This window comes from Furipterus horrens, unplaced genomic scaffold (genome assembly GCF_987537825.1).
Source record: "Furipterus horrens unplaced genomic scaffold, mFurHor1.1.pri manual_scaffold_4, whole genome shotgun sequence".
NCBI classification, from domain to species: Eukaryota; Metazoa; Chordata; class Mammalia; order Chiroptera; family Furipteridae; genus Furipterus; species Furipterus horrens.
Window position 1 is genome coordinate 104,941,888 of NW_028327174.1, and position 144,179 is coordinate 105,086,066.

Sequence of the window (144,179 nt, forward strand, 5' to 3'; positions counted from 1 at the left end):
ATCATGATAATGATTATACCCAATTCACTGGGTTGTTGTAAACATGAAAAGAGACAACCCATATAAAAAAAAAAACCCACCTAGGCTTATGTCCTGCCCATTGTAGTTATTGTTGTACATTCTCCTCTCTTTCTCTGTTCTTTCTCAAGACTTACCAGGGGCTCTTCTTCCTTCTCTGCAGCCTCATCTGCCTTAGGATAATAGCCAATAGCTGATGCTCTACACATATTCCAACTAAATTTGCTTTATATCTTCCCCCAGTCCAACTTTCTAAGGGTTTTGCTAGAGGACTGCTTTTCAAGTCTGATGTGCAAGGTTGGGAGTGAGGGGAGGGGAGTCCCTGAGGATCAAGATAAAATACAGATTCTGCTTCAGTAGATTTGAGTGTATCCCTGGGAGGTTCTGCATTTCTAACAGGTTCTGGTGCTGTGGGTCCATGGACCACATTTTGAGTAGCTAAGCATTTTTTTTCCGAGCCGCTTGAGTGATTGAGTTCTTCAAGAGGATACTAATTGTCCATAACCTACAAGGAATCTGATCCTCAGTCAGTATGGAATCCAGTTGCCATGTAGATTCTTCACATGGCTACACTACTTTGTATGCAAAATTTCAAATTAATTACATTAATTCAAACTACATTTTTTTGTGAGAAATGACACCTTAATGTGTTACTCAGTCGGGGGGTGATTTTATATCTAAAGAAGCTCAGTCCAAGGATAAAATGAGGCTAAAAATTTTAGGTTGATATATCTAGGAAGAAAGATACTTTGTTGGTCACCCCTAAATTAGTAGACAGGCATTTACAATATCAAGCCCTCCAATGGGCAAATGAATGGTGAATTCAGGCAACTTTTGCCACTTTTTTTCTTTTTCAGTTACAGTTTGCATTCAATATTATTCTATATTAATTTCAGGTGTATATCAAAATGGTTATACAATCATATACTTTATGAGATGGTCCCCCCAATATTTCAAATACCCACCTGAACCCATATATAGTCATTTTAATGTTATTGACTCTATTCCTTATGCTGTAATTTATATTCCTACAACTACTCTGTAGCAATCAATTTGTAATTTTTAAGCTCTTCACAGAAGCAACCCAAGTGCCTGACAACAGACAAGTGGGTGACAAAGTTGGGGTATATATACACAATGGAATACTACTTATTCATAAAAAAAGAATGAACTGCAACAGAATGAATGAACCTAGAGGGTATTATGCTGAGTAAAATAAGTTAGTCAGTGAAAGACAGATATTGTACAATTTTATTTATATGTGGAATCTAAAGAACAAAATAAACAAACAAATAAAATAAACTCATAGATAGAGAGAACAGACTGATAATTGCCAGAGCAGGGTTGGGTGAAAAAGACATTTTTTTTTTCTATCAAGATTGAAATAGTGGGAGTGAATACTGTCTCCCAAAATCCACATTCGCCCAGAATCTTATGAGGTAATAGGGTCTTTGCAGACATAATTAGTTAAAAAAGTCTTGCTGAATTAGAGTGGAACCTAATTGAATCATTGCCATCTTCATAGAAAGTGACACACAGAGACACAGAGGCACAGACACAGAGAGAACTACATGATGATAAGACACACATGGAGAATGTCATGTGACAATGGAGGCAGAGATTGGAGGGGTGCTGCCACAAGCCAAAGAATTCCAAGAATGACTAGCAACCACCAGAAACTAGAAAAGAGGCATGGAACAGATCCTCCCCCTGAAACCCCTAGAAGGAACCAACTCTACAAATCCTGGATTTTGGACTTCTGGCCTCCTGAACAGTGAGAGAATAAATTTCTGTTGTTTAAACTACCCTGTTTGTGGTCATTTTTTTCTGTTGGCCCTAGGAAACTAGCATACCACCTCTGAATGGCCAAGGTCAGACCAGTTGCCAAATGAGTCCCTAGGACTCAAGGCTCAAAGGCCCTCTGTCCTTTTTATTTTTGACAGCTGAGCTGGTGATGGAGAAGTTAGGTGCATACATGGGGGTATAGCCAGGGAGAGCATTCTGGCCTCCTCCTCTATCTTAGATCAATAGTGATAGGGGAAAAAGGGGCATCGTATTCCATGTTGGTTCCAAGACTAATATCATCAGAATCAAGACATTTGAAAGGTCCCAGAAGAGGTTTCAACCAGTCACTCAGCTTTCACGTCTGGCCAAATTGCCCAAACACACATCTCCTCATGTGGCTAGGGCTATGGTGAGGAAGGTAGCAAAGAGGATCCAGTGATGAGGAAGTCCTGAATGAAGTCTCCTGGGGATTATGTCCTTGGACATGACCTAACAGAATGTGATGAGAGCTATTCAGGCAGCAAGGGAGAATGTGGGTACTGAATGGAATGGAAATGGTCCAATCCATCAGTGCTATTTTAATCTCCTTGTAAGCACCTTGGTTCAGTGCTTCTTGTCTCTGCATGGGCTCTGAGTCTTGCCTCCTAGGCTTTCACAACCTCAGGCAACTTGGAACCTTTTGCTGGTGAGAAGCCTGAGATCCACATTTATCTCAAGAAAACATACTCAATTAAGGAAAACATACTCCCCACCCATGATTATTCTATATTCAGTAACACTGGTTAAACACATAGGCTTTCTGCCAAAAAAGACTCTTCAGTCTGTTTCAACAGAATGAGGAAAGTGCCTAAAATTATTCTTTTCCCATTTCCAGCCCAGTGCATTCATATCTTCTTTATTTCACTGCCTGGTTTAATGTAGTAAGTAGGTACAATGCTTTCAGAAAGCACCTTTTATGTACAGAAATTAAAATATCCTATTGAGGTGCTCTAAACACAGTTCTAATCTGCTAAGTTTGGATGAATGTTATTATCACCAAGTGTTTGAGGAAATTCAAGTCCCATTCTCTATCCAGCCTCAACAATTGCACCAGTTTTGAAACTGAAAAAATGTTTTGAGTTCAAGATTTGCCAGTCACTAGAAACTTGAGAACACTTTTTTTAAAGTCTCTAGGCCTCAGTGTTTTATACATAAATTACTTCAAGTTTACAGAAGAGATTTTATAACACATTTATAAGTCATATGTCAGCCAAGCAACAATGTATTCTGATTCATTGACTGAGAATGCACGGACAATGAAGAAAGACTTCACTTAAAGCAGCTTCATCATTTTCACCATTTCTGAAACCAGTCTCCTTTCTGTAGGAAGTTCCTCTTTCTCTGACTTTTTTATGTGGCCTGAACTATATTTATAATGGCACCAGCCCACCTCACTTTTTACCAAATACGGGCTAACTCACAACTTACTCTATATCTGTAATCTGGATTTAGTCTCCTCCCTCGAGTTCTCTGCCCATCTTTGTCTAGAATCATTTAGACCATCAAAAATCTTAGGACTTTCAGGTCTAGAAGCTTCGGGTGTTCCTGAGGTTTGGATCGCAGCCTCTGCCTGCCCTGGTGATGCCTTTGCCATCATTCATAAGGTGAATCATTACTCAAGAATATGATGCAGAACAAAAAAATTTAAAAAAATGTTTTGATTATTTTATAGACAAAACAAGATATTACATTTGAACACGCATTTTAAAATTCTATAGCTCTATAGAATGCATTAAAAATTAAATGCTTTCTTCATTTAAGGAGAACTATTTCAGCAACAAACTTAGCCATGTGCTCTTATGGCATGTTTTTCAACCTCCTAGACTTATCTCTAGCATTTCATCTCTATAAGAGGTTCAAGATCTTGAGGGCACTAAAGATGTCTATATTCATTCCTTCAACAATATTTTTCTGTATCTACTATAAAACTAGTACTCTTGTAAAGCACTGGATATAGCACAAAGATCAACAAGAAAGAAACCCTACCCTCATGGAACCTATATTTTAGTAATGGAAACCAACAACAAACCAGAAAACAAACAAATATAATCATTCCAAACTGGTTTCATATTATGAAGAAAGTAAGGAACAAAAATAGATGAACAGGGGAAGAGCAATTTTTAATAGTCAGTCTGAAAAGGTCTCTCTGCAGAGGGGCATTTAAGCTGAGGCCAAAGGATGAGAAGGAGACCTGTGAGAGTAAGGCCTGAGAGAAAGAATGTTCTAGAAGGAGAGAGTTGCTTGTGGCATAACATAGCAGCTGAAAGGAGAGATGTGCAGTGATGATGTGAGAAGGAAGGTGAGGTGAGTTGGAGAAAGAGGCTCATGGTGGAGTTAGAGAAGGGTCAGATCCTACAGTATCCTTCAGGGGCCACATGTCTGCATTTTAGTCCAAAGTTGATAACACATCATTGAAAGAAGTTAAGCACAATTGTGATAGGATTTGATTTATACAGTATTCCCTCACTTATCGCGGGTATAACATTCTAGAGCCCCCCATGATAGGTGAACCTTACATTTATTTTAGTATTTATATATATTTTTTAAAGGCTTTATAAACCCTTCCCACACACTTATAAACCGTCCCCAGTCCTTTATTAACCTTATAGCATAAAATCCGCGATAAATAATTAAATATAATATTTTTTAAAATCCTGCGATACAGTGAGACCATGATAAGTGAACTGCAATATAGAGAAGGACTACTGTACATCAAGAGGATCACTCAAAGTTCTGTGAGGAAAATGAGTTGGAGATGGATGAGAACAGAAACAGCTGGAGACAAACAAGAACAAAAGCAGAGGAACAGTTTTGAAATGGCTGCAGTGTTCTAGGCTAAAGATGATGTTGCCTATATTCACATGACAGCAGGAGAAAATGAAGAAAAGCTGGTACAATTGAACTATTTTGGAATCGCACTGAACAGGACTCACTAAGGGAATAAATGGCAGTGAAAGTGGGCATGAAAAGGGAAAGAATTAAGACTTCTTTATTTCTGTGTCCTCAGCCATTAGCACAATGCCTAGCATATACTAAATGCTCAATTAATATATTTAGAATTGATATGACTTTTTCCCCATAAAAGCTAGGTATCTCAAAGGGATGATTAGGGCAAGAACAGAGGAGTATAGAAAATAAATAAATAAATAAATAAATAAATAAATAAGAATCTAGAGGATGAATAAATAAAGGAGAAAAACAGACACAGAGACTTCCTTTCAGTGAAGTTGGTAACGACTTTATTGTTAGCGAATCAAGGTTAAAGTCTTTCCTTATGTCTCTCCCTCCAGGCAGTTTGCCAATAAATGTCTAAAGATGTCCCAGGCCACCAGAGACAGAATTGAATATTGCATGGTGAATAATAAATGGGGCTGTGTATAGAAAAGACATTTTTAAAGTTGTCTTGTGATTTAGGAAATAATTTTTCATCATTTCCTTGGCTGACTTTGAAGCTAGAGCTTAAGAATAAAAAGATTATGAAGCATATAGTAAGAATGATAGAACCAAACAGTCCTGTCATGGTACATTGATTCAGATATTACAGAGGGCATTTTGTTAGCACTCTGTTTTAGCATTAATGTCACATACATGCACAGACACGTTTCTTTTCAATAAGACCACTAAACAAAAAAACCCTGAGATAGACAACATAATCCTTGAAAAGATTTTAAATAGAAAGCACAAATATTTCCACACTTCAAACTGGTGAGGTTAAATAAAAATAGATGATGAGACACATATTAAATACTAATGTACTGAAGATACCCAGACTTCCCTTGACACCCATGGTTTAATTCAGGATCTTTTAGAAATTCTGAAATTGTTATAAAGCAGTTTCAAGCATCCATATTTGTCCCCAGTCTTTCTTTCCAGATTCAATTTACAGACCATTTGAAAAAACCCTGCTGGATCCTCATGTAATTTTGAATGGTGCCTTCTAAATTTCCTCTAAGTGGATTTAAAAATAAAATGCACTTGCCTATGTGCTAATCTGGGCTCATCTGAGTCTAAAAACGGTGTTCATGACTTTAGTCTTGTTCTTTCCACCCTGACTGCAGTACTTAGTCTTTCATATGTGATTGATTTGTAGGCTTTGATTTGGGGAGGGGCCACATCATACACACTTCAGTTCTACTCAATTAGAAAAATGATGCACATGGGTTCTGTTTATTCTCTCTAACTGCAGCTCCTTCACCCCTTTTTCAGCCAAATATTATCTCATATATTGATAACTTTTGAAAAATGATATTTATTAAGGTATGACCCAACTATTGCAGGACTGAAAGGTAATAATAAGGTTTTTTTGAAGAGAAAGGATGAATATTTCAAAAGCATTGGCAAGGGGCATCAATAAACATTGACTTAGAAGCTAAGAGATCTTTGGCAGGGTCCTTCAAATCAGGTGTCTGACTTTGTGTTCTCTTTACACTATGGTCAATTATAAAACTAGGATCATCTCCAGAGGTGCATTGAGTTCATAGATAAATGCAGTGTGGGAACAATTTCCTCTGTGGAATACATAGAAGGCCACCTGACTTTACTTGTTTCAAGATTTATAAAAATACACTGGGCATTCTTACTTCACTTGCAATTGTTCACTCTCCCCCAACCTGGAGTGGCAAGGACTGAAGATTTTATATATCCCATTTATTTGGTGGGCAGTCATTGTACAGATTTCATTTCCTTTTGAAGTCTTTTCTGACCTCTTACGCCTTCCTTGGGTATAATCAATGGTGCTTTCCTTTGGGTCACTTGGCATCTACATCCTCCTACACACAATACTTTCCTTATTGCACTTAATCATATGCCATGTAGTATGTTTTCCCCAGTGGTCTGCTTAACCAAAGGGACTGAGATTTATTTGTACTTGTATTCCCAAGTGCATGATGTAGGTGCTATTTCAGTGTCCCATCTAAATGGAAGAATCAGGAAAGATTTTTCACTGTCTTAAACCCTGTTAAAATCTGCTCCCTCAGGGCCCTATAAAGTAGGGATTCATGAAACAAAAGGATGTATTCAAACACATCTGTTCTTCATTGTGCAGATAATCAGGAGAAATGTGGACATTTTATGGAACCTCTCATAACCACAACACGTTTATTCACCCTACACTGTCCCAGCAGTGAAGCAAACAGAAAAGGCGCAAGGGTTCCTGAGACACTCCATGCTGAGTTGAGGCCATCTGCTCTGGCTTGGGAAAGAACCACTGGTGAAATTCCACAAGGTCTGAGACCCTGCCCACAACTTTAGACACTGTGGAAGTGAGTACTTGTCTTTTGCTATTGTTATTGTCAGGTAACACCTTATATTAGCGTTCCTACATCTGTAGCTACAAAAGATTTATGATATTTATCTTAAATGAATTTTCTTGAGTTCAACCAATACTGTTCATGAATTGTAAGCAGCAACTCAGAAACCCAGACGTCCATGCCATCATTTCAAAAGAATAACCTTAGTCAACTTAACTCATTATCCTTGAATCTCCATTCCTTTAAAATACGACATTTATTTATACGTCTATGGGCCCTCTGCATGTCCTCTTTGGAGAAGTGTCTATTCAGGTCTTTTGCCCATTTCTTAATTGGGTTGTTTGGCTTCCTGGCATTGAGTTGTATTGGTTATTTGTATATTTTGGAGATAAAACCCATGTTGGATGTGTCACTGATGAAATGTTCTCCCATACAGTGGACTCCTTAATTCATCTTGCTGATCGTTTCTTCAGCTGAGCTTTTTAATTTGATGTAGTCCCATTTGTATACTTTCTGTTTTGTTTCCAGTGCCTTAGGAGATATATCAGCAAAAATATTTTTACATTGAATAATGAGATTTTACTACCTATATTTTCTTCTAGGACTTTTTGGTTTAATGATTTAAGCCTTTTGTCCATTTTGAGTTATTTTTGTGTATGGTGTAAGTCGGTGGTCTAGTTTCATTTTTTGTGTCTACCAGTCCAGATTTCCCAACACCATTTCCTGAAGAGACTGTCCATTGTATGCTCTTGCCACTGTTGTCAAATACCAATTGCTCATAAAGGCATGGGTTTATTCCTGGGCTCTCTGTTCCATTTCATGGATATATATTTCTGTTCTTGTGCCAGTACCAGACTGTTTTTATTACAATGGCCTTAGAGTATAGTTTAACATCAGGAGTTGTGATGACTCCAGCTTTGTTCTTATTTCACAAGATTGCCGAGGATATTCAGGTTATTTTCTGATTCTATATAAATTTTTGGAATATTTGTTCTAGTTCTGAGAAGTATACCATAAATATTTTAATAGAAATTAAATTGAATGTATAGATTGCTTTGCGCAAATGCCCATTTTAATGATGTTAATTATTCAAATCCATGAACACTCTATATGCTTCTCTTATCTGTATCTTTCTTAATTTCTTCAGTGGTCTATAGATTTCCCAAGTATGTGTCTTTTACATCCCTGGTTAAATTTATTCCTAGGTACCTCAGTAAATGGAATTGTTTTCTTAGTTTCTCTTTCTGATAGCTCATTATTGGTTTATAAAAATTTCATTGATTTTTGAGTATTGTATCCTGCTAACCTACCAAATTCATTTTTTAGATATAGTAGTTGTTTTTGGTGGAATACTTAAAGTTTCCTATGTACAATATCATGTCATTTGTGAATAATGACAACTTTACTTTCTCCTTTTAAATAAGGAGTATCACTAAACAATTGAAAATGGATCTCCCCTTTAACCCTGTGATTCTGCTTCTGGGAATATATCCTGAAGATCTCAAAACACCAATACAAAAAAATATATATCCACCCTTATATTCATAGCAGCATTATTTACAATAGCCAAGATTTGGAAACAACCTAAGTGCCCATTAGTAGATGAATGAACAAAAAAAGCTGTAGTACATTTATACAATGGAATACTAGGCAACAGTAAAAATTAAGAAACTCCACGATTTTTCAACAGCATGGATGGATCTGGAGAAAATTATGCTATGTGTATTAAACCATCCAGTAAAAGAAAAATATCACATGATCTCACTTATATGTGGAATATAATGAACATGATAACCTAATGAACAAAATAAAATAGTAACAGAAGCTTAAATGCATAAAACAGACTGACAGCTACCAGAAATAAGGGAAAGGTGGGATAAAAAATGGTGAAGGGATTAACCAAAGAATATTTATGTACAACCTATGGACACTGATAACAATGTGATGATTGGCTTGGGGAAGGGAGAGGGGAGGGCTGAGTGGAGGTGGGGAAAGGGATAAAAAGTATAAAGAACTATGTTATAGCATAAACAACAAAAAACAAAGTAAAATAAATAAAATAAAATACAGCTTTTAAACCTTTATGTCAGAATAATTTATTAGATAACCAGGTCTACTAATATAACATTCTAATCTAATCGGCCTTACATTCTCTGGTCAGGAGCAAAGTAGCCCCTTTAAAATAAAATTTTCTATAATCCAGAAGGGAATGGCAAAAAATATTTCAAGTGATAAAAAACAAAGGCCTATCACCAAGACTACTCTGCCCAGCAAGGCTCTCTTTCAAAATGGAAGGTGAAATAAGGAGTTTCCCAGACAAAGGAAGACTAAGAAAATACATCTCCACTAAACCAGCATTGCAAGATATGCTAAAGGGCCTACTTTAAGAAGAAGAAGAAAAAGAGAGAGGGAGAAGAACACAGGTACAAAGGGAAATGAATAAATACCTGTCAATAATAGCTTTAAATGTAATTGAATTAAATACTCCAATCAAAAGACATAGGATAGCGGAATGGACATGAAAACATAACCCACATATATGCTGTGTACAAGAGACCTACATCAAAACAAAAGATCTACAAAGACTGAAAGTGAAGGGATGGAAAAAAGTACTCCAAGCAAATGGACATGAAAAAAAAGCTAGGGTAGCAATGCTTATATCAGACAAAATAGATTTCATAGCAAAGGCCATAAAAACAGACAAAGAAGGATATTTCATAATACTTAAGGGAACAATCCATCAAGAAGATATAACCCTGGTAAACACATATGCACCAAACATAGTAGCACTGAAATATATAAGAAAAATATTGGAAGACTGCAAGAAGGATATCAACAGCAACACACTTATAGTAGGGGACTTTAACACCCCATTGTCAACAATGGACAGATCTTCAAAGCAAAGAAACACCAAGAATATTGAGGCTTTGAACAACACTCTAGATCAAATGGACTTGGTTGATATTTATAAAACTTTTCACCCCAAGGAAGCAAAATATACATTCTTTTCAAGCACACATGGAACATTTTCAAAGATACACCACTGGTAGGACACAAAACAAGCCTCAACAAATTCAAGAAAATTGAAACTATATCAAGCATCTTCTTGGATCACAATGCCTTGAAACTGGAAACAAACCACATGGAAAAAACTCAAAAACATTCAAGCTAATGGAGAATGAATAACATGCTATTAAATAATAAATGGGTTAACAATGACATCAGGGAAGAAATAAAAAACGTTTCTGGAAACAAATAAAAATGAACATATAAGAGCCCAAAACCTATGGGACACAGTGAAAGCAGTCTTGAGAGGAAAGTTCATAGCAATACAGGCCTACCAAAAAAGGATAGAAGAATTTCAAATAAAAAATCTAACCCTGCAGCTACAAGAACTAGAGGAACAACAACAAACAAAGCCCAGAGCGAGTAGAAGAAAGGAAACCATCAAGATGAGAGCAGAATTAAATGACATAGGGACCAAACAAACAATTCAAAAGATCAATAAAACCAGGAGCTGGTTCTTTGAAAAGATAAACAAAATCAACAAGCATTTACCCAGGCTCATCAAGAAAAAAAGAGAGAGGACCCAAATAAACAAAATCAGAAATGAAAAAGGTGAAATCACAGACCAATACCACAGAAATACAAAGGATTTTGTAAGATATTACTACAAACAATTGCATGGCAAGAAATTTGACAACCTAGATGAAATGGACAAATTTCTGGAAATATGTAATCTTTCAAAACTGAATCAAGAAGAAGCAGAAAGTCTGAATAGACTGATAACAACTAATGAAATTGAAGCAGTAATCAAAAAAACTCCAGGCACACAGAAGCCCTGGATCAGATGGCTTCATAGGTGAATTTTACAAAACATTTAGGGAAAAACTAATACCTAACTCTCTCAAATTATTCCGAAAAATTAAAAAAGAGGGAAGACTCCAAACACTTTCTATGAAGCCAGTATTACCCTAATTTCAAAACCAGGTCAAGACACTCAAAGAAAGAAAACTATAGGCCAATATCACTGATGAACATAGATGTTAAAATCCTCAACAAAATATTGGCAAACTGGATCCAGCAACACATTAAAAAGATCATATACCATGATCAAGTGGGATTCATCCCAGGGATGCAAGGATGATCTAATATGCACAAATCAATAAACATAATACACCACATAAACAAAATGAAAGACAAAAATCACATGATTGTATCAATAGATGCAGAAAAAGCATTTGATAAACTACAATGCCCATTTATGATGAAAACACTCAGAAAACTTGAAATACAGGGAGCCTACCTCAACATAATAAAGGCCATATATGAGAAACCTGAAGCCAACATCATACTCAATGGGCAAAAACAGTAAGCATTCCCCCTGAGATCAGGAACAAGACAAGGATGTCCACTCTCTCCACTCCTATTCAACATAGTGTTGGAAGTTCTAGCCACAGCAATCGGACAAAAATAAATAAATAAACAAAAGGCATCCAAATTGGAAAAGAGGAAGTAAACTGTTATTATTTGCAGATGACATGACAGTGTACATAGAAAACCCTAAAGACTACACAAAAAAACTACTCGACATAATAAGTGAATTTTGCAAAATAACAGGATACAAAGTTAATATTCAGAAATCAAAGGCATTTCTGTACACCAACAAAAAAAATCAGAGATAGAAACTAGAAAAAGAAATCCTATTTACTACAGCAACAAGAAAAATAAAGTACCTGGGAATAAACCTAACCAAGGAGGTAAAAGACCTGTACTTGAAAAACTACATAACACTAAAGAAAGAAATTAAGAAAGATACAAATAAAAGGAAGCATATACCATGTTCATGGATGGGAAGAGTCAACATCATTAAAATGTCTATACTACCCAAAGCAATTTCTAGATTCAATGCAGTCCCTATTAAAATACCAGTGACATATTTCACAGACCTGGAATAAATAATTTAAAAATGTATATGGAATCAGACTTAAATGTAAGCCATGACACCATAAAAGTCCTAGAGGAAAACATAGGCAGGAAAATTTCAGATATCCCATGTAGCAATATTTTCACTGATATACTTCCTAAGGCAAGGGAAATAAAGGAAAGAATAAACAAATGGGACTACATCAAACTAAAGAATTTCTTCTCAGCAAAAGAAAACACCAGCAAGATGAAAAGGGAACACACCATATGGGAAAATATATTTGCCAATGATGCCTCAGACAAGGGATTGATCTCCAAAATATATAAAGAACTTACATGACTCAACACCAAGAAGACATATAACCCAATAAAAAAATAGGCAAAGGAGCTGAACAAGCACTTTTCCAAAGAGGACATAAAGAGGGTCCATAGGTATATGACAGAATGGTCAACATCACTAGCCATCAGATAGATGCAAATAAAAACCACAATGAGATACCACCTCACACCAGTCAGAATGGCCATTGTCAACAAATCAGCAAACAACTTGTGCTGGCGAGGATGTGGAGAAAAGGGAACCCTAGTGCACTGCTGGTGGGAATGCAAACTGGTGTAGCCACTGTGGAAAACAGTATGGAATTTCCTTGAAAAACTAGAAATGGAACTGCCTTTTGAACCAGCAATTCCATTGCTAGGATTATACCTGAAGAATCCTGAAACACCAATTCAAAAGAACCTATGCACCCCTATGTTCATAGCAGCCCTGTTTACAATAGCCAAGTGCTGGAAACAACCTAAGTGTCCATCTGTAGATGAGGGGATCAAAAAACTGTGGTACATTTACACAATGGAGGACTATGTAACAGAAAGAAAGAAGGAACTTCTACCATTTACGACAACAGGGATGGAACTAGAGAGAATTATGCTTAGCGAAATAAGCCAGGCAATGAAAAACAAATAACATATGATGTCACTTAATACACAAAACTAATGAACAACACAAACAAATGAGCAAAATTGAATCAGAGACATGTAAACAAGGAGCAGACTAACAGTACCAGGGGGTAGGGTAGGAGGGAGTGAAAGGGGGTAAGTAAGGGAAGGGTTTAGTCAAGGCACTGGTATAAATGACCCATGGACATGGACAACAGGGTAGGGATTGACTGTGGGAGAAGGCGTGGGCAGGGTGGGGGTCAGCAATGGGAGAAAATGTGGGACAACCGTAATTGAAAAACAATAAATAAATCAAAAATTTTTTCTGGTGTTGTTGGGGATGATGCCCAATAAATCCTTGGTGAGTGAATGCATGAATGAATAAACTAATGAATTACATTGAAACTGGTTCAGTTTTCCCTTCCCCATAATCACTTTCCTTGACATCATATACTAAGTACCCAGAATCTTAATTTGATTTTACTTATAGAGGACAACAAATGCAAAGAAAAACCTTGGCTGATAGTATCACAAAATAGATCAGAAAAGTTTTAGGTGACTCCCAGGAAATGACTATTTAAAGTTACTATATTCAATCAACAGAAGAGTTGAAGTTTTTCAGCCCTTCATAAGAATTATGTATGTCCCATAAGTATATCAAAGTACATTTGAAGAAGGCTATAACACCAAATAATTTTTAAAACGTATCTTTCTCCATAGTCTCAGAAGAAGTCATTATGAGAAACCTCTGAATGATCCCTGAACGAATCGCTTCACTCATGGTGCCATCTACATCTTTTGTCACTTTTCTTCTATTTTGGCCTTTCCTCCTCTTCCTCCTCCTCCTTCTTTTCTCTCTCTCTTCCCTCCTCACTCTCTCCCTTCCTTTCTTTTTTCTTCCTTCTTATTAATCACCAGACTTACGTATATTTATAAACCGTATCTTATAAACCTCACAACAAGATAAATATTATTATAAATGTTTTCATAATTTGACAATCTGAGTTCCAGAGACATTAAATAACTTGCCCAGGATCACACAGCAGAGCCAGAATTCAAATCCCATCAATTTTATCAGTTTGTCTCTGACACTCTTTTTTTAAAGCCATTGTTGAATAACAGTAATGTCTTTTGTGTGTTGTTAAACATTAATTTTAAAGCTAATAAAAAAGAAAAACCTTGAAAAGTAAGATAAACTAGGAAGACAGAATATTTTTATAACCTTAAGCAAAAGATAGAGTAAAAGAAAATAGAATTAAATAAACATTAAATATTAATTTTTTCAGAAACTTCTTGATATGTTATAAAAGTTGATCAGGTGTCTCTAAAAGCCACAATATAAGTATCTAGACAGAATCACTGACAATGAAATGCACTTCTATGAATATAGTTTGATATTTAAGGACAGAAATGATGGCCTCTAGAGACAAAGGATAAAAATACAGATAGAGATAGGTGTGAAAGGACCTCATTTACAGAGAAGCCCAAGATATTTTACTGCTGGTTTCCCTGCTAACTCCTTATCAATTATCATATGTTCCTCTAAAAATAAGAAGTGGAATATTTAGGTTTCTGTCTAGGGGTTTCCAGTGGAACAAATGATTGGTCAACTGATTGGATGGTCTTAGGACAGATTCCAAAACCCTTAACTAATTGGCCTATAAAGCTACGAGATCTGATCTTCTGACCTCCCCAGCCTCATCTCAGCCACTCCTAGCTGGCTTTCCATACTCCTCTACCACTGACTTTCTTTATTTTATTTTTTAATTTCTTCTGGAGTACTGTGTCCATCCATGTTCCTTTTGTTTCAGGATCTTCACGTGTCATTGGATTTCTTTTGCCCATCTCCTCCCTCTATTCTCTGCCTCTTAAACTTTTTTACCCTTTCTTATTTATCCTTTATGTCTCAGATTGTCCTTCCTTAGAGAAATCCCCAGACACCTTCCTTAGAGAGGTCTCCCTGACCCCAGACTGAGTACTTGCTGGTTCCAAAAGTTGTTCTAAATGCTTTACATGTGCTATCTCCACAACTCTCTGAGGAAGGTACTGCTATAAAACCATGTCATAGCTGGGAAACTGAGGTATAGAGTAATTAAGCAATTGGGCCTCTGTTGCAAGGCTGGTGTGAAGAATAACAAGAATTGAGCGTCCTTCTTGGGTTCCAGAGCCCATCAGTCTCCCAACTACTTAGCTAAACTGCCTCTCTTAGGGAATCCTATCTGCTCACTCTTAGCATCCTTCTTTGTGTAGCACTTATTCTCATAATTATTTTTTAAATGATTTGTTATTTCTTCTTGTAACATCTATGAGAGCAAGGACTAAGTCTCAACTTTAGCTTCTGTCTAGCATTGTGCTTGAAACATGGGAGATGGCCAATAAACATTTGAAGAGTAAACAGATTAATAGATAGTCAAATGGAGGAACAGATAGACGGACAAATAAATGACATTGTTGGCTTATGTCTTTAAAAAATGGTGCCAGTAAATCTTGGATTCTAAGCTTATCTACACATAAACAAAAACCGTGTCTCTGAGGCAGCAATATCATTATTTTATACAAAGAGAAGGGTACTTGGGACTACATATTTTGGACATATTAGGCCTTGGTTCACCTCAATACTATTTTTTCAATGGGAATGTTCTGATTGATGTTGTAAGATACCATAGACCTAAAATTCTTAAGAGGTCAACAGTATAACTGGTCTTGGGTGGAGAAGGAATAGAGTAAAATAATAGAGTATTTTTGAGCTAAAAAAGACCATAAAGATTGCCAAATTCAACTTGGTTACACTAGTTGATGTAATAATGATTCTTAGGTACGTGGAGCAAATTTTTTCAATTGCATCTTCAGCTGTTTTCAGTGCAGGCAAAGGACTTCAGAAGTGGTGTGCCAGAGCCCTCCTGTCCGGCATGCTCTGGTGCTGTCAGATGAAGATAAGACATGGGGCCTTTTAGAGAAGCCACATGACTGTGCTACAACCCTTTCATCCAGTTGTGGAAGACATAGTGACTAATAATAACTTCAGAAACATCACCTACTTACTAAATGTCTAAACTCAAACACATGTCAACGGTATTATAGTATGGCACAAAGCAATTATTTTATAAGAGTGTGAGGTTTGAACACAGGCTGCTGAGGTAAAAGCACCTTGTGAAAGTATTCCATTTGAAAATAGTAGGGCAATTTTTGTTAAGATCAAAGTCTGATTTCAAAGAAGAGATCTCTTTTAATATTTTTCCTCATTCGGTGTCTGACCTGCATAAAAATACAACTCCAAACCCAATCGCATAGAAAAATACTGCACTAAGCTCAGGAATTAGAGACAGAAAACTATCTTCTTTCTAGCAGTGACTTTGGGAAAGCCACTTGACTTCTTTGAGCCTCAGTGTTCTGACCTGAAAAATGGAGCTAGTCTTTCAACAACCACATTATATTATGTTTCATGGGTGAGGTTTATGAATGATGGGGAGAGCTATGGTATATTAAATGCATACCATGTTTTGGGCACTTTACCTATCTTACCTCTCTTAGTCCACAACAAAACCCTATGATAAAGACTTGGAAACTGAAGCTTGAATTTTAATTCTAGCTCTGTTGATTAGTAGCTGTGGGATTCAAGCAAGGTACTTTAACATCCCCAATTCTCTGATTTCTTACCTGTGAGGTGGGGATAATACTAGTACCTACTTCCTATAGTCACGGTGAGAGTGGAATAAGGTAATGCAGGTCAAGTGATTGACAGTGCCTGGTACATACCAAGTGTTCAATACACATTTGCTGTAATTACTAGCTATTATTCAGTGTTGATGAAATAGTAATAATATACTCCTAATATTTTAGCCCCTAAAGTCAATAAATACCTGGAACAACATCCCTCTTCCATCACTGTTAAATTAATCCCTTTTCTAATTTGATTTATCTTCTCAGACTCTTAGTATCATATTTATAGTCCATTATGCACAACTAGACTTGTATTTATATTTATTATCTCTCATTTTTTTCTTATTATTACCAGATACCTAGCATGGCCTAGCCCATCATCTGTGCTCAGTAAATATTTGTGGAATTTAATTGAGAGGGTGGTTTGGAAAAGACTGTCCCAATTTTTTCAACCCAGTACATAAATGCATCATTTTTCATCATGTCTTTGAAACCACCTGTATTTGCTCTTTCTGACTGGGAAGTGCACACTTTCAATCACCCAGGGGACTCAGCCCTGTTACAGCCCAGATTTGGTGCCCTGAGACTTCTGGCTTTTCCTGAAATGAAAATCCCCTTTGAAAGGGAAGAGGTTTCAGAATGTTGTGAGATTCAGGAATATATGATGAGGCAGTTGATGGCTATTGGGAGAACTATGTGAGGACCCCATATGCCTACTTTGAAGCAGACTGAGCTGTCATTGTCCTATGTACAATGTTTCTTGTATCTTGTCCTTCTTCAATAAATGTCTGTTTTTTCATATAACATGGCTGAATACCTTCTGGATAGACCTCATATGTCAAGTATGTGATACGTAACTGGGGTTTCAATAAATGATGGCTATTGATCTTTTAGACATAAGTCTAGTTACCCAGGTAAGAGTTTTCAGCAGGGCTAAGATAAATTTACAAGGCCAATTGCAAGACCCCTGGGTCTTCAACAAGCTGTAGTCAGAAAGTAGGAGACAGGAGCTCATGTGAAAGGTTGACTGGGCTCAAACCAAGGGGTAGACCTATTCCATATAATAGACCTAAATTTTGGGCCCAGTACGGGAACCCTAATCAAGTTAAAGAAGGCATTTTGTCTGAACAGCAATTCTAGGGTAAATGCCACCTTGTAAACTCTGGCCTTGCTACTCAAAGTGTGGTCCAAGGACCGCAGCACCAACATCACCTGGAAGCTAGTTACAAATGAAGGTCCCCAAACCCCACTGCAAAGCTCTTAATCAGAATCTGAATCATACTGAGATCCCCTGGAGAGTCGCATATCCATGAAAGTTTGAGGAGTGCTGATCTACTAGTAGCCAAGACATACCTGATAGACGTTTTCAGCTTGATTCATATAGGCTGGGACTCTGAACTCCCACCTGGCTTGCCAGGGACTAAGGCAGGGTGGTCCTGCACTCCAAGCCCCCAACTCTCAAGACTGCTGATTAGGTAGTGTCACATCAGTCCTCACGGGGAGTAAGAGCCCTCTGTTGGGATTCTTAGACCCTCTTTCTTTGGAGACTGAGATTCCTTGGAGCCAGGTCCAAGTACTCAAGGAAGAATTTTTTATTTACCTATGAGCCAGGCTCCACTTTCTCCCCAGAGACTCAACCATTCACCTGTTTGTGCCTTTTTCTTGGCTCCCTTTTCACACTGCCCCAATTATCCAAATTTGTGAAAATCTTCATCTTTCTTTTAGCCAGTGTTTTTTAAACCTTGGCTATGTTTTAGAATTATCTAGTTCCAATATGCTGATGAGGTTAAAAGACAACAACAAACCAAACAACAAAACAATGTTTAAGCCTCACCTTTGATCAAATTCAGATCTTTAAGGGGCAGCACCCAGGCATGAGCAATTTTTAAAGTGCCTCAGGTTATTCCAATGTACAGTCAAGAGTGAGAACCATGATTTCAGCCTTTAGAATGTTCTTCACTTCTAAACTGTCTATGGTTTTGCAATACACAACAGAACTTAACTATGTGTTATTTTGTGCTGTTCTCTAATGTAGCAAGCATCTTCCCTAATTCTTCGTAAGTTCTTACCCAGTGGGGCTGGAACAGGCTCATATGGGCTTTTGAAAGGCAAATGTCATAATGGAAACAGGATCTATAACCATGTGACATTATGCATGTCTCCCCAGGTTCACCTTTAGTGAGGTCCAGTCATGAGCTTGTGATTGGCCACAGTGGGCATTTACAGCACAGAAAATCAGCACACAAATCAGAGTAGTACAAATTTATTTTTCCAGTGAGCTGGTTGTTTAATATTTATGAGCACTTTTTATCTTTATTACTCTTTACATTTAGTGTCCAGTGCTGGGACTAGGGTAGATATTAATAGGTTATTACTGGGGCAGCAGTTTTCAGGGCAAGATTTGTTGAGTCTCGAATCAAAAAGAAGGTAGAGGCAAGAGACAGTGAGGGAGGGAGAGTAGGGCTGGCTAAAAGGGGATGGCTTTAAGGAGAAAAACTGACATCAGGCTCAAGGGGCAGATACAATTCTGCTCTAACAAGCAGTGATTTTAGAGAAATGCCTGTAAGTGGGGGTTCCAGGTGGCAACAATGGTGAACTTTAATGGAAACTTCACAGAGGAAATTATATGAATGGCCAATAATGGTGCTCAACATCATTACTTATCAGGAAAAGGCAAATTAAACCCACAATGAGAGACTGTGTCACTCCCAATAAATGACTAAAATCAAGAAAGATGACAATACCAACTGCTGGAAAGGATTGCAGTAACTGCAACTCATACATTGTTGGTGGGGTTCTAAAACAAAACAAACTCTTTGGAGAACCCTTTGTCAGTTTCTTATAAAATTAATTGTAATATTAACATGCATTTCCATCCTAGGCATTTACCTAAGTGAAGTGAGAAGAGCACAAAAAGACTTATATAAGGATAACAGTCTTATTCATACAGCTAAAAACTAGAAAGAACCCAAATTTACATTAGTTTTAATAAACTAATTGTGGTGTATTCATAAAACAGGATCCTATTCAGCAATAAAATAAAGAAGGAGCAAACTTCTGATACATGCAATGACATATCAAAATATAATGTCGAAAACATTATAGTAAGTCAGACATGACACATTATACACTATATGGTGCCACTTATGTGACATTCAAAAATTGGCTAAGGTAATCTATAGTAGTCGAAACAAAATGGTGGTTTCTCCTGGTAGGAGATGAGTGGAAGTTAATTGTAAAGGGCACAAGGGAACTTTCTGGGGTGATGTGAATGTCTATCTTGTTTGAGTAGTGGTTGTGGTTATATATAATAGTCAGATCTCATTGAACTGAAGTCTTCAGATCTGAACATTTTATCTCATGTGAATTATACCTCAAAAAAAGATAAAATAATACAGGGCAGGGCAAAAGTAAGTTACAGTTGTGAATAACACACAAAACACAGTTTTTTCTTGTAGTATTATTTAATAATTATTGTATTTTTTTATACATATAACTATAAACCTCCTTTTGCCCCACCCTGTATATATATATATTTATACTACCTCAATTGTCTATTGCTGCACAACAAATTCCTCCAAAAGTTAAAGCTTAAAGTAGCAAATATTTATTAACTCACAGTTTCTGAGGGTCAGAAATCTGGGAGTAACTTAGCTGGATGGTTCTGACTCCTGAAGTTGCAGTTGAGCTATCAGCCAGGACCACAATCTTGAAAGAACTGGTAGGAAGTGAAGGGTTTGCTTACAAGGCTGTTGGCAGGAGGCTTTATCTTCTTACCACTTGGACCTTTCCATGGGCTACTCTCAACATGACTTTTCCCAGACAGAATGACCCTAGAGAGAGAACTCATCTCAGAAGTGGCATACCATCACTTCTACAGTGTTCTGTTGGTTGTACAGACCAGCCCCAGGAAGGGCAGTACACAGGATGTGAATGCCAGGAGGTGGGAATAATCAACGGCCACTTTCAAGTCTGGGTCCCACACAAGCATATCTTATGAAGCACTTAAGCAGTGCCTGGCCTGTAGCAGTAGTTTAACCAACATCATGGTTATTATTTGGTATCCCAGGAGCATTAAAATAGAGGTCACATCTCATGGATAAACTTAGAGCATTAAGAGGTCTCCAGGAAATCAGTTTTAGCTGAAAGAGGAGTGGAAAACAGTAAAGAACACACCCTTCAATAAACCTGGAGGGCCTAAGGACTCAGGTAGCAAGAATGGAACAAAGCAGTGAGGACTCTGGGCATGCACAGCAGGGGAGAAACACACAAGTGGCTGAAGGAGGTCAAGGCATGATATGTTGGGGTATGGGATATGTGGGCACATTGGTTAACTATCATGATACCATCCTCTCCATTCTTTTTTTCCTTCTCTGACTGAAAATTTTAAAACTTTTTTCTGCTTTATTTTTCTTTCATCCTGAAATGACCTTCTTCCTACCTTCCAAAACTGATGACACTTCCTCCTCTCAGCAATGGTTCTTTTCTTTGCTTTCACAGTGATTCTTTGTACCTGTGTCCTAACTCTTATTTTATTCTGTTTGACTTGATTGCTACTTGCTCACTTCCATCTCTGACACTATATCTTGAGCTTCCTGGGCACTGTCTTATCTTTATTGACACTTTTAGAAATGTCTTGCATATAGTAGGTGATCTATAAATGTTGGCTGAATGTGTGACTGAGAGTTGAATTTCATGTCCTCTCACCCAAAATAAACAAAGCCTCATATTCTATTAACTGCCATTAATTCATATCCAGTAGGGAAAAAAATGACACCCCCCCCCCCACACACACACACATTTTATTTCATCAGAGCTCATGACTGCAGGCACAAGTCAGGGAATATCCATGACTTTAGCTATGATGAGGGTAATCGATGTTAAAATTAAAAAGAATACGAAGGGACAGATTATCTCTATAGATAAACAAAAAGTCTAGTTCAAACAAGAATATCTCAGACAACTATGGGCAGTTCAGGAGCTGAATCAAATATTTAATGCATTTTTGCTTAATGATTCCAGTTCTTGCACTTCTATTTATGTATCCAAAATGATGTGCCTCTAATGCTCCCCTCACATCATTTCATCATCGCTCTTGGTCATTCTTCAATTTAAAACTCATCATAATCCCCAACTCTTTTTTTCCCTATAAAGGAGTTTTTACCTACAGTAAATGTGTTTTTATTTCACCCTTGTAATGTGATGTTTTGGTAATGTGTTGCTCTTATCTTCTCTAAGGATATTCTGAGTCTTAAGTACTTCTGTTAGTAATGGGTCTGGCCATGGTTAGTATCATGGGGCAAAGCTCCAAGGACCTCACGAGTTTTTCATGTTGGAAGATAGAACCATAACCACTTATCCCCCTTATACCCCAAATATGAATTTTTTAAAAAGAATCATAATGATCTTACTCTTGGAAGGTTAAGTGTCCCAGGTTGCTCCCTATACTGGACAGAATTCAGTACTTGTTGTCCCTAGGTGCCCTATCACGGTTCTTGTCAAGGGACTTAAACTCAGCATCATTTGTGAGTCAATCTTAACCCAGTCTGCAAGTACAATGCTGTGAGGCCCACCCATGAGTGGACTCCAGAATTAATTAGTCCTGGCTGCCAGCCCTGCCATATCCTTACATGTTCCGTCAAGGCCTTTTCCCATAACCTGCAGGGCATTTTATAAGCATCACTCAACATGATTATGGGGCTAAGGATGAGAATGGGATTTTGTGTTTCTATTTCCCCACTTAGTCTTTTAGTTGTATTTAAGGGAGTGTGTAGGATACAATGTAATATATTAAAAAAAAATAAGCCCAAGTCTGGAGTCGTTAGCTAATCTAGATTCTTCCTCCCACTTCCATCTCTTGCTAGCTTTAATCTGGTACAAATTATATAATCTCTTTTTCATTTGGGAGATGGGAGGACTAATACTTTCATAGTAGGTTCGTTTTTATAATTAAATGAGCAGAGGTGTGGGAAGGCCCTAGCATGTCATAGGTGCCCAATAATGTTATGTCTGTTCCTGAATTCCCTTAGGCTGGAGTCCTCTTCTTCCAGCCCAGTGAGTCCATTGATAGTATCACCCAGATTCTACACTCTGCTGCAACATGTGGCTACCAGCTCCCTTCCATGACTCCTTGACTTCCACTTGAGTCTACTTCCTTGACTCCTTGGAAGTGACAGCAGCCCAAACAAACACAAAGTCATTGCTTCCCTTTAGATTTGTGAATTGGTGGTTGCTTCCCTCGAGGTACAAGCCGGCAGTTAATTCAGTTTTCCCTCTCATGGACTTACCTAGTCTCTACCCAGTGCCAGTAAGACATGGACAAGCACAGCGGAATGGTGTTTCAATAGATAGACTATGGAGTTGCAGAGCCCGGGTTTAAATTCCATTGCCATTACTTCCACACTGTGCGGCCTTAGGCATATTACTTAACTCCTCTGAAGCCTCAGTGCCTCCATCTTTAAAAGAAGTTTCATAGTATCACCTAGCTCCAAGACAATGGGGAAAATCAAATGAGTTAATACATATAAAACTCTTAGCAAACTACCTGGCACATAATAAATGCTCAGTTGACATTGGCTATTATTTTATGCCTTGCTGCTGAACCCAGCTATGCAATGTGATAAGCACTAATTATGAAGCAATACTTCTATCTGAAATACTGCTCACCTGTCAGTAATTGGAATCAGGCCACTCCTTTCTTTGCCAAACTAAGCAGTTCCAATTTTGGCACAATGAATTTTGGGTGAAGGAATGAGTGGTTCATTAGCCACATGTACATTTGAGTATGCTTTTATTTATTTGCTTTATCTCATCTTCACAGGTGACTTAAAAATTCAGGTTTGAAATAAGGAAAAAGTGATCAGTCAGGATTCTTAGCTCATCTATGTCAGTTAAGTATATTCATGAGCCACAAAGAAAAATTTGAGTCTATGTGATGGTGGACTGTAAGAAGTTGACTGCAAAAATCTTGGTGCAAATCTCCAAAGGCCTGAACCAGGCAGCAGTACATGAGAGTAAAAGGTTCCAGGAATTCTGGCCTTCCGGGTGCCTTGCATGTAGAAAACACAGAAAAGGCCCCAACTCACAATTGTTCAACTTACGATTTTTTTATTTTTTGTGGTGCTACAAGAGCTATAAACATTCAGTAGACACTGTACTTAGAATTTGAATTTTGCTCTTTTTCTGGGCTAGTGATATGCAGTAGGATGCTCTCTCCTGATGCTGGGCAGCAGCAGTGAAGGACAACTCCCATTCAGTCATGTGACCACACAGATAAACAACCGATACTCAACTGTGTACTGTGTTACCAGTGTTTTTTGGATATTGTATTTTGTATCTTCTCATCCCATCACATCTACAGAATACCCATCTGTGTAACCTGCTTCAGTGAGAAGAAGGTAAATACACTTGAGATGAAACTCAAGATAATTGCCCAACTGTAGACTAATATAAGTATTTTGAGCACGTGTAAGGTAGACCAGGCTAAGCTATGATGTTCGTAGGTTAAGTGCATTAAATGTGTTTTCGACTTACAATATTTTCAACTTACAATGGTGTACCAGGACATAACCTGATAGTGAGTCGAGGAGCATCTATTCATTTACTAGAGAACACATGGGAACCTCTGTGACTTGGAATACTCCGCACAGAGACAGCACCACATGACTAAGATACCCACTCCCTTGGCAAACACTGGTGCAGCCCAGGCAGCAGACTCCAATCAGCTGACCTATGTCTACAGATGGAGGACAACTGCATCCACACAGCATGAAGGTTGCTGGGTTGTGCTGTTGCTGCTGCTGCTATGAAAGTCAGAAACTGCTCAGGAAATAAGAGAGCATTTGAACAGAAGCAGCATTTAGATAAAGAAAATAAAAACAAATTATTTAACATGTCAAATTTTTCTTGTATGAAGTGTGTGTGAAGTAAGATGTTGGTTCTTTACATTGCAACTAAATGTAGAATTGTGAATAGTTTAAATTTTATAAAAGCATTTAATAATATTTAATGATGTTAATTATGATTTTAGAATATAAATAATAAGCTTTAATTAATTATTTATTTTAATTTATATTTTTGATAATTATAATTTTAAATTTAATTTTAATTTTAATAAATAATTTGAATATTTGAGAACAAAAATAACTGAAAGTACATGAAAGATAATTTTTTATGCTTTAGGTTGCTTTATATTTTTGTTACAATATATTCAAATATTATGTACTTTGGACATAATTAAATTTTTATTTTTAATACCTTACATCATCATTGCCAATAGAACCAAACTTTGTGAAAATCTTGATAAGAATAGTGTGATAATATAATTAGTAGTTTTGGTGAAATAAAGGCAAAAAAAATTATGAAATAGCCCTGGCTGGTGTGGCTCAGTGGATTGAGCACCAGCCTGTGAACCAAAGAGTTGCCAGTCCAGTTCTCAGTCAAGGCAAATGCCTGGGTTGCAGGCCAGGTCCTTGGTTGGGGGATCACAAGAGGCAACCACACATTGATGTTTCTCCCTCTCTTTTTCTCTCTCTCTTCCCCTTTCTCTAAATATAAATAGATAAAATCTTTGTAAAAAAATTTATGAAATAAATATGTAATATTTTTTGAGTTAAGTATTTCTACTTTATTACCTACCTATACTTTGGCAGTTCATCGAGTGAATATCCAGACACACAGATATTAATTAAATTCACTCATCCTTGATATTTTACACACTTTCAGTTATATAAAAAATAGCTTTACATATTTTAAAAATGTTTGTCATTAGGAAGATATACTTGTTAAGGTAGGGGATATAATATATCTAATTAAGCAATCCACAATCTTGAATTATAACTTTTAAAAGTTTAGACATAAGGGATGTAGGCCTCTCTTTGTATTCCTGACATGGGGAGCAAGGTTGGGAGCAGGCTTGCCAGAAGTACACAGTCCTCTCATTCAAGACTGATGAGATAGAGACAGGGAAAATGAAGGCAGTGATGCCAATTTGAAAATCAACCAACCAACCAAAGACAGAATAGATAGCAACAGAAAACAGCCACTGAATCTGTTTCTGCCTGCTCACACCATGGACTTCACATCTTAAACATAGTCACTCTGAACCTCCAAATGCATTTCCCATAAATTTTATACAAAATTGTCCTTTTTACTCTTTTTTTTTTTTTTTTTTTTTTAAGGCAGGCACATCTTACAGAATCTTTTCATTCCTGATTTGATTACGTTCAATCCATTGACCGGCCACCTGTTAATGTGAAAGTGGAATTTAATCATAATACACTTAGTTTAGAAAGTCAATATACAGGTATTTTGACATTCTTAGAATCCTAGGTAGTGTTTAGAGATGACCAGGTACACAGAGCTCCAATAACAGAGATAGACCAGAAACTCCAAAGGACAAATTTCTCATTTGGGGTTCCTCACTGACGCACAGAAAAACGTTACCTGGATACTATTCAAATGTCAAATGGCATTACTTCCTATACCACGAAGAACAGCACTGTCTTTCTGGAACAATCAGATGGACATCAAGGTAGAAGGCAGCTGAAATGTCAAATAGACAAACACACACACACACGTGCACACACACGGACATATGCATGCATATAAACGATTAATAGTACATCACCAGCTCTGGGTTTTGAGTTTGGAAAGGGCTATACCAACATACTATGTGTGTGTGTGAGTGTGTGTTTTTTTTAATGTTCTAAAGATCAATAAATAGAGAGCAAATGTATTCTTCCTAAGAGTAGGTATATAAAAAATTTGCAAGAATTATTAGGAAACCCTTTCTTAAACATCTCCTTGGACTTACTTTATAAGGTTATGTAAAACAATGAAATCATTGTTCTATATCAAAGTCTAATCACCTTGGAAATAACATTTTACTATCTGGTTCCATTGCTTTGTAGTTGAGTATGTATTATAAAGTCTGATATCTCTATATAAGCCACGGGGACTAATGGGTTCCTCACTGCCACAGCCTATATTTGTAATCAGACAATCAATACGGCTGACATGTGCCAACTTCACTGGTGGAGGGTGAGTGAGTCTGTTTGAGATCCATGCAATGAAGCTGTATGAATGGAGCTCATTGTTTGCTTGTATTTTAAATGTTCTCATTTTTCGCAAGATTTTATGGAAAGCTCTTAAAAGGCATTTATTGATAGAGATACTCATTAAATGTCAGTTTTAAAAGGTGTTGTTGATGTAATGCAATATAATCTGCTTTAGCATAAGGCTTTTTATCCCAGTGTGTTGAGAAATACTTTGCCAATCCAATTCTATCACCAAAATCCAAGATGTAATTCATAGAAGCTAAGAAAACTGCCTTCTAGATTTAAGTTTAGATGCATGAGATATTTGTTAGCACCAGTCCTCCAAAAAGATTGGCCTATATCTGGCACATGACTGACTTCCTCTGTGGTAACTAGACATATTTACTCTTTCAACAACCATTTTTTGAATAGCTACTATATACCAGGTGCAGTACTAGGCAGTGAGATAAGAAAGCTATTGTCCTTAGCTTCTAATGACAGAAATACACATGCTAGTATATTGATAACCATGCAGTATATAACTGCAATGTAAATACAATTTATGTCATGTAAGTGTAAATGCAACATAAGAAACCTATGCAGCTAGAGAGCTGGAACAGAGTGTTGATTCTCAAAACATGGTCCCAGATCGCGCACACAATCTGTATCAACTGAAATGCAAATTCTCAGGCCTAGACTTACTCAATTCTAAACTTAGGGGGCTCACCCTGCAATCTGTGCTGTAACAACCCTCCCCTCCTGCCCAGCTGATTTTGATGCTTTTTAAAGTTTGAAAACCACTGGCCTAGAGAAGTGACTCTCAACCACTGGTACGTGTTATTATCACCTGAGTAGTGCTTAAAACTTCCAGTGCTCAGGCCACAGCCCAGACCAATTAAATCAGAATCACTGGGGGTAGATGAAGCGATGTCTGTGCCAGGTTTTAAAAGTAAATAAGGTATTTCCAGCAAGACATAGTATGAAGGCATTTCATTCAGAGAGAAGATGCAACAAAGAGTCAGAAGCATGAAAGAGCTCTATATATTGGAGGTCAAATCAACACTGTTGCTGAAACATAAAGTTTGAAAGGAAAAGTAAAGGAAGGAGAAACTAGAACAGTAGATAGGGGTCAGTGCACAGAGGGCTGCAACTTGAACTGGATCTTGGTGATATACTATCTCTTTTTTTAATTGGTAAATTGGTTTGGGTTCTATTTTACTACCTACGCATCTTGCTTCCAGGGCTTGTTTTTCCTGGTGAAACCATTCCTCTTGGCTGGGACTGTTTGTGATTAAGATCAGTGATTATTTAGCACTCAACAAAATTCAGCCACATGCTGCTCTGAACGGAAGGAGAGATGGAATTGGGAGCAGATAACTCAGAAGAAAAAAAAAAAAAGAATTACTTTAGACATTTTTTCCCCAGCTGAATCAGGGAGGGACTCTGGAATAAGTGCATCAATCCTCTGGGAAATCAAAGGCAGCCCCAGGAAGTGGGTGGAAAGAGCTTTCTGAAGAGCCTCAGCTGCCACATGCCGTCTGTCTGCTGTGGGCACAGCAGCTGCACAGACCCCTCTTGTTGGGAGACAAGAGAGGATTCTTTCAGTCCCATGACCTCAACCTCATCTTCAATGGTAGAGAAGAGAGAAACTGTAATTCTTCCCTGTGACTGAGCACATGAGGATGTGACAGTTATTTGGGGTAACAGGTTTCCTGTGGGCCCTGTGGCCAATGAGGGCTGTTGTGTGCAGCGTGCACAGCCGTGCTGGTGTCAAGGGAGGGGAGAAGGATGACAGGGAGGCAGGAGTGGTCCATTCTTTGGTTTATATAATATGAATATTTCTGAGAGACAGAGATGGGCAGAAACCTTAAGCACAGGGGTTGCAGTGGTTGAGCAAAGCATTGAGCACCCTCTGCCCACCTCTCCCCTCTTCCATCTCCTCTTGAAGATTTTCAGGAAGTCAGATACTGTAACAGAATCTGCTCTTTTAATTGTTTTCAAGGTCAATTTTAACTAGATGTTCACCTTCTTAGCCTGCTGATGTGATCAGAGCAACTCTGAATATGCTATGAAGATAAAGGTTCACACCCAAGCTTGTGCTAAATTTGTGAGGCTCAAATCTCTACCTTTGAAATATGAAATAGGATATATGGAAGGGAAGGAAACATATCAAATGGAAGGAAGTGGGGTTGCATACACATTGGACAAGATCTATCAGTGAATGAAGCCTGAGGTGGTGGTGGACAATTTAGGCTCACTTGGAATGAAAGTCAGCTCATCATTTGATTCCAAATTGGGCTCTATCATCCATTTCAGCATCTTCTTACATCTCCATTCATCATATCACATGATACATTGGAAGAAAAGGCCAAGTCAGTTTCCTCCTGGTAGGTGATTTGGTTTTTCTTCACAGTTAATTTTTAATGGATCTCTTTTGGTTGACTCTTTATAATATAGTAAAGCCTTACTCTGTGCCAAACTATGATAGACACTTCATATGACAATTTGATAGCATAATTCTTTTTTTTTTTTTCAGATTTAATGTGTTTTATTGATTAAAATATTACATTTGTGCCAATTTCCCTTCCCTCTGCTCCCCTCCACCCGGTGGCCCCCCTCCCTCCAGTTGTCCCCCCCTTTTAGATTATGTCCATTAGTTGTGCATACAGTTCCTCCCAACCTCTCTCCGTCTATTCCATTCCCTCCTACCTTGATCCCCAATTCCTATATCATCTCCCTCCCTTTCCCCATTCCCCCTCCCTGTTGACCTCCCCCCAATATGCTTCCCGTACCCACAGTTCCTTTTCCACTCTCGTTGCCTATTTAGTTTGCCTTTGTTTCATCTCCCTAGCTTCTGTTTTTTTAAACCAGTCCCTTTAACATCTCATATAACAGTGGTTTGGATCTAATGAACTCTTTCAGTTTTATTTTGTCCTGGAAACACTTTCTCTGTCCTTCTATTCTGAATGACAATTTCGCTGGGTAGAGTATTCGTGGTTGTAGGTTTTGGATTTTCATTACTTTGAATATTTCTTGCCAGTCCCTTCTTGCCTGTAGGGTCTCCCTTGAGAAGTCAGCTGATAGTCTAATTGGGACCCCTTTGTACATAATTCTTTTCTTCTCTCTTGCTGCTTTTAAGATTCTCTCTTTATCTTTAATTTTTGACATTTTGATGATAATGTGTCTTGGAGTGGTTCTCCCTGGGTCCAGTCTCTTGGGAACTCTCCTTGCTTCCTGGACCTGCAAGTCTATTCCCTTCCCCAAGTCTGGGAAGTTCTCCTTTATTATATTTTCACTCAATTTTTCAAGTTCTAGTGCATCTTCCTCGCTCTCTGGCAAACCAATGATTCTTATGTTGGGCCTTTTATAGCTGTCCCAGAGGTTTCCGATCCTCTCATTGTTGCTTCCCATTTCCTCTCGCTGCATTGGTTGACTGCTTGTTCCTTCTCCATATTCCAGTTTGTTGAAATGAACTCTGGATTTTTTTCTCACCTTCTATCTCGTATGCGGTTTTGTTCCTTTCGTTATGAAAGTTTTTCGCTTCTTTCATATCTTTTTCCTGCTCTTTTGTGAATTCTGTAAGCCACCTGATAACAATGGCCCAGAACTGAGCCTCCGACAGGTTTCTTATCTGTTCATCTGTCAGGTTCTCTATCTGCTGTCTGGTGAGCTGTGTCACCGGGATTTCTATAGTTGTCTGCCTCATTTTGACAGATGCGTTTTGTTTTCTTGGGCCGGCTGTCGGGGGCAGTGCCTGTGTACTCGTAATGACCCAGCGGCCGGCGGGCGCCGTTTGGCGTCACAAATCAGCGACCGGCGCCTGCCTGTCCGCGACCTATTTCGCAGCCCTGTGGCGCTTTCTTTGGGGGCGGGGGTCCAAGGTGGATTCACACAGTTATTCCGCTAGGAGACCGGATCCGTCCTCCCGCCCCCCTGGGCCTCACTGTTCAAGGCGATGCGGCGGCCGTTCTCCCCAGCGCCGGAGTCGCGCACCACCAGGGGCTTGCGCAGCCGGGATTCCTCGTCACCCGCCGCTGTCCAGGTGCGACCGCAAACAGCACTGCCCTCTTTAACTCTTACCTGCCCAAATGGCACCGCTGGTTTATAACTTCATATGTTGGGCTTCCGTGTAGTTTTATTTTCTGGAATTTCTAGTTATCCTTTGTTTTGAAGTAGTTGTATTCCTCTCTAGCTGTAGAGGGAGACCTAGCGTGTCCGTCTAAGCCTCCATCTTGGCCGGAAGTCTAATTTAACTCTTAAACAATCATAGGCACATAGACCTCAATGTCCTGAGGACGTGACAATGGAGACCCCAATTTTATGGTTCAGTCATTCCTTTCCCATGTGTGAGGAGTGTAGAGGGTCTATGTGGTCTGGCAGAGAGTCAGTCAGCTCAAGCTGCAAAAATCTTGATAGCATAATTCTTAAACCATAGGCTTTAGAATCATTCTTCCAAGTCCAAATCTCAGCTTTATCCCTTTGGGCAAGACATCTAACCTATTCTAGCCTCAGTTTCTTCATATGTTAAATGGGAATAATGATAATAGTATTTGCCTCATTGAATTAATATGAGAGTTAATAAACTTACTCATGTGATATGCTTAGTACAGTGCCTGACACATAGTAAGTACTCAGTATGTTATATGTTATCATGAACCACCATTTTCACTATTTATGTACACCTCTGCCTATTTGCAAAGTGGAAGGGGGAAGAGATTTAGAGAGTTGATGTTCCTGTTCCAAGTCATGCAACTTGTAAATGGGAGATTCAGAATTCAGTCTTAGTTCTGGGGTGGAATCTATGCTTTTCAACATCACACTAGATAGTCTCTACCAAACAGTGACTTCTCATTACTTGACCATCTAAATCCACCTCTCCTTCTGAAAATGTTTTCCAGCTTGCGCTACACATAATTTATTCTCAAATCTTATGCTTTTCTGCTCTTGTTTGACACCTCTTCTCATTTTGCCACTTTACTGTTGAATTTCAGCATTATACTCACAACAGTTTTTAATACCATCTGTTATAAACTAGTCATTTTCATTTTGCCTCCACACATTCCTAAAGATAAGACTATTTCTTGAGGAAAAAATAGAATAAAGCAGGAACAAATTCTCAGATGTAATCATCATGATGTACGATAAATATCTGAGCATTTGCAGGGTCATTACACTTTCAAATATTCATTTTCTTGTCTGCATGGCAAAAACTCAGTAACACTGTTCTAAAGACAGCCTATTGTAGTCTGGGTGAAAAGCTTCACCAATAGAGCTGTGCTTAGTTTAACAATGAGAGATAAAAAATGCTGTAAGTTTCAGATCTATGCATGCATGTATGTGTATAACTTACACATATATTTATTCATATATGTATGTGAATATCCATATCCATATACCTACACACTATATAATCATTCTGGATTATTGGAGATGACATAGTTGGCCTTTTATAGACTATATCTACAAATCACCACCATAAATTGAAAAAAACAAACAATTCAGTCACCTATCAAACTACTGAATTGAAAAAATTGAAATTGATTTGTTTTTCTGTGTCTATTTAGGTGTAAATAACTTGAGAAGTCACTTATTGGAAGTCAACTGTTTTCATATATATATGACATCTAACAGGTCCATTTTAGACCTACAATATCAAATCTTCACAATCATAGCAAAACATGGTGTGTCAAGTCCAGCAGTAATGAATGTAAAGCATTTGTATAAATGTTGTGAATTGAGATGTTCTTTTGTTTGAGTTTCCAGTTAGCCATGTAGCTGTACTTTCTTGTGCTCATACTTTTTATACTCCCTCCTGGGATATAGCACTTTGCATATGGTTTTTACTCAATAAAGAAGTATAATTAACTGAAACTCTCTTTTTTTAAACCTACTATTTAACTGGCTAAGAAGTTACAAGTTTTAAAAATGTTATTTAAAAAAAATTTTGTAAAACTAGTTAACAATTAAACACTTATTGAGCACTTACTGTAATGACTATGTGTTTTGGAGGAATATGAAGAACTGTTAGAAAACAAGTAAGCCCATAGCTACCTTCAGGTAGCTCCCAGACTACTTGCATTATAATCCTGTATCTACATAATTATCAAACTAAAGATCTTGTCTCTGGGCTGTGAAAGTCTAACCATATTCTAGACGCAGACATAGCATCATTTCCTGCAATAGGCTTCACAAAGAGAAGAAATTGTATGTATTATGCTTTTCACTTTTTTTTTAGGCTACAGAAGAGCTCAGGAAACCCACATAAGAGGAAGCCCAACTTTCTGGTGTACCTAATGTATAAACATACTTGCTAACATAAATTATTATGAAACAGCTTTCTGTTGGTGCACGCTCTGGGTCACATGCTCACCCTTTCTCTACTGAGCCTCCAGAACTCCATATACATTGGAACAATGATCGCGAAGTCAGGAGGTCCCAGGAAAGGCATATTCATTTACAACTGCACCATGGCCATTCAATAATCATGGCTACATCACAGTGAATACTTTTGGAGGATAAATGAAGAGAAAATGGAGGTCTGAGGTAGGTTGGGGCTCTAAAATGCTTCAAAATGATCATTTCCTGTGTACTACATCACTGGAATATTTCAGAACTCTGCCCCTTCTGTTATTTATTCTACACACATTTACTTCATTGTGCCAGGTTGCATTTACACATCCGGGCCCCATCCATGAAAAGGATGTAGATCCTGTCCATAAAGGAATTTATATGTCTGGCTAGACTATTTGAAGGCCACAGATGTATTGGACCCACTTCTAACCTTCTGAAGGAACAACTGTTAGGCTCTGAAACTATATACAGTATTTGCTTTAAGAAACTACAGCACAGGAAGTCCTAAAATATACCACAGAGTCTGAATAGGTTGAGAATGATATTATGCTGCAGCTTAATGCATACTGTAGCCAAGGGCAAGATATCTCATAACTAATTATATTCATTTTGCACTTAACAGAGACATTCAAAGTACAGATCTTAAAATGTATAAGTTGAACTTCTGTTAAAATTTTACCCTCCCTAAGGAAAATAATCCTCTTGTTCTACTTTAGCCTGCATCCACAGGCTGCCAAGACACTTCATTTAATTTGGGGAAAAAGTCCATTCAACTGTTGTCAGGGATCATGTAACAACCTGCTGTTTGGCTGATTTCTTTTTTTCAAAACTTGTAACTGTACGTTTGTGTTCTGGTGACCCAGTCTTAGGCTACTTGAGGGAGACAGAATTGAAAGAGGAAATGAAAAGGAGAATGTGCATCCTTACAGAGTTTTGGAGTTTATCACACTTCCACCTTTAATTATTCCAAAGTCTCTGTGTATAGTAATACTATTATTGTTCCTAATTTTTAGGTGAGACATTATTTGAGGAGATGTGACAGAGGTAGGATTCAAGCATAGCTTTTCTGCCTCCAAATCCTGACCTTTTCTCACATCATAAAATCCAGCATGTGCTGGATAAGTCTTGTCAGAACCATGTTTTCAGTGTTGCTTAGTTTTCTCTTAATGTATTATGTGCACAAGTCAGTATTCAAAGTCTGGGGTTCTCTAAAAGAAACCTTGTGTGTGTCAAATGTCAAGAAGTAACTATTTGCATCTTAGGAATCTGGGAAACAGTATGGCATTTATTGGTAGCCATGAGTTTCTTTCCTGTTAAGGCTGGAAGTTTAGTTCTGGCCTTGACCTGGAATGTATCTTACAATACGTCACTAAGAACAACACTTTGTTGTAGACAAAGAAATAGAATTGGGGCTTTAAGTAAAGATCAAAATATTTTCAACAGAAAGTAGCTTAAGTCCACATTAAATAGTTCCTAAAATGTGTAGGACACTGTGTAGGTGTTAATTGGGAGCAAGGAGGAGCATACATCTTGTTTTGCCCTAATAAGTCTTGATATATGCCAGCTGCCCTAATGTTCTGTCTGGTTGGAGACAATGACTTCTTCACGCTCAAAAATTACATGGTCAACCTAGTTAGAGAAGATACAAAATCAAGAAAAACTCAGACTAAACTCCAAGAGATTCTAATCTGACAAAGGAGAGAATCAGGGGTATAAGAAAAGTGTGCCTATGTATGCAAAATAAAGCACAGTGTTTCAACTGTTATTTTAATATTATATAAAGACAATGCCTTGGGATTTTAGAAATAATGCATTTAATTTGGGGTTAATTATGGAGGACAATATCATTTTATGTCATTTTGAACAGCAATGATGACAGTTATCAAAAATATTGGGCTATACACTGGTGTTGAAAACCAGGGTTAAAGCATAATTTTCCATTGAGGAAGATCTATTTTGTTCTCATCTTCAGCTGAGCCAGCCAGATAATTTGAAACTTTGTATCAGTAAAGGGCACAAATTGCAGAGAATTCCTAGTGTCTGGGCTGTGGATTTATATTCTGTCTAATTCTGTTTCTATTTCCTCCTGTTCAGACTGATGCAGAAGTTAGTGTGATGACTAGGAAGTATGATGCTTCTGAACCAGGCACACAGTTCATTAAAAACACTTTCCTTTCTCTGTTCTGTTGTGAGTCCCTTCTGTTCTTATAGTGAGAGTGCCTATTTGAACCTCATGGCCTTTGGTGGTAAGAATATAAATTCTGGGCTGGTTTCTGCTGTGGATAGTCTTAATCTGATTTTTAAAGCCTTCCGCTTTGTGGTCACTCCCTATATTGAACTATTAAAACTCCCCAGTAGAAATCTGTCCCCAATCTTCCACCAATTTCACAGCCGTTGCAGGAAAAATTGTTTAATGCCTTGTAAAGGTATTTATTTTTAAGAGTTTAATGTTCGTTTTCATGTGGATCACACAAAGCCCTCTGAATGACAAGAAAAAAAAGCACTATTAATGACCTTTGACCTTAATAGAATGGTCACACATCACGATTTGCTTAGTTCAGGTTTGTACCAGGTATGCTGATGTCATTATCAGTAGCATCCCTTTTCACTCTCAAAAGTGTCCCAGTTTGGATAAGAAACCATATAGTTCTCCAGACCTTACAGGCTTTACATTCAGTTAGGCACATGGGAAACACAAACAGAGAAAAGACAATTAATACAACGAAGGCATGTGTGGTAAATGCCAAACAGATGATGTGTGCCATCAGTGAATGGAACCACATTGTAAAAGGAGGAGAGACTGCTGAGGACCTCAGCCATCTGCTAAGCTGCTTGAAGGAAATGAGGGTAAAGTTGGCTCTGGAAGAACATGTAGAATTCAAACAGGCAGTGAAGAAAGGAGATCAGTCAAGAGAACCTTTACTTGAGAGACTCCTGAAATCAAAGCAAGCCATAATTTTTCAGGCTAAATAGGTACTTGTAACAATGATTGACTCCCCTCTTCCAAGTAGCCGATGTTGCAGGAAAACCAGCTTGGCAGCTTGAGTAAAAAACCCATTTTGGTCCATTTAAATACGTGGGTGTTTTCCAAATGTTCACTCTGGTTCCCCACCACGTTAACAAGCCATTTGCCTTGCTGACATAAACACTGTTTCGTGGTTATGGAGGGGACAGAGCATGTTGCAGTCAAGGAGTCCCCAGGGCAGCCTGGAATAGCAGTTCCAAGATGTGGAACGACACACATCACCCATTTACTATTTGGCTGCATATTCAACCACCCTCTTGGTCCAAATGGGTACAGGGACACCATGAGAAGAAAATGCCAAATGGGAACACATGCTCAATTTTTAAAGGCCCCTTCAGGATGTAGTGAAAATTGTCCATCAGTATTACTTAGTTTTCAAAAATGTCTGTAATGAGTAGTGTTGGGTTTAATGCTTTTGAACCTAAGGTGTGAATGTCACAACCACCCTGTCTTCTTTGAGTATCACCCCATTAAATTAAACACACATGGCTGTTTAATTCTTAGAGTTTGATTGTATCAATGGTTTTTAGACTATTTTTTAATTATTAAAACCATTTATTCAAACAAAATCTTAGAGATAAGGTTCATTTGTATGAGACAAAACTCCCTGGTTACTAATCCAATATCTACTCTCCCTCTCTTTTTATTAACAAAACCTGATTTTTTCCTTTGAGCAGCAATATTCTCAGTTTAAAAAAAAAAAACCTAAATTTTTTCAGGTTTCTTTTACCTAAAAGTGTTTGGATGACACAGATCTAGCCAAAAGACAATAAAATATTCGGTGTCCAAGAAAGATCTTCAAAGAGGCCTAAATTGTCTAACATGCACCTTTTTGCTATTTTCCTTTCCTTCCAGCTTGAATTATAGACATGATGGCTAGAGCTGTGGCAGCCTCCTTGAAAACATGAAGATGGGGTCATACTCTAAAGATGTAGAAACAAAAAGCCATAAAGAACTTGGGAACCTAACCTCTGAACTGCCTACTTCTGGACTTGTTTATGTGAGAAAAAATTTCTCTTATTTCTTTATGGTATAGTTTGAAAGTCTCTGCATTAGCAGAAAAAGGAGCATTTTAACATTAAACTGTTAAACTGATAAATGTTGATCTGTTTAATGTCAAATTGACAAATCAGACACTTCTCTGGCTAAAATAAAGGCAATTGAGACCACAATTCTACCTACCATAATATTTGAATTATAAGATATTTATTAAACAACTTTGAGTTAATATGGCATTTTGGGGGGCACTAATAAAAAAATAAAGAGCCATCTGTAAATTATTTAATTTTATTAGAGTCATGACCCTTTGCTTAACTGTGGAATGCTCTCTGAGGTAGAAATATTGGAGAAAACTATAATTTCTTCTCTGTTATTTCAGAGTAAGTGCTAGTAAATCTGGAGTGGTCTAATCCATATTTACTAATCCTTAATCACCATTGGATACCCAAAATTCGAAGATATAACCAGTTTTTAGTTATCTAGTGCTTCGTTCTTTGGAGAATTAGCCTCCTCCGTAACAGTCTTGCACCATTCATATAGATCCATGGGCCTGACTATGCCCCTGGCAACAGGTGTCAGTTTGATCATTTGATCCAGACTTGGGCTGTTTGACTCCCCATCACCTAGCTACAAAAGAGTTAAGGATGTTCTTGACCAAAGGCATACCAGTAAGAGTACCCACTGGGACATTTTTGGGGAGCTAAAGGGAAAGATCTTTTCTTAGATCCTGAGTTGTACATGTTGCACACCTTTAAGCTGCCAGATGCTATCTTACTACTACGTAGAAATCACTTGCCTGAAAATGGAGCTATATAACAGTATTTATAAGAGAGCACAGATTCAGTCATGTTGAAGATATTGGACATTTTCAGTTATATTAGTCCATGCATACATCTTTCTCTTTCTGTCCTTTGCTATCAAAGACTTTCACCTAGTGCAGGTAGGTCTCTACTAACTGTGAGAAACTGAATAACTTGGCTAAGCAGAATCAGTAATTGATGGAAATGGGACTAATATGGGCAATCTGGTATTCATCCCCATTTTCTTTCATCACACTGCTGCTTCCCCAAGCCAATGAAAACCAATCACAATTTATAGAGATCATGTTGCTTTATCATTAGGCTTTCCACAATATGATATTTCTACAAATGTAGTTTCCATGTTCCAAATTTTATGCTAATTTTCACTGGTAAATTTATGATGTGGAGTTATAACTCTTTGTTATGAAAATATTCCAATATTTACAAAGTTTTAGAGTATGTTTTCCTGAGACAAATCCTTTCTGAACACCTACTATGCACATGGCATTAGATTAGCTGTTAACCAGGAAACAAAAGAATAAAACAAATGGAAATAAACAGTCTAGAGCATAACATTTTTAAGTCACTATACAGTGATCCCTCACTTATCGTGGGTATTATGTTCTAGAACCCCCCGTGATAGATGAAAATCCTCAAAGTAGGAACCTTACCTTTATTTTAGTATTTACTGTACAGTACTGCAAAATCTTGCAATATAGTGAAAAATCCGCGATAAATAATTAAATATAATATTTTTTAAAATCCCACAATACAGTGAGGCCGCGATAAGTGAACTGCAATATAAAGAGGAACTACTGTACTACATTTTTGTTCTATGAGTATCCTAATTTGACTCAACAAATTTCACATGACATTACTATAGCAAAAGCAAAAGAAGATAAAATTATCTTCAATGTAGAATATTTTAACTATTTTTTCAACGATATTCTTAATAATATCTGACATTTCACCTTTAATACAATAAAATCTCAAGAGCTTTTTTTAATTTTATTTTATAAATTAAATTTTAAAAACTACACTATTTTGTAATTAACTTATTTTTTAAAACTCCAATGACATTGATATTAACTTGTATTCGGAAGTTAGCACACAACAAGCTATTGCTTCATTTTTTAAAATACTGCACAGATGAGCAAAATTAGTAGAAATCATTTGATCTAAGTGAAAAGTCATGTATCATGGAATGATAAGCAAATGTATTTTCTTCAGTTGCACATGTTAAATTGTCGGACTCAAGCAGTTTTGTTTAATTAGTGACTTTTGAAATAGATGCTGATGCTTATTCATCAGATTTGTGTCTTCTTTCGTGTAATTAATGATATTAGTACATCCCTCATGATGAAAAAGGTGTTAGTTTGGACTATTCAACAAATACTTTCCTTACATGCGTAACATGTTTTAGCCACGGGAATTTTTGCCAACCAAACATGAGTCAAATTCTTAAACCTTGTTTGAGGTCTTTCTTGTTCTTGTGTTCTGATAAACTTTGTAGTTGTGACCTCATAAGATATGGCTGCAGACAACATAGCAGGAGCACATCTAAATCAAACCTTCAGACTATAATCAAAGTCAGCCAACCTCCATCTAAGCAGAATCACTCAGCTGTGTCTTGCCTGGATCACCTAAACCATAATCAATGCAGACCCTTAAGCATGAGTATAAATGTTTGTTGTTGAGGCTACTAAGTTTTGAAATGGTTTGTACATAACATCATCGGGAAAATTATTAGTCTAGCTGGGAAATGTTGACAAACTTTTTTTTAATAAAAATTAAGCATATCATTTTATTTTAAATATAAATACTTACTTTTTTAAAGGACTAGGGCTAAAAGAGCTTTGTTACAAAAATTGTAAAAGCATTATCAGACAACAAATAGTTTTAGATTTATGCCATAAACTAAACAACAAAACCACTGTAGCATATATATTAAGGCGACTCTTTATATGCTCTGTGCATAAGCTCAGCCTGTTTCCCAGTCATATTTTACCAGACATTTAACCTGTGTTTCCCACATTCCCACTGCTCTATCAGCTGAGGACCTGATGGCTTCATGCACCCTGCAGAGACATAGAACAACCAGGTGACACACCAAGTGCCTGGCAGAGTAATGGTGTCGAATACCACCACTGACCTAAAGACGTTAATGTCAGAGCACTTTTTATTTGTTTTATAAGCAAGAAATGCTGTAATTTAATGGGAGAGATGACACTGCATGAGGAAAGGTGAGGAACACCTGGGTATATATCTGAAAAAAAATGAAATCAATTATTTCAAGGAGATATCTGCACCCCAATGTTCATTGCAGCATTACTCATGATAGTCAAGACATGTAAACAATTTAACTATTCACTAACAAGTAAATAGATAGAAATGTGAGAGCACTGGCTGGGTAGCTCAGTTGGTTAGAGCATCATCCCAATAGGCCAAGGTTGCGGGTTCTATCTCTGGTTAGGACACATACGAGAAACAACCAATAATGGGTAATTAAGTGAAATGACAAGTTGATGTTTCTCTCTATCTCTCTCTCTCCCTCCCAACCCCTTTCTCTAAACATCAATAAGTAAAATTTATTTTTTAAATGTGATCACACGTGTATACACACACACATAATGAAATATTATTCAGCCATAAAAAGAAGGAAATCCTGCTATTTTATGACACCCTGGACATACCTCAAGGGTTCTAGGCTAAGTGAAAAACATCAGACAGAGAAAGATAATACGGTATGATCTCACTTATATGTGGAATCTTTTTATTAATTAATTAATTAATTTTTATTTAATAAATTTTTATTGTATTTTTTAATTACCATTTAGTCCCCTTAAAAGGCTTAATTCCTAGAAACAGAAAGTAGAGTGGTGGTTGCCAGAGCTGGTGTATGGGGGAAGTGGGGAGATGTTTGTCGAAATTCTAGTTATGAGTAAATACTGGGAGCTGATACTCAGCATGTTGACTATAGTTTACAGTACTCTGTTATGTACTTGAAAGTTGCTCAGGCAGTAGATTTTAAATGTTCTCACAGCAAAAAACAATAGTTACATGAAGCGATGGATGATGTGTTCACTAACCTCATTGTGGTACCATTTCACAATATATAGGTGTATCAAATCACCATATTTTACACCTTAAACTTACGCAATGTTGTATGTCAATTATAGCTCAAGAAAGCAGGAGTTTTAAAAGAGCACAAAGAGAAAGATGGGCTATTGTTGATTGTCTTTCAGGTTTAACAATGTCTTAAAGTAAGCATCCCATTCATTACACGTTCATCTCATATACTGTCGATGCAATTGTAGTGGAAGCTGAAAATACAAAGAAGAAACCTATAAAATCATTATGGATTATTTTAATGCCTCAGTTAATAGTACTAATTTGTAAAGAACTGTCAATTTTAGACAAACAAGAAAGTAAAATGGGATGCCAGGACAAGTGTAAACTAGGCTATTCCAGACAAACTAGATTGTATGGTGACCTATTCTGTGCCCCTACCCCCAGCTCACCTCTGGAAGCTTTTAGGAACTTATCTTTAGCCTTAATGTTCTGGAGTGTCATGATGATATACTTTGATGTGTGTATGATTTTTGTTTGTTTATTTTGCTTTGTTTTCTTTGCTTTTCTATCCGGAAACTCACAACTTTAATTTTTTTATATTATTTTTTGCTAATTTTCTTCCCTCTGTTTTCTCTGATCCCTCTTTCTAGAATTCATATTAGTCATGAACCCAGGGACACATCTCTTGGACCAATCCTCAGATTTTTTTTATCATCTACTGTTTTTATATTCTGGTATTGTTTCTTTACTGTCTGGAAAACTTTCTCCAAACTATTATTTGGCTGTTTTAGTTCAGCTAGCATATTTTAAATTTTTAATATTTATTTCTGTTCTGCTTGTTTAATTTTAGTAAGCATTCTTTCTCTCTCTGAGGACATTAAATGTGACATTTTGATTTTTTTCTACTTTTTGCACTATTTCTACATCCCATGGTATTTTGTTAATTGAGTTGTTTCCTCCTGTTTTCTCTCAAACTTTGGAGGTACTTGCTGTCTCCCCGAGTCTGTGAGGCACTGAATCGCTACCTATACATACTCTGCGATGGAGACTTTTAACTTGTCAACTTCACAGCAGCTTAATCTGTCCTTTCTTTGTTTCTTCCTATATATCTCCCTCTTTTCTTCTTCCTTCACTCCTTTTTTTCTTCCCTTATTTTATTCTTTTTATTATACTAATACTTAAGATAGTCTCCATATAAGATACAAACAGCTGCCCATACTCCTTTGACCTCACAAGTTTGAACCTAAAATTTACACTTTCAATCCTATTAAGTTTTCATTAATTGATGAAACTTTAACAAAGTAAAAATTTCATATGGCTTAAAACATATATAGTTTGGCACAGACAAAAAATAAAGTTCTCTTCTTAATAAAATATTGTGCTTAATAAATAATTTCATATAACTCACAAAAGGAGTATTCATTTCCAAATATCTAGACAAAAATACAACATATTCAACAGTATTTTTATAAAGAAAATAATTTAATATTTTCTTGGTGATCCAAGAGATAATTTAAGATCATGGAGACCCTTTACATATTCATTCTAAATTTTATTATATTATAGATATGTCAATATAAGAATAATAATCTATAAGGTATTCTATTAAACTCTAATTAATACTAGGTTTTCCCATAGTAAAATTATTAGAATCTCATGAATTTTGGTGACTTCTATAACCTACATCAGGGTCAGCAAATATGCTCTATAAAAGGCTAGACAGTCAATAATTTCAACTATGTGAGCATAATAGTTTGTTGAAACCAGTGAATTCTGTCTTTATGCTGTAAAGCAGCTATAGGTAATATATAAGCAAATGAGAGTAGCTGTATTCCAATAAAACTTTACTGACAAAGCAGTAAAAGGTCATATTTGGCCTGATCCATGATCTATATGCAGATAATTCCCAACCCAAATTTCTATTTAATTTTTAAGTATTTCTCTTTAATTATATTTATAAAACTAGCACCTTTACTCAAAAGATCTAAAATAAAATTCAGGATGTCTCTAAACAAGATAGTTATCCTACCAAATCTTTTTCTCTTATAAGTTCTTTTTCATTCTTTGTTTTCCAAATATATTCCTCTTCCTTACTCTCTAATTTTTCTAATCAATTTTTAGTTTTCTTGTTTCTATTTTCATGAGGTATTTCACATCTGTCTTTTTTTTACTACATTTCCTTTGTCTTTTATTAATTTGTCTTCAGGCTTTCATTAACTTGTCTGGACTCATACTCTGATCTCACATATGGCATCTCTGTTTCTGTGATATATTCTTTCTAGTTCTATATACCCACAGCTTCAAGCTTAATTTTCCTATTGCATAGGGCTGACCATACCACTTCTTGGCTTGGGAATCAGCATCTGCTCCTTATTGTCCTCAAACAGTGCCCAGAGTGAGAAATCTTTCATAATCTGAACCCAGTCAACTTTACCAAATATCATTTCTCTCTTCACTGTCTTGTACACTCAATTCCAGTTGAAATAGACAAGTTTCATTCTCTTTCATGCACATTCTGTGCTTTTCATTTTTTCCCACCCCATACATTTTCTTGTGCTAGTTGTTTGTCTAGAACTGCAGTGGCCAATATGGTAGACATTAGCCACATAGTTATTGAATCAGCCACATTTTGAGTGCTTAAAAGCCAGATGTGGCAAGTATCTACTGGCCTGATATGTCCTGCTCACATTGTCTCACATTTAATCCTATGAATCTTTATTACTTAGCTCTATAATACCTCCCCTATTGACCCACTCCTTTTTGCAATAATATTTTTTTTGCACTGGTGTTATGGCACTTACTACTTTCCATTTTGGAATAGTATATGTGTATTTTTTTCAATAAATATACAATCAGCTCTCCTTGTCACCCCATTTTATACCTGATTCAACTAACCATGGATTGAAAAGAGTATTTTCAGTCTTCACTGGGAATCTGCAAATACAGAGGGCCAAGTGTATGCATTGTTTGTCACCATTTTATATCAGTGAATTGAGCATCTTCAGATTTTATCTTCAAGGTTTTAGAATCAATCCCCCCAGAGATACTAAGGAATTACTGGGGAATTAAAAGTTATATGTAGATTTTCTACTATGCACTGGTCAATGCTCCTAACCCTCATGTTGTTCAAGAGTCAACTGTACGCTCTCTGCTCAACAGACAGCCATGTCTTCCTGCGCAGTGCCAGCCTCAACCCTGAGACACGATGGTGAAGGTCAGACTGAACGGATTTGGCAGTATTGGGTGTCCAGTCACCAGGGCTGCTTTTTACTCTGGCAAAATGGATATTGTCACCATCAATGATTTCTTCATTGACATCAACTACATGGTCTACATGTTCCAGTGTGATTCTACTGATGGCAAGTTCAAAGGCACAGGCAAGACTGAGAATGGGAAGCTTGTCATCAATGGAAAGTCCATCACCATCTTCCAGGAGTGAGATCTCACCAACATCAAATGGGGTGATGCTGGTGTTGAATATGTTGTGGAGTCCATTGACGCCTACACTAACATGGAGAAGGCTGGGGCTCACTTGAAGGGTGGAGCCAAGAGGGTCATCATCTCTGTCCCTTCTGCCAATGCCCACATGTTTGTAATGGGTGTGAACCATGACAAGTATGACAACTTCATGAAGATTGTCAGCAATGCCTCCTGTACCACCAATTGCTTGGCCCCCCTGGCATCGGTCATTCATGAATAACTTTGGCATCATGGAGGGACTCATGACCGCAGTCTGTGCCATTACTGCCACCCAGAAGACCATGGATGGCCCCTCTGGGAAGCCGTGGTGTGATAGCCGAGAGCCTGCCCAGAACATCATCCCTGCTTCTGCTGGTACTGCCAAGGTTGTGGGCAAGGTCATCCCTGAGCTGAATGGAAAGCTCACTGGCATGGCTTTCCATGTCCCCACCCCCAATGTGTTGGTTGTGGATCTGACCTACCACCTGGAGAAAGCTGTCAAATACGATGACATCAAGAAGGTAGTGAAGCAGGCATCAGAGGGCTCCCTCAAGGTCATCCTGCACTTACTGAGGACCAGGTTGTCGCCTGCGACTCTAAAAGTGACACCCACTCCTCCACCTTTGATGCTGGGGCTGGCATTGTCCTCAATGACCACTTTGTCAAGCTCATTTCCTGGTATGACAATGAATTTGGCTATAGCAACAGGGAGGTGGACTTTATGGTCCACATGGCCACCAAGGAGTAAGAGCCCCCTGGATCACCAACCCCAGTGACAGGAAAAGAGGTCCTCAGCTGCTGGGGAATTCTTGCCCCAAAATGATCCCCCAACACACTGAGGATCTCCTGACCTCTGGTTTCCATCCTACACTCCCTAAAAAGGGTAGGGGCTTAGACAGCCCTACCTTGTCATGCACCATTAATAAAGCTCACTGTACCCACCCAAAAAAAGTCAACTGTAGATTCATACATACAAAACACACAGTTCAAGTTAACCATAACATTTAAAAAATAAAGCTGATGTTAAAAGAAAAAGAAAAAACAAACAAACAAAAAAAAAAGGAGGACAAAGGAAACTACATTATGGGAATATACACTTCCTTACTTTACTGCCCATTTTCAATTAGATTTTTAAAATAATTAAATTTTTGAAGAAATTTTAAAAATTTTCACTGAAAGCTGTGCTTTTGTTAATTTTATAGACAGGAAGGGAGGAGAGAGAGAGAGAGAGAGAGAGAGAGAGAGAGAGAAAGAAACATGAATGTGAGAGAGAAACTTTGATCAGGTGCCTCCTATACATGCCCTGGGATTAAACCCACAACCTAGGTATGTGCCCTGACCAAGGATTGAACCCATAACTTTTGGGACAATGCTCCAACCAACTGGCCAGGGCAGAACTACTTTTTGATAGCATTATTAACATTCTACCATAGTATTAAACTTTTGTTTTGAAAATTCTAAACTATAAATTTTGTTTGGAGAGAGTCAGAAAACTTTTATTAAGATATTTTTAGAAAATGGAGGCTCAAACTGGCTTTTAAAGCTTTTAGTAATTAAAATTCTTAAAAAACAAATTTTGCATATGAAAACGTAATTTATTCTTACAAAAACAAGGAAGGAATGGAACAAATTAAATGATGTTAGCTCACATGGTGTAGAGAAAGTAATTTTGAAATTCTATAATTGTGCTTTGAGATATCTCAACTTGTGAGGGAATTTTTTCATGTATTCCCCCTTTGAAATGGGTAATTTATGTTATATGCCAAAATGTAATAAAATTAAAATACTTATGATGTTGCAGCATCTAAATTTGGCAAAACAGTAAAATGATTTTAGAGAGAAAACCAATTTTGTCTTCCAAAAACTATTTGAAAAAGAAAGTACTCTGAATGAAGGATATAAACAGTACTTTAAAATAGACTAAAATATTTATGCAACTCAATGAACTCCTTTGAGGTATCCATCATTGAGCAAAATTTACTCTGCAATTATCAAATACCTCAGCAGCTAGGAGAATTTTCTCAGCAACAAAACAAATTATGAACAGAGGAAAGTCCATTAAAGTTGTCAAAGTATCAACTGTATTAATTATTTAAAATATACCTTTAAAAAAGATTGTAGGCAATCTTGTAGGAAAAATAAAACAATAAGACCATTAAAAATACATTCTTCAGCCCTGACCGCCGTGGTTCAGTTGAGCAGCATCCCGCAAGGCGAAAGGTTGCCAGTTCCATTCCTGGTCAGCGCACATGCCAAGGTTGCAGGTTTAGTCTCTACTTGGGGCATGTACAAGAAGCAATATATTGATGTTTCTCTCTCACATCAGTGTTTCACTCCCTCCCTTCCTCTCTCTCTAAAAATAAATTTTAAAAATCTTTTAAAAAAGTGTTTAGTCTTGGTTGGGCGTTAAGTTGGTTAGAGCATTGTCCCAATAGGCTAAGGCTATCGGTTTAATCTCATGTCAGGGCACATACAGGAAACAACAAATAAATGCATAACTAAGTGGGACAACAAACTGATGTCTCTCTGTGTCTCTTCCTTCCTCTGTCTCTCTAAAAATCAATAAATAAAAATTTAAAAAACATATATTCTTCAGAAAATTTCTAATGTTATGATATTAGATCTAGGTATAGCCTTGAATGATTAAATTACATAGAGAGATACCAGTAATAACTGTTCTTTTTATAGCATTTTTAATGATGAGATAACCAATATAAATACTGATAGCTTTTACTTTACTGTACATAACCATATATATTATTTTGAATTTTTAGATGGAATTTTAAATATTTTTTGAATGAAATTATTTTATAGACCAACCAATATATAACAGTAATGTAGGCCCTAGAGTACTGACTTAGGCTCGTGCCCCCCACCAACACCAAAGGAAAGATCAAGAGCCGTGATGTCACATCTCACTTTGTCTGACTTGGAGGAGTTAGTGAAATGTGATCCTGAACTCAGGCTGCATCTTGGAGAGAAACAAAGAGAAGCACCCAGGACCAGGGTCCACACAATTATCACTTGATCCTTAGGTGTATCTTTTGCACTGCTTGTTTGTTGCTTCGATCACAATTTCAAGTAAAAACAGCCAAGTAAAAAAATCATCATTTTCTTCAATTATTCAACCTAGATATGCTTGGTGGCTTATCCTATTTCCACTAATTTAACTAGAAATTTTGATATAATCACAATAAGCCTATAGGGAAAAGGATTGAGATAAGAAAGATAATTCTTATTTTCCCTAGAGGAAGTTTAATTATTCAGTAGACAATGTCTGAAAGATTTTTAGTAACCAAAAAATAGCGTTATAAAAAATACTATGTAAATATAAAAGTTGGTAACAGAAAGAAATGCAAAAATTGTTGAAAGTTGAGAATAGATGTGGGATTGATGGAAAGAGATTGGTACTAAGTTTTGTTGTTGTATTTGACTTTTAAACTTTTGAACATGCATTGTTTTGATTTTTTAAAAATAAATAAATTTTTTTAATTAAGTGCCTAATATACATAGTGAAAAATCAAATTTTTCTTTCTCCGTCATTTCCAATTTTCACAAGTCTGTACTCATACCTCTGATTTCCTCCTGTTTTCTCACAATTTCTGCTTAAGAAATTACTAATTAACTAAGATCCAAGGCCATGCAGGCTGACCTAGATTATCTGAGAATGGCTAAACCACTATGAAAGGTTTTCTGTTAGGTAAATTTCAATCCCTTTACCATTCAAAATTTTTCTAACTCAAAGCATTTTTACAACTATACAGTGATTGAAATCTGGAAAAGCAAAGAGCTTCTTTATATTCTCATATGGCTTTCCCAATATCACTCATTCTAATTAATTAATTTAAAACATTACCTCTGCCCCCAGATTTTCTTCTCACCATATTAAAGGAAAACAGACCACCCTCTCACAGTTTTCCATGCTGGAGATAAGACTTATTAAGGAAGCATTATTATAAATCAAGATGAGTGGCAGATGGAAATTCTGGTATTCCATAAGGGAAGTTACACCCAAGATTAAACTTGTTAATGAAACATTGTTTATTAATCACTGACTTCTTCCTCTAGTACTGGGTAAACAAGTTAAGAATGCTGAGTGTTGTGGACAGGCCCACAGGCTTCCCTGCAACACATTGTCTGGACTGTATTACTGAAATGTCCATAGTTCCTCTGTAACGTTATTCCCTGAAGCTTTCAGAGCTGTTGTGACTTGCTCATTCTGAGTGTTCAAATCATTCAGCTATTGTGTCAACACTTTAAGGTCAAGTCTCTGATCATGACCAGCCGGGCTCACTCTTTATTATTGGCAGCGGATTCTGTTTCACTGTGCTCAGACCTCAGATCAGTCTCTGCCCAAAACAGACTTAATCAGCAGTGAAAGGTAGAATACTTGGTGCTGGAATTGCCAAGAGAGTCAGTACAGGGTCAACTTAGGGTCTGGATAGAATTTCACAGCAGGTTGAAAATAGTATCAGGTAAAAAATGTGAGTTAATATTGAGGGCAATTTATCCATTACCAGTCTGCTCCAGCCCTCTCTTTAAGAGAAGGAAGTAACTGATCACAATCATGACTACATTCTCAGAGGCTTATAGGGCGTCCAGACAGGTGTGGTTTCAAGTGTTTTTTTTCTGTCTTATCTCATTTAGTCCTCATCACATCCGTAGGTGGTATTTCCCTTTCAAGGAATTAAATAAAAGAATGCCTTAAATGCTTAGCACTGTGCCTGACAATGCATAAAGAAATATTAGCTTACTATCATCATTAATCATCAATAAATATTCATAAATGTATTGTGGTAATAAAGCTGAGTCTTTAAGAATCCTACCACTCCAAGGTAGACTTTGCCCCATGGAAAAATACATTCTTTGATTATAGTAGCTAATAATCTCAACAAGTGAGGGCAAGATAAAAGAAATCTCTCAATATCAATGCTAGTGACTGGGGTACATCTCATGTCTAGATACAGATTATATATGACTTTCCTGGGCCAATGTCTCCCCAGTCTAATACTGACACCTTTGCTCAGTAACTGGAGATTTAACCTCACAGTCTCAGCTTCACAAGTAGAGAATGGGATGCCCAGGCAGACAGTGGGAACACTTTTTCAAACAGACATGAAGCTTGTTAGCAAAACTGCTGGAAAGGAAACTCAGGCATTAATTATTAATTCTCACTCTGAGAATTTCCAAAGCTAACAACATGTATTGATAATAATTTTTAAGAAGTTAAAGTGAAAATTCAACTTACAGTCAAGGCGGAAGCATAAGTAGACACATTTCTCCTCCTCATACAGTCATAAGAAGAATTACAACTTGATCTCAAGAACAAATAACAACCAGAAACTTGAGCTCTGTGGAAGTCCAACAACCAAGGATTTAAAGAAGCCACATTCATCCAGATGGATAAGAAGGATGGAGTCTCAGAGATAAGGCGGAGAGGCAGTGTGACTCAGACAAGCTGTGGCAACAACACAACGGAAGGTACCACATCCATGTGCAGGGGATAAATATTGGGAGGGATACCTGGGAGCAAGCAATCCCAGCCCCAGCTCGGACAGCACAGCCCAGGGTTTCAGCACTGGGACGATAAACCCCCATTATCTCTGGGATAAAAACAAGTACAGGTTGGGCTGGTAGAAGAAACTGCTGGATTTTGCCACTTAAAGGGCCCATGTGGTCTTAGAATGGATGCAATAAGAAGATGGCCAATCATATACAGTGAGTGTGTGAAGTGACTTGAACTGGGGTGAGTGCTGGGCAAATTTCCAGAAGCCAGGCAGTGGCATTGTCCCCTTCCCAAACCCTCCCCCCACACAGAATCACAAAGGGGTGAAGCAGGTGGCCATGCCCTGGCAATTATCTAAGGCTCCACCCCACACAATTTACAGGTGCCTTTGCTACATGGGCCATGCTACTATGACAGGGAGTAAAAGCAGCTCTACCTAATACACAGAAACAAACACAGAGAGGCTGCCAAATGGAGGAGACAAAGAAATATGGCCCAAATGAAAGAAAAGAACAAAATCCCAGGAAAGGAACTAAACAAAGTGGAGATAGCCAATTTATCAGATACAGAGTTCAAAACACTGGTGATAAGGATGCTCAGGGAACTCACAGAATATAGCAAAAAAAAATAAAGGTTACATAAAGTAAAATAAAGAAAAATAAACAGTGAAGGGAAGGAAGCTGCAATTAACATCAACAATATGAAACAAAGGAATAAATAAACATTCAACCAGAACAGAAGGAAGAAACAAGAGTATAAAAAAGGAGAGGCTTAGGCACCTCTGGGACAACTTTAAATATACCAACATCCAAATGATAGGGGTGCCAGAAAAAGAGAAAAAGCAAGAAATTGAAAACCTATTTGAAAAAACAATTAAAGAAAACTTCCCTAACTTGGCAAATAAAATGGACCTATAAGTCCAGGAAGCACAAAAAGTCCCAAACAAGCTAGACACAAAGTGGACTACACCAAGACACATCATAATTAAAATGCCAAAGGCTAAAGATAAAGAGAATCTTAAAAGCAGGAAGGAAAAAGCAGAGAGTTAACTTACAAAGGAGTTTCCATAAGACTCTTAGCTGATTTCTCAAAAGAAGCTTTGCAGGCAAGAGGGGACTGGCAAGAAGTATGCAAAGTGATGAAAAGCAGGGACCTACAACCAAGACTATTCTATCCAGCAAAGCTATCATTTGGAATGAAAGAGAAGATAAAGTGCTTCCTAGACAAGGTAAAGCTAAAGGAATTCATTATCACTAAGCCATCATTACATGAAATGTTAAAGGGACTTATTTAAGAAAAAGAAGATCAAAACTATGAACATTAAAATGGCAACAAATTCACAACTATTAACAACTGAATCTAAAAACAAAAACAAAAACAAACTAAGCAAACATCCAGAACAGGAACAGAATCATTGGTATGGGAGATCATTTGCAGGGTTACCAGTTGGGAGGGGGAAGGTGCAGAACAGGGGAAATGGTGCAGGGATAAGAAGCATAATTGGTAGGAATAAAATAGATGTTATGAGTAGTATAGGAAAGGGAGAAGCCAAAGAACTTACATGCACAACCCATGGACATGAACTAAGGGGGAATTGCTGGAGGGAATGGGGGTACTGGGCAGAGGGGGGCAAAAGGGGAAAAACTGGGACAACTGTAACAACATAATCAATAAAGTATACTTTAAAAAGTTAAAGTGAAAATTCAATCATGTATTGCTAAGTGTACATTTTGGAAATAAATCAATGAAAACTTGAATTTAATTAAAACCTGAAAAAATTTTTGTCTTAAAAATAGATGTTAAAAAGTTAAACATTAGAGTCCTAGGTGGTTACCCTTGGTGAGCATGAGGCATGACTGTAGGATATTAAATCAAAGACTTTGGCAACAGAAAGATAAGATTAAAACCTGACCTTGAGCCCAGCTAGCTTCATAACCTCGGGAAAGAGATAGAGCCACCTTTTTTCATGTGTATTTTTGCATCTGCAAGATAAGATTCTTTAAAGAGTTTTCATGGGAATTATATGAGGTTATACATATAAGTACTTGGAACATAGTGAGTATGCAATAAATGACAGTTACAATGATAATGAAGAGGAGGAGGAAGCAAATATCCAGAAAGTACCTTGGACTTCATAAATTTTGCACAACAGAGGGGTCATTTTCTACTCACTTAACATAAATAGTTTTCTCATCTTAACAAAAGCTCAGGTATATTCAACCCTTCCTATCCTCACAAATCAGTTCAAAGAAATGCAGTCCTGTTAGGAAAGGATAGAGAAGTGGATCCAGTGTTCCTCACACTCAGTACCTCACAAGTCATGCATGTTTTTACCCAGTGGTCTCAAACAACCCCTAACATGCAGTAGACATTCAATAAGTATAATCAAGCACCACAGGAAGCACATTTAGCAGGAAGACCATTCCTAGTCAGATGGAACTGACCATAAAAATTTCATGCAATCCAGAAATTATCTTTAAAGTGAAAATGGCCTGATACAGGGAACCAACTATTCCATCCAGTCTGGATAATTACAGAAAACACAGAGGACAAACACTGGGAGATGCAGAATCAGATGACGAACAGAGAAGGGGTTCCAGACCAATGAGGAGGAACTGGATGCAAACACACTTATTTACTTGTTAATTAACTTATAGTGAATTGTTTCTTGCTCTCAAATTGTTTCTCGTTCTCATTCTGTAATGTATTTGGTCATTCTCAATTAGTCCTTCCATTAAAAAGCTCCTTCAGTTGTTGTTAATGACACCTGAGACAGCTGAACCCCCAAATGACGATGTTAATAAATAACAATTTTAGGATGGATAGTCCAAGCTAGGTAGACATGACATTTTAGTAAAGCAGTTTTTTGTTTTTTGTTTTTCCATGAGGTTTAATCCTATCTCAGAGTCTTAAGCATTATATTTCACATCAATTTTTCTTCTGGTCTCAACACTACCTTTGTAAGTAGATAGAAAAGGTATTATCACACCCATTTTACAGATGACAGAATTGAGCTTCTTGACATTTAAGTTAATTTCCCAAGCTTACAGAGTTTATGTTAGAACTGATAGTAAAAATCCAGGCCAAGTTAAGTAAAATCATATCCCAGGACCTGTCCTCCTTAGCATATTGCCTTCTGAGAAATACTTTTGTGAATAATATGGTGTATTTATTTGCTTCTGGTTTCAAAATGTTACATTTAAAAATCCAATTTTAATTGTTGAATATGTAATCTCTGAACTATGAAAAACCTTGTCATTTTTCTAAGAATCCAAGAGGAATATATATATACACACACACACACACAGAGTCTAAGAGGAAAATCACTTATAATAGAAATGATGGATATATTGAATGAGATGGATCTTTATTCATTTTATAGAAGAAACTGTTTTCAAAGTAGGCTCCATGCTAATACAGTACAAAATATATTAATATCAATAACACTTTGGGATGGAATTTAGGTCAAAATTTAAACTCAGCTTAGCCCTAAATTTCTGTTTAACATTAATTGAAGCAGTCATACTCAGTCACATTCTGAAGACTGTGACTTGTTTCGTCTCCAGACAGGCTAAGAAATGTTAAGTGTGATATAGTTTTCACGTGTCATGTGTGAAAATGTTTTCTTTCTGGTGGGTTGGTTACAGAGATTTTGAATTTACAGCACTGACACCTTCAGATAATACACATTTGCAGATGATAGTTAGAGCCTCTTCTTTGCACCTCCTCAATGCCCGCACCCCCAGTATCTTCAGTTTATCTGGTTTATCTTTTGTTTATCTTTACTGGATTCACAGGGAGGAAGAAGAGGCTGCTGTTCTGGCACATTTCTGGGTCTAAATCTGTCCTTTCTGATGGTCTAAACCAGCTGCCATAGGGTTGCTGTATAATTGGTTCAGAAATGTTAAAGTGGGTCTTATCTCTTCCCCAAGCATGTTGTGAAGATGTCAACCCTGAATGAGTAAACTGGGTGATGTAGCATGAGTCAATCATTCAATACAAGGATCAGCAGATGCAAGTCAGCAGGCCAAGGTCTTTGACATCTTTCCTCAATACCCTCTTTTCTGAGTTACTTTTTAACATGCTAGTAGAACACTAACTTTACATGGCTTATTGAATTCTCCAGCCAGAAGACATATTAGGGAATTATTGAATGTCATCCCATCATTTCATTGAAATAGAGGCATAGAGAGGTGACATACTTTTTCCAAGGTCACATAAATAGTAGTGACAACTGGAAGTAGAAACTAAGTTTACTGACACGCTTTTGCTTCAAACTCTATCTTTCATACCCAGTCAAATAAATGGCTTAACTGAGATGGCGACTGAATCAGAAGTTGTTTTGGTTGAACTGATGTAATAAATTCACGTTCCTGCAACTCAAATTTATTTTTCAGTTGAGCTACAATGCTGATGAATAGACTTGAAGCTGATTAAGCATTTTAGACTTAATTCTTTCTGGATTCCTTGGGCCATTCTCTCGTTTGGCTCAATCTAAAAATAAAGAATCCCAGATCATTTTATTCCTTAAAAATTGCAATTAGATATACCATGTAAAATGTATACTCCTGTGTGAACATAGGAATTGTGCCATTATATCCTCTCAGCCAAAGATGATTTTTTATGTACAAATAAATTGAAGTCATGTAAGTGGAAAACAGTATTTTTAAAACACCAAGAAAGAATAACCACTACAAAGAATGTGATAACATCTAAATCACATAACTGCTGGCTTTTGACTAAAACTTAATGTCCTAAGAAACACAGAATAATGGCATCCATGAGGAAAACAAGCAGCACCACCTTAAAATTCCTCAAGCCTATCTCAGGGGAACATGCACCATTTAATAGGCATACTGACAGTCACCATGGAACATCTAACAGCTTACTTTCAGTTTCAGGACAAAGAAATTTCTATCAACCAAGATGGGAAATTGAATAAAAAGTTCATATTTGTTCTGTAGCTTTGGTTTGGTGTTTTAAAAGTCATGAACTACTTTTTTTTTTTTTTTTAAATGCAAGGTCATAACAAGGTACAGTGCACTCAATTATGAAATTGATTAAACAAAGGCAGGTGTGAAATCATGTAAAATTGATGGAAAGAGAGAAAGTCAGATCATCAGAGTGTTTACCATAAAAGTCTACTGCATCTGTGTATAAATGTTTCAGTCAAAGCCAGATTGATTCAGTTTTTGTATAATCTGTTATTTCCAGCAGCAAGTTCATTCCCTGTTTCATGCCAAGTTTCTTCTAGGATTTCCATGTGACTTACATTAGCATTTTTGGCTTCAGAACTATTTCTAATGAACCACTTACAGCTTTTTTAAGAGTGCCCGAAAAATTAGGCTGTGACAGTTATCTGAAACATAATTTGATATGCTGTTTAATTATTTAATGTGCTATTTAAAAATTGAAGTGTGGCCCCTGGTTGATTGGTTGATACAGTACCATTAAGGTAGATTTGGAGCCCCTTCAAAACTATAATAATCAGCTGAGCCCTTCATGGTCTGGCTTCGTAAATTACATTGTGTTCTAGTAAAATGTTAATTCAAAATGTCAACTTCAATGTTTTTAAGAGTATGTCTTTAAAATATTGCTCAACACTTACCTCTTAACAAAACAATTATTATGCTAAGGACGGTGAATGAAATGGGCTTTGACAGTGAATGTGTTGTAATCCATACAGTGCTTTTTAATATACTTATGTGCATCCTCACCCACACCCCATTTCCAAACTCTCAAGAAAATACATGGATCTTTTCTACAAAAATATTTGCCAACCTATCATGGTTTAAATCTTTGCAATAATGGTGAGTGTTGAGACAAACTCTATGATAGTTATCAGTCTCTTTTAATAAATGACTATTGGACATCATGGCAAAACCTCACAACCTTTTTACAGGAGGAAAATGGAAGTGATGGCCCTCTCCACCTTATGTTATCAAATTGTAATTCTTTTTGTGAAAAAAAATATAATAATAACACTACATTTTTTTCCCTAGGAGTAACACAAAAGAAAATGAAAATGGAACTAAATATAATGCAGCTTAGATAAATATTTTTTGAAGAAACTCTGAAGTCCTCTGCATTGGAATCTTCTGTGTTACTTATTTAAAATGCAAATTCTTGGCTAGCCTCAGACGTAGGGAGTCAGAGGGTTCTCTAAAATTTGAAAACCAATGATTGAGATGCTTAGCTATTTCTTATTTCAGAAAGTCTTCCCTGAGCCTCCTCAAGAGCTGGTTGTTTAGCCTTCCCATATTATGCTTTCCTCACATCACCCTTACATTGTCATTATTGTCTGGAGCACAGGGGCTGTGTCTTGTTTGCTGTATTCTCAAAGCTGCTCACAGCAACTGAAGTGTGGCAAAATTTTAAGAAATTATTTGTTGAATAAAAAAATGACAAATTAGTAAAACAGAACTTTTGCCATGATGACATATAATTGCTGACGATAATCCAATTTCCCATGTCACAGACAAAAGTGATTTTAAATCAAGAGTAACTGCTTCCCACTTCTACGACTCCTGCTACCACTGCTCCATGGAATGGTGCCCTTTAGCATAATTCTCCAGTCCACTGCCTTTACACCTGAACTATCACATCAGTAGCAATTTTGAAGTTGTCTACAGCTCTATAACTATTCAAGTCAAATATTTTGCTAATTCAAATTTAGAACTGAAAGTGTTCCATTCTCTTAGCATTGAAATCAAGAATTATCTTAAGAATAGGAGTTTAAAAATGCGAGGTAAGAGAACTTCAGTGCAGTGAAGTGGCTAAGAGTTAAGTGAAATGGAAGAAGCCACAGACACTAGAAACCTTGTATAATTCTTGAAGTTAAGTCTGAAAATTAGTTATAAAACTGAAATTAGAGGGTTTTGAAAATTTGGGCCATGCATTAAAGGCAAGGGGAATACCTTATTTACTTAAATACAGGGTGCAGTTTGTGTTAAAAAATCACCCCTAAAAGAGAGAGCCCAGAGGACTGACCTAGGAAAATGACCCCGGTACACCTGCCCTCACAATTATCTCACAAACCACATTTCTGATATAGAAAGGAGCAAAAGAAGAGGGAGCTGCCTAGAACATTTATTAATTTAAGTGACACATTTAGTAACAATGTTCTAGGTTCAGAAGGCACTAGAGCACAACTCCCTTGAAATCAGCCATTAGGGCATCTTTTCCTTTGTACTCTCTCATTATTAAAAGAGCTGTTGCTGATAACAGTAGCTACTTGGTCAATGCTTGTTAAATGTTGAATAAAAACAAAAGGAAAACTCACACAAGGCAAAGATTAAAGAGTTTTAAGTAATTGGGTTTCTTTCTAATCATTAAAATTTTTCTCTGAGTATTATACTCAAGTATAGACCAACACTAAACATGCCAATACCATAGACTCACAGGAGATATGAGAAGTAAATAAGGACAAGACCAGGGCCTGAAACCAGAGTGTGGGGTGAGAGCTTGACCACCAGGAAAACAAATAAGTTATTGAGACCAGAAACAAGCAAATTTGATTCTGAACAAATGAGCTAATGGACTGAGGCTCCTCTTCCTCTGCTTCTTAGGGACTAGTTCAGTTGAAGATTTTTGTGTAGGATTTAAGTTCTTGGCCAAAGAAGGTTGATAGGTGGTTGAGGGACCTAAGAGATTAGAGAAAGTATTCACAGTTCGGTTTGTGGAACCTTCCTTTTTTCATCATACCTATTAACATTTCCCAGGAAGGGCCAGGCATAAAACCAGTGTCATCAGAGGGGCTCCACACTTAGTATAATGCTCTCCTGTGGGCACCTTGAAATTCTCCAGGATTTTACTTTAGCACTTGTATTTTGTAAGTGAGGATCCATGGGGCAATGGAGCATGCACATGAGCAGAGAGGATATGCACAATATGCATGTCTGTCATTCCTTGTCACCCCATTCGCATGTAGCATTTGTGATGTCCCATGAGCACAGAATTACGGTGAACCCATGATGTGGGGAATTTCAGCAAGACTGAAAGTAAATACAGGGTAACATTTAAAACTGAGTATATACTCTAGGAATACTGACAGCCCCAAGAGTCTAGATTTTCAGTCTGAACCAAAATGTGCTTTGAACAGGTAAAAAAAAGGAAGACTTTGGTCAAATGCTGGTGTATGAAGACATGGTTCACCTCCTCACACAACCACATCAAAATTACAACTAAAATATGGAACAACCATCATTCAGAACCATTAGGAGTAGAGCTGAATAGAAGTCTGACAACTATGGAATTAAAGAAACCACATCCACCTGGACTAGTAGGAGGGGCAGCAACATGGAACAGACTAGTCCCACACCCATGGGTGGTGGATAAAAATTCAGAAGGGATATCTCAGGAGTGAAGAATCCCATTCCCACACCAGACTCCCCCAGTCCAGCGTCCCAGTGCCAGGAAAATAAATCCCCACAACTTCTGGCTGCAAAAACCATTGGGGATTGAGTTGGAGGAAGAAACTTCTGGACCTCCAAGCACTTCCTCTTGAAGAACCCACACGTGGACTCACCTCATGCTCCCTCTGAACTCTAGCACCAAGGTAGCAGCTTAAAAGGCACCAGTGGTCTACAGGGAGAAACTGAAGTGTCTGCCATTGAGGTAAACAGAGGCTATTGTCACTTTCTAAACCCTCCCCAAACAGAGCGGGCAAGCTGATGTCATGTCTGAGACTCCATCAACTTGACTAACACCATTTTACCCACCTTGGAAGTCCCCAAAGACTCTGCCCCACCCAACTTACTAGCCCACCCAAGCTGATTTTTCATATGAATGGTTAGTCTTGTCTCATACTTTACAACTTCCTAAATAATCTCAAACAAGCAGTAGCTGGCCTCAGTGAGCCCCAGGCCCAGCACTAGTAGCAGCCAGCCTAGATTCACAGCATAGCTTCACCGGGGAATCTCCAAGCAAGCACAATAGCAGCCATCTCAGATTGCTTTAGAGCTCAGGCAGAGTAGCTCCAGGAAAAACACAGGTAGACGATGACCATGGCTTCCATCACCCAGGAAACCCCAGTGCCAGTGTACCAATCTCCAGACCACATCAGAACACCACTACTACCCTCTCCTGCACATCTGGTCCTCCACAGAGAGTGAAGGTTTGTGTTAAGTGAGCATAGGCAATCCCAGCTGCTGACTGGCCAGGGTAAATCCCTCCCATTGATCAACCAACAACAATCAAGGCTCAACTTTAAGAGGAGGGTGTACTCAGACCACATGAAAGGCACAACTCAAGCACCCAGCTTGGGTGATAGGGGAGGCTGTGCTATTGGACCCCACAGGAGACTTACTACATTAGGTCAAACTACCAAGACACAGAGTCAAAGCAGCTCTACTTAATACATAGAAACAAACACAGAAAGACTGCCAAAACAAGGAGACAAAGAAATATGGTCCAAATGAAAGAACAGATCAAAACTCCAGAAAAAGAGCTAAACACAATGAAGATAAGCAATCTATCATATGCAGAGTTCAAAATACTGGTTATAAGGATGCTCAAGGACCTTAGTGAGGACCTCAACAGCATATAAAAGACCCAGTCAGAAATGAAGTATACACTAATTGAAATAAAGAACAATTTACAGGAAAAGAACAATAGAGTTGATGAAGTCAAGAACCAAATCAATGATTTAGAACATAAGAAAGCAAAAAAAAAAAAAAAAAAAAAAAAAACCAAGCAGAACAACAAGAGGAAAAAAGAATCCAAAAAAATGAGGATAGTATAAGCAGCCCCTGGGACAACTTCAAGAGGTCCAACTTTCACATCATAAGGGTGCTAGAAGTAGAAGAGAAAGAACAAGAAATTGGAAATCTATTTGAAAAAATGATGAAAGAAAACTTCCCTAATTTAGTGAAGGAAATAGACATATAAGTCCAGGAAGCACAGAGTCCCAAACAAGATGGATGCAAAGAGGCCCACTCCAAGACACATCATAATTAAAATGTCAGACTTCCGGCCAAGATGGAGGCATAGAGCAACACGCTCTGTCTCCCTCCACAGCTAAGAAGGATTATAACTACCGCAAAACCAAAAATAATAAGAAGTTCCAGAAAATAAAGCTACTAAGAAGTCCAACATATGAAGTCATAAACAAGTGGTGCTCGTCCGGAGGGTAGGAAGGACGAAACTGTGGCTGAGAAAGATTGAACTGTGTTGGAGGTGACAGCCACAGCAGCGAACAGCGGGACCCAGTAAGCAGACACCTGTATTTGGGGGGAGGAGAGAAGCATCTGGGAGCTGGTCCGGGCTGCAGACCAGATCCATTGGCTTGCAATTCCAACACCGGGGAAGGCAGACCCCATTGGGAGGAGGCTCCCAGTTCCTCAGCGAAGAGTAACAGCAGGAATCCATCTTGGACCCTCGTCCCCACGCAAAGCGCCACAGCGTGGTGAGAAAGGTCTGAAGGTTGTGAAAAGCACATGGGGCTCCACTCAATATAGCATAGGAGGTGTGACAGTGCCCCGCCCAAGAAGGAAAGATAAACAAAATGGTCAGAATGGCAGAATTAATTATTGAAATACCAATCACGCAGCTAATAAAAAAAGAAATAAGGCCTTGACTGATGAACAAATAGCAAATCTTTCTGAAGCTCAGTTCAGAGCTATAGTCATAAGTCAGCTTACAGACCTAACAGCAGGGCTGAATCAAGACAAGGAAGGAATGAAGGCTAGTCCTGCTTAAATGAACAAAAATATATACAAGACAAGTGGTGAAGAAGGGAAAGCCAGGGATCAAATAAGCAAAATGGAACATAGGGAGGGAACAAACAGTCAACCAGTGCAGAAAGAGGAAACAAAAAGTGAGAAATATGAGGAGAAGCTCAGAAATCTCTGGGACAGCTATAAGCAAATGAACAATAGAATTATAGGATTGCCAGAAGGTGAAGAAAAAGAACTAGAAATTGAAAAACTATGTAAAAAAATAATGAAGCAGAACTTCCCTAACTTGGGGAAGGAAATGAACTTACAGGTCCAGGAAGCACAGAGAGTTCCAGATAGGCTGGACCCAGGGAGAACCACTCCAAGACACATTATCATCAAAATGTCAAAAATTAAAGATAAAGAGAGAATCTTAAAAGCAGCAAGAGAGAAGAAAAGAATTATGTACAAAGTGGTCCCAGTTAGACTATCAGCTGATTTCTTAAAGGAGACTCTACAGGCAAGAAGGGACTGGCAAGAAATATTCAAAGTAATGAAAATCAAAACCTACAACCATGATTACTCTATCCAGCGAAGCTGTCATTCAGAATAGAAGGGCAAAGAAAGTGCTTCCAGAACAAAGTAAAACTGAAGGAGTTTGTTAGATCCAAACCACTGTTATATGAGATATTAAAAGGACTTGTTTAGAAGAAAGAGGATCAAAAGTATGAATAGTAAAATGAAAACTGTATCACAAGAACCAACAACAGAAGCTAGGGAATTGAAACAAAGGCAAACTAAATAGGCAACGAGAGTGGAAAAAGAACTATAGGTATGGGGAACATATTGGGGGAGGTCAGTAGGGAGGGGGAAGGGGGAAAAGGGAGGGAGATGATGCAGGGATTAAGAAGCATAGTAGGAGCTGCGACAACATGGATGGAACTAGAGAGAATTAAGCTTAGTGAAATAATCCAGGCAAAGAAAGAAATATATCATATGATATCACCTAATAAAGGAAACTAAAGAACAACATAAACAAACGAACTAAATAGAACAAGGAGCAGAATAACAGCCAATGGGGGGAGGGGGAGGGAGAGAAGGGGGATAAGTGAGGGAAGGGTTTAGTCAAGGAACATGTATGAAGGACTCATTGACATGGACAATGGGGAGGAATATGATTGTGAGAGAAGGGGTGGGCTGGGTGGGGGGGAGCAATGGGGGAAAAATGGGACAACTGTAATTGAAAAATCAAAAAATAAAATTAAAAAAAAGAATTAAGAAGCATAGTAGGAGGGAGTGGAGTAGACAGGAAGATGTTGAGAAAAACTATATGCACAACCAATGGGCATGGACTAAGTGGGAGGACAACTGGAGGGAGGGGGGAACAAGGGAGAAAGAGACTGGGATAACTGTAACAGCACAATCAATCAAATAATAAAATAATAAAATGTCAAAGGTTAAATATAAAGAGAGAATCTTAAAAGCAGCAAGAGAAAAGAAGTTAGTTACCTACAGGGGAGTTCCCATAAGACTTGGCTGATTTCTCAAAAGAAACTTTGCAGGCAAGAAGAGATTGGTAAGAAATATTCAAAATGATGAAAAAGCAGGGACCTACTGCCAAGATTACTCTACCCAGCAAAGCTATCATTTAGAATCAAAAGGCAGATAAAGAGCTTCCCAGACAAGAAAAAACTAAAGGAGTTCATCATCATGAAACCATTATTATATGAAATGTTAAAGGGACTTATTTTAGGAAAAGAAAATGATCAAAACTATGAACAATAAAATGGCAAAATATGCATATCTTTCAGCAATTGAATCTAAAAAACAAACTAAGCAAACAAGAAGAACTAAGAGAGAATCATGAATACAGAGTGTTTTGATGGTTGCCAGATGGAGGGGGTGTGGGGGAATGGGTGAAGAGGTGAGGGGCTTAAGAAGTACAAATTGGTAGTTACAGAGTAGCCATGGGGATGTAAAATACAGTATAGGAAGTGAAGTAGCCAAAGAACTTATACACATGATCCATGGACCTGAACAATGGTGAGGGGATTGCCTGAGGGAGGGGGGATGTTGGGTGGAGGGGGAGAAGGGGGAAAATCAGGACAACTGTAATAGCATAATCAATAATATCTAATTTTTAAAAAAAGTCAATGGGATTCTAAGAAATATCAATATTTTAAGAATCCTATCATATTTAGTCATGGTATTCCCTTTTATTAGCCACTTTCACTGAAAATGATGACAGAAAGGAAAAGCAGTGATAGGGAGACCCAGAGTTCCTTCTCCTCTCAGTTTTATCTTACTCATCAGTAAGCTGGAGGTGAGAATGCTGATAGCATGTATGTAGATTAAGGAGTAAAAGAAAAACAGGGCAGCCTGGCTGGTGTGGCTGAGTGGATTGAGTGCCAGCCTGCAAACGAAAGGGTCACCAGTTTGATTCCCAGTCAGGGCACATGCCTGGGTTGCAGGCCAGGTCTGCCCAGTTGGGGGTGTGCAAGAGGCAACCGCACCTTGATGTCTCTTTCCCTCTATCCCTCCCTTCCCTTCTCTCTAAAAATAAATAAATAAAATCCTAAAAAAGAAAAACAGGGCAGCATTTCCCTTCTTATAGTAAAAAGAAAACACCCATGCAAATATAAGCTACAAAATATGACTTGTACCATTTCGATGATTCTGCATAGGCCATTACATTTGCATTTAAAACTGACAGGCATAACAGAAAAATGAAAAGTAAAGTTTATATTAATAATTAAAAATTTTAACTTTTTTTTTACTTAAAATGACATTAAATAATTTTAAAAAAACATTGTGACATGCCAAGAGAGAAGCCACAGAAGAAAGGAAAAAGTTTATTTTTTAATAATACCATTAATGGCACTCTCCCCACCCCCACTGTTTCTTCTACAAGGACCCCACATATTATATAGCTAGCCTTGCTCTCAGGCAAGTATTCCAAGGAGCATCATTTGGAAAATCCTGGAAAGAAGGAATGCACAGCAGGGAAATGGAGCCTAGAAGATTTGCTTCCCAGTCACAGGGCAATCAAAGGGCATTGTCAGAAACTCTGATGAAGAAGGCAGATCTGGGTTCTGCTCCTTAGCTGTGTGGCCTTGTGAAAGTTGCCTAACTTTTCTGATCTCAACTTCCCTATCTGTGAAAGTGAACAATAGCATGCATGGTGTTGTGAGGGGCTGACATAATTCATGCAAAGTGTCTACCACATGTAGGCTCACAATATATGTTCACTATTAATGCCACTCTAATTAATGGCTTGTTGTTTCTAAGACCCATAGGACTGTTCTTATATATGGCAGATTAAGGTTTGCTATTGTGTTATGAAAGGATTTTAAGATATAGTGATGTTTAATATTCCACTAGCTATCCCCTCCTGATTACTCTAATTTTCCTTTTTAAAGGCCTACCTGGAAAAGGCTATAATAAAGATTCTGAGCATTTCAGTGTCAGTGTAGCAACAAATGCAGGCATATTTGTACAAGCAGTGGACATCCGGAGGGTGGGGTGAAGGACATTTCTGAAAGTGAAAAAGGCACCAGAATGAAAGCATGAGGGAAAGGGAGAAGGGAGAATAAAAAAATTTCCACCTTCTTGGAAGCTACAAGTTAGATTTGTGCCCACCAGACTGGGCAAGACTGAGCAAGCCAAATACCTTGTAACCCATTGGGTTTAATTTCATATAAAATAATGAGTTGACCACCTTTACAATCTAAAGTTTAAAATTTCAACAAGTGTTCATCAGAGACCTGCTCTATTTATGACACAGTCCTAGGTGCTCTGGAAGACACAAAAAGGAGTAAGGAAAGATCCCTGCCCTCAAGGAGGTCATAATTAGAAGGGAGGATTAGATCCATACACCCACCATACACTATATGGGGAAGGGTCAGTGCCCCTGGAAGAACAGAAACTATGGTACAGAGAAAAGAGCAGCCACCTCTGTATTCTGAGCTGCTGTGCATCTTTTTTCTTTACGGTTCCCATCCCATGCTAACCTGCATGAACTTTTTTTGTTCGGCCACATATGGATAATAAGATCTAGAGTTTTTGTTTTTTTTTTTTTCCACATACAATCTGTGTCAAACATTGTGTCAAAAACTTCCATCCACGTTACATTATTTAACTCATATAAGTACTGCTAAGATAAAAAAGTGGCCTAATAGAAGCTCCTCTTTCCATTTTGTTTTCAGAAGGGCCTACCTGAGGTTCCACAAAGAGGCCATACTGTTCTCACCTTTATATACATTGTTCTTCTACCTGAAATGACTATAACCCTTTGTCTTCTGGATAAAGTCCTGTACATAATTTCAAACCCACCTTAGCTATTAAACTCATTTTCCCCACCACTTTATTCCTCCAAAATATTAATGATGCTCTTTTCTATGCTTCCAGGGTTCTCCTATATGTGCTATTATTTTACTTATCATGTTGTAGAAGAATAATTTATTTATAGTTTTGTCACCACTTACAGAGAATAAACTGCTTGAGGGGTGGTTTATATCTTTTCTGTTTTTGTATATTTAGCACATGAAATCGGTCTCGATATCATATAAGCAAATTTGGGGGAGATCAACAAGTTTTTGCTAAAACACATTGAATTAGTATCCAGTTAGGGAAGTTAGTATTGAACAAGATGGTATTGCAGGACTCAGCAAATTTTTTCTGTAAAGAATCAGAAAATAAATATTTTAGGCTTTTGCAGGTGATAGAGTCTCTGTTGCAATTACTCACCACTGCTGTTCAGTGCAAAAACAGCTGTAGAAAATATATGCATATGGATGGGTGTGATTGTGTTCCAATAAGACTTTATGCACAAATACCGGTTGGTTGGCAGTCTAGATTTGGCCCCCAGGCTATGGTTTGACAGACTCTGATGTATTGTATGGCAATAAACTGAGACTAGGAGTGAGAGTGGAGAAGGCTTTCCAAGCAGAAGAAACAGCCCGCACAAATGCCCTGTGACAGACAGTATACGTTCAGGGAAAAACACAAGGCAGTAAGGCTGGTTTATGGTGTATGAAGGAAGGGAATAATAGTAGATATATCTGGGAAAGTGGGGCAAGAGTATGGAGAGTCTCAAATGCTAGAGTAGAAGTTTATTCTAAACGCAGTGATACTGGAATCCCATTGAGGTTTTTGAGCAAATTAATGATCTGCTGTGAATTTACATTAGAAATTAAACTGCCACACATATACTAGAGGCTCATAGAGCAAAAGGTTTGTGAAATATCTAAGCAAGGGAATAGTGGCAGTAAAACTAAAAAGATGTGGGCAAACACGAGAGTGGGAGAGGCAAAACTGGTGGGAATGGAAAAGGATTGCATGTCAACACAGACAGAATAAAAGATGACTTTTCTAGGCTAGAGTTTGGGAACAAGCCAGTGCCGGTAATAAAACAGAAAAAGACAGCAGTAGCCTAGCTTCAGAAAAAGATGACAAATGTGTTTCAGACATGTTAAGTCTGATTTTAATACTTGTTTGGCCTGGTCAAAGCCCAAGTTTAAATACTGTGTCTTACAACAGCATTTCTTTCCAAAACTGGATTAAAAGTTTTCTGCTATTTGGCAGGGAAAAGAGGTTTAAGTTCTCTTCCAAAATATACCTGTATGTGATGTTTGATCTCTGTTTAATTTTTATTTTAAGTTCTGCTTGTCCTAACAACTAAGAACATTTAGGAAGTTCCCTCTCTTTCCCTGTATCTTTTAATGTTCCAATCTATGTAATTCTGAGCCAATCACTTTAGCTTCACATTTCCTCTATAAAATTAAATTAGGGTCGTTGTTTAACAAAGTCAGTGCAGGGAATTTGGGTCCTTCCTTATGAACTGGGATTACTGAGATAAGCAGAGGCAGGGTACCGTCCAGTGACAAGGACACAAAACTGAAAAGTCAAGTTAGCGAGACAATTGCAATTGAATTCCGATCATTAGATGAGTCCTGAAGGAAAAAATTGATGTAGCACATAGAAATGAGGTTAGGAATTTTCACGTTATGAGCCAGGTTGCCAAATCTTGGTAAGAAACACATGAGAGCTGAGTCAGAAGATTAAGTCACAGAGATGAGATTCACACATACAGAAACCAGAAAGCACAGAACATCAGTAGAGGGCAGAGTGTCTGGGTCTTAACTGCCTGTGTTGACCAGAAGTGTGTACTCACGCTAAACCCAGGCAAGTGCAGAGCTGGTAAGTACACACCTTACAATTGAAAACCACACAACTCCCTGTGGAACACACACACACAAACAGATCCACCCTTACACACCTATTACATGGCCAAAACTCAGAACACTGCCAGCACCGAATGCTGGCAACAGAGCTCGCAGCCATTGCTGGTAGAAATGCAAAATACTATAGCCTCAGTAGGAGACAGTTTGGCGGTTTCTTACAAAACTAAATATGCTCTTACCATACAATGCAGGAATCGTGCTCCTTGGTGTTTACCCAGAAGTATTGAAAACTTGCATTCACACAAAACCTATATGTGACTGTTTACAGTAGTATTATTCATAATTGCTGAAACTCAGCAGCAACCAAGGTGGCCTACAGTAGGAGAATGGCTAAATAAACTGTGTACATCTAAAAAATGGACTATTATTCAGTGCTAAAAAGAAATGAGCTATCAAGCCATGAAAAGACACGAGGAACCTTAATGGTGTGTTAACTTTTCTTAAAAGTAAAAAAGGTCAATTTGAAAAAGCTACATAATGTACAATCCCAACTCTATGACGTTATGGAAAGGCAAACCCATGGACACAGTGGTTTCTAGGGTTTGGCAGGATGGTGGGAAGATGAATAGGCAGTGTACAGAGAAATGTTATGACTATAAAAACACTCTGTATGATATTATATGGTGGATACATATCATTATATATTTGTCCAAATCCATAGAATGTACAACATCAAGAGTGAACTCTAAAGTAAACTATGAACTTGGAGTGATTAAGGTGTGTCCAATAGAGGTTCATCAATCGTAACAAATGTACCAATTGTGGGAGGCTGTGCATATATGGGGCCAGGGGGTGTATGGGAAATCTCTATACCCTCCCCTAAATTTTTTTTGTGTGTGTGAATTTAAAATTGCTCTAAAACAAGCAAACAACAAAAAAGTTCATAAATAAAAAATAAAATCAAGTTTGCTAAAAATATATCAAAACAGAAAAGAAACCCAAAATACTAAAAAGGATGATTAAATCACAAGTTAAAAAAAAAAAACTTGTAAATAAAAATTGTGCCACAATCTGAATAAAATCTGTAGCTTAGTGTACCAAAGATAATTTCTTAGTTCTGACAAATGTAGCATGATTATGTAAGGTGTTAACATTAGAAGAAGCTAAATGAAGGATAGATGGAGACTCTACTATCTTTGCAACTTATCTATAAAATCTAAAATTATTCTGAAGTAAAAAAGCTAAAATTAAAAAAAAAGAAATCTCCACATAGCTTCCTGGCTCTACAATTTACCTAGATGAAAGATTAGTCATTGCTTAGGATGGCTTTTCTTCAAAAGCCTTTATTATAAAAATAAGACAAATAATTCAACTGCTTAGGGCACATATATAGAAACTGAAAGACCTTTATTCCATGCCTGGCTCTGTTTTTTACTAGCTGTGTGACTTGGAGCAAGTTTTCTTAACTCCTGTAAGCCTCTATATTTTTCACCTATAAAATGAGAACTCTATAGTTTTTACCCATTATAAAAGAATCCAAAGTCCTTTGCCCATTGCCACTGGTACATGGATAGTGTTCAACAAGTGACAGTTATTAGTAGTGTTGATTGATACCCATATATCATATACGTGTGTGTGGAAATTTAACTTCTCCACAGGCAGAGCTGAGTATGGAGTACTCAGCATCTCTCATCACTGCCCAGATCAAATGCCCGACTTGTTTTGCTGTACCTTGGGTTCACAAACAGAACACTCATTCCAGCCTTCTCTCAGAAATACGATTTTCAACTCAGCTACTCTTTTATATTAAAGTAAGCATCGTGTCCAGATGGTCCCTGTTCTGGAGTTTCAGAATGACATTAAAAATGAGTGGGCAGAAGGATTTTATTAGTCATTGGTTGGCTTCACAGCAGCCATTTCCATGAAATTATAGGACAATGACAAAATTAAAGTGGCTATGCTGATCTTTGGAAAGCTGGTCCCTGTGTCTGTAACTACTCATAGGTCAGGAATGTAGAACAGGGGCAATAAATTGGAGAATTACTGCCTGACTTCCTAGGTCCCTTTGGCTGAGAGGTCAAGACTGCTCAGGATCTAGGCCCTGAGGAAAATGAGCTAATGACAGGAAATACTGCCATGCTGAAGGAGGCCTACAACCTCAGGTTTCTGGTTAGCATTATGAATGGAGGGGTGGAGGGAGGAGGATATGTAATTGGTGAAGAAAAACTGAAACCAAACCTGAAACCTTGAGGCAACTGAACCAGGCAGAGACTCTTCTTCAAGTCTTCCCTGGCCGGCTGGTCCTCTTCTTACATTACATAGAATCCCCTTATACCTTCCCTCTCTGTCCCCTACCATTCCTTCTCACTACTTGCATCCATCTACCCCAGTTAAGGACCTCAGAAGCTAATGACAGATTTGTGGAACAAAGAAATTTGGAGCTTATAGACTCAAGACCTGAGTTGTGGTTCTAACTCCACCATTTACATGTGTGAAGAAGGGACTGAACATCTCCCACAGTCTCATTTTCTCATATTCAGTAACTTCCTTTGCATTCAAAACAAGAACACATTTTTTATTTCATCTACAAGACCCACGTGGGATTGTGAGGTTTAAATGAAACGTATATTAAAAGTGTCTAATGAACAAGAATTAAACTGATAAACAAAATAGAAACAGAAACATGGATAAATGGAACAGACTGACAGCTTTCCGGGGATGGGGGGGGACTGGGTGAAAGAAGGTGAAGGGATCAGCCAAGGAACATGTATGCATGACCCATTGACATGGACAACATTGTGGTAATGGCCACAGAGAAGGGGAATGGGAACTCGGTGGAGGTAGGCAAAGCAGGGGTGGGCGGGGTGGCATTTGTAATAGTGTCAACAATAAAGCTAAAAAATAAGTGTCTGATATGTTGTAGGCACTCATTAGACATTAATTACCTTCCTCTTGTTATCCATTAGAGAACTTTATTAAAATATCCAGGGATTGGAAGCATAATTTCCATGGCCATTGGCCTGAATTTTGGCCTTGCTCATAGGACAATGAAAAGTAAAATGTCTTTGAATTATAATAAATATTGCTTTTTGAGATTTTAAAAGCTGAGTGGATATCAAAATGGATTGTCTATTCTTCCTGAGATCACATTTCCCTGACAGCAACTGATTTCCATTGTTATACCAAGGACATGCAATAAGTAATTCGTTAATTGGATGACCTTCCTTTACAACACCCATGTAATATTTCCTTGAATAAATTTGCCTACTCATTATACTTAGGTTTTTACTACAAATGCACGAAGGAGAGGATTGTGAAAACTTCCTGGTCCAGATCTTGTGTCGCTTTAAAAGCATTTATGAAAATCTCCAAGATGTGCACCTCCTTTCTCCCCCCAAAAAGAGACATAGAAGTGATTGAAATCCACTTCTCTGAAATATTATTCTTTTTTTCAGCAGCTCCTAGAATTTCTGAAAGTGATAGACTTTTTGTTTGTTTGGTTGGTTGGTTTTTAAGAAAAACAGGGAAAGGGAGGCAATTTACAAGTGACTGAAAAGTTGTATTAACTTTTTAGATTGTCTTTCCTTTAAATTCTCAAGTTTGATACTTAAGCACCTTTGGTTTCAAAGCCAAGGAGAGTCATTTAGCTGAGCTGTTGTGGCTCACATGCACAGCATGTTAGTGGCATCAGAGTAATTGTCAGCTTTTCAGCAACAATTTGAGCATGTTGTTTCTATCTGCACACCTCAAATTTTTGAAATCAACAATAATGGATTGGATGTTAATTAGGCTTATTGTTGTAATCATTTCACAATGTATATAGTATCAAGTTATTATGTTGTACACCTGAAAGTAATATATGTCAGTTATAAGTGTCAGTTGTAAAAATTGATAATGTATTTTTTTCTTCTACCTTATATTTCTCTGGTCTCTATTCAACTTATAGAATAAACTAAATTTTATGTGCTTCCAGCCAAGATGGAGGCCTAGACTGACACGCTCCATCTCCTGCTACAACTAAGAAGGAATACAACTACTGCAAAACCAGAAATAACCAGAAGTTCCAGAAAATAAAGCTACATGGAAGTCCAACATAAGAAGTTATAAAGAAGTGGTGCTCATTTGGATGGGTAGAAGGGGCAAAAAAGGGGCAGAGAGGTCAAGTTGTGCTGGTGGCAGCAGCTGCAGCGACAGTGGGGGTACAGCAGTAAGCACAGACACCCGTATTTAAGGGGAGGTGAAAAGCACCTGGGGAGCATGCCTGGCTGCAGACCAAACCCATCAGCTCACGATTCCAATGCCAGGGAAGGTAGACCCTCATTGCCTCAGACTGTGAGGTCCAGAAGGCATGGGGATGAAGGAGGAGGCTCCCGGTCTCTCAGCAGAGAGTGAATGGCAGGAATCCATTTTGGACCCCTGTCCCCATGCAAAATGCCACAGTGTGGTGAGAAGGGTAGCCCAGTTGTGTTGAGTGCACGGGGCTCTGCCCCCTATAGCATAGGAGGTGTGACAGCCCTGCCCAGGAAGCAAAGGTAAACACAAAACTGTCAGGATGGCACAGATCATGATAGAGATCCCGGTGATGCAGTTGACCAGACAGGAAATATCTAATCTAACAGCTCAGCAGATAGGAAATCTTTCTGAGGCACAGTTCAGAGTTTTGGTTATATGAATGCTTGCAGACCTAACAGCAGATCTTAAACAAGATGGGGAAGAAATTAAGGCTAGTCCTGCTGAAATGAATAAAAACACATACAAAACTAGTGGTGAGGGAAATAAAACCAGGGATCAAATCAACAAATTGGAAAACAGGAAAGGAACAGTCAACTAGCAAGAAATATGCAAAGTAATGAAAAATAAAAACCTACAACCATGATTACTCTATTCAATGAAGCTGTCATTCAGAATAGAAGGGCAGAGAAAGTGCTTCCAGGACAAAGTAAAACTGAAGGAGTTCATCGGGTTCAAACCATTGTTATATGAGATGTTAAAGGGACTTATTTAGGAGAAAGAGGATCAAAACTATGAACATTAAAATGAAAACTGTATCACAACAACCAACAACAGAAGCTAGAGAATTGAAACAAAGGCAGACTAAGTAGGCAATGAGAGTGGGAAAAAAATTATAGGTATGGGGAACATTTTGGGGGGAGGTCAGTAGGGAGGGGAAAAGGGGGAAAGGGAGGGAGATGGTACAGGAATTAAGAAGTAGGAGGAAGTAGAATAGATAGAAAGATGTTGAGAAGAACTACATGCACAACCAATGGGCATGGACTAAGGGTGGCGGGGAACAACTGGAGGGAGGGGGGTCACTGGGTGGAGGAGAACAAAGGGAAAAGAAACTGGGACACTGTAACAGCATAATCAATAAAGCATATTTAAAAGATTAAATTTTATGTGCTTACTTTAAAAACTTTATTAGAATAAGGATTAGATTTTGTATGAAGAATAAACATATCAAAATGAAAAAAATGGTTAATAAAGAGTATAGCAGATAAGAATTAAATTTAGTGTGGTAAAAGGGAAATTGTTTCAAAATGAAGAGGAGAAATGAAGAAAGCCACAATAGCAAAGTAGAAAAATGTAATTATAGCTCCAGGGTAGTATAGAGTTTAGGAGCATAGAAGCTATAGATTTTCAACCCAGATCTACCCATGTTAGCTGTATGATTTTAAGGAAATTATTTAACTGCTTCTCTGTCTTAATTTTTTTTAAACTATACCAGAGATGATATGCTAATGTATCTGTCTAATAAGATTGCTGAAAGAATTAGATGAGTTAGTGTTTATCACATAGTAAGTAGCATGTAAATCTTTTTAAACAAAATTAATAATGGCATAAGAGATACATGGCACAATGCATTTGTCAGAATCCATGGAAACTTACAGCACAAAGAGTGAACCTTAGTTCATGCAAATTTTGAAAGATTAGGATGCTGGATGGAATACAGAATGAGAAAACAACCTAGCTGTATGTCAAATATATAAAATAAGTTCACTAAAGAAGTATAGGGAAAAAACAACAGCTGAATAAATTTGGAAATGAGTGGATTGTATAAGACTAAATGCAGAACAACAACAACAACTGTACGTCAGTACTGTACTCTAGACGATAGCTAGATATTGGTTAGAAGTACTGATGACACCATAGATGTGTGCAAGTTTGGAACAATTAAATAAGTGGATGGCAAGAGTTTGGAGACAGGAGTGGGAGACTACTGATGAGCAGGAGGAGGAAGCTAAAATAATGTAGGTAGCAATGGACTACAGTTGAAGACATTGCTATTAACTCATGTTTAACTTAATACAGATACAGATAGCTACTACAGAAATATTTATAGATATGTGTACATGTGAGCTAGTATGCACTCATATATTTTCTTACTCTGTCACCTAAGAGGCCTAGAAGCAATAACACTCAGTAGCAATGAGCACATTTAGTACCTAACTCTTGGTTTCTAACACTATTCTCCAATAAAAGGAACCAGGGTTCCTTGGAGAAATGGCTGATTCCAGGACTGAGGCAGAAAATACACAAACTGAGCTTGAAGAATTTTGTGGTACCAGAAAGTAAGGAATCGCTAAAATAGAAAAGAGAAAAAGGAAGAAAAAAAAAACCATGAACAAAAAGAAAACACCCCCCAATAAAAAATAACTCTACATCAAAGAGAGTATGCACAAAATAATATCCTACACAAGAGTTGATTGGAAAAGTTCCCAATTGCCAAAGCTGGAACAATTTGAACAATAAAATAAAGAAGTATTGGTATTAGATTATAACCCAAAATATAAAACAAATATCCATGAGTTCATATTGATATAAAAAATTGAGTAAATAAATAAAATAAATGGCTGGGGGGGCATAGGAAGAAGGGAATAGACAAATATTTTGTTCAAAGGTTTCCCAATAATTTACGTAGACTGCCCACCCTCAAGGAAGTGAAGTGCACCACTCCACTTTGTAAATGTGGGTTGTGCACAATGACTTCTTTTCAATGAATACAGCTGGAAAGGAGGGAGGAGAGTGACTTTGTAATGGGAAGCACTGACAAACACTGCCTTAGCTAGGTAGCCACGGGTAACATCAACAATGATAAGTTGTGTTAATAGCATGTACCTTTGATATGTAATGAAAAAGACACTTTGCATCTGTAGTCTTCCTCTCCAAAACACATAATTTTAGTATAAAAATAAATAAGAGAGAGAGAAATCCTAATTGAGAGACATTGTCTGAAACATCTGACCAGTACTCCTTGAAACTGTTATAGTCATCAAAATCAAAGAAAGTCTGAGAAACTGTCATAGCTAAGCCTAAGGAGACATTACTACCAAATTTAATATCGTATCTTGAATGACATCCAGGAACAGCAAAATGTTATTAAGTAAGAACTAAGAAAATGAGAGTGAAGAATGGATCTTAGACAATAATAATGTGTCCATATTGGCTCATTAATTGCTACAAATGTAAGATGCTAATAAGGGAAACATTGTGAGATCTATAGGACCTCCATACTATATTCACAATTTTTCTGTAAATCTAAAACTGTTATAAAGTAAAAAGTTTACTAAAAGTAATAAGAAATGGTTAACATTTATGAAGCACTCATATAATAGGCACTTTAAAAAAGATTTTATTTATTTATTTTTAGAGAGAGGGGAAGGGAGGGAGAAAGAGAAGGAGAGAAACTTTGATATGTGAGAGATATTCAATCAGTTGCCCCTGGCACACCCCCCAACTGGAGACCTGGCCCGCAACTCAGGTCAGTGACCTTTTGGTTCACAGGCTGGCACTGAATCTGTTACAGAAACAGGGGAGTCCAAAAATCCCCGGAGTTTGTGGCTGGGGGATGGGGAGAAGGAAGCAGCTTTCAGAATGCCTCCACATGCCTGAGGCTGGTGGCTGGTGTCTTTCTTATGCAAATGGCTTTAATGTATCCAAAGCCTCAGGTAGATGGGAGGGTCTTGAACCAGGGGACAGTATGGAGAAAGCACACAGAGCCTACGTGGGGTTCTGTGAATGGTCAGAACTATTGGCAACACCCACTGCGTCAGAGGATGCAGTCAGGGATATATAGGCAGCTGCGAACACTTTAGGGGGGGGGGGGGAGCACGCTCTGCGGCTGGCTCCCTCGCTGGTGGGTGTTTGCAGAGGTGCTCTGAAGGAGAGGAGATCCACGCGGTTTACAGAAAGAAGACAGTTTGTAAGGAGGCTGAGAATCCCAGCGGTTTTGTATTGAGAGCTGGAGGGCACCACAGCACAGAAAGGACCTCCCCAATCAGATTGAGTGATTGGCAGCTGCTGGTAAAACTGAACTGTGCCTAGGAAATGGGGAAACGGTATTTCTGACACCCCCCCCAAAACTGGTTAGGTAGAGGGGAGGCAAGGATATGTGTAACTGTTAAATAAACAATTTTTCTTTTCACTCAAATATAATATTCAGAGTTGTAATTTTGGTGGCGGGCAATTGGACCCCTAACTAAAGAGCCCATGGGTTTGTTTTCAATTGGAGCAGCTCAGGGGCTCTGTAACAAATCCACTGAGCCACAACAGCCAGAGCTATAATAGGCACTTTTACAGCATTAATTTTAAAACCCAAAAATAATAGGTTCCAGAAAAATTCCACTCTTAATGAATCAACCAAAGTAGGCTCTTAAGTTTCATGGTAAATAGTGAAAAAAATAGGTTTGGTTGGATGTTCATTTTGAAAAAGAAAACTAAAATTATGAAACTAATTTTATTAAAATATGCATTTCAAAATTATATATTATTGATGCATATTATATGGGAGTTCTTAGAATGAACAAGGAACTACTCAGGTTTTTGTTATAATTTTTTAAATACAAGTGTACAATCTTAAAGAGAATGTTTTTACAAAAAATATTTTCTGGCTTGCTTAATTTTTCAAATATTTATCTTAATTCTCTGACATTCAAATCATTCTCCTCTGAAGACACTATCCTATTATCATTCTCATCCCTCATGAAGTCTGGCCAGATCCCTCCAGTTAGAATTAATCTTTCTTGCCTTTAACTCCCAGATCATTTTCTTCTTTGACTTCTCTGATAATCTTCATTTTATTCTATTGGGTATTAGAATTAGTTGTCTAAATTCATTTCCTCTGCCAAAAAATGTTGCTAAGAATTGCACAATGTCAAAGGACGTTCTACATCCTCTTCAGCACCTATAATAGCACCATGTATTGAGTCAACCTCAGTTTCTCCATTTATAACTAGTGAAAAATAACAAAACCTACAAGTTCTAAATAATACAAATATTGGGAGAACTCGTGAGCCTGAGTCCCTCCCACCCACCATCCTGGCAGGGCCATGAGGCCATTGGCACTTTCCTAGTCTTTCTAGAGAATACTAATAATACGTTTGCTTCCTAAGCCACAGCAGGGAGAGTTTAGAACTTCATCTCTTCTCGACAGAGCAACTTTGTCAATACATCTCAAAGTGCATGATAACTCCAATTTATTGACCTATGACGTCCGAGGTATAGTGCTGAAAGCAACTCTGAGACATTGTCCAGGACCAATGAGAGAGACCGCCACAATAGGCTAGAAATGTCTGCCCTGACTTAATGATCAGAAACTGGTGGTACATGTTCTATATTCTAAAAATATGGCTTCGAGCAATAGGTCAGCCCCTGTACATGTATTTCTCTTCCCCTTGATTCTGGCCTGGCCTTGTAACTTATTTTGACAAATAGAATTTGGAAGTGATTTGGAATTTCTGAAGCTAAGCCTTGAAAGAAACTAGCAATTTTTGCTTCCTCTCTTTTAGAAACCAGATGTCATCTAAGAAGTCTGACTAACCTGAGACCACCTTGCTGTGTGGAAGCCTAAGCTAGCCACATGGAGAAAGAGGGGCATGAAGAATAGTACTGAGGCCTAGTCATGTGAATGAAGCCTTAATGGATCTTCAGACCCACTGAATGCAACTGAATGACTTCAGGTGACATTATGCAGAGCTAGAGAGCCAGCCAGCTGACCCCTGCTCTCGAATTTCTGCCCTACAGAAGCATCAGCAATAGCAAGTCATTGTTTTAAGCCATTAGGTATTGGAGTGGTTTGTTACATAGCAAGAGATAAGTAAAACATAGTAGTTGGGACAAAGAATTACAGAGTTCTGCAATTTCTAAATTAAAAAGGTCCTGGTTAGCTCTCAGACCTCAATTCCAGGTAATCTGATTCACTTGGTCAGGAATCAGTGTATTTTATTTTATTAATATTTTTTCATCTTCACCCAAGGATATTTCCATTTATTTTAGAGACAGAGGAGAGAGAGAAAGTGAAAGAGAGAGAAAAGAGATCGATTGCTTCTCATATATGCCCTGACTGGGGATCAAATCCACAACCCAGGTATGTGCCCTGACCAGGAATCGAACCCACATGTTTTGGTGTTCAGGACAATGCTCCAACCAACTGAGCCACCCATCCATGGCAGAGATCGATGTATTTTAAAAGCTCTCCATTAGACTCTCACACAGAACTAAGTTTCAGAACCACTGGTCTAGCTAGAACTGTAAGTGCTATGCACTGAATTAGAAAGTCAAACTGAGCTGAAATAGAGGAACAGGACTTTAGCACACCATTAGTATCTGGGATAAACAAAATAAAACACAACAAAAACTCCTCCTTGTCATCTACAACATACCTCATTAGGTCAGGCAAGCTGCAGAAAAGCAAATAAAGAAAGACACAACAATCAGAGATATATGAGTAAACCAGCAAATAAAAGGATACTCTTGTTTTTTTTTCTGAGCAAAATAATACCTTTTCTATGTCAGTCTTTTCTGTGTTTCTGTACTAAATGAAGATTGCCTGGTGTTGGGTGACAAAGGTCTTCATTTCATTGCTGTTATGTCTTGAGCTGAGCTGGCAATGTTGGTGGCCCATTAGGTCCCATCCCCAAAGTCAGGCTGAGTATTTCCTCAGCTGCAATGTAATTAGCCATTCAATAAAAAGAAAAATAACTTTTTTTTGCCAAGATTTTCAGAATTGTATTTCATCTCATTTGCAACTGAAATTCAGATAATAAAAAAATTTGACAGTTTTTGGTGAAAACATGAGAGAAAGGAGTTGAAGATGTGTGGAGTGCAATTAAACATTTTCTTATTACACTGGAAAGTCATTAAGGACATATTTATGCCAAGCCACACCACCAATTTTGAGATTATTGACTCTAACTGAGATGTCTATATTCAAGTCACATCAGCAGAGTTTATGCTCAACTAATGTCTACCGACACATGACACTTTGTCTGCCCTTTAAGCCATTTATATCTTTGCTTTAGGCAAAGTGCATTCTGTCTCTATTGATATATAATTGTCAGGTACTTGAATCTAAAACTGTAGATTTAGCAGAACAGAGGGGTGGGAGAAGGAATGAGGGAGGGAGGAAGAGGAGAGAGTGGGGGAGAGAAAAGGGGGAGAGAGTGAGAAAGAGAAAAAAAGAAAGAAGAAAAAAGAAGAGAGAAAGTACTGTTTTTCATTGAAGGCTTGTCTGCCTTTGAAGCTTCATATTTCAGAAGCTGAAATAAGAGTCTCCAGCGGTTTTGATCATAATCATTGCTATGTGGTCCTTGCATTTTCCATGGCACCTCATATTCAATTGGCTGAATAGTGCTGATTAGTGAATGAATATGACATAGAAAAGCCTAGAGGTCTTTCAACCCCCAGTTACTTTCCAGGAGGGGGGAGAACATCCTCTGGGCCAGACACATTCAGCCTTGGATGTGTTAATATAAAATACTTCCATTGCTCCAATTTCTACTCATGTGGATTTTTCCTGGCTCCAACAAGTGACCTGATTCTCTAATTTTCCCCTCTCTGAGAACATACTTTTTCTTAAGTTATTTTTTTTTCTTCTTCTCTGAAATCCACACTGCCTCCCCCTCCCTTCCCTTTTGATTTCTTATTCAGTCTGGAAACTACCTCACCAGTTGTAATTAGCCTGAATACTTGAGGGAGGGAGGAGGGCTCTCTTCAGGAAATAGCCAGAATAAAGCAAGATTCCTTCTTCTAAGAGTAAGGAAGAGAAATCCAGACACATGTAAGCTGATTAAATCTCTTTGCTTTTTCATCTTTTGTAAAGCACCGCCGTCTGATGAAGGCCTATTCTTTGTATTATTTTATAATCTTGATGAACCCATATCACACATTCTCAGCCAAATATACTTTCTTGAACCAAGGGAAGAGCAGAAATATGCAATTTCTAAGTGTCACATTAGCAAATTTCTATGTATTTTTCCATATGTCTTTTCTGTGTGTCTGTACTAAACAAAGCTTGCCTGGACTTGGGTGACAAAGGTCTGCAAGTTGACATTCTTATTAATGCCACCTTGAGCAAATTTTGCAGTGTGAGTTCATTTGATCTTTACAAATATTATTTCTGTGGGAAAAATTCTAATGTTGCCTATGTTTTTTACAAGTCAATTTGTCATTTTTTTCAATAATGATATAACTATTACTACTCATGCTTGCTCTACTCTGATGCTTTTTTAACTATATGATCTCAGTTGGTCACCACAATAACCCTGAAAGTGGTTATTGACATCCTCATTTTACAGATGAAAAGTCTGAAGCTTGGAGTTAAGTAGGATAACTTGCCCAGGAAGGCACAGTGAGTGACAGACCTGAGGTTCAAACCCAGGACTTTTTATCTTCTTTGTGAGTTAGTAATGACCATTATTGATTTGAAGAAGATACTAACTTCTCCCTCTTTGTGAAGAAAGCATAAATTCTTGTTTCCAAACAAATACAATTTCATAAACTTTCTCTTGACCTTGTACTATGTGTAAATATAAGAAGAAATATAGAGACAAAAGCTTATTTCATCAGGCCTGTGCACCCCCACTTTGTCCTAAGACCGTAATATTTTATTCCCTTCTATGTATTTTCACATTCTAAATGAATATCTATACAATTATAATCATTAGATACCAATTAAAAAATGTGTTGATTTGTATTCATTTGTCAAAATGATGATAATGTGCAATTGCTATGTGATTGCTTTATTGATAAATACTCACTTTAGACCAAAGAGTTCTGATTAAACAGCCATTATACTGACTCCAAAGCACCAGATACCTGCTCCCTGGCCTAAGCAAGGTAATTATTTTGTGTGTCTAAAAGATAATTATGCTTGTAACTTCTTGGCTGTATTATTGATGAAGCTCCTGATATTTTCCAGAGACAAGTTTCCAAGACACAACAGCTCTGAGTTGGCTGGCTGGCTAGAACAGAATCCTTAAGAGAGGCATTGGTGAAATCACAGGAAACCATGGTCACTAATCAACAGATACTCAAAAACTGATGGGAAATGTAATTTCATTTTACCATTGAAGTTTGTGTCAAGAAGATCATTCTCTTTTGTGACCATGGCATTGAGATATTTTTGTAATTTTCCATAGCTTGGGGGGTTTCAGGTTGCATTAAGTATCTATGATGTTTAAAAAGCATTACAGTCTATTATAGCCACAATCCACAAAATGGGAAGCTCAATAGATACAAAAGAGTAATTCACAACAATAGTTTTCTATATAATTATTTCTCCTTAAAATTAAATATATATATATATATATATATATATATATATATATATATATATATATGCCCTTTATGAAAAGAGCAGATGTTTGTGTCCTTGGGATCATTGATGAGTGGAATATAACACAGAAAAATTCAACTGCTTCTACCTAATTTTCTCTGTTGCATATTTTTGGCTTCTTATAGAAAATGTGTCTGGATGTGTCCGTGGCATTATATATTCAAGACATTAAAAGTCATTTTCTTAGAATTCATGACTTCTTACTTTCCATGCCAAAGTCTAACCACACCTGTGTATCCAATGCCCAGAAAGAGGCCTTCTCGTTGCAATAAAAATATCTTCAGCCAGGGACTGCTCTAATTTTGCTTGGCTTTGGTCTTATAAAATGACTCACCTAACACTTATAAAAGTGTCTCCCCTTATTGGGTAAATAATATATAACTAAGTCACTAATTTGCAGTAACTAACTGCACTAACTAACTCTTACTCCCTTGGTGATAGAAAGAACATTTCATCCTCTGAAATGAAGCTACTATTTATTTATTTATTTATTTATTTATTTATTTACCCTTGGGAAAATCACCATTTGACTTCTGGACAGTGTTTCAGACTTCAGTGTTAATTTTATTAAGTAGTATAATCAGAAAGTCACTTGAATCATCATATAATAATTTGTGCTTCTGGACCTTACAAGTCATGGCTCTAAGAATGGAACATGCAAATAATCATTCCAACAAAAAAAGAATTAATCGGCCCAATGATATTCAGACCCCAAAGCAACTCACTGGAGTGACTCTTCTTTATAAAAATATGATCTTAAACAAAAGACTGAAAAAATAGGAATTTGGGGAGGCTTCTCACACTCTTGTGAGTTTATAACTTTGGAGACTGAATAGGAAACAGAGAAACACTTCATAAAATCTTATACCAAGTACACACAGTCTATAGGATGAAGAAAAGTTCCCTAACTTCTCCAGAGCTTCACTATCCTCTTTGGCAAAATTGAGTGAGTTGTACTAAGTGATCTCACCAGCTGATATGGAGAATAAGTTATGTATAATTTAAATACAAAAAGAGTTTTTAGAAGTTCAGGGTATAAACCCAAATATTATAGTATCACAACACTACAATAATATACAATACTAATCCTTCTCCCTTTTTACAGCCTGCTTATTAATATTACTTTTAATCATCTAAATGGTACTTATATTTTTAATATAAAAACGTTCCTTTTTTTAGATGACAATTTTATATTTATTTAACAAATATTTAATGAGCACCTAATTTGTGGGTACTATTATGCTGTCTAGAGGATGATGAACATGGTTCATCATTCAAATTGCTCACAACTTAGTTGAGGAGATAGAAATATAAGGTAATAATTATAACCAGGAAAGATTTTATAGGAGTATAAAGTATTACAGGATTCCAGGGGAAGAAATTTACTATTTGAATTCTCCCATTCTCTGTTATAAATATTCCATATGGGTTCTTATACTTAGCATGCCTCAAATTGTTCTTGTCAAAGTCAACAATGATTCTCATGTTGCTAAATCTTGGTAATGTCTTAGTCCTCCTCTCACTCAGTATGTTAGCAATATTTCATACAGATGTTCATTTCCTCTTTCTTTAAAAACTGTCTTCACTGGGCTCCTGGGAGGTCACTCTTACTTCACTTCCTGTTTCACTGCTCCTTCCGTGTAAGTCTTCTTTGTTGCCTCTTCTTCATCTTTCCAAACTCTAAATATTGAGGTACTCCAGAACTCAGTCCCTGGCATTTATTCTCCCCTAACTTCTCTTTTCAGTGGTTCTACCTTGTTTCAGGGCCTTAAATATCATCTATTACACATAATTCCCAAACACCTACCTCCATCCACGATATTCCCACTAAATTCTGAAGCATTTATCTTAAATTCCAAAAGCATTTCCACTTAAAGTTTCAACAGACATTACACATAACATGATCTTTTAAAAATCTTAATTAGTTCCACTGAATCTGTTCTTGCAGTCTTTCCCTTCTTAATAAATGGGAACTTCCCCCTTCCAATTACTCAGGTCAAAATTCTTGGTATTATCCTTGACCTTTTCCTTCATAACTTACCTTTTAACTTGGCCTTTACAATATATTAAGAATCCAGCAACTCTTAACACCTCCTCTGTTATCACTTCGGACAACATTTGTGACTTGGATTATTGCAATAGCCTCTTATGAGGTGTCTCTGCTTTTATTCTTGACTCCCTATATTTTATTCTACACTTGGCTGTCAGAATGATCCTATTAAAATGTAAGTCAGATTATATCATTCTTCCACTCTCTGTCCTTCACTGGTTTCCAATGTTATTCAGAATAAAAATCAAAGGCTTTTCCATGGCCTATGAGGCCCTACAAAATTTTCTCACAGTTACATCTCTGATCTCATTCTCCTCTCATTCATTTTCCTTACCATTCTGGCTTCCTATCACTGCTTCCAATATACCAAAAATGTCCTGTCTTGGGCCCTTTGCACTTCCTGTTCCTTCTACCTTGAATGCTTTTCCTACCCTCATATCCACATAGCTTGAACTCCTGCTTTATTTTCATCTCCGCTTCCATAGCCTCATCAAAGTGGCTTTCCTTGACGACTCTATTTAGAATAGCGTCCTCATCCCCTTCCTTTGGCTTATTTTTCTTCATCCTAATTCCACCTGGCATGTATGCTTTTGCTACTTGTTATTGTTTATTTGCTTCCACTAGATCTAAATTCTTCACAGTAGAAAATGTTATCTTTTATTTTTTTTCACTGTTGTAGTTCTAGATTCTAAGACAGTATCTGGCACATAATAGTTTTCCAGTAAATAATGAATTTTAATGAATTAACTTACTTGAGCTGGGAGAAAAGAACAAAGGCTCCCAGGGAGAAGAAACCAGAACCAACAAAGGAATAAATCTGGTTTATCAAAAACAGGGTTTGGCAAACTACAGCCTGGGGACCAAATCGATCCTACCACTTGTTTTTTCTTTTAGTAAAGTTTTATTGAAATACAGCCATGCCCATTCATTTACATTATTATTTATGATTGCCTTTGTTCTACAATAGCAGAGTTGAATACTTGTGACAGAGACCATATGGCCTGCAAGCCTAAAACATTTGCTCTATGACTGTTCACAGAAAAAGTTTGCCAACATTTGGTCTAGAGGGTAGAATGCATGGGAGAGACAGTGAGAGCATGGAAGAGTAAGTGAGGGCAGGCTGGAAGAAATTTATACAAGTTTGGATGCCATTTGTAAGCCAAGAGAGAATGAGACCACAGCTGCTTTCAGACAAGGGAGTCCCTGAAAGGCAGGAACTTGGTCTGATTTGTGTGTAAAAGAGCGCTTGCTATTTAAACCAGTCACTCCAGTGGCAGCTGCTGCCGGGAGCCCAGCCTTAATGTCACTGCCATGTGTGGCATTAGTTTTTGATGCAGGAACCACCCACCCACCCCCCAAAATAGTGAAATGCCATTTGCTTCTCCCAACCTCCTGTACTGGGTGTTGGTTTGGAAGTGATCTGTCCTGTGGTGAGTCTGGTGCAGACTCCATTATAGCCTCTAGATAATCTGGCCTGGGCTGATCTCAAAAGTCCCAGAGACATAAGGTTGGTTCTAGTGTCCCCCAGAGATTTGTGTCTCTTTGGACTTGTTGGTCATGCTTTAGGAAGCTTCCAGGATGTGAGAAGCCTTGGAATCATTTTTACACAGGGTGTAAAGCAAACCTCTAATTTTTTAGTGGTGTGACAGCTCATCTGACCTTTCTCAAGTTCTCTAAAACCATGTGGATTGGTTAGACTTCAGCACCAGGTTAGGTTAAAAGATTGCTGATCTTTTACTCAGGTAGATTTACAATAAAGCAGCCTTCCCCCTGCTATCTTTCTTTGGCTTTTAAGATTTTAGTCTAGCCAGCCCTTAAGTAAGGGCAGAAGTAAATTTTGAAGGGGGGGGGGGGACAAATGTGTTCTGAATTTCACAGAACAAAGTGGAGCTCTGGCTTGTGGTTGAGCTGGGAAGTAAAGGCCCCCACCCCTGAGCCCTCTGAGAAGCAGTGGTAAAATCTGGTCCGTGCCAGTGAAGCTGTAGCATTTCGGTTTAATTTGATAAATCTCAATGTGCCTACCTTGGTTTGGGACTCAGTTCTGGCCTTTTTTTTTTTTTTTTTTTTTTTTTGCCTGTTGTTCAAAAGTGTATAAGCAAGGGAAGCCAAGTTTCCCCTAACATATACTGACTCCTTCAACTAGAAAGCCATGCCCTTACTACTGTTGTTTATAGGCTCTGTCTTTAAAAATTCAATCCAGGGGTTAACTGAAAATTGATAGGTTATCACTCAAAGGAAGAAGTGGAAAGTTCCAAACAGACAAGAGTCTAGCCCTAAGCTAAAGAAACAGACTTTTGATTTCTACTGTAGCCTTTGGGGCCCACCCTTTCTCTCTCTCTCTCTCTCCCTCTCTCTCTCTTTCTCTTCCCCCTTCTCTCTCTCTCTCTCTCTTTATCTATCTATCTATCTATCTATCTCTATATCTATCTATATCTATATATATAAATATAAATATAATCTTTGAATAATTAAATACTTCAGTTTTCAGGAAGGAGCCTGCTCAAGCTTTTTAGGCATTATTCGCCAGGGGCATGCTGAATTAATTGCAGGCTTCATTTTGTAGGTGTTGGTATCAGTGGATGGGGTGCTAGCTCAGCCCTTTTGAAAGTAACAGACGGAGGTGGCTCAATAATTACATTAAGACCATGGATACATACTTGCCTTGGGGATTTGAAGTTGGGTTTAATCAAATCTGGATTTGACATTTCACAGCCCACACCGAGGATTTTGACCAAGGAACATCAGAGCACTGCCAGCGAGGCTCTTGCTCTTACTTTGTGCTTCCTCCTGAGTAACTGAACAGGCCTTGTGCTAATCTTGTTGATGCTTTGGCTACATTTCTGTTCTGCCATATAACACTCAGAGGTTCTGTAAGTGCAGTGTCTTTCAATCCGTGAAAAGGCACTTATTTAGGCTATATTATGTATGTCCCAGAGCCCTGGATGGGGATCTGACATAGATACAATGGTGAACAAGACTGAACGAGTCCTGAGTCTGCCTTCATAAATGTTACATATAGTAGGAACTGCAGAAGTCCAACCTGTGACTCAGAAGCAATTAGCTATTTTTGTTCATTCATTATGAACCATGTACCAATAGATGATGCCTGCCCTTGAGGAGCTTAAAGTTTAGTCCAGTAGTTCTCCAACTTTAGTTACCTATGGAGCCCCAGGGACTCCTATTTAAATGGGAATGAGGCATCATCAGCACTTTTCATAGGCAGATATTTTTGAGGCAATTGTTCTTTGGACCATACTTTGAGAAATACTGATCAAAGTGGAAGTGACATAAGTAAACAGTTGCTAAAATAACATAACAAATGCTGTGCCTGTCACAGTGGAGGCTTGAAGGTGCAAGAGCTCATTTCTGTTTGGGAGGCTAGAGAAGGCTCCCCAGATGAAGATGTAGAGCTTACCGAAAGCACTAGGGTTTCATCAGGCAGGCAGTACCACAGGTGAGATGGTTGAGGGGGGGCGGGGGGAGAATTTGATGCAGAGTAGAGAGTGGGAAAAGGACACCTGGTGAAGAGAGTCTAACTACTCAGGTGATCTGTGAGTGTAGAGCTGAGAAGGAGAGGGACAGAATACAATGTTGGATAGGTAGGTAGACTGGAGGTCAGTGGAGAAGGATCTCGAAAGCCAATGTAGGACTGAGAAAGCATGGTGAGAAACCATTTTGAAGCAGGGGAATAATGTGATCAAATTTGCATTTTTTAAGTATATTTTATTGATTTTGTTGTTACAGTAGTTCCAATGTTTTCCGCCTTTGCTCCCCTCTGCCCAGTACTCCCCTTCCCTCCAGCAATCCCATCCCCCTCATTTCATGTCCATGGGTCATGCATATGTTCTTTGGTTTCACCCTTTCCTATATTATTCTTAACATTCCCCTGTCTATTTTGTACCAACCGATTATGCTTCTTAGTCCCTGCACCATTTCCCCATTTCTCCCCCTCTCCCCTCTCAGCTGATAACCCTCCAAATGATCCTTATACCTATGATTCTGTTACTATTCTGGTTTGCTTAGTTGGACTTTGTTTTTATTTTTTAGATTCAGTTGTTGATAGTTGTTTGTTGTCATTTCAGTGTTCAGAGTTTTGATCTACTTTTTCTTAAGTTCCTTTGAATTTTATATAATAACAGCTTGATGATGATGAACTCCTTTAGCTTCACCTTGTCTGGGAAGCACTTCAGCTGCCCTTCCATTCCAAATGATAGCTTTGCTGGGTAGAGTAATCTTGGTTGTAGGTTGCTTTTCATCATATTTAATATTGCTTTCCAGTCCCTTCCTGCCTGCAAAGTGTCCTCTGAGAAATCAGTTGATAGTCCTATAGGCACCCCCTTCTAGACAACTCTCCACCTCTCTCTTGCTGTCTTCAGGATTCTGTCTTTATTTTTCACCTTTGGCATCTCAATCATGATGCATCCTGGTGTGGTCCCCTCTGGGTCCAGCTTGCCCGGGACCCTCCGTGCTTCCCAGACCTGTATGTCCATCTCCTTCACAAAATTTGGGAAGTTTTCCTCGATTTTTTCAACTCTTGCTTCCTCATTCTGCACTGGTTGACTGTTTTTCTTCCTTATGTTCCAAACCATTGATTTGAACCCTGGTTTCCTTCCCTTCACTATTGATTTTCCTTCATTTCACTTAGTATAGCCTTCACTTCTTCTCTTATGTGTTTGCCATACACAAGTATATCTGTCAAGCCTGTGAGCATCTTTATCACCAATGTTTTGAATTCTGCATGTTATGTTGGCTATCTCCTCGTCGCTTAGTTCTCCCACTGGAACCGTGATCCGTTCCCCCTTGTGGGCCATACTTCTCTATCTCCTCATTCTGACAGGCTCCTGTGTTTATTTGCCTCTACATCCCAGGTAGAGCTGTTGCTCCTGTTATGTTGTAAGGGGCAGAGCTTTAGGGATTCGTCAGTACAGGGTGACCTGTTTCACCACGTTGTGGTGCTGTATGTGGGGGAGGGGTCCGAGAGAAAACAATGCTGCCTGCCCAGCACTCCCCCTTTTCCAGGCATCTCTCCCAGTTTTGCACTGGACGGGCACCCCTCTAGCTGCTGCCCTGGCCGTCATTCCCAGAGTGGGTGGATCTGTGGACATTCTAGGACCGTGCAGGCCCTTTAAACAAGCAGATTCTGCTGGTACTGGCAGTTTCTGCCTCTACTCCAACCCCCACTGGTCTGCACACTTAGAAGCAATGAGGTTTGATTTTCCCCGGTTCTGGGGCCCTGAGTTGCAAGTTTCAGTGAGGAGCTGGGAATGCTCCCCAGGCATCCCTTCTGATTTCTTAAAACGTGACTGCGCTTTCTGCCAGCCTGCCGCTGCCGCCGCTGCTGCCACCACTGCTGCTGTCACCACATCGTGTCCTCCCTGTCCCAGTTCCACCCATCTTACCTGTCTGGATGAGTATTTCTTCTTTATATCTTTGTTTGCTGGAGTTCCATGCAGTTTGATTTTCTGGAACTTCTGGTTGTTTCTAGTTTTGAGGTAGTTGTCAAATTTGCATTTTTAAACAGATTATTCAGGTACCAGTGTGGTGTTGGATAAAAAGCAAACTATAGAAAGCAGAGGGATATTGGGGTTTCTCTTCTAGTGTTATTAACTAGTAAAATAGTAGTTTTGTTGTCAGGACATATATTCAAAGTATTCCTTGGTTATAAAAATATCTACGTAAAGAAAACTGAACCACCAGCCACAGGAAGAACAGGAATCACAGAGGAGCCAGGCTGCCAGCACCTTCCGGTGGGAGCTCTCCATCTACATCAAGCAGGAACTTTCCTTGGGCCAGCTTCTCACCTTTCTCTCCATTTATTGGCTGCCTCTCTCTCTAGTATCTTCCTCACAACTTCTTCCAACTTAAAATTTCTGTTTCCTTGGGAATATTTCAAGGAAAAGATGCAGATTCAACACATTTGACATAATAGGGTAAGTGTAGGAAGAATCTCCTCAAGCCTGCCTCGTCAGTTAGAAGGTGCCCTTGAACAAGCCATTTTGCTTGGTAGTGATTCATTTATTGGTGAATCTTGATTTTATTTATACAGTGACAGCCACTGGCTGTTTTTTAAAAATTATATTTTATTACAATGGAAAAGCCTGAAAGTGTTGAATTTGTGCCAGGTAATTGATTTCGTGAGTCACAGCTGGTAAAGAGTATGAGGATGCATAAATACAGGCTGTTTATTTCTCTAGGAAAACTTCATCAATTCAGAATGATAGGGAGAGAATAATTACCAGCATAAATATTGAATATATGAATATTCTGAGTTGTGGACAATTATAAAGCATTCAGTCTTCTTTTTAAGTATAAAAATTCCAACACGTTCCTGTTACAATTACATCCTAGAGGCCTGCTTAAATAAATTATTTAAAGTGATTTGTAATGAACATATTAATTTCTTTTGATGTAAACAGTCCTTATGCATTCTTTAAAGTGATATATTATTCTACCCAATTTCATCATTCCCCTTGCAAAAGTAGTCACTTCTTTAGAAAACCCATTCCTCCATGAAGTGAACGAGAAATTTAAAATTACATAGCATCAACTGTCACAAATTAAAAATCTGTCTCTCTCTGTAAGGTCGCGAAGGGCATATTTTGGCAACCAAAATTTATAAAAGTCAGATAAGGGAGGTTTTTCTGTGTAAGCCACAGCTTCATTGCACAGGTCATTATCCTGTCTCCAAGACCCTAGATCAGCCTGGGAATTGAGTTTTGAAAGCCTTTAGTTCTGCAAACATCCAAGAGTCATGAAAAATTCTCATTAGCCCTTTGGCAGTGTTCCTCGTAAACAGCAGCTTCCACTCCTTCCCACAATGCTGGGCTTAGAGAACTCGGAGAGCTGCCTGAAGCAGATATATATCCAGCATACTCATTATGTACACATTTCAAAAAAAAAAAAAAAAAAAAAATACAAGCAAGGAAAGGGCTGGCTGGAAAGGGTTAGATGTCAATCTATTTCTGGTGCTTCTTTGGCCCAGTGCTGGTTTCTTGGAGGCTAGTGTTAATTTGCAGGCATTGGACGAAATTAGTTATGAAGGTTTTGTCACTTAGCAGGGAGGTCAAGCCTCCCTCTCCTGGCTGCTCCACATGGAGCTGGTTGCCCTGTGGTTCTGGATGTCCTCTCTATTGCAGCTTCTGGGTTGGGAGCCTAGTCTCTGTGCTGCTGACCTGGAGGCAGAGGGGGATGTGGCCAGTCATCTACAAGAAGCTTTCATTTAAGTTCTCCCCAACTATTCTAGACCAGCTTCAAGGGAGAACCCATCCCTGTGATGGATATTAGTTTGAGTCAATAAATTCTTCTCCTTTAGGACTTTATAAATTTTGATCATAGCTCCTCTTAATGTGAATCTTTCAAGACCCAAAACTCTTGATTATTCTATTCTGTCCTTTCTGGGATATCTCTTAACCCACCCCATTGATTTAGAGGTCCTTTCCTAGACTTCACACCTCTTTCCTGCCTCTTTTGAGAATGCAGTTGCGGGAGCAATATATCATTATATAATGGGTAACCTCGTGGTCTTTGGTGTTTGCAAATCCAGGGATCAAGCACAGGCTCTGCTTTGGAATTGTTCTGTGACCTGGGGCAGGGTATTTAACTTTACTGAGACTATTTCCTCATCAGTAAAATCTGAAGAGCAATAGCACCCTTCTTTAAAAAAATTTTTTATTTTTAAATTTTAAATTACAGTTTACCCTTTTTTTTTTTTCCTAATATGGAACATTGAAAAATTAATCCCTGCCTTTTGTCATCTAGTAGTTATGGATTGAATGATGGCTTTTAACCCTTTTCGCCAAATCTGTTGCCCCCAGAACACAACAAGGATGCCAGCCTGTTAAACCAAGCACGCCGTTGACCGGAGACAGCCAACTGACCTGGAGTCTGCATGATCCTTCCCCATGTGGGAAGGCCACCCTCCCCTCCACACCCCCACTATTATTAGGGTTTTCTGGACCCAAGGGTAGGTAGGACGACGACCATGTCCAGCTTGAAGCAGCTAGAGGAGCTTGAGACCTTCGCCCATTGTCCTTTACAAGATTACAAAGGGTCCTAATATTTGAGGGGGGGGGATAGTTAACTTTTTTTTTTTTTTTTTTTTTACAGCCCCCAATCCCGAGGGATAGTTAATTTTTATGAACCAGGGGTATGGACTTGGGGGGTATTGCTGGGGGAGGGGTGTGCTGGGTGGAGGGGAGCAAGGGGGAGAAAATTGGAACTGTTGTAACAATATAATTAATAAAAAACATTTTAAAAAATTTACAGTTTACATACAATGTTATATTAGTTTCAGGTGTACAACACAGTCATTAGACATTTATATAACCTATGAAGTGATCATTCCAATAAAGCTAGTACCCATCTGACACTATACATACACATTACAATATTATTGACTGTATCCTTGTAACTAGCCCTGGCTGGTTTGGCTCAGTGGATTGAGCGTCGGCCTGCGAGCTAAGTGTCGCTGGTTCGATCTTCCAGTCAGGGCACATCAGAGAAGGAAAACTCTGACTCCAAAAAACCTCCGCTGCCTTGCGGCATACCTCTTCAGGGGAAAGGCTAAGGGAGTAAACCCCGACAGAAAATCCGGAGCCGGAGTCCCTAAGGCGGTTTGACGTTGTAGTCAACACCGGCAACTCCTGCGGCGCACCTGAAGCCAAGCTGTATTGACTCCGTCTTTCCCTTGGACCCTTCAGCTGCGAAGAGAGGGGGGGTCTGCTGCATGGGCAACAGCAGACCCTCCATATCACCCTGCCCAGGCTCTGTAGCTTCAGCTTCACTGGAGAGGACACTCCAGCGTCATCGCAAGATGTCGATTCAACACGGGAGGAGACAGATACCGTGTCACTCCCGAGTCGGACTGCACAGCCATTCTCGGCGGTGCAGATAGACTCTTAAGAAGCTACACCATCGTCTCTCGAGACGGACGGCTGCCGACATCCTTGTAAGTCTTTTATAAATTGCAAATTGCATACCTTAATCCCATCCCCTTTTTCACCCCTCCCCGTTGCCACCTGACAACCATCAAAATGCTCTCTGTATCTATGAGTTTTATTTATTTATTTATTTATTTATTTATTTATTTATTTATTTATTTATAGATTCTACATATAAGTGAAATCATATGGTATTTGTCTCTCTCTGTCTGACATTTCACTTAGCATAATACTCTTAAGCATAATATCCTGTTAGGTTCATTCATGATGTTTCGGATGACAAAATTTCATATGGTTGTATATATGTACTATCTCTTCTTTATCCATTTGTCTACTGAGGGACACTTAAGTTGCTTCCATATCTTGGCTATTGTAAATAATGCTGCAATGAATATAGGAATGCATATGTTTTTTTGAATTAGTGTTTGGATTTCTTCAGATATATACCCAGAAGCAGGATTGCTGGGTCATTCTTTGTCTCCTTTTAAAAAGTCTATTTTATCTAATATAAGTATTGCTACCCCACCTATTTTGGTTTCCTTTTGCATGAAATATCTTTTCCCATCTCTTTATTTTTAGTCTGTATCTGTCTTTTGATCTGAAATGGGTCTCTTATAGGCAGAGTACTTATGGGTCTTGTTTTCTTATCCATTCAGCCATCCTATGTCTTTTGATTGGAGAATTTAATTTATTTACCTTTAAAGTAATTATTGATAGATACGTAGTTATTGCCATTTTATTATTTATATTTTTATTCTTCTTCCTCTTCTCCATCTTCTCCTTCTATTTCTTCTTCCTCAGCCCCTCCTCATCTATCCCTCACACTTTTTGAGCTACTGCTCCAGCCTGGTTGCTCAAAGCCAATGAGTCTGTCAGCAAGTAAGTCTATGAGTAGACCCTTGAAGAAGGCCTGGGGCTCCAGCAGCTCTCTGCCTCACTCAGCTGCAATCCCCACTGGGTTTCAGAAGTTATGGGGACATTTTTTCCAGTGCTGGAACCCTTGGCTAGGGACCCCAGTGTGGGGCTAGGACCCCTCAATCCTCAAAGTGAACCTCCACAGCTGAGATATCCCTCCCTGTTTTTAACCACCACATGTGAATGTGGGACTAGTTTTTTCATGTCTCTGCACCTGCTACATCTCTATGTAGATTTTTCTTTATATGCTTAGTTATAGGACATCTGTTCAGTTAGATGTCAGGCAGTTCTCAATGATGGTTGTTCTGTAGTTTAGTTCTAATTTTGATGTGGTCATGGGAGAAGGCAAGTATAGTGTTTCCCTACTCTTGCTACAGCACACTCTTCATCAAGTTATTATAAGGATTAAAAATATTAACACATGTACCTATTAGAATATCACTTGGCCCATACAAACATAAGCAAAGTCATCTAGAAACACAAATATAACAAACACAAACATAAGTAGATGATTGAGATTTTCTCCTCTTTTCATGAATGTTTGGCAGACTATGGTCTGTGATCCCATGTTGCCTTAAAGTGGTAGCTGCTCTAACAATGTTGACTTTTCACATGCCATGTACGGGATCACACTATGCATCTTACTGAGAGCCACATTCATTATTTTATCATTTGTTCAACGTCTACACTTACGCAGGCACTGTGTTAAGAAGTGATATTTAAAAAAATAACAAATCCTTTGCCTTTAGAAATCTTAGAATGCTGCTCATAGTATGTTCACGAAAGCCTTGTCCCTCTGTATTAGTCAGTGTTTAAGTATTGTAATAAACAGCCTCAGTGTTTTGGTGTCTCAATAAAGATTTATTCCTTATTCATATTGTTATATGTTACCCATTGCTTTGTAGCAAATAACCCCAAAACTTATCAGTTTAAAACAACAAACATTTATTCTCTCATACATTTTCTCAGAGTCAAGAATTCATGAGCAGGATACTTCTGGCCAAGATGGAGGCATAGACAGACACCTTGTGTCTCCCTCCAAAACTAAGAATGAATACAACTACCTTAAAACTAGAAAAAATCAGAAGTTCCAGAAAATCAAACTGCATGGAAGTCCAGCAAACAAAGATATAAAGAATACTCATACAAGTGCTGGAAACAGCCTAAGTGCCCATCTGTAGATGAGTGGATCAAAAAACTGTGGTACATTTACACAATGGAATACTATGCAGCAGAGAGAAAGAAGGAACTCCTGCCATTTGCGACAACATGGATGGAACTAGAGAGAATTATGCTTAGTGAAATAAGCCAGGCACAGAAAGCAAAATACCATATGATATCACCTAATACAGGAAACTAAAGAACAACATAAACAAATGAACTAAATAGAACAAGGAGCAGAATAACAGTCAATAGGGGGAAGTGGGGAGGGAGAGAAGGGGGATAAATAAGGAAAGGGTTTAGTCAAGGAATGTGTACAAATGACTCATGGACATGGACAACAGGGAGGGATATGATTGAGGGAGAAGGGGGGGCTGGGTGGGGGGAGCAATGAGGAAAAAATGAGACAACGGTAATTAAAAAACCAAAAAATAAAATTAAAAAAAAAAAAAAAGAAATACTCATCCAGACAGGTAGGAGGGGTGGAGCTGGGGCGGAGAGGACTCAGTGTGGTGGCAGCGGCAGCAGTGGCGGTGGCAGTGGCAGGCCAGCAGAAAGTGCAGTCACACGTTTTAAAAAGTCAGGCGGGACACCTGGGAAGCATTCCTAGCCCCTCACTGGACCTCAAAGCCCAAGGTCCCAGTGTTACAGAACCCCTGGGCTGCTCCAATTGAAAACAAACCCACGGGCTCTTTAGTTAGGGGTCCGATTGCCCGCCGCCAAAATTACAACTCTGAATATTATATTTGAGTGAAAAGAAAAATTGTTTATTTAACAGTTGCACATATCCTTGCCTCCCCTCTACCAAACCTAACCAGTTTTAGGGGGGGTCAGAAACACTGTTTCCCTATTTCCTAGACACAGTTCAGCTTTACCAGCATCTGCCAATCACTCAATCTGATTGGGGAGGTCCTTTCTGTGCTGTGGTGCCCTCCAGCTCTCAATGCAGGACCACCTGGATTCTCAGCCTCCTTGCGAACTGTCTTCTTTCTGTAAACCACGTGGATCTCCTCTCCTTCTCTAGAGCACCTCTGCGAACACTCACCAGCGAGGGAGACAACCCCAGAGTGTGCCCCCGAGCGTGGCCCAGAGCATGCCCTCCCTAAAGTGTTCACAGCTGCCTATATATCTCTGACTGCCTCCTCTGATGCAGTGGGTGTTGCCAATAGTTCTGACCATTCACAGAACCCCTCATAGGCTCTGTGTGCTCTCCATACCATCACCTGGTTCAAGATTCCTCCCATCCACCTGAGGCTTTGGATGCATTAAAGCAATTTACATAATGAAAGACACCAGCCATCAGCCTCAGGCATGTGGAGGCATTCTGAAAGCTGCTTCATTCTCCCCATCCCCCAGCCACAAACTCCGGGGATTTTTGGACTCTCCTGTTTCTGTAACACCTGCACTGGGGAAAATCAAGTCTCATTGCTTCTGAATGTGCAGACCAGTGGGGGTTGGGGTGGAGACAGAAACTGCCAGTCTCTCAGCAGAGTCTGCTTGTTTAAAGGGCCTCCACAATCCTAGAACATCTGCAGACCCATCCACTCTGGGAATGATGGCCAGGGCAGCAGCTAGAGAGGCACCAGTCTCTCTAGCAAGCAAAACTGGGAGAGGTGCTTGGAGAAGGGGGAGTGCTGGGCAGGCAGCATTGTTCCCTCTCGGACCCCTTCCCCACATACAGCACCACAACGTGGTGAACCAGGTCTCCCTATACTGATGAATCCCTAATGCTCCACCCCTTACAACATAACAGGAGCAACAGCTCTACCTGAGACATGGAGGCAAACAAACACAGGAGCCTGTCAGAATGAGGAGACAGAGAAGCATGGCCTACAAGTGGGAATGGATCAAGGTTCCAGTGGGAGAACTAAGTGACCAGGAGATAGCCAACCTAACAGATGTAGAATTCAAAACACTGGTGATAAAGATGCTTATAGGCTTGACAGATATGCTTGAGTATGGCAAACACATAAGAGAAGAAGTGAGGCTATGCTAAGTGAAACGAAGGAAAATCCACACAAAACCAATGGTGAAGGGAAGGAAATCAGGGTTCAAATCAATGGTTTGGAACATAAGGAAGAAAAACAGTCAACCAGTGCAGAATGAGGAAGCAAGAGTTGAAAAAATCGAGGAAAACTTCCCAAATTTTGTGAAGGAGATGGACATACAGGTCCAGGAAGCACGGAGGGTCCTGGTCGAGCTGGACCCAGAGGGGACCACACTAGGACGTATCATGACTGAGATGCCAAAGGTGAAAGATAAAGACAGAGTCCTGGGGGCAGCAAGAGAGAGGTGGAGAGTTGCCTACAGGGGGTTGCCTATAGGACTATCAGCTGATTTCTCAGAGGACTCTTTGCAGGCAGGAAGGGATTGGCAAGCAGTATTAAATATGATGAAAAGCAACCTACAACCAAGATTACTCTATCCAGCAAAGCTATCATTTGGAATGGAAGGGCAGCTGAAGTGCTTCCCAGACAAGGTGAAGCTAAAGGAGTTCATCATCACCAAGCCATTATTATATGAAATGTCAAAGGGACTTACTTAAGAAAAAGAAGATCAAAACTCTGAACACTAAAATGACAACAAACTCACAACTATCAACAACTGAATCTAAAAAATAAAAACAAAGTCCAACTAAGCAAACCAGAATAGTAACAGAATCATAGGTATGAGGATCATTTGGAGGGTTATCAGCTGGGAGGAGGAAGGGGGAGAAATGGGGAAATGGTGCAGGGACTAAGAAGCATAATCAGTTGGTACAAAATAGACAGGGGGATGTTAAGAATAATATAGGAAAGGGTGAAGCTGAAGGGCTTATATGCACGACTCATGGACATGAACTGAGGGATTGCTGGAGGGAAGGGGAGTACTGGGCAGAGGGGAGCAAAGGGGAAAAAAATTGGAACTACTGTAACTACATAATCAATAAAATATACTTTAAAATAAAGAATTCATGAGCAACTTAGCTAGTTGGTTCTCGCTCAGTATCTCTCACAAAGTTGTATTCAAACTCTTTGCTGGAGTTGTAGTTATTTGAAAGATCAGCTGGGGCTAGGGAATTCATTTCCAAGCTCACTCACTCAGCTGATGATTGGCAGGCCTTAACCCCTTGCTGGCTGTTGAGGAAGGTGTTTATTCCTTACCTGGTGGGCATCTCCACAGGCAACCTATGTGATCCCAAGACAGGGCAACTGGATTTCCCCCAGAGACAGTGGAGAGAGAGAGAGAGAGAGAGAGAGAGAGAGAGAGAGAGAGGAGAGAGAGAGAGAGAGAGGGAGAGAGAGAGAGAGAGAGAGGAGAGAGAGAGAGAGAGAGAGAGAGAGAGAGAGGGAGAGAGAGAGAGAGAGGAGGCAGAGAGAGAAAAAATGAGTCAGAGAACACCCAAGACAGTCTTTTATAACCTAATCTTGTAAATGCTATAACATCACTTCTCCCATATGCTGTAGGTCCCCAGACCAATTCTGGTACCATGGAGGAGGTGACACAGGATAGGAATACCAGGAGATACAACCGTTGGAAGCTGGCTACCACATAACGAATATGTGTCATAGTCTACTGTGAGTCCTTGGTCAGGGAGAGATGGATGGGAGCCGAGAGTCTGCTCTACACAGTTTTATTCCAGGACCCAATCTCCTTCCATTCATAGGCTTCTCCTAATGCTCTTGGCCTTTTCCACTTGATCCCTGCATCTTGCCAGAAGGTTGGGAGCAAGGGAAGAGCACTGCTGCATGTTGCCCAGTAGATTCTAGTGGCCAGGCTTGGATATTGTGTAAATTACTTTGGCCCACATTCCACTAACCAGAAATCACCTAATTGCAGGGGAGGCTGGAAAGTGTGTTGTACATGTGACCCTAGATTAAAAGGGGATGGGATTTGGTAAGTTTACAGCAGGTACTCTGCCACACCCTCTACTTGAGAAAAGATTGTACATTTAAACAGCTTAATTTTTTTTTTTTAAACAGTCTGTTCAGTTTTAATACAACAACAAAAACATGAATGCCTGCCACTATGCAACAAAGCAACTGACTGATTGCATATTTTCACCTTTTCAATGCATTGTAAATGCAGCCCCATTTAAGGAGCCTGTAATGCAGGTGGTGGAGAGCAGTTCCTGAACCATTAAGTTTGCCGCTTTTTTCAGGAATACTATTAGGATGCTGGCAGAAACAAGTCTTGCCTTGTTTCCCAAGTGGAGGAAAGAAGAAAGTCATTGTTCCCAAGTAAATAAAAATACAAATCACAAGACTAAAATTATGAATGCAAAACATTATGTTAAAATGTGGCTTGTATGTTGTATTTGCATGCATTTTAATATGCATCTGTCACTCCTTTTGCTAAATTCAGTAGGTACTGACAATATTAGACAAGTGGAGTACAGTTAATAATTAGAAGAATTGTTTTGAAATCTATTTTAACCCATCTATGTTCCTACTGCCAAATCTCTAGGTCCTTAAGGGATCTGAGATGTCAAACCAGATCATTTTGTCAGATTTCAGATCTCTGTGACCTAAGAAAAATTCACCAAATATTTTTCATAAACTAACTTGATAACACTCAAATAATTAAATCATGACTAAAACCATTCATGGGATACAAAAACACTATCCAAATGCAAAAACTGGAAAAAGCTCTAGAGATCCTTTGGATTAGATATTCTCATGTCTCCTACTCATTCTGAGGTCTGGCCACATTTGTAGCCAAAGCACCTTGAGAAATTTAAGACCATACTTTCTAAAACCACTATTTGCTGAGCTTCTGTTCCTTTGCAGCTGATGTTCCCAGAGTCAGCTTTTTTCTTTTCTGGGGTTTGTTTGCCTGGTTTTCTATTTGAGCAAACCCCCTCAAAGAGAAATCACTTTTAGGGCAGTAACCAAAATGACCCAATTTCAACCACACTTAGAATCCTTGCTCTCTGCCCATGGAGGCTTATGGACCAGAGAAGAAGAATATATTTCATGAGAACCCAGCTCTAAGTCATAAACTAGAAATACATCAAGCTTTTTGTTGTTAATTGGCACTTACCTCACCTGAAGGTTTTTGCCAAGAAGAGCAGAGGGGCTTAATGGGAAAGGAAGAAAGAAAGAGCCTGGAGCTCTGGAAAACAGTTCCAGCCACATGTGATTTTTAGCTGGGGAGCTTCCCACCTCCCAATATGCTAAAGCAACAAAGTGGCCTATGTGCATTCCCAAACCTTGGCTGTTTATTTGGGGGGGTAAGGCTCAGACTGGGCCTGAGTGATAACTGCTTCGTGTAATTATGAAGACAGCTTGAAAACTATGCCCCTCTTTGTTTCAGCATCCAGATGACGGCTGTCTAACTGCTGTTCGTGCCAGTTTTATTTCAAAGCGCTTTTCTTTCCATATTTCAAAGGTCAGTGTGTTTACTGGTGGCCAGAAAGGGCCTGTGTGTAAGAGAAAGAAACACATGTGACTGAGTGGCAGAACTGGAGGAGGAGTCAGGAGGGCTGGATTTGAGTCCTAGATTGGCTTCTAGATAAGTGAGAGAACTAAAATTACTTGACCTCTCCTTTTTCATTAACATAGAAAAGAGAAGAAGAAAATGGTCCCTTTATTGCTAAAAAGAAAATTCTAGAAGTCTCGTTCAAAGAGAAGAGATGTAGATATTTCCAGTAAAGGAACATTATCAAAAAACGCAGCCAAGAAAATATTCACTTCATCTTTTCTCACAATGGAAATATTTCCCCCTTCAAAGAAAGCAGATTGGATATTCTGGCCATCCTTAGAAGCCCTTGAGATTATTTTTAGTGAAGGAAGATTAGCACAGGGAAATAAAGCAACCTCCAAGTACTTTATCAGGAATCTCAGTTGGCTTTCTGACATCATTACTTAGAACATCAGGGCCTGTCAGACTGAATTACCTGTCCATATGTAAAACATTAGTGTTTCTGCCTATGAATATTAAAAAACAGCATTAAATTTCAATTTACATAAGCTTAATACTATTTCAAATGTCCTTCATGATGTATTTTCTTCTATTCTGTGTTTTCCCATTTATCTTCCCTAAATTTTCTATATATTGAGCTCCTGAGGAAAGGAGATGAATAAACTGCTGAGTGACAGAGAACATGGAGTATTCTGGAACTAGATCTGCCTGGGCTTAAATCTTAGTACTGCTACATATTAGCTGTGTGACCTTGCATAATTTACTTAACCTCTCTGTGTCCCAGTTTTCTTGTCTTTTAACATAACCATTCACTTTATGATGTAAGGATGAATTGGATTGACACATGTGAGATATGAAGAATAGCAGTGCCTGGGCACTTAGTGAGCATCCAAATGTTAACTAATCATGAAAAACACTCTTTCTGAAATGAATTCTGTATTTGGAAAAATCTCTTTTGTGCTACCACTATTTCTCTTTCTGAGTCAATCCACGTATGTACACCCATAGAAATAAAAGAAGCAAGTTTGTAAATGCCAAGAGAACAGTGCCTTTAATGTAAAATGGGGGGGGGGGGAGTAAAAATTGAAAAGAGAATACATTAAAGATCTAAAACTTAACCTTGCAGTTCCTATGAATTTTCAGCTTCCTGTGAACAAGGGTACTCTCTGCCTTGAGTTTGTGTAAGACAAAACAGCATTCTCACTCCTTGACCAGGATTGGGCATGACATTTCTTGGCTGTGACTCAAGGGGGGGGGGGGGGGGGGGGACACAGGAAGGAGGAACTGAAGTGTATTGGAGACTTCATCTATACCCTGTATTTCACACTGAATCCATTAGTTGGATATTACCTCCATTTTACAATCAAAGAAATCAAGTTTCAGGGAAGTAAAGTAATTTTCAAAGTCTATTCAGCCAGTTCTAGGGCAGCTGGATTTTAAACCCACTTCTTTTAGATGCCAAAATCCCTACTTTTGTCTCCTTTCTACATCATCTTTTTAGGAAGGTCCTGGCTAGGATGGGGCACTAAGTGGCTACCAGGGGTGTAGGCTGAACATAGATTTCAAAAGATTTGTGACTATATGCACAATATTAGCAGGAGGTATGTGTATTTTTCTAAGCCATTTCTACCCTCCTTTACATGAAATGCACTGATGGAGGGGGTCTTTGTTGTGAACCTTGCATCAAGAAAAGGGAAACTTTGGAAAATAATTCCTTTCACTGCTAAAGTCAGAACATCTTCCTTAGTCACAGAGTTTCAGGAGCAGCCTGCTCTCTGCAGAAAAAGAGATCTCTGTAGCAATAGAGATCAGGCATGACCTCCCTTAGCACCTGTGTATGTGCATTCATAGAACGTCCCAGCACCCTCATTGCTCACATCAGTCCCAGCAGGTGGGGCCTCAGCTGTTGCACAGAATAGCACTGTCCACACCACACAGAGGAGAGTCTGTGTTACACAGAGCCATGGCAGGCAGGTTGACATACGACATCTCTCCGAGAGGCCGGGGCTCGGCCCTGGGTTCAGTAGACACCAGAAGTCCCAGCTCCCCGGAAGGCTGCCTGGATCTGGTCAGTGAAGGTTCCGGGAATGACGGTGGTCAGCAGCGGCAGTGGGTCCGGTGGCAGCAGGGACCTTCAGCACAGCTCGCTGGCCAGTGTTCCTGGATGACGTGACACCGACAGCAGCAGGGGTTTCAATGGCAACAGTGACACAAGTGGCAGCAGAAGCTTCTGCCAGGCTCTCTTCAGATTACGATGTAGACGCCATCACTTTCCCCTTTGCGGATGGACCGTTCCATTTCCAAGTCAAGGCTGGTGCCACCTAAGTGTGTTCCTGCTGCAAGGAATTTGAGGACACCCTCTCCTTCATTTACAGGACATTAAGGACCCGAGACATTGTGAAAGTTTCCATTTTAATTATGAACCCTGTATGGACCTCTCCCTAGGTTGCTCAGGAAAGTGCAATACTTCTTCACAAAGATGAACTTCTTTTTGGTTATGACCTTAATTCCCTCACCCCCCATCCCATTCAGTGCCTTAGGGCAATTACGGGCCATGGTGAAAAGAATCTGGCAAAGAAGCCTAGGTTATTTTCTTCATACCTAATTATTTCATTGAATTCAGCAAGATTTCCTAAACCTGTTTGTGTGTGTGTTTAGGCATATGGTGTGAGTAATTTGTGAGCATTTACCTTGAAGTCTTATCCAAATTCCTTTTAAGAAAGATGTCAGGACCTCATCTCAACTCTGTTACCGAAGCTGTGATTTTCCCATTTTAGAGTTGAGATGCTAAAGCTAAACAGGAATATCAATTTCACTTCCAATAAAATCTCTGCCTGGTAAAACCCAAATTAAAACAGAGCATTGGAAATCAAGCTGTCTTTCTCTATTAGAATTAACAAGAGCTATTTCATTTTCCAAATCAAAAGTTCTAGATAGTGAAATTCTGTTTGTAGAAAATGCTAGGGATTATTAAAAGGTCAGATAGTTATCATAAACTGACATGTTTTCTTGTGGTAACCAGGATGTCTCAATGACAAATGCACATAATATATCCATATTTTAATCAAAGAATAAAGAACAGAGAGAAGACATGAAATGCTCCAAAGCATTTAGGAAAGAGAGTACTTCCTCTTGAAATGTGGCAGTGACCTTATTGTTAGAAGAGAAGTTGTCCATTTAACACATCTCTTTCCTAACTCTCTCTTCTTCCCTACTTATATTTCTCTTCTGTCTCTAGTTCTCCATCTTAAAATAACAACACACACTAATAGTAACAAGGACAACAACTTTGTTTGGCTTCGCGACACCTTTAGCTTCTAATAGAAAAGAGGTTTTTAAACTGGGCTGCATACAAAACTTTATACGTATGTATCTAATGGTATTTTTTTCTGAGAATAAGGTCCATGGCTTTCATAAACATGTAAAGAACTTATAACCCTGCAAAAGAGGTTAAGCCCAAAATAACAACAGCAAACATTGAAGAAATGTATGGCACACTCTAAGTCCATCTTTGTTACTCTGCCATTTTGTTTCAGCTGGGCTTTGGTGAAGCTAATGTTGCCAATTCAAGGCTAAATTTTCGGACTGGAGGAGCTGTGGTACTGCCCATTACTTTGGCTGTTGGCAAGAAATGAGGTCGCTCAGATATCTGTTATCCAATTCAGTTCAAACTCATCTTCCCTCCAAAACCATTTCCCTTCCAGTCTAGAGTCATGACCTCCCCATTCTCTTAGGTGCACTTGCTTGAGACTTAAGTTGTTTTGGAGTCTTTCCTGACCTTTATCTCGCCTGTCTCATCAGTAGGCAATCCTCTCAAGTCACCTTCGAAGTCTCTTGCGTACAACTCTTCCTGTCCATTGTCAAAACCAGCACTGACTACCACTGGTGGTTTTCACCACTGGCTGAACATCAGGGCCACATTGGGAGTTTTTTACATTATAATGATGCTTAGAGCCAAACCCAGAAAGTTCCATACACCTTATCTGAAATAGAGCTTGGGCATCTGTATTTTTTAAAAGCTCCTTAGAGTATGATCAGGGCTGAGAGTCACTTGCCTACCCATATATTATTTGACTATATATATATTTACTATAAAAGCCTTCTAGCCTGTGATCTTGTATCCAATGTTGCTACTCTCTATCTTATTCCATATTACTTTCCTCAAACCCAGATGAATCTTCTATCTCTAAATTTCCTCATGGCTTTCTGTACCCAGGGACCTCTGTTGCCTTCCATTGCCTGTCTGTAGAAGCATTTAAATGGCTCTATGGGGCTTCAGAGATTCCCCAGAGCCCTGCTGGGACCTCTGACTGAGGACTATAAAGGGATAGTGCTCCAGAGAGTCTCTTTCCTAATTTTGCAAATAGGGCCCTCCAAGATAAAATGACTTGACTTGCTAAAAGGCATGCTAGCAGTAGTGGAGATGATTTAGAACTCAAATCTCCTTACCCTGGACCACTTTTTCTAATTCGGTCTGTGCCAGGACTATAATAATTGGTGATGGAAGTCAAAACTTGGCTTTTGCCATTTTTCTCCATTTGCTAGCTCTGTTCTGCCACCTTGGCTTTCTTCTGTTTGGAATGTCTTCTGCCGGTATCTCTCTGCCTTCAGGAAGATCAAATGTGACTGAAAATTTTGGCTAGTCCAATCCGTCATGACTTGTTGACAGCAGCCTTGGGAAGTGTGGGGCCAGTAACACTGAGGTCTTGATGCCATGCCTGTCAATCTAATAATGATGTGTTTAAGCACAGTGCATTCTGCTTTAGCCTGAAAGTCTGTCTATGATGCTTTATATTAAACAGTTCACTTTAGGACAAGCTCCATGGGTTATACGAATAGCAGCTTATCTCTGATTCAGGGAAAACTGAACACTTTAGCTGCCCCGAAATATCATCATTACCCACCACCTCCATAACCTGAAGTTCTTAGTTTTGGTCATTTTTCCTGGAAATAAGGCAGTCTTCATTTTGTGAAATGCAAATGTGGTATCCCAAAAGCATAACATTCACTTATCAGCATTCATTAATGCCTTAAACCAGATCGTATTTTATTATTACTACTACCTGGCTCAGAGCAAAGTCCTGAAGGAATGAAACTAGTGTGGGTAAAGTTGACTGATGATGATGCAGGGGAACAGAGGACATATCTAGGGTTTGGGTGCCATGTTATATAGAAAGAACCTGGACACTTACAGGGAAAAGAAAACAGGGAGAGTGTGTAAAAGGGTAAGTTTTGCCTGGTTCCGAGTTTTGCTGAATTCAGCATTTCCCCTAGAGTTCTACTAGGCTAGCTCCATTTCTTTATTGACTTCTGTCTGGCACTGGCTGAAATTTGGAAAGAATAATAGCAATCACTATAGCTAACTTTTATTGAGCATTTACTATGTGTCAGACATTGCTTGAAGCATTCTACATGCATCAACTTATTTTATCCTCCCCTTAACATTTGGAGATTAGAGGCCATTAATATCCCCATTTCACAGATTATAAACTGAAGCCCAGATGTTTGAAGAACTTCTCTAAGATTAACCAGAAAGTAAATGGTGGAATCATGGTTTCGACACAAGCAGTCTGGCTCCAAAGCCTCTATACTTAACCCCTGTGACCTACTGTGTCTCAAAAGTACAGCATGTATAAGCAAATTATCTTCAAATCTAGACAGTCTGATTCCAGATCATTCCACTCTAAGGCCTCCTGGGCTAGAATGGATTTTTCAAGTATATTAGGCTTTCACAGTTGTGGAGACTCTAGTGGTCCAGAAAAAGTTTCTTGGTTTAAAATCTTCCTGAAGTTGTAGCAGTCTGGTGTCTTAATAACAGTGCTCTATTGATTTACTATAAAATGCCAATCTGACAAAAGCAGTTGAGTATAAGCTTCACAAAGTGTTGGGCAAAATCCCTGCCCAGCCATTATTGTCTCATACTGAAATAGAGAATTCAAACAAAATTACTTTTTGTGTCTGTAAAAGGTCAGCTGAAATAAAAATTGTTTAATATTTCTTCCACTCTATAACCAAGCACTGCTAGTGTCCAGGGGACATCAAAGATAAACCTGAACTCTTGGATTGAGGGAATCAGTGTACCCTTTAGTTGTACTTTGTGAGGCCCTCTGAAGCCATTTTTTGGATATTATCTAATGAATTCTCATAGATACTCAGCCAGGTTTTTACCTCTTGGGGTGCCACCTTCCTGTTAAGAATTTCCCTGGAAATGAAACAGGTGGCAGGTGGCAGAGTAATATAAAAGCAGCTTTGTTTGGAGAAAGACTTGCTCAACTCATCCCCTCCTCCCTAATGATGGAACAATTCAAGTACGATGGTCCATTTGGAGGCAGGAGAGAATAACAAAGTGTATTTTAGGCCAGTGCTACTGGCACTGAGCTTCTTGATGACTTTCTGGGAGCTGAGAAGATGGAAGGAAAATTGCCAAAGGAAGGGGAGTGCAAAAGGCCGAGGGAGGACGGCAGGCCTACGGGGTGTGTAACTACAGGGGCTCCGTCTCCGAAACCCTTTTCTCGTCTAATAACCAGCTATTTTCATACCCCAATTAAACTATGTCTCCCTATTGTTCAGTAAATAAATGTGGAACAAACCAAATAAAACAGAAAGATACTCTTGTTTTGTCAGAAAATGTTCTTTTCTGTTATTCTCCAGTGTTCAGGAGGGAAATGCCTCACCAGCTCCCTTAATAGATTTGACCTAGCTTTGCTGGTGAACATCTTATATTTCCACAGAGGCTTTAAAGAAACAGAAATACATTGCAGCAGGGATTCCCAATCTCTTTGTCAAGAGAAGTTGCTTTTCACTTCCGCTAAAGTATTAAGGTCAAGGGATGGGGGTGGGGAGTTTCCAGCAGATACTTCATTCCTCCTTGGGGAAGCTGTCAACCCCCAGGCCACTGATCTGGGCACTCTCAGATCAGATCTGACTTCCTGGTTTACCAGCAGTCTTGTGGACTGGTTGGTAACTCATATACAAAGATTCTTCTATTCATGAAAAGTGGAAAAACTCAAGAAAAAAAGAGCAATTACTTGGTGTTTCACTTCCCCCAACGACTTGTTCTGAGCATCATGCTAAACTCATTTGCCACCAGGCTGGGTCAAAACAGTGAAGTTGGCATAGTCGAACCTCTGGAATCCTTTCTTCTTAGGATTACACCACCCTTGTATATATCCCAGACCAAGTTTCACGTAAACGCCCTTGTTGCCATGGGTAGTTTCCAGGCTTGCTGTCCTAGGACATTCCACCAGTATTTCAACCCAGACCCCATCTTGCACATGCTCTTTGTAAATGGCCCTCACCCAGTCAATGCTAGACATTAGTGAGTGGTAAAGAATTTTTACGGTGATAGTTACTATAGTTGCAAACCAGAGCTACATATAAATTGCTTTTGTCATCACTGTAATAAGGGTAGACAGAATTTAGAAAGAGTGACAGAGAGAAGAAAGCAAAACAGATGGTGGGGGATAGTTTGTGGAGTTCCCATTCAGTGTCTGCCTTTGCAATAACCAGAGTATCTGGAGTTCTAGGTATAGAGCTGAGATACAGATTTTGCACTTGTACTGCGAATTTTGAAGTACTGCAGACTGAGACCAAGAATGTTCTGCAGTTGATATAAAATACCCACTCCCATACAGACAAATGTGGGAAAAAAAGACATATGGAAACTGAGAGGCGATGGCCATATTCTAGAGAACCAAATGATTACAAGGAAAGGATACAAATAGGATTGGGACATAGATATTTTTCTTAACCTCAAGTTGCTAGCACTGTCTAATTAATTTGTATCACAAAAAGACATAGAAGTTTGTTTTAGACGAACATTATCATCTGTTATGATTGTGAATTTATATTATTTAATATTATTGTGAATTTGGGCTCATATAGTTACACTGCATTCAATTTATATTGCTGTGTAACAAATTACCCCAAGATTTAGAGACTTAAAACAATAAACATTTACTATCTCATCATTTCTGAGAGTCAGAAATCCCAGAGTGATTTAGCTGGGTCATTCTGGGTAAGAGTTTTTCATGAGATTACCGTCAAGTTAACAGCAAGGGTTGGTTTTATCATCTGATGGGCCTAGAGGATCTGCTGCTTCCAAGATGGGTCACTCAGTGGAATCATCAGTTCCTCTCTGGACACGGAAGTCTCAATTCTTGACCACGTGGGCATTTCCACAGTGTTTCCTGAGGGGCCTCAAGGCCCAGGAGCTGACTTCTCCTGAAAGACACACAGAAACACACATGTATACACAAAGAGAGAGAGAGAGAGAGAGAGAGAGAGAGAGAGAGAGAGAGAGAAAGAGAGAGCATTCAACATAGAAATTGCAGTCTCTTTTGTGGGGAAAATTCTTTTACTGTGGTAAAATATATATATAACATAAATTTATCATTTTAACCATCTTTAAGTATATCGGCAGCCGTCCGTCTCGAGAGACAATGGTGCAGCTTCTTAAGAGTCTATCTGCACCGCCGAGAATGGCTGTGCAGTCCGACTCGGGAGTGACACGGTATCTGTCTCCTCCCGTGTTGAATCGACATCTTGCGATGACGCTGGAGTGTCCTCTCCAGTGAAGCTGAAGCTACAGAGCCTGGGCAGGGTGATATGGAGGGTCTGCTGTTGCCCATGCAGCAGACCCCCCCATCTTCGCAGCTGAAGGGTCCAAGGGAAAGACGGAGTCAATACAGCTTGGCTTCAGGTGCGCCGCAGGAGTTGCCGGTGTTGACTACAACGTCAAACCGCCTTAGGGACTCCGGCTCCGGATTTTCTGTCGGGGTTTACTCCCTTAGCCTTTCCCCTGAAGAGGTATGCCGCAAGGCAGCGGAGGTTTTTTGGAATCAGAGTTTTCCTTCTCTGATGTGCCCTGACTGGAAGATCGAACCAGGGACACTTAGCTCGCAGGCCGACGCTCAATCCACTGAGCCAAACCAGCCAGGACAATCTTTAAGTATATAATTCAGTGGAATTAAGTACATTCACAGTGTTGTACAATCATTGACTTTACACCATCCCAAACAAAAGCCATGTACCCACTAAACAATAACTCTCCACTGCCCTACTCCCAACCTCTGATAAGCTCTATTCTACTTTCTGTCAGTTAAATGATGAATTATATATATATATATATATATATATATATATATATATATATATATATATATAATGTCCCTGGCTGGTTTGGCTCAGTGGATTGAGCATCGGCCTGCGAGCTAAGTGTCGCTGGTTCGATCTTCCAGTCAGGGCACATCAGAGAAGGAAAACTCTGACTCCAAAAAAAAACCTCCTCTGCCTTGCGGCATACCTCTTCAGGGGAAAGGCTAAGGGAGTAAACCCCGACAGAAAATCCGGAGCCGGAGTCCCTAAGGCGGTTTGACGTTGTAGTCAACACCGGCAACTCCTGCGGCGCACCTGAACCCAAGCTGTATTGACTCCGTCTTTCCCTTGGACCCTTCAGCTGCGAAGAGAGGGGGGGTCTGCTGCATGGGCAACAGCAGACCCTCCATATCACCCTGCCCAGGCTCTGTAGCTTCAGCTTCACTGGAGAGGACACTCCAGCGTCATCGCAAGATGTCGATTCAACACGGGAGGAGACAGATACCGTGTCACTCCCGAGTCGGACTGCACAGCCATTCTCGGCGGTGCAGATAGACTCTTAAGAAGCTACACCATCGTCTCTCTTGAGACGGACGGCTGCCGACGACTTTCTGTCTATGAATTTGCTTATCCTAGGTACCTCATATAAGTGGAATCATATAAACTTTGTCCTTTTGTGTCCAGCTTATTTTACTTAGCACTGTTTTTAAGATTCATCCATGTCAGAGCATGTGCCAGAATTTCACTCCTTTTAATGGCTGAATAATATTCCATTGCATGTGTATACATGTTTTGCTTATCCATTCATCTATGGATGGATATTTGCATTGTTCCACCCTTGCTATAGTCTTTTCATAACTTAATCTGTAAGTGATACACCATCGCTTTGGCTGCAATCTATTTATTGGGAGTGTTGTAGGTGGAAATTAAGCTCTTCCATGGAAACACAAGGAAAGCATTCCAAGGACCCACGCAAGGGAGATTGTGGCATGGCGTGGTTTATTCACGTAGAAGCTGCCTCCCTGGGCTGCCAATGGCTCATCCCCTTCTTTCCTGCCAAGAAAAAAGTCCAACCATGTCCTCAGCAAAGCCAAAACAAAAGTCAGTGTCCAGAGCTTCTGCTTCATAGTAAAGCTTAGTTCTTTGGAGCCTGCAAGCGGCTGCTAAGTGGTCTCAGTCTTCATCCAGGTAGCTCAGCTTGTTCCCACTGCAGTCCATTTTAGGCTCTCTCCTAGAGCCTGTGTGTGAAGCTCCCACTGCCATGGGCTATGCAGCTGCTAGGGAAGCATGGCAGCATGCTCCCGGGTGAGAGAGAGTGCTAACAAACAGGCCAGTGCATCACTGGGTTGTGGGGGGGGGGGGGGGTTCTTTGTTCCCATGGGATTATATTGGGTTTGGGATGGGCCAAATGCCTTTTCAAAACGACCAATCAATTTTCCAAATTTTCTCAGACTTTGGATGGATTTATACCTCCTAGTTAGACTGGCAGACCTCTATGGCCCGGCGCCGCCCCCTGAACTTCCCCAACAATCCGGTACTGGAGTTGAGGAGGAAGGAGTATTCGATCCCCTGGCAGAGGTACAGTGTTGTGCTCCCCTGCAGCATGAAGCAGCAGCCTCCTGGCTGAGCATTTTATTGAGCTCAGTGGCTATTCTCTTTTGCTCCCCTTCTCAATATCTAAACACTGATGGTAACAGAAACAAGTCACTAAACTAAGCCCACAGTCAAGGAAAGGGGAAGGAAAGAAATAGCAAAGAGCTGTTGACGTATTTCTAAAAAATAAATTGAAAATAAACGATACTTAAGTTAATTTTACTAATTGCACATGATTTTTTTGCCATGGGGCTTTGTCATTGTCCTTATTTCTCCTGATGATGTTATAAAATCCTGAGTTTAAGAATCTTTCTAGGGACTACACACAGAGTAGTCCCAGCCACAGCAGTGTCGAAAATGGGCAAACCAGAAAAATGATATGCCTTATCATTATGTCCCTAACAAGGCTTGCTCTGGTACATGAGGCATTATAGATACACACTTAATTTCTGTGCTGCTCTTGAGCCTGGATTTACACAGGAGAAATGCAAGTAGGCCGGCATTGTGTGAGTAGGTGCCACTTCAGTGGTGGTGGTGGCTGTGCATGCGTGTTTAGAGCATTTTCAGTTATTCCTGTCGCAGCCTGTCTTTGTAGTTGAAAGAAGGTTTAGTCTGCAATGACAAAAACAACAGTAAAAAGAATAAACCCCATGCCCCATTATTATCCTTTTTATTAATTCTGTAAATGTTCTTATTTCCTTCTTTTAAGACTGCTGCCACAAAGCTGAGCTCTTTTGCCCTTTTAATTTATTACACTACTTCAGTTTTCCATTTAGTGATGAATATAAGGAATTGGGAAGTAGTTTGCAAAGCTGAGGCAGGGAGGATAAAAAAGCAATTACCTCATGCCAATTATACCAGGAAATAGTGGAGGTACGATTCCCAGAGCATTTCTGTCCATTTTTCTTCATTACGGTAATGGTGGCCACTCTCCTCATTACCTGACACATTTTTCTTCATTACCAGCTGTGGTGATGGGGGTGATGATGAGTGCTATTTACAGCTGGAATTCTGTGAAAGGCCCAGCAGATGAATAATAATTATTCAAACAAATATGTGGAGGCCAAGAAAGGCAAGTAGTTAAAGTAAGGTTATTGTGTTCCAGAAAAGCAGAGAGGTAATTTTCTTTGAAGTGGGGGGTGGATCCATGCTTCTGGATCAGGGATTGCCCTGACTGCTAAGTTGGAGTGACTTGTCTAAGGTATTCATGTGTTCTTATAAAAACTGGCCAGAAAACAATAATTCATTTAAACTATCAAACAAATTCCTAGGCCCATTTTTAAATGTGGCTTCATCCTCTAAAGAAGACTTCGGGTTTGCCTTGAGTCTACACTCAAGAAATAACTCACCACAAACTCTTCATTCCCACACTTCCATCCCCGTATTAAGTTTTCTATTTGTCTAGTTGGGGCAATCATGTTAGGGCAATATTTATAAGGCATGTTAACTATCATCTCTTTTCTCTCTCTCTCTCTCTCTCTCTCTCTCTAATGAGTCAAGGTTCTCCAAGGACACAGACACCAGGAAATAGAGAGAGAGAGAGCAGAAGAAAGAGATTTATTTTAAGAGATTGGTTCGCATGATTGTATAGATTTGGAGAGTCTCAAATCTGATGGGATAAGCCAGCAGACTAGAGATTCAGGGAAGAGTTGCAATTTGAATTCAAAAGTTGTCTGCTGGAAAAATTCCTTCTTGTTCAGAGGAGGTCAGTCTTTGTTTTATTAAGGTCTTCAACTGATTCGATGAGGCCTACCCACATTGTGAAAGGTAATCTGATTTTCAGTCTGCAGACTGAAATGTTAATCTCATCCAGAAAAGAACACCTTCACAGAAACATCCTGTATAATGTTAGACAAAATATCTGAGCCCTGTGGCCCAGCCAATTTGACACATAAAATTAACCATTTCTCTTTCTCTCTCTCTCGCCTCTATCTGTAAATCTAGACCAACTAGGTACGAAGAATTTGTGACCCACAAATGAAAGTGCTGAATTGGGTTTTTATCTAAGGAGGAGTATTTGAATTAGGCTATTAAGATTCATTTGGAGGTGTGGCCAGTAGTTGGAGAATCCAACAGCTCTACTCAAGAATGCAGTCCTGCCTTCCATTCAGCTTCCTGCCAGACACTTGAATTGAGAAGAAAAAAATTGCTCCCAGGACGGAGGGTATCTGTAAATGAATTTGGAGGACAGGCAGAGTATAAATATGATGGAGAACTATGCTAAATTGTTTATTAAAGAACACCTTTCAATTTAATCATTTAATTGCTACTCTTGCTTTGACTTTCTCTCTAGCAATGGTCTTCCTAGTTATCCCACAGCAACCTGCCCAAATCAAAAAGGTGTTGAAATAAGCTGCAGAAGTTTCAAGCCAAGCAAGCAGGAGCAAGTCGGCTTCCCAGAGATGGGCTCAACCAGCAGGACTCCAGTTAACCCCTGCTAGCCTGGAGCCTTTGGGGAGGAGGCTCTGGGGAAGAATTTCCACTAGAAGGACATTGCCATTTGCCAAACTCTGACAGTGTGTGCAGCCTGTTAAGAATGACAGAGGCGGTATTCCAGCACAGCAGGCTTTCAGTATGAGACAGAGGGATGAAAGGAGTACAATATGAAAACAGCAGGTGAGAATGAATGTATCACACAGGGAAAAGATGTTAGAGAAATATTGAGGTATATTAATTCTCTCCAGGTCCCCTCAAATTCAGTAGTTTCAGTGAAAGCAAAGATATGCTCTTGAATTAGGCCCAGGCTCCTAAGTGCCAGAGCACCATCTGCTTATTTGCAATAGACATAGAAGGTGGGAAAGACAGACCTGCATGCTCACTGCTGATATTTTTTCAATAACCTCTATTTCATAAAGGGCCCTCACAAGCTGTCATATGTGAACAAGCTCAGGGAATCTGTTATGTCCCGAGTGACACTTCTCCATAGAGTTAGGCTACTCCTGTGAGCAAGATGGCATTTGTCCAGTGGCTTTTGGGGTAATTTTCACTTTTCTAAGGGCTGGAAACAAACAACAGAAGCAGCACCTCTTGGAACCTGGTAAGTCCTTTCTAATGATCTGGATCCAGGGAGTGTTCTCAACTCTCTGTCTGTGGACAAGTTGTCAGACCCTGTCCATGACAAATTGTTCGCCATTGAGAAAGAGCATGAGCTCATACCTTCGCACCTACCTCATTAAAACTTCAATGAAACAGGACAAGTAAAAGGTAAATACCCTGTAGAGGTATGAATCAACCATATATCCCTGAGAGATAGAGCTCAGGGATTTCCTTTAAAAAGCTAGCTTTAGTCTTTTGGCTGAGGTCCTTTGATTTAGTTTCCTTGGTGCTTGAGCAACTTGCCATTTTCCTAACCAATTTCCTGAGTCCTTGAGTAAGAAACATGTTGTGACGATCTTTCTTATCTAGATCCAGCTAGCTTGAGCCTCATGACTTTGCCTTAACTTGGTTCCAGACATCATCTGGAAAATGTGGCTGAGCTAATTTCACCATGCCTCACCCCACTGTTCGTGGATAACCTTCTCCAGTCTCATGGACTCCATTACCACCCATCATCTAATGACCTCCAAGTCCATCTCTTTTCTGAACGTCTAACTATCCTGAGCTTCAGCCTGAACTTCCCAACCAGAGTGTAAGATGGAGACCTCAAACAACATATCCAAGACTGAACTCACCCAAAACATGTTCTTCTCTTTTATTTCCTATCTCTGTTAGTGGGCCCACACTTCACCAGTCTTTGGAACTAGTTACATTTTACTTCTTTGTCTCCATCTACCTCACACACATCAAATTTATAACCAAATTAGGATGACTTTACATTTTGAAGAGTTTTTTTCCCCAATGTATCTCTCTTTCTCTCTTCTTAATTTCGGCTACAATTGCTATAATCCAAGCTCTTTGAGTCACCCTGATTTTCCTATTACTTTTCCCTCTGTCTTCTGCCTTAACTCATTTAAGACTGTATACAACAGCTTGAATAATTCATCTAAAAATGCTTAAAATCTGCCCTGGCCAGTGTGGCTCAGTTGGTTGGGCATTGTTCCACAAATCCAAAGGTCACCAATTCAATTCCTGGTCAGGGTACATGCCTGGGTTGTGGGTTCAGCCCTTGATTGGGGTGCATGCCTAAGGCAACCAATCAATGTTTCTCTCGCACATCAATGTTTCCCTCTCTTTCTCCCTCCTTTCCTCTCTCTCTCTAAAAAAAAAAAAAAAAAAAAAAAAGCTTAAAGTCTTTAAAAACTCCCTATCATTTACAGAACTCAACACTGCCCTACTGATCTAGGCCCTCTTTGACCTTCCTTTCCACTGTTCTCTCCATCCTGTAATAGCCCTTTGGTTCTCCACATGCGTTGTGCTGCTCCCAGCTCCAAGCCTCTGTGGGAGTTATTTCTTCAATCTGGAACACTCATTACCCCTTTCTTCACAGGCTAATTATGTCTGACTCATCTTTAATGCTCAGCTAAAGCATTATTTCCTCCAGGAAACCTCCTGTGAACTCTCAGAATGGAACAAGTACTGTTCCTCTGTTATTGCCCAGAATACCATGTAGACATCTCTGTTATTATCTCCCATGTCCATTTCTCTCATTGGACTTTTAAGGCCTTTTTCATATAAATTTTACACTCAAAATTTCTAGAATAGGACCACAGTAGTTACTGAAAATTTGTGTTTTGCACTAAATTCCTATATCTTTGTATTTTAAGACCCTCCATCCATGAAATAGTATTAACCTACCAACAAATTTCTTGGATTCACTAAGACACCATAATATGAAATCTATACGCACTATATACAACACTACGAGCGATTCCTAATGTAAACTGTGGACTTTGAGTGATGATAACGTGTCAGTGTAGGTTCATCAGTTGTCACAAATGTACCACCCTAATGGGCAGTTGATCGTGGAGAAGGCTGTGCATGCGTGAGGCTGGGGTATGTATATGAAAACTCTGTATTTTATGCTAAATTTTTCTGTAAACCTTAGGTTGCCTTAAAAATTAAAGTTTATTAATTAAAAATAACATATACAACTATCAACAGAGTCTGGTTTTCTGGCCTGATCCTCAGGCAACCTGTGATATCAATTTCAGATGAAAAATTTTACAAGAGTTTTCAACAATGACAATATCATTTGCATAATAACAGTAGGTGACATTTATTAAGCACTTATATACAGATACTTTTCAAAATGTTTCACATATATTAACTCATTAATTCTTCATGCCAGCTCTGTAGGTAGGGACTATTATTATCCACATTTTACAGATGAGGTAACAAAAGCACAGAGAGGTTAATCGCATTGCTAAAGATTAGAAAGTTAATAAGAACAGCATTTTCACACTCTTGCAGTATAACTTAGATTTGAAACTTTTAATCACTATGCTATACTGATGCTTAATCCAAGTAGCCTTCTAAGGAATTTGAAAGACTAATGTAACTGTTTCTTGCAGTTGGATCATAAATCAGGATGTATTTGGCTGCAAGTGACAAAAGGACCCACTTAATGAAAGCATGCAGACATGCATTATCCCACTTAAAAAAGTCCAAAATGGCTAGTTCTTGATTTTCTTCAGTGGCTCTAGATTGGCATCTCTGAGACCTTTGACCTTCTTTTCATGGTAGAAGGTTGGCTAAGCACTCCCCAGCACTACTTCTTACACACAGTGCTCAAAGCATCTTTCTTCCTCCAATGGAGGACAATATTTCTCAGGAGAGGAACAGTGTCACATGGCTACCCATGGTGACAAGAAGAGTCAGGAATGCCAGTAGCTGGCAAAGGTGACTAGCATCTTGAGCAGGCTATGTTATCTCCCAAATACATCAGGGTTTTGTTAATAATGAAGATGGGGGGATGTTTTTGAGGTGGGCATTGTGAGTATCAGCCACAATGTATTTTTAAAAATCAGTGCTGCTTTATTTTAGTATTTTCGGTAAGAATGCTTTTGGGGGCACATCATTTATCTGCTGTTCATCCACCCTAACATGCCAACGGATACAACATACACCCACTGATAACAGTGCCTCTGTGGCAGTCATTCCATGAGACTCAGTCCAAATCCATGAGTTAAGGACTTCAGAACTGAGGAAAAATCTTAACCTAGACAACAGGCCCCACTCTCAGAGGTATATCTGGGGTGGTGCTAGTAGGTTGTACCTTACCTGTGTGTGTGTGCTCGTGCTTCCTTTCCCAAGTGGTTCTGGTGCCCACTCAAGTTTAAGAATCATAGCTTCATAAGCAATATAGTCAAAAATGTTATAATAACTATGTATGAAGTCAGATGGGTATTAAACTTAGCAAAGTGAGCACTTTGTAAATTATGGAACTGTCTAACCACTATTCTGTGCACCTGAAACATATAATATTGTATGTCAACTACAATTTTTAAAAAATCATTAGTTCAGTCTTTCCATGAAGCCTACAATTCCATGAGCATTTTGAAAACCACTATATGTTGTCTCAAGTTGGTCACAAAGTTAACTAAAATCTACCTTTTTCCTATTAATTCAGCTAAAGCAGGTTTCTCTCAACTCATATTGGATCTCTAAAACTTTATTTTCTAAGTACAGAATTTGCTGTTTATCTCCTTTTACATTTATCTGCTAATTTTAGAAGCTACTTCTAGCTAGGCTGTATGTACAAATCTAGTCATTAAATCATATCTCTGCAGAGTTATCATCTACATTTCTGATAAAAAATATTAGAACTGAGTCAAGAACAGAGTTCTACTTTTCCCATTATAAGCTATTTGCCTGTGTGGCAGTCTATGACCTTTGAAAATCATAAATCAGATCACATCATGCTCTAAATTCAACTGATCAAGTGAATACTTTTACATTCCCTGTGGCCTTCGGGATGGCACTGATCTGACCTCCCAGACTTCATCTGCCTTTTCACTGTTCCTCCTGCATGCCACACCCTGTGCCAGGCCTTTCTATACTTTCTAGTCCCTTTGTCTAGAATGCTCTGACATCAGATCCCCTCATGACTGCTTCCCTTTTAATAGTCAGATCTCAGGTCACATGTCAACACCTTCTCACTCTAGCTAATGTGTATGCTTTATTTCTATTTAACATCTGTAATTATCTTTGTTTAGTTTTACAAAAGCAGAGTATTGTTTTGTTCATCAGTGTATCTGTCCCCGACACCTAGACGAACAAGGGATTACAGCAGGTGTTCAATAAACACTTTTTGAATGAATGAAAGTATGGAGCCTTTTTGCTGATTTACAATGGTCCATTAATCAGCGCCCCTTGGATACAGTTACTCAGTTAGCTACCAGTTCTACTTCTATGTTCAAGTTATGCACAGACATGTCAAGCAAGTCTTTACCAAAACTCATTCCTGCTGCTGACATTCACAAGTAATATACCTGTGGTATTTTCCTGGTATGTATATAAGTGTCAGTCCAAAAAGGAAATCAGCTGAATTTGACAGAACGTGTCCTTAGTGAGCCCATATTGGTTCCTTGTTGTCTTTTAGCTCCGTACTCTAGAATTTGTCAGGGATTTACACTGGTTTTAGTTTCTTGATTTCTCCTCCCTCAAACACCCTTTTTGAAAACCACAGTGTTTATTCATCACCACTCTCTTTTTTACCATTCTCATACTTAATGATTCCTAAAAGGTTACATACAGGGTCCCACACTCATACTCCCTTCGCCTTTAGTATTTTGGAAGTAGCAAAGAATCCCCCAGTGTGTGGGCTCTGGAGCAGTGTTCTCAGACTGTGCTGTGCATACAAATGGCCTGGAGATCATATTGAAGTGCAGAGTCTCATTCCATAAGTCTGAGATTCCACATTTCTAGCACACATGCTCTGACGGGAAGGCTCTAGATTCAGACTGTTTTGGCTCACATCCCATAGGCAAGCTATTTAATCTCCCAGGGCCTCTGTTTTTTGTCTCTGAAAAATGGAGTTAATAACAGCATCTACCTTCCAGGTTTTTGTGAGCTAGAGAACGTGCACCAGGACCTTAGGCAGCACCCTGAATCTGAGCATCAACATTTGCCATGATCATCACTACCTTAGAATGGAAATCATGCAGACTTGAGCTCATATAACTGTTACATGCATTGCTATCATCTGCTCACCGATCATGGGCTTTAATTCTCTCTTGTAAACTGAATTTATTTTTTTCCATATCTTTTACTTCATTGCTTTTTGATGGTAAAGAGGAAAACACAAAGGAATGGAGTGTTTTTACTTGTTTTTGTCCCACGTTAACCATGTACTTTCTACTCCAAGTAGTCCACTTACCCTTTTCCTGTTTTTCTTCTTCTTCCAAGTACACTTTGAAATAGTCTATTTAATGTTCTTGGCATTTTGGTAAACTTCAACTCATTCTGACACTATTTAATGTGAGGAGGCCGTTTAATAACAATAACAGAATCGTTGTATATTAGTTATTGAGAGTAGCTAAGTGGTTCATTCAAATCAGTTTGTGAGGCCTGAATGAACAAGAGCTTCTCACACTCAGATTCTTGCTTCCCAGGTGAGGAGACCAGGTAATTATAGGTAAGCCTTTAATTACCGCTGATGTGGGACAGATAAAACAGGTTGTGTAGTTTATTACCATTTCCCCAAGAACTCACCACACCCTTGTTTAAAGACAATTTAGAAAATTGGGCTGGTAATGAACGGCATCATTGCTGGCACGAATTGTAACAATTTTTATAAAGTTGTTGCCAAATCCCAGTTTATTTAGATAAAAAAACAACATAGAATTGTAAGTCACTAACATGCCTGATAAATCATGGCTGTGCTAAGCATTGTAAAAGTTAGAGTGATAAGTCTGCAGTTCTCACAAAAAGGCAATCATTAGATGAAATGATAAATTGGAAAACATTCACACCTACGCCAGTGGCTGAGAGTAGGCAGAACCCAGCGCAGACCATTGTGTGAACTCTAAATAATGGCAACTTTGAGTCTGTAGTCAATTTGAGATAGTATCGTATCTTCCCACACATATTATTTTATTTTATTTGATCCTCCGAGTGGAATCTCAAGTAATTCCACAGGAACTCCTCTTTCTACCACGTATGAGGTGTTAATCAATAGTGTGTGCTCGTAAATCAGGTTACCTCATTGTGTTAGTTGGATACTCTAGGAAAAGCCAAAATGGGACCAAACATACAAGGATTTTCTTAAGGAAAATGCCTGTGTTGGAGAAAATGGGAGAGGGAGCTGGTGGGATACAATGGGCGAGCCATCATGAATGTTGCTCATTTAATCCTGAGTAAAGGAGAGAGGGAAAGAGTGTTAGGTGGAAGCACCCTAAACTGCTGTGAAGTCTTGACAAGGATCCTCAGAAATTCTTAAAGCAAAAGGAGCTGTTGGAGAACCCCATATCATCCAGGAGTGGACTAATCGTAGATGCCTGTAATGGATTTCATGAGCCACAGCTGGGCACCTTAGTTAGTCAGGTATCCTGTAGTTGGAGATAGTAAGTGACCCATGGTTCGAATGCTAGCTTCACCACTAATTAGCTGTGTTACTTTAGCAAATTATTTTGCTTGTCTCAAAGCCCTATCTTACTTATTTATAAAATGATAATAATGAAGGCGCCTCCTCTGTTGCATGGATTAAATAAAATTATGAATATATTATTAGTTTTCTCTGAGGCTCTTGACCCCTCACTGCACCAACTACTTCCATAAAATAGGGAATCCAAGTTCATCCGACTGATCAGCCTGCGATAGGGCTGAAATTCATAGATATTTTGACTAAAAGGTTTTTCTAATCTCACTCATCAAAAAGCATTTGAAATATTTTACCTTTTGACTTTTGAATATACTTCTCTTTTAAAAAATGAAAAAAAAATCTATAAAGAACAAAGAGATAATACACTGGGAACAAAATGAACAGAGCCTTGGGAACATGTAAGACTAATACCAAAAGATCTAATACTGTGTCTTTGAGGTCCTAGAAAGGGAAGGGAAAGAATGTGGGGCTGAATAAGTGTTCAAATTCAATGGCTGAAAACTTCCAAAATTCAGCAAAAGAAATAGATTCAAGAAGATAAGCTAACCCCAAACAGGATAAACCCAAAGAAACAATGAAATCTACATTAATATATATCATAGTCAAATTACTAAATATTAAAGAAAAAGAAAACAATCTTGAGAGTGGTGAAAACACTTTACCTATCAGGAAAAAACAACTTGAATGGCAGTGGATTTCTCACCAGAAATCATGACAGAAATAAATAGTGCAACATTTTTCAAGTGCTGGAAGAAAAGAGCTGTCATTGCAGAACCCTATATCCAGTGAAAATATCTTTCAGAAATAAAAGGGAAACCAGGAAATTCTCAGATGAATTAAAACTAACAGAATTTGTCATCATTAAAACTTCCCTAAAAGAATGGTTAAAGGAAGTTCTCTAAACTGAAAGGAAATGACTTAAAAAAAAATGGATCTTGGAATGTTAGAAAGGAAGAAAGGCTGTGATGAGCAAAAAAATAATTAAATACAATAAACTTTATTTCTCTTGTGTTTTCTACATTACATTTGGTGGTTGAAGCAAAAATTAAGCTCTCATGTAGTTCTAAATGTACACTGAGGAAATATTTAAGATAGTTACATTTAAAAAAATATTTTATTTATTTATTTTTTAGAGAGTGGGGAGGGGAGGGAGAAAGAGAGGGAAAGAAACATGGATGTACAAGAGATACAGCGATCAGCTGCCTCTTGCACAACCCCAACCCAGGATCTCGTCCGCAACACAGGCATGTGCGGAATGAATGGGAATCGAACCAGCAACCTCTGGTTCACAGGCCAGCACTCAAACCACTGAACCACACCAGCAAGGGCTCTAATTCATTTTTAAACAAGTCATAAAGGACATGTAGATCAGAAAGGAAGAAATGAAATCCCCAATTTCTAGATGATATGATTTTCTATTAAGAAAAAAAAAATACTCCCACAACTACTGGGTGAGTTTAACTAGACACAGGATAAAAAGGCATGCAAAAATATCAGTTGTATTTTTATATGCTAACAATGAACATATAAACACAAAAATAAAAAACACAATACTATTTATAGTCAATCAAAAAATGATGTACTTAGGTGTCAATCCAACAAAATGCATGCTGACTTATATGCTAAAAACTATAAAATACTGATGAGAGAAATCAAAGAAGACCTAATTAAATGAAGAAACTGTACTATAATCATGCATTGACATAAGAAAGATTTGACACAAGAAAGATATCGGTTCTACCCAAATTGATATATAAGTGTAACCCAATTCCTATTAACATCACAGCAAGAGTTTTGTAGATACAGACAAGACTATTTCTAATTCTTTTTATATGGAACAGCCCAGAAACCAAGATAGATAAACCAAGAAGATTAAAGTGGGAAGAATCATCTATATGATTTCAAGACATCATAAAGCTTCAATAATCAAGAATGTAAGGTATTGACAGGCACATACATCAATGAAAAAGAACAGAGAGCAAACCCAGAAGTAAATCCAAACAATATGCCCATCTGATTTTCACAAAAAGTGCAAAAAAAATTTAATGAAGAAAAGATAACATTTTCAACAAATGGTACTGGAACAATTGGATATCCATAGGCAAAAATTGAAACTTGAGCCCTGACTGGTATGGCTCAGTGAGTTGGGTATCATCCCGAAAAGGGAGAGGCCACAGGTTCGATTCTTGGTCAGGGCATATACCTGGGTGGTGGGCCAGGTCCCCACACATCAATGTTTCTCTCCCCCTATTTCTCCCTTCCTTTCTCTCTAAAAATAAACAAGATCTTTTACAAAAATTGAAACTTGATTTGTCTTACACCTTATTTAAGAAACGAACTCTAAATGGATCATAGACTTAACTGTAAAACATAAAACATAAATATTTTTAGAAAAACATAAGAGAATTTTCAAGACCTAGAGCTAAGCAAAGAATTCTTAGATTTGACATCAAAAGCAAAATCTATAAAAGAAAAATTGATAAATTAAAATTAATTAGACTTACATACTTTTTGCTCTGTGAAAAATCGGGTAAGAAGGTGCCAAGATGGCAGGTTGGCAGGAAATATTCACAAATCAACTATCCAAAGGACTAGCATCTAAAATATATAAAGAACTTCCAAAATTCAGTAGTATAAAACAAACAATCCAATTAGAAACTAGGCAAGCAACATGAAGAGACATTTCACAGAGAAAGTATACAGATAACAACTAAGTACATGAAAAGATGTTCAACATCATTAGCCTTTAAATGAAATTAAAACCTCAATGAGATAGCACTACAAAGTTATCTCCACATATGTCATATGTAAACTTTCAGCTTAATATAAAAACCAAAACATAAAAAATTTACAAAATACACAGCATACTCTAAAAGACAAGTGCATGTTCCATCCCCAGGCACTATAATACTTGCCAGTTACATTTAGCTGCATTATCTTATTTCACTCTTATAAGTTTTTGCAGCAGTAATTCAGAAAACATACCCCTGGCTGGTTTGGCTCAGTGGATTGAGCGTCGGCCTGCGAGCTAAGTGTCGCTGGTTCGATCTTCCAGTCAGGGCACATCAGAGAAGGAAAACTCTGACTCCAAAAAACCTCCGCTGCCTTGCGGCATACCTCTTCAGGGGAAAGGCTAAGGGAGTAAACCCCGACAGAAAATCCGGAGCCGGAGTCCCTAAGGCGGTTTGACGTTGTAGTCAACACCGGCAACTCCTGCGGCGCACCTGAAGCCAAGCTGTATTGACTCCGTCTTTCCCTTGGACCCTTCAGCTGCGAAGAGAGGGGGGGTCTGCTGCATGGGCAACAGCAGACCCTCCATATCACCCTGCCCAGGCTCTGTAGCTTCAGCTTCACTGGAGAGGACACTCCAGCGTCATCGCAAGATGTCGATTCAACACGGGAGGAGACAGATACCGTGTCACTCCCGAGTCGGACTGCACAGCCATTCTCGGCAGTGCAGATAGACTTTTAAGAAGCTACACCATTGTCTCTCGAGACGGACGGCTGCCGATACCTAATTCAGAAAACACATAATTAGCATGTTCTGGTTAAATGATTAAGTTGTTGGGTTGTTGAATGGTTGAATGCTTGAATGAAATAAAGGAAAGAGTGAATAGATGAATGGTGTGATGGACTGAATGCTTGTGCCCCTCCCTGCATATTCCTACATTAAAAACCTAATCACCAATGTGACGGTATTTGGAGGTAAGCCTTTGGGAAATGCTTAGGTCACGAGGGTGGAGTCCTTATGGATGAGATTAGTGCCCATATAAAAGATTCCAGAGAGCTCCCTCAAGCATACCACTATGTGAGGACACATCCAGAGAATAGCTGTCTATGAACCATGAAGTGGACCCTTGCCAGATATGGAATCCATCAACACCTTGATCTTGGATTTCCTGGCCTCCAGAACTATGGGAAATGAATGTCCATTGTTTAAAGCACTCAGTCTATTATATATTCTATTATCATGGCCCAAATGGACTAAGGTGAACAGATGGATGGATGGATGTTTGAAATCAGTGAAGTGTGGAACAATGTAAAACATGGAAGACATATGACATTTACAAGCATGAGATTAAGAAACTTCTTTTAAGTGAATTCTGGTCACAAAGCCACAGGGCAGGAGCCCTCTCTGGGCAGGAGCTCAGAGAAAATCAGAAAAAATGAGTCACACCTTGTAAATTGTAAACAAGGGCTTCTGAAGTAGTAGACATCTTTGGAAATACTGCATAGTTTCTTGGGAGAAGTACATAAGACTTTATTTAGATTTTTTGATGTTAACTGCTGCATGATCTGTTCATTTGCAGAGCTGTGTATCTTTGATCTCTCTGGCTTCTGGCTGACCACACCTAAAAACATCAGCTATTTGTTTTCAGTGTGGCAGGAAATTCAATGGCAAGCTTTCTCACAAGCAAGGACTCTAATGAAGCAACATGTGTGCTGGATGATCATTTGCCTGCCTTTGACCTTTGACAGGACTTGACCTCCAGCTCTGAGCATTCTATTTTCTAGCGTTGGATCATAGGTCACCACACTTGACCTCAGGCCTCAGTGCGATCTCTGACTCCCAGCTGCCAACCCCCAACTGGTTTTGATTGTCCTGCACAGTCTGTAGTCCCCCAGGGTCCAGAGAGCTCTTCCACTAGCTCCCGCCAGCTGCCGCTGCCTTTGTTCTCACTCTCTCCCGTTCAGGCCAGTTGAAATTTGCAGCCCTAATAATGGTGCAGCCCCTCCAAGTTGCCTGGTGTGCTGACTTTGATTGATGCTAACAATGATTATCAGGAGCGCCCATTTTCTGAAATGCAGGCTGTGATACTACATTCATCATATCATTTAGCATTCAAGAATCCCATGAAGAGGATACCATTTATCCCTCTCTTTAGAGATCAGGAAACTGAGGCGCAGCAAAGTCAAATGGAGATCAGAAAACTGAAGCTCAGCAGAATCAAATGTAATGTGCCTCAGTTCACACTGCCAGAAAGTGGCAGATTTAGGCTGTTATTTTTACTCTAACTGTATTTCCCATGTTTACTATTTTTTAAAGGTTCTGCATAGAGCATCCCAGTGGTCATCTGGGTACTGAGTGTACACATTGTGAAAAAGGTTTGTTTTAGTTTTTAAAGATGTTGTATTTTTCAATACAAATTTTAAGTTCAGTCCTACCTATTGTCTAACCACAGCTGCAGTGACTAGTTCCATGAAGCTTTGATGAGCTTTAGGAGGTGCAAGCTTGTCGGTACCTCGGCTCAACCCTCTGATACTCAGGACAGTTGTGGGAAATCATGTCTCTCATGCTCGCACAATCCAGAAGCACTCAGGAGCTAATGCCCATGAGTTCACCCTTGACAAATGTAGGGTGGGAGCCAACAGGCCACTTGCCTCTTACATCACCCAGTGACAGCTCCCAAACGCATCTGCTAAACCTCCTCCAAAGATCCTTTAGCAACAAGTGTTAGTAAACCACGGCAATGGTCACCGGAAAAGCCATCTTTGTTTCAGGTTCCCTCCTTCCTTGCTTCACTACCCACGCACAAAATTTACCCTGGCTTTGCTTCTGGGGAAACCAAGCTGACTCTTCCTATCCCTGAGTATGAATTAGTGAGTCCTAATTTTTTGAAACCTGCAAATCATAGTTGTCCATGTTACATGTCTGCATGATTGTGCAAAAGGATTAATGGAGTTTATTTAGTTTCTTAATCAGTTGATTTTATAACAATGAAGGCAGACACCTCTCTGGAATGTATCACTAACATATTTGTGTGAAGCTTATTTGTTTTGCATTCATAAGGGAACTTTCATTAACTGCTAAGTAAGAAGTTTCCTGAGTGGCTGTGAATGGTTCTCATGTAAACGGTAACTGAAACCTTTATTTAATGATAAAAATCTATACTAACAAATTCACAGCTATTCTTCTACATTCCTGAACTTTCTTTCTGTCCCCAGTAAACACTATCCTTGATTAGATGTGTAATGTTTGTATCTGAAGGGTTTAAGCCTATGCTGGCTTTAGAATATACTCACTAGCCATTTGAGCCCATCTGGCTGCTGCTTCCACAACTGCTTGAGGTGAGGAAGAAAGTAAACAGGAGGGACACTGAGAAAAGCTTTCTGATGATTTTGATACTCACCCCTGACCTTTCTGTTTACCCTCTGCCCCCTCACACCTTACATGACCTCACACCTGTGATGCAGGGCAAGCCCAGATGTAAACAATGCCACGGTCCAATAAAATCACTCCTGTAGAACAATGCCTTCCCAGTCTCTATGAGTGAAAAAGGAAAACCAGATGAGGGAGGTTGATGGAGGGAAATAACTGAAATTCTAATGCCTTTCTTTCATTTTACATATCCTTAAGAGACCCAGAGTTAAATGGCTTTTTATGAAATCTCTTCAGCAAGTAAATTTGTATAAAAGCAGATAAGCTTAGAATTCTCACATCCTTCAGAGAATCAAATTCCAGGTAATTATGATCTGAGGAACCAGAAATTGATGGTTGTGGTTTGTTATTCTGAATGTCAAGCAATAAAATATATAGGACTACAGATCATATATAGATTGTACACCATGGCTGGTTTTCTTATTAAAGTTTTCCTTTACACTGAAAAGCAGCCATCTAAGCTGTATAAATTAATTATTACAGTCAACACAGAGCTGCATTATTTGACCAAACATCAAAACAGTATTTGAAAGAAAGGATTCCATTAGCTGCTTTACTGTCTTTTGTGTTTGAAACAAAACCTAACATCTGTGTTCATGGGAAGTTAAATCTGAATGCCAAGTTTCAAGAGAGATTTTCTAAATTATCCAATGTAAAAAAATACAATTAGAAAAATGGAAAAATACACACATATACATATACCTATACATACATGCATATACAAATACATAAAGGGATAGAAACATGATTCATGATAGCTAATTCTATATTTTATCTTTATCAAAAGCATTTATTAAACATCAACTTCTATGTAAAACTTTTCAATATGATACAAATTTCTTCCTCCCATTTGTTCCAACCTCTGCTATAGCATTTGGTGCATATCATCTATCTTCTCGACTACATTATAAGAGCAAGAGAAGACAAAGGCCTGCTCAGTCAGCTCTAGCAAGCATGTGGCACATGGTAGACATTAAATAAATGTTTTATTAAATGAATTAGTGAATGATTGAAGATTATCTGATAGCTGAATCTAAACTAGTGGTATCCAAGCTTTCTTTTTGGTCTCAGGACACACCTTGGCTCTCTCTGGGAAGGCTGAGTTTCGGTGCATATCATGGTTTTCCTTGTATGTCATATGTAAACTATTAGCTTAATATAGAGCCAAACTATGGAAAATTTTATCAAATACACAGCATACCATAAAAGACAAATAGCTGGGCCATCTTTGGGCCCTGTGCTGAGTGTATGTTATTCGCCAGGTACTTTTGCATCAATTTTCTCATTTTACCCTCACGACACTTAGAGGCAATCGTGCCCTCCATTTTCAGATAATTACTTGAGATTCAGAAACCTCAAATAATTTGTCCAGAGAGACAGAGCCAAACACAGAATCCAGGTTCTCAGAATCTAAGTTCAGGGGCTTATTTTACTGGAGTTTAGCTGCTTTCTTCTTTAAAAAGTATTTGTTTGGACAAATACCTGAAGAGGGGAATATCCAAATTAACTGCTTGGCATTGTTCAGTTTAACATGAAACAACCTGTTGAGGAGCTGAATTATTCACTCTTTACTTGATCACTTTGTCATCGCATACACACAAGCACATCCTGGTTAAAAATGAAAAATGTCTTTCATAAGACAGTTGTTCAGCTTTGCCCCTGGCATGTTCCGTTCAGTACAGTGTTATTTTTCTTTTCAATCTTCAGGCTTCTTGTTCCAAATGCAAAAACAACCCATGCTCCTTTGTGTTCTGCTTCTGTAATTTATTCTTGGAGTTAGTCCTCATGTTTTATTTAAAATGTTTAGGTTTTGCTTTTAAAATGTATTTGTGTTACATGTATGAGTATTAATATGAGGGGATCAATATTTTCCCCTGAAAAACATACCTTTAATTTTATAGATGTCAATAAGACTACTATACTTCACTATATAGAAATTTATCTTATAGGCAACTTTTAAAAAACATAGCTATTCTACAAAATATAACACCTATTCAGAATGACAGAAGAAAAGAATCAAAGATATAAAAATTTATTTAGTGGTAGCATGAATTCTTTGATCAGTTGTCTCTTTTCTTGTAGCCATTCTCCTCCATTCCTACATTTCTAAAGCTCCAAATGGAGAATTATAATTCTGGAAGGTGGTGGAATGAGCTGAGCTCCACAGATGCTGAGGCAGCTAGTTTATTATTAGATTTCAAAGGCAACAATCTCAAAGTGATGCCTGAGGAGATTTATTTTTATTTGGAAAACATAGAATTCTAGATGAATAAAATGATGACTTTAGAAGTGCTACTTAGAACTGCTATGTAAATAAGTAGCCTACACAGCCAGACATATGAATAAACAAAGGAACATGTCAAGTGACATTCACATTTTATTATTGCATTAATGTAATCTTCCTGAGTATGGGGTAAAATAACTTATATAAATGTACATAGAGGAATAGAAAAATAAATCACCAAATACAAATTTTCAACAATTTATCATCCGACAATATAATGCTCAACAATAAATGCTAACAATACCTGATTCTTCTTGCAATGTGTTACCCATTTCGTTTATTTGAGCAACTGGAGATCGCTCATGACGTCCTCATTGCATCAGACTGTGGTGAGACTAACCTCATTCAATACAACCAATTTTTCATAATCAGGTTTTGTGAACTGTACTGAGTATCAAGTGCTTTCTATTGAAAGTATCTTCTCCGTGATTCCCTGTGAGTTCCATCCATTTCAGCTTTTCATTTCTTCTAGTAATGTGGTCATGCTCAGAGCTTCCCAATCTTTACAATGTGAAAAATAGAGTATTGTCACTATTACATATAAGAACACGTCTCAGTTCTGGGTAGGGATCTGCCTGCTCTGAGATGCAGAGGTTAAAAAGGCCTCCCTAGTTAAGTATTAGTGCTTGTGTTGTCCAAGGTGAGTACCATGGCTGAGAAGGAACTTAGAGCCAGGAGTCATTTCTAAACACATGGTCTCCCTCAGAGTCTAGTTCAGTTCCTTTCCTCTCAGGCCAAAGACCTGCAAAGAACTGCGTATAGATTTCAGTGAGTCTGTAAATTTAGAAAGAAACAAATTACATCTGCATTTTTATTGACCTCTAATTGAAACTTAGCAGTTTCTAAAATTAAAAATATAGACAACAAGCCCCAGAAGTGTTAGCGCGAACTGTGACTTTGTCACATATGTTTAGAAACCACATATAGAAACCACATATGTTTTCATATCTCATTACAGTTGTTACAAATACCTCAAAATATTGCTACGAACTTTTCTAACCTCAAAACAAGTCATTTTAGACCCTCCACTAGCTCTCATTTTTCAACATACTAATAAAGAAACATGTCTATTACTAAATCACAAATTTTAAATTATTAAGTATTTTGATAACTCTATATTAGAATCACTGGCTTTCAATGTAATGCTTCCTTTTTAATTTTGTGAATTTATGCATTGTTTGAAAAAGGAGTCCATAAGATTCACCGATCCACCAGAGGAGCCATGCCACAAACAAAACAAGGCTAAGAATTCCTTTAAGTATATTGGGCTCTTGGAGAAGACATTGGGATGTAGTAAACATGGGGCTAGATTGTAATTTAGCAGTTTGCAGCCTACTCTTACATTCTGCCTAAAGATGACCTTGAAGTCTTTGGAACCTCTAATATGTATAAGGCACTTTTCCATGTGCTGAAAAGACCATGTTCAATATGCAATTTATTGAGCTAAGGGAAAGAGAACAGATAGAAAACAAACAAGGGACCAAATAAATAATTACAGATAAAATTAAATTCCATAAAGAGTATAAGAAATAGGTGTTTGGGTTATTTTCTAAGTGCATCCAAAGCCATTGGGTATCTTAAGCAGGGTAGAAAATTGATTGCAGGAGAACAAGAGATAATGGCAGTTTGGAATAGAGAGATGGAGAAGTAAAAATGGAGAAAAGTGGAAGAAAATAGGTTATGTTTGATTGCTGATCAATAATTTCCTCTTTCCAGTTAAGAAATAGAATGTCCATTCTGAAGATTATAAAACCAATCCCCCCAAATCACTAGTGTATTCTGTAGATTAGACGACATAATAACTGAGTAATTCCATTACAACAGAAATCAAATTAGTTGTCTGATATGATAATATAGAGAGGCATTAGTATGGCTGGATATTAGCTTAAGCCAATAGTTAGAAGTCCTTCTGAGGATTGACCTACATCTTGTCTGCAGATACAAGGAAAACGAAGTCAGATTCTGTGAAAAGGTTACGTAGACAAAGCATGACATTCCAACTCATCAGAAAAAAAAAGAAATCATATCATATTCAGAAGATGAAGGACAGAATGTCTTAGGATAGTGTTTTCAACATAAGACATGCATGACCATACTTGCAAGATGAAAGTCTGCTAGCTGGTTCCTAGAAACACTGAGGATTTTTCATAAGAAGGAGTCTCTCGGCTTAATGACACATGGCTCTCATCAGTAACAGCTGTGTGATCGTTGTTCAGGCCTGGCAGCCTCAGCAGCAGTGGCAAAGAGACTTGTGTAACAATATCACCAGAAATATCTATCAGGGATATGAGACGAGACAATTACATTGCTGCTTCTGTTGTTGTTGCTATGGTCATTCCTACAGCGGACATTCATTGAACGCCTACCCTGTGCCCTGCGATTTATGTACTAGGACTTTTGTGTGTATTATCTTTTTTTCAGTAAACATAATGACTTCATTTAAAATGTATTCCTAGTTATAACAATATATATTTTTTAAATTATATTTTATTGTTGATGCTATTACAGTTGTCACAGTTTTCTCCCATTGCCCCCTCTAACCAGCCCCCGCCACACACACTCCTTCAGGCAATCCCTACGCTGTTGTCCATGTCCATGGGTCATGTACACATGTTCTTTGGCTACTCTATTCCCTGTGCTGTACTTTATATCCCCATGGCTATTCTCTAACTACCAATTTGTACTTCTTAATTCCTCATCCTTTTTCATCCATTCCCCTGAGTCCCCTTGTTACAGAAACAGGGGAGTCCAAAAATCCCCGGAGTTTGTGGCTGGGGGATGGGGAGAAGGAAGCAGCTTTCAGAATGCCTCCACATGCCTGAGGCTGGTGGCTGGTGTCTTTCTTATGCAAATGGCTTTAATGCATCCAAAGCCTCAGGTAGATGGGAGGGTCTTGAACCAGGGGACGGTATGGAGAAAGCACACAGAGCCTACGTGGGGTTCTGTGAATGGTCAGAACTATTGGCAACACCCACTGCGTCAGAGGACGCAGTCAGGGATATATAGGCAGCTGCGAACACTTTAGGGGGGGCACGCTCTGGGGCTGTCTCCCTCGCTGGTGGGTGTTTGCAGGGGTGCTCTGGAGAAGGAGAGGAGATCCACACGGTTTACAGAAAGAAGACAGTTTGCAAGGAGGCTGAGAATCGCAAGGAGGCTGAGAATCCCAACGGTTTTGTATTGAGAGCTGGAGGGCACCACAGCACAGAAAGGACCTCCCCAATCAGAACTGAGTGATTGGCAGCCACTGGTAAAGCTGAACTGTGTTTGGGAAGTAGGGAAACGGTGTTTCTGACCTTCCTAAAACTGGCTAGGTTTGGTAGGGGGGAGGCAAGGATATGTGCAACTGTTAAATAAACAATTTTCTTTTCACTCAACTAAAGTATTAAGAGTTGTAATTCTGGCAGCGGGCAATCGGACCCCTAACTAAAGAGCCCGTGGGTTTGTTTTCAATTGGAGCAGCCCAGGGGTTCTGTAACACCCTCACCTACCTGGCAACCATCAAAACTTTCTCTGTATCTATGCTTCTATTTCTGTTCTGCTTATTTATTTTGTTTTTTTGTAATCAACTGTTAATAGATATGCTTTTACCATTTTATTGTTTATATTTTTTATCTTTTTCTTCTTAAAAAAGACCCTTCAACATTTCATATAATACTTGTTTGGTGGTGATGAACTCCTTTAGATTTTTCTTGTCTGGGAAGCTCTTTATCTGTCCTTCGGTTCTAAATGATAACTTTGCTGGGTAGAGTAATCTTGGTTGTAAGTCCTCACTTTTGATCACTTTGACTATTTCTTGCTGGTTGTTTCTAGCCTGCTGAGTTTTGTTTGAGAAATCAGTTGACAGTGTTATGGGAGTTCTTTTGTAGGTAACTAACTGCTTTTCTTTTGCTGCTTTTAAGATTCTCTCTTTGTCTTTTACCTTGGCATTTTAATTATGATGTGTCTTAGTGTGGGCCTCTTTGGCTTTATCTTGTTTGGGACTTTCTATGCTTTCTGAACTTGTATGTCTAATTTTTTCATTAAGGTAGAAATTATTTGTCATTATTTTTTCAAATAGGTTTCCAATTTCTTGCTCTCCCTCTTTTCCTTCTGTAAACTTCATGATGGGTATGTTTGTATGCTTGAAGTTGTCCCAGAGGCTTCTTACACTATCCTCACTTTCTAAAATTCTTTTTTCTTCTTAGTGTTCTGATTTTTTTAAATTTTTGATTGATTACTTCTTTATATTTGAAATTCCTGATTTGATTCTTGGCTTCATCCACTCTACTGTTACTTCCCTGTAAATTGTTCTTTATTTCAATTAGTGTATCCTTCATTGCTGACTGATTTTTTTTTTTTTTTTATGCTATCGAGGTCTTCACTAAATTTCTTGAGCATCCTTATAAGCAGGCTTTTGAACTCTGCCTCTAGTAGACGGCTTATCTCCATTTTGTTTAGTTCTTTTTCTGGAGTTTTGTTCTGTTATTTTGGTTGGACCATGTTTCTTTCTCTCCTAATTTTGGCAGCCTCCCTGTGGGTTTTTTGTTTTTTGGTTTTTGTTTTTACGTATTAGGTAAAACTGCTATGTCTCCCAGGCTTGGTAGAGTGGCCTAATGTAGTAGGTGTCCTGTAGATCCAGTGGCACAGCTTCCCTATTACCTAAGCTGAGTATTCAAGGTGAACCCACTATATGGACTGCATATACCCTCCTGTTGTAGTTGAGCCTTAATTGCTGTTGGCACGTCCATGGTCAGCTACCAACCATGTTCCATTCAGTGCCACACAGCATAAGCTACAAAGCAACAGGCAGATGGCTGCACTTGTGCTGGGCTTGGAGGTGCCCATTCAATGCCAAGCTGTGAACTAAGGCCACCTGCTGCTAGTGCCAGGCTTGGGACCACTGACATAGAGAGGTACGGGGCTCACTGAAGCCAGATGCTGCTTGTTTCAGGTAACTTAGGGATTCTGAAGCATAGGTCAAGACAAGCCATTCCTATGGAAAAACCACAGGAAACAGCTTGGGTGGGCCCAAAGGTTGGGTGGGGCAAGGCCTCAGAGAGTCCCCAGGGCAGGGAAAATAGTGTGAGCCAGGTTGATGAAGTCTCAGATACGGTGCCTGAATGCCAGCTCTGTGGCTAGTTTTGCAAGGGCTCAGAAAAGTAACAATGGGCTCTCCTAGCATTTCTGTCTGGGGGAAGGCTGTCCCCCAGCTCTCACACTGATGCCAGGCAATTCAGTTCCTCCCTGTATGTCCCTGATGCCTTTCATCTGCTTCCCCTGCACTGGCGTTCAGAGGGAATGAGTCTGTGTGCAGACACTTTAAGAGGGACTGCCTGAGACTCGAGCAGTGTCTGTCTTCCACAGCCTTAATCCCCTCTGGTTTTTATAGCCAGACATTATGGGGACTTATCTTCCTGGCACTGGAGGCTTGCGCTGGGGCAACTGGTGTGGGGCTGAGACCCTTGCTCCTCATATATTCCCACTGATTTTTATCTGCCACACGTGGGTGTGGGACCAACCAGTTCCACATCTCCACCCTTCCTGCTGTTCTCGATGTGGTTTTTTCTTTATTTTCGTAGTTCTATGACTTCCATTCAGCTTGATTTCTGACAGTTCTGAATAATGGTTGTTTTATAGTTTAGTTGTAATTTTGTTGTGGTTGAGCAAGGGAGTGAGCCGTGCTTACTTATGCTGCCATCTTGGCCAGAAGTCTCTGTGTATATCATCTTATTTAATCCTCAGACAAACCCACAAGGTAACTACTACTTTCTAGGATGAGTTTAATGAATTACTGTATGCATTACACGTGTCATGCATGCATTGTATGATGAGTAAAAATCTGTTTATTAGACAGATACAACATTTCCTTTACTGTAGAAAGTTCTTTTTGACAGCACTGGGCAAATGTTCTGTGTTGTCCAATTTGGTAACCACTAGCCACATCAGTTATTGAATTCTTGAAACGTGACAACAGCAAGTGAATAATTAAACTTTAAATTTTACTTATTCGAATTTATCTTAAAATTTAAATTTTATTTCAGTTTATATAAATATAAATTTAAATAGCCATGCGTGATTAGTTGGCTACCATATTGGACAGTCAGATCCAAGACCAGGTTTACATGGCTAGCAAGTACCAGAAGCAGGGATTCAATCTTGAGGCTATCTGGCTCCAAAGTCATGCTTTAAAAATTAGTACTAGTTGGGACACCATAAAGGATGTTGTCATGTTTGGACTGTTAGAACTTTTCAGTTAGTATTCATAGATATTTTTTTGTTTATGAGCCTAGAAGAGCACAAAGTGCTTGCTCCCTGAGAAATCTGCTGCTGAAAATTCTACAAGCAGTGCCACCTACTATGGGCACTTTGGTTTTAGAACTCTCTGGTTATGTCCAACAATCTAACCCAGTGTGATATAGGAAGCAAAACTAATAGAAAAATGATTGCCTCTGGCTTCTGGTTGGTTCCAGTCAATGGAAGCCTCTGGTTGAAATTTGAAAGATAAGAGAAATAGGTCCATGTCTTTATTCCTCCCAGCCGATGGATAACAGCTTTTCACTATTGCCAGTTCTGGGTGCTTCACTGACTCTTGCTTGTTTCCCTTAAATCTGCCCATGCTTTACTAAATCATTCTTTTACTAACCTCCTTTTTGCCGTCCTTTGTGAATGTCTCATTTGTTTCTTTCTAGAAACTCTAATGAAAACACTACCTCATGAATTTAAAAAATAAGAATTATCTTACTTATAAATAATAAATAAATATTAATTTAAGTATTTCACACAGTGGTTATCACATATTCTTAACCACAAAAATGCAGCACATTGCAAATTACATACATACAAACATATGTTTTACCAGAAAGCAATGTCTGATGGCCTGAATTTTATTTTGACATTAAAAGGATCCAAAAGAATATATGAGCAGGGGCATTCATGGTAGCATTTTTGTATATTAGAGAAAAATCATATATTCATAAGAAGAGGAAAGGTTAGATGATAATACTTGTTTCTTAATGAAAACTATGTAGTCATCGAAAATTAGGATGAGAAATATCTTTAAATATCAAAATGGAAAGTTATTTATGATGTGCCTTTTAATGGGAAAGAAGTTGTCAAACTTACATATATTATAATATTTCTAAAACTAAGTGTGAATAATATTCAACAATATATATTGATTATGTACTATGTGTCAGGCATTGTTCTAGGCTCTAGGGATTCAGCAGGAATCAAAATGGACAAATATTCCTGCCTCCATGGAGCTTACATTTCATTGTATGGAGGCAGGAAGTAAATAAAATTATTCAAATCCATAGTATGTTAAGATGTGAAATATGCAGAAAGAGGGGTAGAGAATGTTAGACAGGGGCACAATGTTCAATAGGATTATCGGAGAAAGCCTCAGTGAGAAAGTGGTATTTGAGTAAAGACCTGAATGAGGTGAACAGACAAGCTACAAGCCTAACTGAGGAAAAAAACAAAAAAATTCCAGGCAGAGGAAACAGGAAGTGTAAAGGCCCTGAGGCAGAAATGTGCCTGATGTGTTGGAGCAGGGGGACTGAGAGCAATGTGGAAGGAGCACTGAGTGAGGAGGAGAGTCCTAGGAGAAGACCTTGAAGAGGTATTTAACTATACATGTTTTTATGTGTATTTTTAAAGTCTAGAAAAATACCCACCACACTCTTGTTGCTCCTCAGAAATGAGAAACATTTCTTCTTTTTGAAGAAATATTCAGTTTTAATTTTATACACTGATATATTATTTGAATGTTAAATAGGTGGGTATGGCTTTTAACATTTTAAACTGGTTTTGTTTTTCAGAGAAGAAACAGGAAACAGAAGACGACATAGAAGTCTAGCACGAGCCCAGAAATTAAAAATAACTTCAAAATCACCAGTATTTTTACAGAAAGTGACTCAAGAAACTTTTGTTTAAAATTACATATTGATGTTACCTGATTATTCTGAGTGCTAAAGCTAATCACAATGGCCTTGGTGCGATGAGGTCCATTTTAAATGCTTGCTATAACAATGACAGCCCCAAACTGATTATACCATGGGTCTTGCTAGATTCTAGAGCCTCTGACAGCAAATTTGCCTTTACTTCTATTGTATTTAGGAAATTTGTATATGAGAATATTATTAAATGTCACCACTGTGATTCAGTAAGCAAACTATCAGCCTTAATGGAAGCCAAGGATGCCCTAAAGAAAATTGTTAGGAGAAATTGGCTGTACAACTTGTTAGATTCTTCAATCAGCATGTGATTGCATATTCAACAAAAATCCTGGGCCGCCGCTGAGACATCTCAAAGATTACTTCAGCTGACATCTATGAGATTAAGCTGAGATTTCTGTCTATCACACTCTTTGCTCATTTTTAGTAGAATAGTTATTCTTTTCAAAAACTATGAGACTGCTCTCTTTTCCCCACCTCACTTTTCTCTTTTTTCTTCTTTCCTTCCCAGCTCATGTCTATATATACTCTTTTCTTTTTCCTTTTCCACGTAAGCTGTACATTTCTCTCTTCTCTTCAAATTTCATTTCTCTCGCCTTTGATTTCTCTTTGGGCTCCCTGTTTTCTTTTTTACCATGTACACTAGTTTCCCCCTTGTCAGCAGGGGATGCATTCCAGTGTGTAGTATGAACCCTATGCAGATGAGCCTTGAACAACACAGGTTTGAACTACACAGATTCACTTACACAAGAATTTTTTCCAACAAAGACAAACATTATTTTCCATCCATAGTTGGTTGAATCCACAAATGTGAAGGGTTGACTACAGAGTCAAAAGTTATACATGGGTTTTTTACTGCAAAGGGGTTGGCACTCTTCATTCCTCCCATTATTCAAGGATCAACTATTTTTCCTATACATATTTTTCTTATACATATATACTTATGATAAAGTTTAATTTACAAATTAGGCACAGCAAGAGATTAACAATAATAACTAATAATAAGATTAAAACAATATACTATACCAAAAGTTATGTGAATCTCGTCTCTCTCAAAATATTTTACTGTGCTATACTCACCTTTTCACCTAAAGGAAGTACTCTAAAGCTTCTCTTTGGCATATTCCAATTACTAGCATCACTACTCTTGCAATTTGGGGCCATTATTAAGTAGAATAAGGTTGACTTAAACATAAGTACTGTGATACCATGACAGTCTATCTGATAAGAGACAGCTACTAAGTGATTCATGGGTAAGGAGTGTATACAGTATGGAGGTGCTGGACGAAGGGATGATTCACATCCTGGGCAGATGGAGAGGAACAACAGGAGATTTTATCATGCTACTCAGATCTGTGCACAATTTAAAACTTATGAATTGTTTATTTCTGGAATTTTTCATTTAATATTTTTGAACCAAAGTTGACCATGGGTAACTGAAACCATGGAAAGTGAAACTGCAGATGAGGGACTGACTACTGGATCTCCTTCTCCAATTTATATCAAATGTTCATAACATAAAGTTGACATATATTTAAATAGACTTTTCTTTCTTTATAAAGAAAATAAACAAGAATTGGGAAAATAGTGTAAACATATAAATAAGTTAAAGTGCTTTGCACTTAATTTTTTAAAAAAGAAAAAGAAAGGGATACAAAGGCTTGCATAGATGGACTCCTGTCACTATAATGAGGGATAACAAGGGCAAAGTGTGCACTGTGCAAGCCCTGGTGACCAACAGTAAGGCGTTAATTATAGGAGAACTTTGAGAAAAAAGAATACGTGTAGTAAATATTTGTGTCTGTGGTGCCTGTCTTCATTCTTAAGCCCAAAACAGACGTTACCAATCAATCACAGCTCTGCCCACTGCCCTCCATTCCCACCCCCAACCCCATCCCTACTCCCACCATTCTGGTTGCAGTTTCAGAACCCTTCTCAACACCGCACTGCAGGCAGCCACTCCCGTTCGTTGGCATTCAGTGTAAAACTTATGATCCTGCTTTGAATGCGTCTTTTCTAGAGTCATCTGACATTGAGCCTGAGCTGTTCCACTTCCCCACGACTACAAGGTAAAAACAGAAATAGTAAGTCTCCTTAGTCTTAAGAAAGTCCCTCAGAGATGTAACTTAGATGATAGGGCTTTCCCCCAAGGCCCCAAATTTAAGAAGCAAAAATTTAATAGTTTTTAGAGGTTCTGTAACTTTTTCCTCTGGCATCACTGTCTCTCCAACTGCAGGGGAGAGGTTCCTCTAGCCAAACAGGGCGACTGAAGTAGCTGCTGTACTGGATGGAAGGGGCCAGGGAGCAGACAGGGGTCAAAAGCAAAGGGCCAACGGCCCAGGTTCCCTGTCTCTTCTTCTGTGTCCTCTCTTCCAACCCACAGGCAGCCTTGTCACACTCCTACTAACTCAGGACTACATGTTGCGTCCATTGCCCCAGATTTCAACTCTTACTAGATGTAACTTTAGAGTCCGTCTTTTTGTACCAGGGAATAGAACCCGTTTCACTACATTGTACCTCCTTTTCCATGTAAATCGGAGAAGTCTTAGAGCTAAAGCACAATTTGAAAATGTGAGTCAGAAGTCTTAAAAATACCTGTCTCCTTCTAAATACACTGAAAGTTTTATTCATTTTAATGAGAACCTCCTTTTCATCGGTGATTAAAGTAAGTGGGGAAGAGTACTGAGAACGTTTAAAGTGTTACAGTGCAATATTAATACATTCATTTCATCTTCGAGTTTTTGTAGTTCTTACCGTGGTGATTTTGAAAGGAGGAGAGCACTGGCATTGAACTAGAGTTAATAAAGGGCTATTTGTTTCAACTCTGTTTATCCAGTGGTTTATTTATGGGGTGGGGATGTTTTTGTTTTTTCTTATTGCTACCAAATGTAATACTATTGCAACACCTACTGAACAGGTTCTTGTGAGGAAAAAATGGACCTGAAATGACAAAGTACTTTTAGACACTACAGGTCTGTGCAAACACACAGTGTCATTGAGGTATTGTTGGATGGTCCAGATCCTTCACTGGTTGAATTTTTAAACTGGTCCTTTTGTAATCATGAAGACAGAAGTTACATCTTAGTAAGAAATAGAATGACCACATCAGATTTGTATTTCTGGCCATTTCTTAAGCCCTACATCCCCTCGAGAACTTAAATTAGCATGTTGTTCCACTGACTTTCCTTGTGCTGTCGAGAGGGCCTAAAAACTTTACTTCTTCTGAGTTGAAACAGCACAAAATCAGAACAATTCAGAATAAAGAGCAGAACACTAACAAATCCTAAAAGATCAGTAAATGTAGAGCCATGGTTTCCCACGTGTACTTCCTTCCAGCAACAGCAGAGCACCCAGGGCCACTTTATAACTTCTGAGGGCCAGGGGCACTTTTATGCTCATGTGCCTCTTCCTTTATTAAAAAAGGGAATTAGAATCAATGTTTTTAGTCTGCATTTATATTAAGATGAGTATAGTCCAGGTTGACCCCATTATTATATATATTCTTTGAGTTTATTTTTTATTGTTTTCCTATTACAGTTGTTCCACACACCCCCCCACTTTGCTCTCCCCTGCTCCACCCACCTCCCCCATCTCCCACAGTCAATCCCCATTTAGTTGTCCTTGTCCATGGGTCATTCACACTAGTTCCTTTATATTCACTATTATTATGTTAATTATTTTCTTCTGAGTTGTCTAAGAGAGATTAAAATCAAACCATTTTCATGGACCAGTGGAAGTGCACTATGGGCACTAAACCTCCTGCGCTTCATGAATAAATTGGCCCTGGCCTCACCTGAGAACTTGGAAAGGCAGATTCTTAGGCCCTACCTTAGCCCTAATCAGAAATTCAGCAATGTGTGTACTGACAAGTCTTCCAGGTGATGCCAAATCACATTCAAGATGGAGAACTTTGAGAACTGGCTTAGAAAATTGAAAGCTAGATAGATTGAACCTTACTCTATGGAAGCTAAAATTTCTCCTTACCAACTGCCGATTTCACTGACAGAGTAGGCAAATGACCTCTACTGTTTGGGGTCTGTTTTTAGAGGTCAGAATGAGCAGTCAGTTTTCAGACTATTTGTAAGATTTGGCTTTATCATACAGAAGATGTTTAAAGGCTTGAAAAGAACATTACACAATGGACCCAACCACACAGACTTTAAATAGTTCTATGTGAAATGTCTTGAGAGATAAAATGTTATACACAGTCTAGTAACAGTCTGCATGCATCTCTAGAAAGCAATATATGCTTTTTGAATGTTAACTTGTTTTTTAAAAGTTTTTTTTATTTATAGATTTCAGAGAAAGAGAGAGAGAGAGAGAAAGAGAGAGAACATTGATCTGCTGTTCCACCCATTTTTGCACTCAGTGGTTGAGAGTTGTATTTGTCCTGACCGGGGATCAAACCCATAACCTTGGCATATTGGGACGATGCTCTAACCAACTAAACTATCCAGCCAGGACTATATATGTGTTTTAAAATCACTACACATCGTTATTACTGACACGTTAATAAAAAGTGATAGCAACCTAATAAAAACAGTAATACAGTCTTCCCTATATTAAATGGTTAATAAATACACAAATACAATAAATATTACAGCATTTTATCTTGAAAGGGACTTGAAGTTGGCTTGTGGAAATGAGCATCAGAAGGATTGTGGCTTGTGAGTTATTGTGAAATGGTAGAATTATCTGAAATGTGACAGAAAGTTGTAACACTACGTGTGGATGAATGTAGCTTATGACATATGTGGAAAAGTAATGTAACTGGTAGATGTCTGAGGTGTGTGCATATGTGCATTTTGTATATTCATAATCAGCTTGGTTCATCTGGGTGCAATTTTCTATAGTCATGAAGTATTTCTCTCATATGAAATCATGCATAAGCAAATGAAAACTTTGTATTATGCTCAAATCATTCCCTAATGGAACAAATTCATATTCTCAAACAAGCATTACAGCAGAGCTGACTCTCTGTGTACTGTGTTATAGTTCTCTGTATAAATTCCACATATAAGTGTTTCTGAAAGCTTATTCTGTGAGTTCAATGTCATTGTTTTATACACAACATTAAGCAAAGTAGACAAATAAGAGACTGTGTGTTTGTGTTTATTTATGTTAATGTACAATAAATCTGATTAGAAGTAATAGTGTATTACTCTAATATGATGCTAGGAAAATTAGTTTGTATGTCAATCCAAAACACTTCAATTGTGAATTTGATTTCTTCCTTCTTTCCTTCCTTCCTTCCTTCCTTTCTTCCTTCCTTCCTTCCTTTCTTCCTTCCGTCTTTACTTCTTTCCTTCCTTCCTTCCTAATGTCACCTGAAGATATGCTTATTGATCTTATAGAGAGAAGAAAGAAAGAGAGCAGGAGAGAGAAACATCAATGTGAGAGATAAACACCATCGGTTGCCTCCTGTCTGTACACACCCTGAAGGGGAATCAAAGCTGCAACATTTTGGTCTATGGGACAATGCTCCAACCAACTGAGCCACTTAGCATGACTGGCAATTAGATTAGCTTTTTAAAAATCTCCCACATTGGAAAAAAAAGCTTTTACTTATTATTTAAAATTGAGACACAAGCTTTGTTGATACACAAAAATAAATGTTTATTGGTTCTCATAGTATGATACCAGTCATGGCATTTTTAATCTTTGCCCCACAATTGTTTTAAGGAATCCAGTACAGGCAGTCCTTGCTTTTCATGGTTATAACACACACAAATTCCAGTTACCATGGTTTAGTTAAAACACCAGTCCCCCTACAACATGGTACAAATTGCCGTTACCATGGTATATGAGCTGTGAGAAATTCCATAAGGTCCAACCTTCACTGCTAGCTCTTCAGTCCGCAAATCACTAAGCAAATAACAGATTTGGATCATGACCAGTGACTAATCATGTCACTTTTTTCAAAATGTGTCACTTTATTGGTTATTGTGTGTCTGTTATTCATTTTGTGTCTAGATAGTAAAGCATATAGTTGTGTTACCTCCTTGTCCCCTAGTGATAAAGCCACGTAGGCATTTTACGAAACCAAATAACTGAAAGGTAATTCACCAAGAAAGGTGAAAATGCAACAAAGAAACAAAAAAAACACTGTAAGTGAACTTTGACCTTAATGTAAATGAAGTTACAGCAGAAATTAGCTGACTAGTTCCGAAAAAGATGGAGGCTTAGGCTGACATGCTCAGTGACCCTCTACAACTAGAGAGGAATACAACTACTTCAAAACAAAGGATAACTAGAAATTCCAGAAAATAAAACTACACGGAAGCCCAACGTATGAAGTTATAAACCAGCGGCGCTCGTTGGGCAGGTAAGAGCGAAAGTGGGCGGTGCTGTTTGCGGTAGCACCAGGGACAGCGGCAGGGAGAGCAGTCTCAGCTGCAGTCGAGCCCCAGCAGCTCGGGACCCCAACGCTGGGAAAAGCAGCCACCGCTTTGCCTCTGATGGTGAGGCCCAGAGGGCGGGAGGACGGATCCCGGTCTCCTATCGGAATAACTGCAGGAATCCATCTTGGACCCCCACCCCCACACAAAGCGCCACAGCGCCGCGAAATAGGTTGCGGATCGCCGCCGGTCGCTGGGTTGTGACGCGTACACAGGCACTGCCCCCGACAGCCGGCCCAAGAAAGCAAAACGCATCTGTCAAAATGAGGCAGACAACTATAGAGATCCCGGTGGCGCAGCTCACCAGGCAACAGATGAAGAATCTGACAGATGAACAAATAAGAAACCTGTCAGAGGCTCAGTTCAGGGCCATTGTTATCAGGTGGCTTACAGAATTAACAAAATATTTGGGAAAAGATGAGAAAGGATTGAAAAACACTCATACTGAAAAAAACAAAAACACATGTGACACAAATGGTGAGGAAATAAAATCCAGAGTTCAAATCAATAAACCGGAACATAGAGAAGGAACAAATAGTCAACCAGTATGAAGAGAGGAAACAGGAAGCAAGGGAAGTAAGAAGAGGATCAGAAACCTCTGGGACAGCTATAAGAGACCTAACATAAGAATAATAGGATTGCCAGAGGGCGAAGAAGAACTAGAAATTGAAAAATTAAGTGAAAAAATAATAAAGCAGAATTTCCCAAACTTGGGGAAGGAAATAGACTTACAGGTCCAGGAAGAACAGATAGTTCCAGAAAAACCGGACCCAGGGAGAACCACTCCAAGACACATTATAATCAAACTGTCAAAAGTTAAAGATAAAGAGAGAATCTTAAAAGCAGCAAGAGAGAAGAAAAGAATCATGTACAAAGGGGTCCCAATTAGACTGTCAGCTGACTTCTCAAGGGAGACCCTGCAGGCAAGAAGGGACTGGCAAGAAATATTCAAAGTAACGAAAATCCAAAACCTACAACCACGAATACTCTATCCAGCAAAATTGTCATTCAGAATAGAAGGGCAGAGAAAGTGCTTCCAGAACAAAATAAAACTGGAGGAGTTCATTAGATCCAAACCACTATGATATGAGATGTTAAAGGGACTGGTTTAGGAGAAGGAGGATCAAAACAATGAACACTAAAATGAAAACTGTATCACAACAACCAACAACAGAAGCTGGGGAATTGAAACAAAGGCAAACTAAATAGGCAACGAGAGTGGAAAAAGAACTATAGGTATGAGGAACATATTGGGGGAAGGTCAGCAGGGATGGGGAAGAGGGAAAGGGAGGGAGATCATACAGGAATTAAGAAGCATAGTAGGAGGGAGTGGAGTAGACAGGAAGAGGTTGAGAAGAACTATATGCACAACCAATGGGCATGAACTAAAAGGGGGGGGGACAACTGGAGGAAGGGGGACCACTGAGTAGAGGGGAGCAGAGGGAAGGGAAATTGGGACAATTGTAACAGTATAATCAATAAAACATATTTAAAAAAAAAAGAAATTAGCTGACTATGGGCAAGTGACACCGCTGCATTCCGGGAGACTCTGAAAGTGTAGAAAGAAGAACTTAGTAAGGACAACTCATTCACCAAAATGAGGAGTGTAGTTGTGACCAAAAGGGTGAAGATATCCCAGGGGAAGAAACATCAGCAAAAATCTTCACATTAAAGGAACTATCAGAGATATTTCATGACGTTGATAAATAATTAAATATAATATTTTTAAAAATCCCGCAATAACACAAGGCCGCGATAAGTGAACTGCGATATAGAGAGGGACTACTGTAGTTCAGAAGCTGATTTGACTTTGGGTGGTGGGCACACAATACAATATACAAATCACGTTGATCCTAGAAATGTATACTTGAAGCCTATATGATCTTATTAACCAATGTCATCCTAATGAATTTAATTAAAATAAAAAAATATTTAGTTCAAATAAATATTTTGATAACATGTGGTATAATATGTAGACAGTTCTTATTGCCTATGAAAAATAGTGTCTGATGTAAATAAGACACATTTTAAATGTCTCCTTAGCAATAGGACACTGTCGTAATTACAAAAGGAAAAAAATTAAGCAAAACTAAAAGCTTTGTGATAATAATTCTTTATTACTATAAAGATGTTTTGTAAATCATTGCTAATCTACTTTGGGCTGAGCTTGTTTTCAAGAAAAGTGGTACCAGTTGGGGCTTTAACCATTATCTTTTTAATAATTACCTCCTCTGCCTACATGCATAATTCAGAGATCTAGTAATTCCCTTTAATCAGTGTGTGAGTAGGATTTTCAGATAGGCTATTAATTAGATTTACACACAACTGTCATCCTCTGTATTTCACATTGAAGGCTAGGTGCTTGCTTTTACTTGGCAGTCAAGTTCAATTGGAAAATAATAAACCTTTGGAATACAGACTCTATTCCCCAACCATACATTTACTGTTAGTGTGTGA

General features: G+C 38.7%; 1 pseudogene; it reads left to right on the forward strand.

The window, feature by feature from the left end:
• Nucleotides 1–44,099: 44,099 nt before the first annotated feature.
• Nucleotides 44,100–45,101, forward strand: LOC150012601 (glyceraldehyde-3-phosphate dehydrogenase pseudogene; annotated as a pseudogene).
• Nucleotides 45,102–144,179: the final 99,078 nt, after the last annotated feature.